The sequence below is a fragment of the Triticum urartu genome, chromosome 7 (assembly GCF_003073215.2).
Source record: "Triticum urartu cultivar G1812 chromosome 7, Tu2.1, whole genome shotgun sequence".
NCBI classification, from domain to species: domain Eukaryota; kingdom Viridiplantae; phylum Streptophyta; class Magnoliopsida; order Poales; family Poaceae; genus Triticum; species Triticum urartu.
In genome coordinates, this window is record NC_053028.1 from 234,696,375 (window position 1) to 234,840,553 (window position 144,179).

A 144,179-nucleotide genomic window follows, 5' to 3' on the forward strand; every position below is an offset into this window, starting at 1 on the left:
GGGTGCGCCTGCGGTGGAGTGTGACGGGGCTCGCGGACGTCCCATGATGGCACTCGTGCGACACGGCTGGGTTTGCTGTTGATGGCGGGGTACTCGACGAGGTAGGACTCGGTGCCGGCCGAGGCGGAGAGTACCTTGGCGCGGAGGTAGATCACCAGCTGCCTGTTGCCGGAGAAGACGACGTTCGAGAATAACCTGTTGCGCACCTCGACAGCATCGCCGCACGCGAATCGCAGTTGCCGGCGCGCCGCATCCACGGTGGACTTCTGAAGAACCTTCGCAGGCAAGCGGGGCGCGCTGTTCGACTTCTTGGCCGCTGCATCCACCCGAGGAACCTTCTTCGGCGAGCGGGGCGCCACTAGTTCTCTTGGCCGCTGTCATCACCGCAACTTTGCTTCTCTTGGGTGCCACTTTCGAGGCGACGGCGGGCGATGGCAGGACCACGGCGCGCGGCGGCAGCGGCATTGCCCTAGATGGTGTTGCAGTCTTCTCTCTCACGATTGGACTCGGACGATTCCAAGCTGGATGGGGGAAGCAAATTAACGCGATCACAAGATTGCGTGTCGAAGCTATATATTGGCGTCACTCCATATCCGAATTCAGCTCCAGTTTGCATTTTTTGACACTCCATGTCCGAATTCAGCTCCAAATTGGCTTTTTTTTTGAGACAAACTCCAAACCAGCCAACAAAGCGAGTTTCTTATTTTCTCCTTGCAGGCCGAGGCCTGCGGTCGGCAATACTGGGCCGGTGAAGCTATCTATTCGACTGTAAAAAAAACCAATTGAGAGAGAATATTCGGCTGTAAGTGGGTGCATGAGTTACGAATCATCTATATTTGGACAGAGCTACATGCAAAAAAAAGTTTAGAAAGAGCTTCTAAAAGAAAGTAAAACAAATAATTTGTTGAAGAAAAATATTTCATAATTTCATACAAGTTGGTTTTGGTAGCAACATATTATCATATAGAAATAATAGTCAATGGTCATAATTTGGAGACTATATATACATGTTAAAAAAATAAGCGTCGTGTTTCTCTAATGATGTTTTTCAACCGAGGTAAGTAAACAAGACGATGAAATACCACATGTAAGATTTTATCTCGGATGCATGCCAGTGTGAACATTTTTCCCGTGTTTATCTTAACAAGTTGCTTTCTTTTTATTCCATTCAGTAAGATCCAACTAGAGACATATTTTTCCCGTGGTCCACATCTTAACATTGCTCTAGTCCTTTCAATTACTAAGCTCCCTAGGGATAGAGGCCTATGAGAACTCCAATCGATCAGGGACCATGTGATCATTACCTGGGTTTTGTTTTGTGAAAAACACTAAACCCCTAGAAGGCTCCCGTCATTATGTCAAGAGAAAGTATAAAATGAGCAAATGATCCATAGGATTTTCAATAAGTTTTCGAGAACTTTAGCCATTTGAAATAATTGGTACAAGACTTGCCACCCAAAGAGGCTCTTAACCAGAGGTCGCGGTGTGACATTTTGTCATGTCAAGCTAATAAAGGTGGCAGCCCAGCTGAAATTTTGGCATGCCAGTTTGTAACTCTTTGATCATAGAATGGGGCTCACTCTTTCCTTGGAATGCATTTCTATTTTTCTAGTTCTATCACGCCTTGTTTGTTTTTCTTTTGAGATGCAGATCAATATGATGCATAGTTTAATGGCTTTTGTCATTTGTATGTTTGAACTTAAAAAGGTCTAAAATGCTATGGGCTTGCGCATTCATGCAATTCGTCGCATAGACGTAGGTGATGTTTGGTTCTCTAGTTCTAAGACTTTTTCTAGTCCCAACTGAAAAGTCCCTAGTCCCTAAAAAGTCTCTCCTTGTTTGTTTCCAGAGACTAAAAAGTCCCTAATCCCTTCCTAGAGGTTATTAAATGACCATGTTGCCCCTAGTATATAGAAAAATAACAATCAAACAACACCATGGGGTGGCGGGCCAATGGGTGCATGGAGAGGCATAGTTGGAAAAATCCCAAAAAGTCTCGAAAAGACTCTCCTTGAGAGTCTTCTTCATTTAGTCTCAAATGCCTAGTTTAGTCCCTAAAAAGTCCCTCCCGCTTGGTAAAAAAGTCTTTAAGAGGAACTTTTTCTAGTCCCTACACAAAAAGAGTCCCTGGAAACAAACACCCCCGTAAAATAGACAAATGTATATAATCTGATCTTTGGTCATAGAATGGGGATGGCAGAAACTTCTGTTACCTAAGCTCTGTCCCAATACCCATTGATCTCAATAAAAACGATTGTACCTTATACAGGAGATTATGATGTGCAACACGCATAAACTTAAAGTTATAGGCATTCACAGCACACGAACAGAGTGAGGTAAAAGCAATGTGGCAGTTTCAATAACTTTCTGCAACAACGTTCATCTGTTGATGTCGATGTCCCAATAACTTTCTCAGTTCCAGCCAAGCTGGAGCAAACTACGGCATAAAGGGAGCGACCTTAGCTAAGGTAGGACACATACAGTAAGATGATACAGCAAAATAACACATTTCAAGTCTGACGTTTGAACATCACTTATAGAGCATTTTCATTTTCCTTTCTTTCTGGAGAGCATCACTGGTTTAGTTTTCTCTTTTTGGAGAGCATCACTGATACTTGTAGAGCTAGTGTCACTGGTATGTGAGTTACAGGATTGGCTTCTCCATGAGGGACCGGCATGTAGTTGTGCACGGGATCCTCGTGAACCGGAGGTGGCACTGAAAATAAGAGCATGCCATCAGATAAATAACAAATCATGTGTATCAAATTATCAGATGGTTGCACAGACACAAAGAGTGAATAGAACGCCATTAATCACTTGAGCCAGAAGAGAAGACAAGCAAGCTAATCACATCAAGACGTCGTCTGTTGCGCAAGGGTCATTGTATGTAAGTATACTAATAGATGGAAACAGCAGACATCATGAACCACCAATGAACCCCACACAGTGATTCTAAATTTCCAACAGCTGCTCTAAGATCCCTAAATCGCTAGCTAGTTGCAAGAACTTAATCTAGGAGTGGTGCTATAATCAACACGGGTACTAGAAGTCACCAACCTGGCTGTCTGTGTTATGCAACTATATATAGGCAGCATGCATTAACAGAACTCTCATATAGTTCATATTCATGTAAAGGGGATATAACCCATCAGCCACTAGTGCGTGCAATGGTCTACGTTATGTTATCAGGTTTGTCATCCAATTTACAGAAATTTAAAAACAATAAAGTAGAATCCAATTTATGACATCTCAACCTGTTATGATCATTTAAAATATGAGTAGCATGTGTGAAACTTCGCTTACATGAATGCCCTACTATCCTGTACACCCCAGCTGACCACTTGTCCTACCACTTAAATAGTTCCATTAAGTACGACAATATTAAAGTACACAAACTTGTAACGCATTTTCAGTTGACAAGGCAATCTGAAAACCATTTTATCACTGATACAAATTTCAAGCAATAGTGGCTATTGTTCAAACAGAAGAGAAAGGCTTGTCCAACCAGCAATTCATTTAGCATGCCAGTTAAAGTAACCGTGATAAAAATTGTGCATAAATACCTTCAGTTGGTTCAATAAGCTCTGACTGACGAGGGCAATTTGGAGGTTTAGGTACCTTGAACGAAAACTGAGATAAATGTAAATCGGCAGCATAGTCTGGGTTGTCTTCAAGATACCTATCAAAGTATAACATATGAAGAATAAGATAAACATCTAGACAGAGTGAACCACATGAAGAAGATCACAACTTTACATAGTATACACATGTATTCTGTGTTGTTTCGAACGTTCAAATTGCAAGAACAGATGAGATTTCTGAAAATAAGCCCCAACAAAGCTAAGCCTGAATGCTGGTTGTGTGATCATTGAGCCATTGAGGTAGTGAAAGTACAATAATAACACTTTGTAACAATTATGACAATAATAGTGGATACCAGTCAGATGCGGTTATCAACATGCTAGATGAATGAAAAACTGCATATGAGCATTATAATATGCTTAAGAAAGTAACTATATTGAAGAGAAGTTGACCAAACAAAAGTTAGCTTACCTTTCGACCTCTTTCTTGGATCTTATTTTTATGCCTGCGGGAGAGATATAGTACCTGAAAGGATGTATAAGTGTCACGAAATAGTCATACAATGCATACACGGAAAGGCAAGCACATCCTTTTATATAGGTGTGTAAGGTGTGTAACCACAGGAATGAATGTTTAACCATTGATCAAATATGAACAGCATTAAGTTCCTAAACCATAAATGAGCATTCTGAGCTCTCAAGAGTTACGACCCAGGGATGTTAGAAAACAACTGCAACATCATTTTCTCAGAAATAAATACAAAAAGCTAGAAAACAAATTAACTACGATGTTGTGCAAAACAAGTAATACTCACACATCAGCGAATCTCATGCTCTGTTCATTCCTTAGAGTATATATTCCTTTCCCACCCAAGAGGGGTCTGAGGGATGCATGGGATATCAATTGCCCATGCCATGCCATTATCCTCAGATATATCAGTTGGATCATGGCATGTAACTTGTGGCTTCCACCCATGGACATATTTGCAAGAAAAAGGAACTTGTATAATATTCTCTCGGATTTGCTCATATTTCAGTTTGGATGGTAGAACTCTCCATTTCTGGCAAGTACTACATTGTACAGAATATGTACTGATAATGAATTTTCTTTTTTTAGACAGCACAGGTAAGTTGTTTTCTCCCTGGACATTCTTGTAAGGAACAATTTGATATGATGCACTTCCAGAGGAGTTTTCAGTGTCACTGTCATCCCATTGGTCCACAACCTTGTCAGCTAACATATCTTGGCTCTTGATATGAGATAATGAACTCTCATCAGGGTTGGGCACAGGATTAGCCGGCCTGGACCCCATTGTTTTTAGTTCCCTGTTGGAGGTAATTGCAAAAGTTTCAGACTGGGAAAGGCAAAATGCTTGATAGAGAAACAAAAGAAACGTGAACGTAAGATTAAAACAGAAGGGATACACCACCATGAACATGAAAAGAGGGTGAGGACAAAGGCTACTTATAGTAAATCTTTGATTTCTCAGGCTAGATATCAAGATATCGCTGGCATTAGAGCAGTATGGTTCTCCCATAAATCAGGTTCACTATGGTATGCCATAAATCTATTAACATTTTGAACAGCTTAATTAGGTAACTAGGGCTTACGTAATGTTTTAGATCCCTAGGCTAGATTCAAAGATTCTGTTACTAACTCATCACTAGTTGGGGCATCACCAATCCAGTTCACAAAAGTAAGGACATAACTCGCAAATATATACTCCCTCCGTCCGAAAATACTTGTCATTGAGATGGATGTATCTAGATGTATTTTAGTTTTAGATACATCCATTTTCATCCATTTTGATGACAAGTATTTCCGGACGGAGGGAGTATTTAACAGCTTGAGCAAACATAACGCTCCAGAACCCTAGGCTAGACACTGACCGAGATGCAATCAGCATTAGAAACATAACCTAATGTAGCAATAGTAAATCGAATGTACCGATTGCAATTGCAGATATCCCTAAAATAAATCTACTATTCCACATGTAAAATTGCTGAATCTACCACGTGTAAAATCTCTGAAAACGAACGCCTTAGCGATATGTTCTCCCAAAGCCCTAGCATGGTAATCTATCTAAACCTAAATTATTTTGAAGGAACTATGTAATCATGCATTCATGAGCAAAAGGAGAGTCGGGGTGGAAGGCGAGGTATACATACACGAAGCGCCTCCAATGGCGGCTTCTTGGTGGCCAGATTGGCTCGTCGGGATCCTCGGCCTTCTCCGCGGGCGGTTTAGACGCACGGAGGAGCGCCGCCTCGCGGAGTCGGCGGGCTTCGCAGGAGGCGGCCAGCCTCCGGAAGCACCCGGCGCTGAGAGGATCGCGGCGCGAGGAGATGCTCGGCGGCGGTCGGGGCGGGGAAGGGGAGCCGGGCGCCCCACTCTCCGCCTCATCGTCCGCCTGGGTGGCGGCGGCGGCGCCGTCCCACTGCGCGTCGGGGCTCGTGCCGACGGACTCAGTGGTAAGCGAATTGAAGGAGGGGTCGGCTCCAAGGCTCTCTTCCTCGTGTCCCTGCGTTTGCTTCTGGGGACTGGTTGTCACGGGTTCAGTGGGGTCAGAAACGAAGGGATCCATTCCTGACGATGGTGGGCCGCTACCTGTAGGGGAGAGAGGAGGGTTTCGTGGGAGGCGAGAGAGAAGAGTGGGTGAGAATGGGGTTTCTGTTTTGAATCTTAACTCTTTTTTATATTGTTTTGTAATTTGAACACGTCTAGATGTGAACGCGGATAATTTTGATATATTTGGAAATCAATAAAGGGTATCCATGATTTATAGTATTGTATAAAAAACTGCTTGACATCATAGCAAAAAATTAAAAACATACTTAAATAATGGAGACACATGGCACTTGAGAGGCATGGGCAATCAAATCCACATGGCAGATGATGTCTAATACTCCCCCTGTCTTTGTGTAAACCTGTTTTTAGAAGTAAAAATCCAGCGGAAAACCCGGAACCCTCGATAGGCGATAGGGTTTCTGCGTAGATTTGACGGCGCCCGCTGATCTCATCGGCGGGGCGAGACATCACCGTCGGGAGAAGATGGCTTCGTCATCGGCGAACGGTGGGCAAGGCACTGCCGGACCCTTGTCACCTAACTCGGCGAGGGCGCGGCTAGCAGAGGCCTTGGGCAAGTTGTGTATCACAAGAGGAAGAGGCAACATCATTGGTGATCGATGATCAGGAAAAGGGCGACCAGCAGAAGTATATGTTGGCGGGGAAGGTCCTGAATCGCAATACTCTCCATATCCAGACCATCTCCAACGCACTCCGTCCCGCTTGGGGAAACCCTAAAGGACTTGTGTTCCCATATGTTGGAACTAACATGTTTGTGGCTGAGTTTGCTACCCAGCGAGATCTTGATCGCGTGTGGAGAGGTTCTCCATGCATGTTAGCAAACACGTCGTGATTTTGTCTGAATTTGAGGAGTGCATGCGTCCATCTGAATTAATGTTTGATCGCTTACAAGTCTGGGGCAGAGTGGTGAATTTGCCTTTTAATCTTCGGAATGACTCGTGTGGATCAGCGATTGCAAAGCAGATAGATCAGCAGGCGACTCAAGTGCAGTTTAACGACGCGGGGGGCTTCTTGAGAACTCGTGTGATGCTCAATGTGAGTAAGCCTTTGCGCACCTTGATTTTGATTGAATCGGACAGGCATAAAAGCACAGATGTGTATGATATACATGTTGGGGAACGCAGTATTTCAAAAAAAATCCTACGATCACGCAAGATCTATCTAGGAGATGCACAGCAACGAGAGGGGAGAGTGTATCCACGTACCATCATAGACCGAAAGCGGAAGCGTTTAGTAACGCGGTTGATCTAGTCGAACGTCTTCACGATCCAATCGATCCAAGCACTGAATGTACGGCACCTCCGTATTCCGCACATGTTCAGCACGATGACGTCCCTCGAGCTCTTGATCCAGTTGAGGACGAGGGAGAGTTCCTTCAGCACGGCGGCGTGGTGACGGTGATGATGAAGTTACCGGCGCATCTGATGAAGGTTTGAAATCAGGTTTCAACTCCTCTAACACACTAGAATGTGACCTAGTGGTAGGGCCTCTCCTAACTGGCAGCTTCTGCCTCTTTTTTGCAGGTTCTTTCATGGGTGGTTCTTGTCCTACAACAGCATTCACATCCTCTTCCTCCATTCCAAACAAATCTTCAACCTCAATGTCACTCTCATAATGTAGTTGTTCCTCTTCTGAATCTTCATCTTCATCCTCTGCTAGCCTCTTTCCATCTATTATCTCTATGTCTTCAGCAGTCATATACTTCTCCATGCAGAAATGGTTGTTATCACTGTCATATGCACCCTCAGGTCATCAATACTCTTATATCCCTCCTTTGCCTCTTCTTCCACCACATCTTTGAGTTTCTTCTTACTAATATTTCTGCTCTCTTGTGTGCACATAGCACTATGCTGTATTGCACTATTGTTGTTGCACTGACTCTAAAAAGCAATACCTTGATCATCAACAACAAGCGCAACAGGCTCACCGAGATCATACATAACAGGTGGTTCATATAAAATTGTGGCTAATTGTTCTTCTCTGTGAGATACAGTACTAACAGAACTAAACTATCCTCATACTGCTTCTTAAGTTGCTGCAATTTGATGTTTGTGTCTATCAATTCTATGCCATGCTCTCTCTGCTCTCCTATGCATGTATTCTTCATGTGGCACAGTTCATCAGAGAAATTAAATCCTTGTGTTTGCATCAGTGCATACATATTCAGAAATGTGGCATCTGAGTTGCATATCTTTCTATCCATATTATGTTAAGCATCAAAATGAATCCTAACATCCCAAACAACATCATCCATTTCTACAAGTGACATCAAAATTGCACATTTTAAGTAAACCCTAACCCTAGCCCCCAATCATGGCAAAAAATGAAGACAAAAAAGAAGAGAGGAGATGACTTACATCACAAAACCCAATCCATGGGGTCCAGTGATGGCTTGTGGTAGGGTTTGGCCACCCAAATCTCAGCCAGCCGCAACCGCTGCTCCATGGAAAGCGGGGCCTCCATGCCCTTGTCGTCGTCGTTGTAGTAAGATGAAGAATTCGAGGTACCGCCATCGGTTCCTCCATGCCCATCGCTCCCGAGGCCAAGAAGGTTTCCGTAGACGTCCACACCTCAACCACTGCTACAGCCACTAGCACCACCGCCCGAAGTCGCCATCGCCAGAGAGCCGCGCGAGCAGAGGGAGAGGAGAGAACTATGGTTTGTCCTGTTCGAACCGGATCGAGCGAGCCAAGACTGACCAAGCACACGTCGGTTGGCCAGTGTGTCACCTGACAGGTGCGGTCGGGAGGTCAGATACGACGTCAATACTATATTATACGATGCTTAGGCCATTTTGCAACGAGCTGCCCCATACTTGGTACTGACATGCAAAAAAAAGAATAGTGGTACTAGATCGTTACACCTGCCCCAAGTGTGGTACTTCCGTGAAATTAACTCACCATTAATTGATTATGAAATATTTATAAATCTGGAAAAGACTTGTATATTGTGCAAGTAAAATTTTGAGATAAAGTCTGCAGACATCATTTCGACGTTTTAAATCCAAATATTGATAAAGATACTAGTATATTTTTTTCATGTGTCCTTGTTAAATAAGATATATACATAATGGGCGGGATGGTTAGAAGCAATTATACATATGAGTATATGTATGTTGTGATCAATTGATAATTTGGTTCAACTAGGGCAATGTTGGGATGTGTTGCATAAGTAAATTTAAGAAATATTTTTTCAGCTGCCAATGGAAACATTTAGTCTTTTAAATCATATATCTTTCAATAGAATAACAAATGTAAGAACTTTTTAAAGTAAACACGGGAAACAAATCCACACTAGCAGGTACCCGAGATAATATTTTATATCATACATGTGGTCTTTCATCCTCTCATTTACTTTACTTCAATAAAAATGAACATGATGTTTAAAACATGTAATTAGTCTCCAAAAATCGACCATGACCAATATTTTCACATGATTATGTGGCTACAAAAACAAATTGTGTGGAATGATGACATATTTTTGTTACAAGTTTTATTATTTAACTTTCTTTTGGCAGCTCTTTATAGTAATATGTTTATACATTCACATTCGGAACATAGGGTTCATTTAAGTCTATTGTCTGAGTGCACACGTTTCTATGGCATCGCCTATTTTGAAAGGAAATGCTATTGTGTTTTCAAAAAAAGGGGAAATTCTATTCTGAACATATTTTCTTTCTTTTACTCTTTCACTAGTATACCCACCCCTGACGGCCTAATAGGCCTAGCCGCGCTTCTCCCATGAAAGAACAAACAAAGGAACAAATCTCAACCCCTCAAAAAAATCTCAAGAAAAAAAAAACAAGCAAACAAAGGAACACGTTTTTGTAGCGAAAACACGGTGGCGCCAAATCCGGAGCCGCCTCGGACATGGAGTTGAGGCACGCAGATTTATAGCGCCACCCTGAGACTGGCACACCATCGCTCGCATAGTTTTTCTTCTCCCGATTCACAGCAAGAGAAATCTAGGGCAATGCCGCTGCTGCCGCGCCCTCTTCTGCCATTGCCCGCCGTCGCGTCGAAGGTCACACCCAAGAGCAGCAAAAACGTGGCGATGACAGCGGCAAAGAGAACTAATGGCGGGCCCCGCTCGCCGAAGAAGGTTTGTAAGTGCATCTAGTGCCACCCCTAGTTGGTTTTGGAGTATTGACGACAAACCTAGTTGAGGGACTAATGTGTTTGTGAGAATTGCAGGATAACACAGGTAGAAGTCCCTCATTGATTCGGTTTTCCTACCAGAGATGACCCCTAAAAATGTATGAAGACACTGAAGTCAAAGGTGGTATATGAAGATATTCACATTGAAGACTATGACATGAGAAGACACCACATGAAGCCTATGGAGCTCGAAGACTTAGATCTTTCGTAGTTCTTTTTCTTTTGTGTTGAGTCATAGGAACCACCGTACTGTTAAGTGGGGTCCAAGAGAACCAGTCAGAATGACTGAAGTGATGCCTAACCAAAACCTATGTCTTCGAGTGAAGACTATGAGAGCGAATCTTGTCCAGAGTCGGACAAGTCAGCTTTGCTTGCAGCCCAAGTAAAGTTGCCGTGTGAGTTTGAAATCTGACCGTTGGAACACGTGTCAGTTCCTTAGTGACCCAGGGTCATTTCGGACAAATTAGGTCGGGTTGCCAAGTGGCTATAAATAGCCCACCCCCTACAACCATAAACGGTTGGCTGCTCAGATTGAGAATACGGCTTTTGTCATTTGAGAGCAACCCACCTCGAAGCCTTTGAGAGAGAATTCCTTGCGAGGATAAAGCCCTAACCACCCAGAGCCAAAGAGAATTAGGCATCACTTAAGTCTTCTTGTCTGTGTGATCTGAAGACTTATTACACTTGAGGACTGTGCATCCTCCAGCCGGTTAGGCGTCGCGTTCTGAGCATCCAAGAGACATTGTGGATTGCCGGTGAACGAAGTCTGTGAAGGTTTGGGAGTCTACCTTGAAGACTTACCAGAGTGATTGGGCGAGGTCTGTGTGACCTTAGCTCAAGGGGAATACGGTGAGGACTGGGTGTCCTGAGCTGCGTGTTCAGGACTGGGTGTCCGGGACTGTGTGTCCTAAGGTTTAAATACCTAGCCGCCCCAACCAGACGTACAGTTGTCACAGCAACTGGAACTGGTCCAACAAATCATTGTCTTCAACGAGTCACTGGTTTCATCTTCCCTTCCCTTTACTTACTGTTACTCCTTATGAAGTCATTGTATGTTTGCACTATCTTTTGTCTTCACTGAGTGACTACGTGTTCTGTCTGGCTTCACAATATCTTCCTATCTGATCCTTACTACATTGCTGCTATTAGTCATTGTGCTTTCACTCTATTGAATACTTGACTGTGGCTTGCCTAGTGTAGTCTACCTTCCGCTGCAGGGTATTAGGTTTATTTCTATCGTTTGTCTTCATAACTCCCATGTTTTGAAGACTTTCATAAAAATCGCCTATTCACCCCCCCTCTAGTCGATATAACGCACTTTCAATTGGTATCAGAGCAAGGTGCTCCCTTGTTCTGTGTGATTTGGTTTAACAACCTGGAGTTTTAGCTATGTCGACTGCAGGGATAATTAAAGTCTCCGCTGCGTGCCCCGTCTTCGATGGAACTGAATATCCCTACTGGAAGAATAAGATGCGCATGCATCTTGAAGCCATTGACGTCGACCTATGGTATGTCATCGAGAACGGCGTTCCCAAGGCTGGAGAAGGTGTCACTGCTGCTGATGTCAAGAAATTCGTTCAACTGGACTCTACTGCCAAGAATATCATCTGTGGTCATCTGACCAAAGGACAGTATGGCCGTGTGAGTGCTTTGAAAACATCTAAGCTGGTCTGGGACTGGCTCTCCAAGGTCAATGAAGGCGTCTCAACCCAGAGAGATCAGAGAATCAGTGTCCTTCGCAACTTCTTCAACCGCTTCAAGCGAAATGACAATGAGAATGTCCAGCTCATATTTGACCGACTCACTGACATCACAAATGAGCTTCAAGCCCTCGGCGCTACTGAGATCACCAAACATGAAGTCGTCAAGACACTACTGAGATCACTTGATAGTTCGTTTGACACCCTAGCCCTGATGATTCAAGAACGTCCTGATTTCAAGACACTCGATCCGTCTGACATACTTGAGAGGCTCAACACACATGAGTTTCAGCTTTCTGAGAAAAGAGATATCTACGGTCCAAACTATGGGCGAACTCGTGCCTTGAAGGCAAAAGCTGTCTCCTCATCTGAAGAAGAATCTGACAGCAGTTCTGATGATCCTGAAGACATTGGAAGGGAACTTGCTATGCTTGTCAAGAAGTTCCAAAAATTCACCAAGAAGAAAGGCTTCAGAAAGTCTTCCCGATCAAGCTCAAGAAATGATGAAGCTTCTGCTCATGACTACAAGAAGAAAACATGTCACAAGTGCAAGAAACTTGGCCACTTCATCTCTGAGTGTCCACAGTGGGACAATGAGAACAAAAAGAAAAAGAAGAAGAGCAAGGAATATGACTCTGACGACAAGAAGAAGAAGAAGAAATACTCAAAGTCTTCTTCCAAGTCTTCCTCAAAGTCTTCATCACACAAGAAGAGCTCATCTGGCAAGGCATGTGCGTTTGTTGGCAAGGAAGTGGATTCAGAGGAGGAGTCTGCTTCTGAGGAGGCGGAGGTGGAGTCTGAGGAGGAGTCCGAGGAGGAGTCCGATTCAGGCGTCGCAAGTCTGGCTACAGCATACGTTGCCAAGTCCATCTTCAACACTGAAGACAATGACTTCATCACCGACACCGATGCAAATGACAAGGACTACTCCGCTTCTACCTACTGCTTCATGGCACGCGGTGCCAAGGTAAACACACGCACTACTCACTATCAAACATCTAGTGACGATGACTCTGATTGTGGTTCAAAACCCAGCTACAAAACACTTGCTAAAATTGCAACTAAACAACAGAAAGCTATGGAACATATTCAAAAACTGTTAGACAGAAGCGATGATCTGTTAGGTGCTGAAATGACTCGATCTGAATCCTTAATTGAAGACATAAAAAATCTTCGAACGTTAGGTATCTCTGGGCCCACTCGGTAATGCATCATCATAATGACCTTAGAGTGACTAAGGAGTTAGTCAAGGGATCATGCAGTACATAACAAGTAAAGAGACTTGTCAATAACGAGATTGAACAAGGTATTGGGATACAGGCGATCGAATCTCTGGCAAGTTACATGCCGATGGACAAAGGGAATTGTATACGGGATTGATTGAATCCTCGACATCGTGGTTCATCCGATGAGATCATCGTGGAACATGTGGGAGCCAACATGGGTATCCAGATCCCGCTGTTGGTTATTGGCCGGAGAGATTTCTCAGTCATGTCTACATGGTTCCCGAACCCGTAGGGTCTACACACTTAAGGTTCGATGACGCTAGAGTTGTTATGGGAAATAGTATGTGGTTAGTGAATGTTGTTCGGAGTCCCGGATGAGATCCCGAACGTCACGAGGAGTTCCGGAATGGTGCGGGGGGTGAAGATTTATATATAGGAAGTCATCATATGGTCACGGGAAGTATTCGGTGGTTTGCCGGTATTGTACCGGGAACACGAAAGGGGTTCTGGGGGTCCACCGGGAGGGTCCACCTGCCCTGAAGGGCCCTATGGGCTGTATGTGGAAGGGAACCAGCCCCTAAGTGGGTTGTGCGCCATCTCCCCTAGGGCCCATGCGCCTAGGGTTGAGGGGAAACCCTAAAGGGGGAGCCCCCCTTGGCTTGGGGGCAAGCCCCCTCCCCTTGGTCGCCGCCCCCCTCTAGATCTCATCTAGAGGGGGCGGCCCCCTTCCCCCTTCGCCCTATAAATAGAGGGGAGGAGGGAGGGCAGCAGAACCTCATCCAAGGTGCAGCCCTCCCCCTCTCCAGCACCCCTCCTCCTCCGTTGTGCTTGGCGAAGCCCTACCGGAGAACTGCAAGCTCCACCACCACGTCGTCGTGCTACCGGAGTTCTTCCCCAACTTCTCCATCCCTCTTGCTGCATCAAGAAGGAGGAGACGGCCCCGGGTTGCATGTGTGTTGAACACGGAGGCGCCGTTGTTCGGCGCTTAGATCGGAATCGACCGCGATCTAAATCGCTGCGTGTACGACTCCACCAACCACGTTCTTGTAACGCTTCCACATCGCGATCTTCAAGGGTATGAAGATGCACTCCTCTCTATCGTTGCTAGTATCTCCATAGATTGATCTTGGTGATGCGTAGAAATTTTTTAATTTCTGCAACGATCCCCAACAGGGGAGGGGCGGGGAGGTAGATATTTCCACGGAAGCTGAAAATTTGGAATCGCTTCAGCCAAAAAACTGGCGCGCAAAGTGTCATCAGACATGGTCCCTTATTCAAACACAGACCGAAGATATTTTGTGTTGCATCTCACATGGGATCTACTCGATTTTTCGTCTTGATTTGAATTACATAATGGGGTCACAACAGCCATTGACGGTGTTTGAATGGCTAGACCTTTTATCTGCAGTGATAATGCAACTATATGTGTGTCATGAAATAATTGGAATTATTCATGGTTCGTTTGGACATTTTATGCATTAAGTGAGTTTTCAATGCATTTATGTGCATAATTCAAATTTGAACTACATGCACATGCTCCAGTGCATATAAATTGGTTAAAAAATCAAATCTTTGTCCTTGGGTGCATGCTTAGGTCCCATGCAAGAAATGTGAATGAATTTCGAACACAACGGCACCATTGATTATCGGCAAAACATTGAGATGCCTGGTTTTTAAATTCTAGTAAATCCAAAACTCGTCTGAAATTCATAAAACTTGGCAAGTTATCATGGAGCGGCATCAACATGTCGTGGTAAATTTTTTATCCCATTTTGGGAAGGTTTGGGTATATGCTTCTCACAAACCAGAGCTACTGACAACAAGCATGATGGTTTCGGTAGGGAACGCCCCACCTTTGGGGATGAAACGATATCCATTGCCTCTTATTGCTTTCAAAAGTTTTCTCGTGTCAACATAGAACAACAGGAGTGTTGTGTTATTTTTTTGTGATTTTTCGGGGTTCGTTTGGACATTTTTATGGATTAACTGAGTTTTCAATGCATTTATGTGCATAATTCAAATTTGAACTACACACACATTGAGGAAGTCCTGGATTAGGGGGTGTTCGGGTAGCCGGACTATACCTTCAGCCGGACTCTAGGACTATGAAGATACAAGATTGAAGACTTCGTCCCGTGTCCGGATGGGACTTTCCTTGGCGTGGAAGGCAAGCTTGGCGATGCGGATATTCAAGATCTCCTACCATTGTAACCGACTTTGTGTAACCCTAACCCTCTCCGGTGTCTATATAAACCGGAGGGTTTTAGTCCGTAGGACAACTTCATCATACAACAATCATACCATAGGCTAGCTTTTAGGGTTTAGCCTCCTTGATCTCGTGGTAGATCTACTCTTGTACTACCCATATCATCAATATTAATCAAGCAGGACGTCGGGTTTTACCTCCATCAAGAGGGCCCGAACCTGGGTAAAACATCGTGTTCCTTGCCTCTTGTTACCATCCGGCCTAGACGCACAGTTCGGGACCCCCTACCCGAGATCCGCCGGTTTTGACACCGACATTGGTGCTTTCATTGAGAGTTCCTCTGTGTCGTCGCTTTTAGGCCCGATGGCTCCTTCGATCATCAACAACGATGCAGTCCAGGGTGAGACTTTTCTCCCCAGACAGATCTTCGTCTTCGGCGGCTTCGCACTGCGGGCCAATTCGCTTGGCCACCTTGAGCAGATCGAAAGCTACGCCCCTGGCCACCAGGTTAGGTTTGGAAGCCTAAACTACACGGCTGACATCCGCGGGGACTTGATCTTCGACGGATTCGAGCCACAGCCAAGCGCGCCGCACTGTCTCGATGGGCATGATATAGCTCTGCCGCCGAACAGCGCCTTGGAGGCCGCACACGCATCGGTTCCGACCATTGATTCGGAGCCTACTGCGCCGATCGAGGATCAGCAGTTGGACGCTGCCTCAGGGGCTGCGATCTCAGAGGCGATCGAGCCGAACTCCAGCCCCGCACTCCGCATGGCTCGTGACTCCGAGGAGCCGGATTCCTCTCCGAACTCCGAGCCCCCCGCGCCCCTGCCGATCGAATCCGATTGGGCGCCGATAATGGAGTTCACCGCCACGGACATCTTTCAGCACTCGCCCTTCGGCGACATCCTGAATTCTCTAAAGTCTCTCTCTTTATCAGGAGAGCCCTGGCCGGACTACGGTCAGCAAGGTTGGGATACGGACGATGAAGAAATTCAAAACCCACCCACCACCCACTTCGTAGCCACTGTCGACGACTTAACCGACATGCTTGACTTCGACTCCGAAGACATCGACGGCATGGACGACGATGCAGGAGACGAACAAGAACCAGCACCTGTAGGGCGCTGGAAGGCCACCTCGTCATATGACATATATATGGTGGACACTCCAAAGGATGGAGATGGCGATGGAACAGCGGGGGATGATACCTCTAAGAAACAGCCCAAGCGCCGGCGTCAGCGGCGCCGCTCTAAATCCCGCCAAAGCAAAAACGGTGATTCCGGCACGGGAGATAATACTACTCCGGATAGCGCCGAAGAACACCCCCTCCAGCAAGATTCAGCACAGGAGGACAGAGAAGCCAGCCCTCACGAGAGGGCGGCGGACCAAGAGGTTGAGGACGATAATTATACGCCTCCCTCCGAAGACGAGGCAAGCCTCGACGACGACGAGTTCGTCGTGCCAGAGGATCTCGCCGAACAAGAGCGTTTTAAACGCAGGCTTATGGCCACGGCAAGCAGCCTCAAGAAAAAGCAGCAACAGCTTAGAGCTGATCAGGATTTGCTAGCTGACAGATGGACTGAAGTCCTTGCGGCCGAAGAGTATGAACTCGAACGCCCCTCCAAGAGTTACCCAAAGCGCAGGCTGCTACCCCGACTAGAGGAGGAAGCACCTACATCACCAGCGCATGACATGGCCGACCGGCCACCTCGTGGCCGCGACAGAGAGGCCTCTTGGCCCTCCACTCAAGCCATGCCCCGGCGCCGAAGCATACTAAGGCACAGGAAAATGCGCCCGACCTGCGCGACATACTGGAGGACAAGGCAAGGCAAACAAGATCGATCTACGGATCGCGCAGGCGCCCCACGGCACGTGACGGTGATCGTCACTCCGGATGCAATAAATCCGGCCGGGCCGAACTCAACAGACAAAGCTCCTTCGAGCTGCGTCGTGATATAGCCCAATACAGAGGCGCCGCACACCCACTATGCTTCACAGATGAAGTAATGGATCATAAAATCCCTGAGGGCTTCAAACCCGTAAACATCGAATTACGATGGCACAACAGATCCTGCGGTATGGATCGAGGATTATCTCCTTCACATCCACATGGCCCGCGGCGATGATCTACACGCCATCAAATACCTCCCGCTCAAACTTAAAGGACCGGCCTGGCATTGGCTTAACAGCTTGCCAGCAGACTCAATCGGTTCTTGGGAGGACCTGGAAGCCGCATTCCTTGACAACTTCCAGGGCACTTATGTGCGACCACCGGACGCGATGACCTAAGCCACATAATTCAGCAGCCAGAGGAATCGGCCAGGCAATTCTGGACACGGTTCCTAACAAAGAAAAACCAGATAGTCGACTGTCCGGACGCAGAGGCCTTAGCGGCCTTCAAGCATAATATCCGTGACGAGTGGCTTGCCCGGCACCTGGGACAGGAAAAGCCGAAATCTATGGCAGCCCTCACGACACTCATGACCCGCTTTTGCGCGGGAGAAGACAGCTGGCTAGCTCGCAGCAACAATTTAACCAAGAACCCTGGTAATTCGAATACCAAGGACAAAAGCGACAGGTCGCGTCGGAACAAACAAAAGCGCCGCTTAACAGCGACAGCAACGAGGATACGGCAGTTAATGCCGGATTCCGAGGCTACAAATCCGGTCAACGGAAAAAGCCATTCAAAAGAAATACTCAGGGCCCGTCCAGTTTGGACCGAATACTCGACCGCTTGTGCCAGATACATGGCACCCCCGAAAAGCCAGCCAATCACACCAACAGGGACTGTTGGGTGTTCAAGCAGGCAGGCAAGTTAAGAGCCGAAAACAAAGACAAGGGGCTGCATAGCGACGACGAGGAGGAGCCCAGGCCGCCGAACAACAGTGGACAGAAGGGATTTCCCCCGCAAGTGCGGACGGTGAACATGATATACGCAACCCACATCCCCAAGAGGGAGCGGAAGCGTGCGTTACGGGACGTATATGCGATAGAGCCAGTCGCCCCAAAGTTCAACCCATGGTCCTCCTGCCCGATCACCTTTGATCGAAGGGACCACCCCACTAGCATCCGCCACGGCGGCTTCGCCGCATTGGTTCTAGACCCAATCATTGACGGATTTCATCTCACAAGAGTCCTCATGGACGGCGGCAGCAGCCTGAACCTGCTTTACCAGGATACAGTGCGAAAAATGGGCATAGATCCCTCGAGGATCAAGCCCACCAAAACGACCTTTAAAGGCGTCATACCAGGTGTAGAAGCCAACTGTACAGGCTCAGTCACACTGGAAGTGGTCTTCGGATCTCCGGATAACTTCCGAAGCGAGGAGTTAATCTTCGACATAGTCCCGTTCCGTAGTGGCTATCACGCACTGCTCGGGCGAACCGCATTCGCAAAATTCAACGCGGTACCGCACTATGCATACCTCAAGCTCAAGATGCCAGGCCCTAGAGGAGTAATCACGGTCAATGGGAACACTGAACGCTCCCTCCGAATGGAGGAGCACACGGCAGCGCTCGCAGCAGAAGTACAAAGCAGCCTCTCTAGGCAGTTCTCCAGTTCGGCCTTCAAAAAGCCGGACACTGTCAAGCGCGCCCGAAGTACCCTACAACAAGACCGCCTGGCACGTTCTGAGCTAGCGTAGCAATGCGGCCCCAACCCTAGCCCTCGCGATATAGCGAAACCAGTGCTTCGCGTACATAACTACGCTCTTGAAATACCATGGGCACAGGGGAAGGGGCACTATCACGGCACGCCCGAAATACGGCTTAAACCGCACCAGGGGCTGCCGGATTCCTTTTTTTCTTCTTACTCTCAGGACTCCATACTTCGGATGACCCGTTCGGCAATTCAACTGCCGCACAAACGATGCAAGATCCAGGAAAGCAGACAAGCCACGCCGCATTATGGAACTCCCAGGTGGTCTCTATTGCGAGCAGTATACCTTTTTAATACAATTCCGCGGCCTGCCCCTGGCCAGGACATGTTAAATAGTCCAATTTCTTTTGCTTATCGCACTATTTGTATCGTTCCGCTTTCATAGCAGCCTTTCTATAAACAATGCATAGCTTTTTGTCTATTTTTTGCATTATCCTCTTTTTATATATATGTTTATCAATAACATGTTGCATCCGTACACTGTGGTACGGCAAAAATACGCCAGGGGCTTCAGTACCCATCAATATGGCGTGAGAAGTCCGTACACTTTCACAAGTGCGGCACCCCGAACTTATAGCACTATATGCATCGGCTCCGAATCATGATTTGGGTCAATAGTTGGGTTTGCCCGGCTCCTATGTTTTGGTGCCTTACGTTCCGCTATATCGGCTAAGGTAGCACTAGGAGAACTACTGCGATTGTGCCCCAGTTGAGCTGGGCTGAGCACCTCAGTAGAGAAAGCTAAAACTGACTGTCATGATGAGGCAGAGACCGGTCGCTGTTCGAGAGGTTTTTCGAGTCCTTAAAGACTTATGCCGCTTCGAGCGAGGAACCGGCTTTGTCCGGCCAAGGCGTGGATAGCGCCCCGAACTCGGTCTTCCGAATACTAGGGGCTTCGCCGAAATTTAAAATTATAGAGTTCTATGGCTAAGTGAGAGTGTTCAAGCATTATAGTCCGATTGCCTTGTTCGTTGTGCTGAGCGCCTCCCTCGACGGACCCAATCATGGGAAAAAGAGCGCTCAGGTTTATCCCGAACACCCCAGCACTAGTGGCATGGGGGCAGAAGCCGACGACTGGCCATCTCTCAATTTTTTGATAAACGGCCGCACAGAAAGTAATATTTTAAATTCAAGCATTGCTTAGCGCATATGAACAAGTTTTCAGCGCACAGGATAACACGAGCGAGTTCATTCAAAAATTACATCCTTGGTGCATTCATCCGCCATAAGGCGGGCACCGCCAGAACATCCTTGTAATAGTTCTCGGGCTTGCGATGCTCCTTCCCCGGCGGCGGCCCGTCCCTCACAAGCTTCTCACCGTCCAGCTTACCCCAGTGCACCTTTGCACGGGCAAGGGCCCTACGGGCACCTTCGATGCAGACGGAGCGCTTGATGACCTCGAGCCTTGGACAAGCCTCCACCAGCCGCCGCACCAGTCCGAAGTAGCTCCCAGGCAGGGCCTCTCCAGGCCACAGCCGAACTATGAAGCCCTTCAGGGCCTGTTCGGCCGCCTTGTGGAGCTCGACCAGCTGCTTCAGCTGGTCGCTCAAGGGCACAGGGTGTCCGGCCTCAGCGTACTGAGACCAGAACACCTTCTCCGTCGAGCTGCCTTCCTCGGCTCGGTAGAATGCGGCGGCATCGGATACGCTGCGGGGAAGATCTGCGAATGCCCCTGGAGAGCTCCGGATTCGGGTAAGTAACAAGTAGTTTACTTTTATATGTCTGCTTTGCATAGAGAATGCCTTACCCGCCGCTATCTTTTTCACCGCATCCAATTCCTGGAGGGCCTTCTGGGCTTCGGCCTTGGCAGATTTGGCAGTTTTAAGGGCCGCAGCAAGCTCGGACGCTCGCGTCTTCGAGTCGAGCTCCAAACTCTCATGTTTTTTCATGAGAGCCTGAAGCTCTTGCTGCACCTCGCCGACCTGCGCCTCAAATTTCTCCCGCTCGGTGCGCTCCGTGGCCGCTCTCTTCTTGGCCTCGGACAGCGCCTGCTTGAGGGTCGCCACCTCAGTTGTGGCCCCTACAATAAGCAGTATACTCCTGTCATTTTTTGCAATTGCGTCTTCTTATAGGCATTTTTTCTATAAGGTATCTCTTACCTTCTTTCTCCTCGAGCTGCCGTTTGGCAAGGCCGAGCTCTTGCTCGGTCCGCTCGAGGCCCTGCTTCAGGGCACCCACCTCCGCAGTCAGTGCGGCGGTGGCCAGCAGCGAAGCCTGCATACGTATATTGACTCCTTTTTAGTTAGACTCCTGCGATATTTAATAGATCCTCTATTCGGCTTTTCTTTCCGAACGCCAAACAGAGCATCAGGGGCTACTGTCTATGCGGTAATATTTTTACATATTTCTACTTACCTCGAAGCCTGTTAGAAGGCTAGCACAAGCTTCAGTAAGTCCGCTTTGGGCGGACCGAACCTTCTGGACCACCGTACTCATGATGGCACGGTGCTCCTCGTCGATGGAGGCGCCCTTAAGCACCTCCAGCAGATTGTCCGGCGCCTCCGGTTGGACGGAGGACGCCGGCTCAATAGGCTTGCTCCTCTTGGCAGGAGTTCGCCTGCCGCGGTCCGGAACCGTTGATGATTCCGGCGCGGTGTCCGGCTTAAAGCCGGACTTGGAGCCCTGGGGGGTCTTGTCCCCTTTACTCCTGGAGTCCGGGAGGTCGCCTCGCGGCTCCTCCTGGACCACCTCCTCTTGCCCCGGAGCTTGTTCGCGACGCCACTTCGGCGTCATCCGCAGCACAGGGGGAGGCAGCGGGCGGAACTGAATTCACGTCCGATGAATCCAGGGAGCCGCTCGACGACTCGTCGAGCCCGTCCTTGGGCGGGCTGCATGATTATATTCGACATTAGGGAAAGCTGTGCAACAAAAGGAATATCATGAGTTACTCTGGTATCCGAACACTTACGATTTCGCCGGACGCTTGGCCCTGTCCGGCCACTCCTCTTCGTCCTCGTCGGCGTCGGGGGCGTAGTCCGGCGGAGGGGTTTTCCTCTTCTTTCCTCCCCCGCTGGAGGGGGAGAGGTTTCTTTCTTCCTCCTCCTTTCTTCACGGGAGGAGTGCGTCTCGGACTCGTCGGACGACGAGTCCGACACCACCATATGCCGGGAACTCTTTCGAGTCCCCGTGGCCTTCTTCTTCTTGGCCTTCTTCTCCGGCACCACATAAGGTGCCGGAACCAGCAGCTTCACTAGGAGAGCAGGGGCTGGGTCTTCGGGCAAGGGAGCCGGACAGTTAATCAGTCCGGACTTCGCCTGCCAATCCTGTCAAAGGTGAGGGAGTTTAGATCCCGCATAGAGTCAAACTATGAAAAAACTTAACATCCTGTAAAAGATGAAAATATCTTACCTCGCCAGCAGGACGCTGCGAGCTGAATCCGCGGTCTTCGGAGGCGGATGTGGGAGCCTCGGCGCCTTTGGTTAGCCCCTTCCAGACATCTTCGTACGTCGTGTCGAAGAGCCTGCTCAGAGTTCGGTGCTGCGCCGGGTTGAACTCCCACAAATTGAAGTCCCGTTCTTGACACGGAAGGATCCGGCGGACGAGCATGACCTGGACTACGTTGACAAGCTTGAGCTGCTTGTTCACCAGGGACTGGATGCATTTTTGCAGTCCGGTCACCTCTTCTTCGTCGCCCCACGACAAGCCCGTCTCCTTCCAGGACGTGAGCCGCGTAGGGGGTCCGGATCGGAATTCAGGGGCTGCGATCCACTTCGGATCGCGTGGCTCGGTGATGTAAAACCACCCTGACTGCCACCCCTTCAAGGTCTCCACAAAGGAGCCCTCGAGCCATAGGACGTTGGCTATTTTGCCCGCCATGGCACCTCCGCACTCCGCCTGGTTGCCGCGCACCACCTTTGGCTTGACATTGAAGGTCTTGAGCCAGAGGCCGAAATGGGGGCGATGCAGAGGAAAGCCTCGCACACGACGATAAACGCCGAGATATTGAGGATGAAGTTCGGGGCCAGATCGTGGAAATCTAGGCCATAGTAGAACATGAGCCCGCGGACAAATGGGTGGAGAGGAAAACCCAGTCCGCGGAGGAAGTGGGGAAGAAATACTACCCTCTCATGGGGCCTTGGGGTGGGGAGAAGCTGCCCCTCCTCAGGAAGCCGGTGCGCGATGTCTTTGGACAAGTATCCGGCCTTCCTTAGCCTTTTGACATGGCCCTCCGTGACGGAGGAGACCATCCACTTGCCTCCCGCTCCGGACATTGTTGGAGAAGGTTGAGGTAGGAAGTGCGGGCTTGGGCGCTGGAGCTCGGGTGCGCAGAAGATGGATAGGCAAAGGAGGAAGAAGGCGTAGGTAAAAAGGTGGATCCTTATCCCCTTATATGAGCGGATGCGACTATGCGTCCCCACCAGCCTAGTAAAACTCGCTTGCCTCCCAAGCGCCGTGATAAATGGCGCGGTTGGGTTACCCACGTCCGTATTGATGAGAATCCCGTAAATGGGGGACACGATCTCTGCTTTGACAAGACGTGCCAAGGAAACCGCCTCGCAAAACACGCTGAGGTGGAAAAGTGAAAACGATTCGAATAAAGGCTTGGCCGTAGTGTGATGTCACGCTGCGGAATACGTCAGCAAATTAGATTTGTGTTAATATTATTCTCTCTATGGCAATACGTGGAAACTTATTTTGCAGAGCCGGACACTACTCTTGGTGTTTACAAACTTTTATGAAGAATTTGGAGGAGGAACCCGCCTTGCAATGCCGAAGACAATCTACGCGCCGGACTCGTCGTCATTGAAGCCTGGTTCAGGGGCTACTGAGGGAGTCCTGGATTAGGGGGTGTTCGGGTAGCCGGACTATACCTTCAGCCGGACTCCAGGACTATGAAGATACAAGATTGAAGACTTCGTCCCGTGTCCGGATGGGACTTTCCTTGGCGTGGAAGGCAAGCTTGGCGATGCGGATATTCAAGATCTCCTACCATTGTAACCGACTTTGTGTAACCCTAACCCTCTCCGGTGTCTATATAAACCGGAGGGTTTTAGTCCGTAGGACAACTTCATCATACAACAATCATACCATAGGCTAGCTTTTAGGGTTTAGCCTCCTTGATCTCGTGGTAGATCTACTCTTGTACTACCCATATCATCAATATTAATCAAGCAGGACGTAGGGTTTTACCTCCATCAAGAGGGCCCGAACCTGGGTAAAACATCGTGTTCCTTGCCTCCTGTTACCATCCGGCCTAGACGCACAGTTCGGGACCCCCTACCCGAGATCCGCCGTTTTGACACCGACACACATGCTCCGATGCATATAAATTGGTTGAAAAATCAAATCTTTGTCCTTGGGTGCATGCTTAGGTCCCATGCAAGAAATGGGAATGAATTTGAAACACCAGGGCACCGTTGATTACCGGCAAAAAATTGAGATGCATGGTTCTTAAATTCTAGTAAATCCAAAACTCGTCTGAAATTCATGAAACTTGGCATGCTATCATGGAGCGGCATCAACATGCCATGGTAAATTTTTTGTCCCATTTGGGGCAGGTTTGGGTATACGCTTCTCACAAACCAGAGCTTCTCACAACAAGCATGATGGTCTCGGTAGGGAACGCCCCACCTTTGGGGACGAAACAATATCCATTGCCTCTTACTGCTTTCAGAAATTTTTCTCGTGTAAACATAGAACAACAGGAGTGTTGTGTTATTTTTTGTGATTTTTCAGGGTTCGTTTGGATATTTTTATGCATTAAGTGAGTTTTCAATGCATTTATGTGCATAATTCAAATTTGAACTACATGCACATGCTCCGGTGCATATAAATTGGTTGAAAATCAAATCTTTGTCATTGGGTGCATGCTTAGGTCCCATGCAAGAAATGGGAATGAATTTCAAACACCAGGCACCGTTGATTGCGGGCAAAACATTGATATGCCTGGTTTTTAAATTCTAGTAAATCCAAAACTCGTCTGAAATTCATGAAACTTGGCATGCTATCATGGAGCAGCATCAACATGCCATGGTAAATTTTTTGTCCCATTTGGGGCAGGTTTGGGTATATGATTCTCACAAACCAGAGCTTCACACAACAAGCATGATGGTTTTGGTAGGGAACACCCCACCTTTGGGGAAGAAATGATATCCATTGCCTCTTTTTGCTTTCAAATTTTTTCTCGTGTCAACATAGAACAATAGGAGTGTTGTGTTATTTTTTGTGATTTTTCGGGGTTCGTTTGGACATTTGTATGCATTAACTGAGTTTTCAATGCATTTATGTGCATAATTGAAATTTGAACTACATGCACATGCTCCAGTGCATATAAATTGGTTGAAAAATCAAATCTTTGTCCTTGGGTGCATGCTTAGGTCCCATGCAAGAAACAGGAATGAATTTCAAACACCAAGGCACCGTTGATCGCCAGCAAAACATTGAGATGCCTGGTTTTTAAATTCTAGCATATCCAAAACTCAGCTGAAATTCATGAAACTTGGCATGCTATCATGGAGCGGCATCAACATATCGTGGTAAATTTTTTGTCCCATTTGGGGCAGGTTTGGGTATACGCTTCTGATGAACCAGAGATTCTCACAACAAGCATGATGGTTTCGATAGGGAACGCCCCACCTTTGGGACGAAACGATATCCATTACCTCGTATTGCTTTCAAATTTTTTCTCATGTCAAGATAGAACAACAGGAGTGTTGTGTTATTTTTTGTGATTTTTTGGGGTTCGTTTGGACATTTTTATGCACTAACTGAGTTTTCAATGCATTTATGTGCATAATTCAAATTTGAACTACATGCACATGCTCCAGTGCATATAAATTGATTGAAAAATCAAATCTTTTGTCCTTGGGTGCATGCTTAGGTCACATGCAAGAAATGGGGATGAATTTCAAACACTAGGGCACTGTTATTGCCGGCAAAACATTGAGATGCCTGGTATTTAAATTCTAGTAAATCCAAAACTCGTCTGAAATTCATGAAACTTGGCATGCTATCATGGAGCGGCATCAACATGTCGTGGTAAATTTTTTGTCCCATTTTGGGGCAGGTTTGGGTATATGCTTCTCACAATCCAGAGCTTCTCACAACAAGCATGATGGTTTCAGATAGAACACTCGTATGCAAAGTGAGAGCAGGATTTGTGAATCTCTTGAACACTAACGGTTCTTTTGGATGACCCGTGTGAACCACTTACAAACAATTTGGTGTGATTCGCATCTGTCATATTGGGTATGTTGCCATTTGTCAAACTAGAAAGATTGATATTTGTTGATCTAGTAACATTGACATTTGCCAACCTTGTAACACTACGATTTGTCAAAATATGAGCGCTAAAAATCACTAGCAGTATCTAATTTTTGTAACTAAAATTCAGTAATTAAGCATAAATGGAGGCAAGGAGGCGTGTTCAGCCAGGCGTGCAGCGGGTGGCGCAGTACTATTCGATTTGACAGTGGGCGGCGCAGTTCCCGATACGGCTTTAATGCAGACGAGGGTGAGGGTAGCTGTTCCCGAAATGTTAAACGGTCAATGATGCATCCTCCTTCAATTAGCATCGTGTGAATGCATGAGGGAAGTAATGGGAGGACTGGGAAAAGAGAGGCAGCACGATGTGAATGCAACGCAATTTGCACTCATATAAAGGCGCCCCTCCATTCCAATGCATCTACCACATCATACGCACCTAAGCATTTGCCTAAGCACCTACACTAATAAGCGCAAAAGTGCCCAATCCAGACCCATGGAGGCGATGCGCGCGAGCAGCCAACGTTTGTGCCAGATGGTCCACGACGCTGGCCTGCAGCATGGCACTATGGATCGTCTCCATACGGTGTTGGTGACCGGCTGGTGGATGGCCGCCGTCGACGCCAGCTACGACTCTGAGTTGGACCAGATGATCGTTCGCACCACCAACATTTTTGCCATCGTCAAGAAGCTCGCAGACGACATCGCCATACTCCTCCAGCCCGCGCGCCCGGGCTCCTCATTGCCTGCCACCCTAATCGGCCTCCATGGTCGGAACTTCTTTCAAGCACTGGTGGCCCTGCAACTGCCCACCGATGCCACGAAGAATGTCCACCTGGAGTTCGCGCTCGCCACGAGGCGCCTCGCCCTGCAAGAAACCGTTGACCTACACATCCATGTGTATGAGCGAATCGTGTACATAGGTATCTACAAGGCCAGTGAGGATGCTACGACGTTGGCCTTCTTCAGCCGGCAGGAAGCCTTGGATGCCTTTGTTGAGAAGCACCTTCACCTCGCCACAAAAGCCGCCGCTCCTTAGCTGCCAGTCGGTAGCCCGGCCGGCGCACTGAGTTGAGGAGGAGGAGGAGGTCGTACATTGATGGATGCATCTTTCTTCTCGCCTCCTGTAACCACCACTGCGATCGCATCATCGTGGCCTTAATTCTTATTTTGCTATTGCATTCTCGTTCCAGTCAATACAGACATGTGCGATCCCTCTGCTCAATACAGACATGTCTGTTCCAGTCTTATTTTGATTGGCTTGAATGAAGGTCTATCCCGCCATTAGGCGCCGCAGCGCGTTGTGCTCGCCGTTAGGCGCCGCGGCGCGCTCTGCTCGCATCCGTTGGCGTGCTCTGCTCGCGTCCATCGGCGCGCTCGGCTTGTGGTCAGCTTTTCCTTGCGTGTTCAACTGCTATATGCGAAGCGCTCTGCCCGCATCCCTCTGCGCACGCTCTGCCAGCGGTTGGGCGTGCGCGTGATCACGCCGGGGGCCCCATATGCATGCGTTTGCGCCGTGCGCATTTCCACGCAATGCAGTTACATGCGGCATGTTGGAGTTACGCGCTGGCAAATTAGAACTGCCATCAGGGTCTGCCGATATTCCTGGTCGTCTGGCTTCCCCTTTAATTCCCGCGGCCATTATAACCTTAGTCTCTTCAACCTTTAATCGCGCCCCACAACAGAACAAGCACACCCACGACGACACATAGAGAGGGGATGTCTGGCGGCGCTCCAATGGAGTTCGGCGAGCATAGAGTGGAGACCCACGCGAGGGAGACGGATCTCTCGAAGGTGTACACCATTGACCCGGCCGTGGTGGATGACTACATCAACAGCGTTGAGTAGTTGCTTGCTGGAGACAAGTACAAGGTGGTCGGCATCGACCTCCAGTACACCATCAGTCGTCCCGGCATAGATCAGAAGGTTGCCGTCGCCAAGTTGTGCATGCGCCATCATGTCCTCATCTACCACTACTGTGTGGCCACAGAGCCTTGCGACCGTTTCAACAGGTTTGTCAACAACACTGACTACAAGTTCGCCACGGTGGATACCACCAACGATGTAAAAGCGCTCAATGTTACGGCCTTGGCCTGCAAGAACCTTGTCGAAATCCATGACCACTACAGGGTCTGGGGAAGCACGAAGGACTCCCTAGTTGAACTCGCCTCGACCATAATCGACCCCTACTATGAAAAGATGAAGCAGGATGCCCAGAGAACAAGTCACGTATCCTGGCACGGGGCCTGGATGCAGCAACTGGATGAACCTCACCTCAGGTTCGCGGCCAAGAGCGTGTACACCTGCTACGAGATGCACAGGCGGATCGTTGACATGAGGAAGTGCCTCGTTACCAAAATCGACGAGCCTGGATCGAGCCACAAGCAGAGCAAGCGTCACAAGAAGTAGATGATGATCAGCTGATCGTTTATGCTAGTTAATCATGCATGTAATATATAGTTTACGTTATTGTTGGTGTGTGGAAATGTCATTAATACCGGCACCGTCGACGTGTATATGGTGGATGCACCCAAAGAGGATGATGGCGAAGGCAGGAAGAATCCGGTTGAGGACAAACCTGCTGAGGCTCCACCGAAGCATCGACGCCAGCGATGCCGATCAAAATCGCATCGTGGCAAAGACAGTAATACCGGCACCAGAGATGATAACACTCCAGAGGGTGCTGAAGACCCTGAAGCCCCCGTCGAGCCCACATCCGAACAAGACGATGTGGAAGAGGGGCAAGTTAACCCCGACAATCTGGTCGGCAACGAGTACTCGGAGGATAGCAACTATCTACCGCTCTCCGAAGACGATCTCAGCCTCGAGAACGAAGATTTCATCGTGCCGGAGGAACCCCTCGAGCAAGAGCGCTTCAAGCGCCAACTAATCGCCACTACAAGAAGCCTAAAAACAGCAGCAACGGCTCCAAGTCGAACAGGATACACTCAACGACAGATGGACACAGGTCCTAGCTGCCGAGGAATATGGCCTACAATGCCCAACAAAGAGCTATCCGAAGCGTCGGCTACTGCCACAATTCGACGACGAGGCCTTCGAGCCAATACCATCGAAACATGACCGCATTGATGAACCAGACCGGCCACCGCGTGGGCGAGATAAAGCGGTCACCTACGCCGAACACCAACCCACACCACCTCGAAGTAAGGGCAGAGAGACAGCGGCTCCAGGATACACCTACGACCTACGACAAGACCTGAGCAATAGAGCAGGCCAAACAAGATCAATCTAGGGATCAAGGGGGCGCGCCCCAATGCGAGAAGACGACTGTCAAGCTTGGCCTGACAGGCATGACCTCACCAGGGCCGAAAACCACATACGGATGCCATCCGAACACCGTCGTGACGTTGCGTGATACAGAGGCGCCGCACACCCCTTATGCTTTACCAATGAGGTAATGCAGCACTAGTTCCCAGAAGGGTTTAAACTCATAAACATTGAATCATACGATGGCACGACAGATCCCGCGGTATAGATTGAATATTTCCTTCTCCATATCCACATTGCCCGCGGCGACGATCTCCATGCCATCAAATACCTTCCCTCGAAACTGAAAGGACCAGCACGGCACTGGCTAAACAGCCTCCCAGAGAACACTATTGGTAGCTAGGAAGACCTGGAGGATGCATTTAGAGACAACTTCCAAGGTACCTATGTCCGGCCTCCGGACGCCGATGACCTCAGTCACATAGTCCAGCAACCCGGAGAGTCGGCCTGGAAACTCTGGACCAAGTTCTTAATTAAAAAGAACCAAATTGTTGATTGTCTGGATGCCGAAGCCCTCGCGGCCTTTAAACACAGTGTCCGTGACGAGTGGCTTGCCCGACACCTCGGCCAAGAAAAACCGAAGTCCATGGCAGCTCTCACCACACTTATGACCCGCTTTTGCATGGGAGAAGATAGCTAGCTAGCTCGTATAAGCAACAGCACCAGCAACCCTGGCACCTCCAAAGCCAGAGATGGCAACGGTAGGCCACGACGCAACAAACACAAGTGTCGAAGAAATAATGAAGATACCAAAGACATGGCGGTCAACGCCGGATTCAGTGGCTCTAAACCTAGTCAGCAGAAGAAGCCATTCAAAGGAAACAAAGATGGTCCATCCAGTTTGGACAGTATACTAGATCGGCCTTGCCAGATCCACGGCACCCCAGACAAGCCTGCCAATCATACCAACAAAAATTGTTGGGTCTTCAAACAGGCCGGTATGAGAAACACCAAACATAAGGGGAAAGGGCCACCTAGCGAGGATGATGATGAGCCTCGCCCAACAAACATAGGGGGACAAAAGAAATTTCCCCCCGAGATAAAAACAGTGAACATGATCTATGTCACTCATATTCCCAAGCGGGAGCGGGAGCGCACACTAAGGGACATTGTAACACCCTCGATGCGACTATATCTCCCACGTGTCGAGGCACGACTTAGAGGCATAATCGCAATGAAGGCATATGTCGCAAGTTAGGCAATCTTCACAACATCCCATGTAATATAGATAATAAAAGGGGAGATAACATAGTTGGCTTACACTCGCCACGTCAATCAAGTACATAAATAACATTACATCATCCAAACACTCATGGCCCGACTACGGCGCCAAAATAAAAGATAACCCAACATGCGACACGTGCCTTCAATGCGATTATGCCTCTAAGTCGTGCCTCGACACGTGGGATATATAGTCGCATCAAGGGTGTTACAAGTTGGTATCAGAGCCAGGTTTCAATCCTGGGACCTATGGGTTATGGGCCCAAAATGGAGGGGTGTTGGGCCGCAACACACACGAGGCCTTTTCGGTCCCTCGGTTAACCGTTGGAGTATCAAACAAAGTCCAAATGATACGAAACTTGACAGGCGGTCTACCGGTAGTAAACCAAGGCCGCTTGGCAAGTCTCGGTCCAATCCGGAAATGTTTAATCCCCACACACGAAAGAAAGATAGAAATGACCACCGGAGGAGAACGAAGCGCCGGAATGCAAAACGGACAACGGGGAAAAAGCCTGAATGCATGAGACGAACACGTATGAAAATTCAATGCACATTATGACATGATATGAGATGCATGACAATGATAACAACACACGGAGACAAAGACCCGAACCCGAGAAAATAAAATAACTTAATGCCGAAACGCAAGAGTTGGAGTACAAATTGGGAAAGTTACATCCGGGGTGTTACAAGTACGCAAGAGTTGTTATCGTTGTCATGCATCTCATATCATGTCATCATGTGCATTGCATTTGCATACGTGTTCGTCTCATGCATTCGAGCTTTTTCCCCGTTGTCCGTTTTGCATTCCGGCGCTTCGTTCTCCTCCGGTGGTCATTTCTATCTTTCTTTCGTGTGTGGGGATTAAACATTTCCGGATTGGATCGAGACTTGCCAAGCGGCCTTGGTTTACTACCGGTAGACCGCCTGTCAAGTTCCGTATCATTTGGACTTCATTTGATACTCCAACGGTTAACCGAGGGACCGAAAAGGCCTCGTGTGTGTTGCGGCCCAACACCCCTCCATTTTGGCCCAAAACCCACCCAAATCTTCTCCATCATCTAGATCGTTCGATCACGATCGCGTGGCCGAAAACCGCACCTCGTTTGGACTCTCCTAGCTCCCTCTACCTATAAATATAGCCTCCTCCTCGAAAATTCCGGATCAAACCCTACCCTAACCTTCCCCTCGCGCCGCCGGACGTTTCCCCTCCATCGACGGACGTGTCCGCCGCCGTGTCCGCCGCCACGTGGCAGCCTCCCATACGCCGCCTCCCTCTCTCTCCGCCCGACACCGCCGAAGCCCGCCGCGGCCCGCGGGAGGCCCGCCCGAGGCGCCCTGGGCCCCGAGCGCCCCGCGCCCCGACGGCTGCCGCCACCGCCTCCCCGCCACGGCCGCCGTCCGCCGCTCTCCGCCCCGCCGCCCCGGTCATCCCGGCGCCGCCTCGACCCGGCCCGGCCGCCCCGCGCGCCATCGCCGGCGCCGCCGCATCCGGCCGCCGCGCCCGCCACCGCCGACCCCGTAGTCCGCCACCTCCTCCTCTCCCTCGGGTCCGGCCGGCGAGCGCCCCCTCCTCCGGCGAGTTTCTCCTCCGGCCGACGAACCTCGTGCTCCGTGCGATCCAGATTTGGATCGGGGTGAACAGTAAACCCTAGGTCGTTTTTTTGTCTAAGTCCCGAAATTGCAGATCCATGTTGCCATGTTCGTTAGGCTGTAACTTTGCATCCGTAGCTCCGATTCATGCATATAGCATATCAAAATGTTCATCTCAGAGAGTACATCATTTCATTCCATTGAATCATTTTCATTTGAGTTCATCTTGATGGCCGAAATACTATTAGAAGAGGGCTACTTGAGTTAATTGTCAGATCTGCTACTCCGTTTAGCACTTTTGTCATTTTTGCCATGATTATTGTGTGCATGATATGCCCATGAGTTCTACATGTGTTTTGTTAAGGGTTTTGTCATCTTTCTATAGGTGCAACCCATGTATTTTTAGGATGTGTGTGGTGACTTGTGCAAGCTGGCAAAGTGGTGCACTTAGTAACTCTGTTTTCAGGGACTTTGTAATTTCACTAAGTCCTGGATCTGTTTATCTCATGATGCCATATGTTCTTGTTGTTTCCTAGTGATCCGTGCTTCTTTTGAGGATGATCAGTAAGGGAGTTTTGTTAATATTGCAGTGCTATATCAATCCATGTCTTTGTTAGCAATTATGGAGCACCCTAGCTTGAGTCAATCGAGCTCTATTTTTGTTACTTTGTGAATCTGGGCAGATTGTCAACTTGTTTGCAATTTTGCCGGTGATGTTGTAGTTGATCCATGCATGCTATACTATTGTTCTTGCCATGTATAGCTTGCATTTTGTGCCTTCTTTACGGGTGTATGCTTGTCTTGCCATGACTTGCACCGTAGTGAGTGTATCGAGCTCGTAAACATGCCTAATTGAGTTATATTTCAGCATGTGTCAGTTTTTCACTAAGTCCGAAAACTGATTATGTTTTTGCTATGTTCGCGTGCTTGCAATTGTATTTTCTGATCCCTTTTGGCTCAAGGTCACTAAGGGACTTTTGTTAAGCTCTTTGAGTAGCTCCATGCCATTCTTTACTTTGCCATGTTCAGATCCTGTAGCATATAGTTTTGTTGCTCCGAGGAGGGCTACCTGATCTGAAATTCCAGACAAGTGTTGATTTCACTAACTGAGATATGTTTGCCATATGCATATTTGCCATGCTTGTTTGAACCTGTTAATGGATGATTTGGCCGTAGCTCAGTGCTAGACTTTTGTTAAGCATCTCGTGTGAATCCCTACCATGTATTTTGTTGTCATGTTTGGGTTATGTAGCATGTTCATCTCATTGCATTTAGATGCCTACTTGCTGTAAATTGCAGACCGGTGTCATTTTTGAATCGCTTGCCATTTCCAAACCGTAACTCCGATTCCGGCGTTCTTTATATCGTTTTCAAGCGATTTCATCTCATCTTTCCAGTGGAACACTTGGAATTCCAAGTTGAGGCCAAGTTCATACATTTCCTGTCATATCTTGCATTTTGCATCCCGCATCGCATCCCGCATAGCATATCACCTTTGCATTGTGTTGTTTGAGTTTGCACGTGGTTGATTGTATCCTTGTTGCTTGTTTGTCTTGTTTGGGTAGAGCCGGGAGATGATTTCGCTAATGAGGAGCCCGTTGAGTTTGCTTTTGAGGATCCAGTCAACTCTGACAACTGTGCAGGCAAGATGATCATACCCTCGAAATCACTACTATCTTTGCTATGCTAGTTTGCTCGCTCTTTGCTATGCCATTGCTACGATGCCTACCACTTGCTTGCAAGCCTCCCAAATTGCCATGTTAAACCTCTAACCCACCATGTCCTAGCAAACCGTTGATTGGCTATGTTACAGCTTTGCGCAGCCCCTCTTATAGCGTTGCTAGTTGCAGGTGAAGATTGAAGGCCGTTCCTTGTTGGAACATTACTTTATTTACTTGTTGGGATATCATTATATTATCTTTCTATCTTAATGCATCTATATACTTGGTAAAGGGTGGAAGGCTCGGCCTCTCGCCTAGTGTTTTGTTCCACTCTTGCCGCCCTAGTTTCCGTCATATCGGTGTTATGTTCCCGGATTTTGCATTCCTTACGCGGTTGGGTTATAATGGGAACCCCTTGATAGTTTGCCTTGATTAAAGCTTTTCCAGCAATGCCCAACCTTGGTTTTACCATTTGCCACCTAGCCTTTTCTTTCCCTTGGGTTCTGCAGACTCAAGGGTCATCATTATTTTAACCCCCCCGGGCCAGTGCTCCCCTGAGTGTTGGTCCACCTGTCAGCTACCGGTGGCCACCAGGGGCAACTCTGGGCTGGCCTACCCGTACCTAAGACAATCTGAGTGTGCCCTGAGAAAGAGATATGTGCAGCTCCTATTGGGATTTGTCAGCACATTCGGGCGGTGTTGCTGGTCTTGTTTTAACCTGTCGAAGTGTCTTGAATTACCGAGATACCGAGTCTGATCGGAACGTCTTGGGAGGAGGTCTATTCCTTCGTTGACCGTGAGAGCTTGTCATGGGCTAAGTTGGGACTCCCCTGCAGGGATTGAACTTTCGAAAGCCATGCCCGCGGTTATGGGTAGATGGGAATTTGTTAATGTCCGGTTGTAGATAACTTGAACCTTAACTTAAATAAAATGAATCAACTGAGTGTGTTACCGTGATGGCCTCTTCTCGGCGGAGTCCGGGAAGTGGACACGGTGTTGGAGTAATGTTTGCGCAGGTTGTTCTTTAGTTTCTCGCTCGCGCTTTGCCTCCTCTTCTCGCTCTCTTTTGCGAATAAGTTAGCCACCATATATGCTAGTCGTTTGCTGCAGCTCCTCATATATTTACCTTGCCTTACCTATAAGCTTAAATAGTCTTGATCGCGAGGGTGCGAGATTGCTAAATCCCTGTGGCTCACAGATTACTATTACACCAGATGCAGGGCCTGATGATTCCGCTCCAGGAGACGCGTATGAGCTCAAGTGGGAGTTCGACGAAGACTCTCAACGTTACTATGTTTCCTTTCCCGATGATCAGTAGTGGTACCCAGTTGGGGGTGATTGGGACCGTGTCGCTTGTTGGGTTATCTTTTATTTTGGCGCCGTAGTCGGGCCATGAGTGTTTGGATGATGTAATGTTATTTATGTACTTGATTGACGTGGCGAGTGTAAGCCAACTATGTTATCTCCCCTTTATTATTATATTACATGGGATGTTGTGAAGATTGCCTAACTTGCGACATATGCCTTCAATGCGATTATGTCTCTAAGTCGTGCCTCGACACGTGGGAGCTATAGTCGCATCGAGGGTGTTTCAGGTGCTCCTTGCCCTCCGGCGGCCCCTCCTTGATCAGCTTCACGGCGTCTAGCTTGACCCACTACGTTTTTACACGGGCGAAGGCCCGGCGTGCACCTTCAATGCAGACGGATCGCTTGACGACCTCCAGCCGTGGGCAGGCACCCACAAGCCGCCTCACCAGGCCAAAGAAGCTGTTCGAAAGGGCATCGCCAGGCCACAAGTGGACTATGAAGCCCTTCGTGGCCTGATCGACCGCCTTATGTAGCTCGGCCATCTGCTCCAGCTGGTCACTCATCGGCATCGGATGTTCGGCGTCAGCATACTGAGACCAGAACAGCTTCTCTGTCAAGCTACCGTCCTCGGCCTGGTAAAATTGTGCGGCATCAGACACACTGCGTGGCAAATCTGTGAATGCTCCTGAAGAGCTCCGGATTCGGGTAAGTAATCGATAATTTACTTTTACATGCTTGCTTTGCATATAGAAAGCCTTACCCGCCGCTATCTTCTTTATCGTGTCGATCTCCTGAAGGGCTTTCTAGGCCTCGGCCTTGGCACTCTTCGCGCTCTCACAGGCCACGGCAAGCTCAGACTCTCGCGTCTTCAAGTCAAGCTCCAACACCTCATGGTTCGTCACGAGAGCCTGGAGCTCTTGCTGCACCTCGCCACTCGAGCCTCGTGCCTCACTCGCTCGGTGCGCTCCTGGGTCGCCTTCTCTTCGGCCTGGGACAGCGCTTGCTTCAGGGTCGCCACCTCGGTCGTGGCCCCTGGCAAACATACAATGATCCCATCATTTAGCAATCGCGTCCTTTTTCTCATCTATAGACGGGGTATTACTTACCCTTGTTCTCCTCGAGCTGCCTCTTAGCAAGGCCGAGCTCTTTCTGGGACCCCTCGAGGGCCTTCTTCAGTACGGCGACCTCCGCAGTTAGTGCGGCGGACGCCGGCAGCGAAGCCTGCATATGCATATTGACGTACTTATATTAGACTCCTGCGATATTATTTGATCCTCTGTTCGGCTTTTCTTTGTGAACACCGAACAAAGCATCAGGGGCTACTGTCTATGCGGTAATATTTCTACTACATTTTAAAACACTTACCTCGAAGCCTGTTAGAAGGCTAGTACAAGCTTCAGTCAATCCGCTCTTGGCGGACTGAACCTTCTGGATCACCGCACTCATGATAGTGCGGTGCTCCTCCTCGATGGAAGCGCTGCGAAGCGCTTCCAACATAGTATCTGGCGCCTCTGGATGGACAGAGGTTACCGGCACAGGCGTCTCACCCCCTTAGAAGGGGACCGCCTGCCCGAGCTCGGAGCCGTTGGAGGGTCCAGCGCGGTGTTCGGCTGAGGGCCGAACTCGGAGCTCTCGGGGACCCCGTCCCCTCGGCTCCCGGAGTCCGGAAGGTCGCCTTGAGGCGCCTTCGGGACTGTCCCCTCTCGATCCGGTGCCTCTTGAGACAACACCTCGGCATCGTCGGCTGGATGAGGGGAGGTGGCGGTCGGGACTGGATCGCTATCCATGTCCGACGAGCCCAGGGAGACGTCCGAGGATACCTCAATGTTGGCTCGGGGCGTCCTGCACAATTGAGTTCGGCGTTAGGGAAAGCAATGCGACAAAGGAATCCTATGGTTACCTTGATATCCGAATACTTACGATCTCCCCTGGGGCTTGGCCCTGGGCAACCACCCATCTTCACTTTCGTCGGCGGCGGTAGAGCTGTCCGGAAGGAGCGTCCTTCCCTTCTTGGACCCTCCGGCCTCCCCAGTTGGGGCGGCCTTCCTTTTCTTGTCTCCCCCAGTCGGTGGGGGAGCCTCTTCTTCCTCTTCCTCATCTTCGGGGGAAGAGTGCGCTGCAGAGTCATCGGACGGTGAGTCCGACGACGCCTGGCGTCGGGAACTCTTTCGAGCTCCCTTGGCCTTCTTGGTCTTCTCCGGCACCTTATAAGGGGCCGGAGTCAGCATCTTTGTCAGAAGAGCGTCTGCGGGGCCTTCGGGCAAGGGAGCCGGACAGTCGATCTGTCCGGCCATCTTCTGCCAGTCCTGTCAAAATTACGGGAGTTTAGATCCCGCACAGAGCCAATCTATATAGAAAACAAGTATCCTGTAAAAGGTAAAACAGCTTACCGCACTGGCTTGGCGCTTAGTGTTGAATCCGCGATCCTCAGTAATGGGGGGAGGGACCGCGGGCACCCTTGAACAGCACCCTCCAGGCATCTTCACGAGTCGTACCGAAGAGCCTGTTCAGAGTTCGGTGCTGCGCCGGGTTGAACTCCCACAAAGTAAACTCCCGTTGTTGGCACAGGAGTATCCGGCGGACGAGCATAACCGAGACTATGTTGACAAGCTTGAGCTTCTTGTCCACCATGTTTTGAATACATGACCGGAGTCCGGTCAGCTCTTTTGAATTACCCCAGGACAGGTCCTTCTCTTTCTAGGAGGTGAGCCGCATGGGGATGCCAGATTGGAACTCGGGGGCCGCTACCCATGTGTGGTCGCGTGGCTCGGTGATATAGAACCACCCCGATTGCCACCCCTTTATAGTATCCATGAAGGTGCCCTCGAGCCATGTGATGTTGGGCATCTTGCCCACCATGGCGCCTCCACATTTCGCTTGGCGGCCGCTCACTACCTTCGGCTTGACATTGAAGGTCTTCAGCCATAGGCTGAAGTGGGGCTTGACGCGGAGAAAGGCCTCGCACACGACGATAAACGCCGAGATGTTGAGGATGAAGTTTGGGGCCAGATCGTGGAAATCCAGGCCGTAATAGAACATGAGCCCCCGGATAAAGGGATGGAGAGGGAATCCCAGTCCGCGGAGGAAATGAGTGAGGAATACCACCCTCTCATGGGGCTCGGGGGTGGGGATGAGTTGCCCCTCATCTGGGAGCCGGTGCGCGATGTCATCGGGCAGGTATCCGGCTCTCCTCAGTTTCTTGACGTCTCCCTCCGTGACGGAGGAGACCATCCACTTGCCTCCCGCTCCGGACATGGTTGGAGAAGGTTGAGATGGAAGTGAGGACTTGGGCGCTAGAGCTCGAGTGTGCGGGAGCGGATGAGCAGAGGAGGAAGAAGGCGTGGATAGAAAGGTGAATCCTTATCCCTTTATATGGGCGGACAAAATTAAGCGTCCCCACTTGCCTGGTAAAACTCGCTTATCCCCCAAGCGCCGCAATTGATGGCGCGGTTGGGTTACCCACGCCCGTATTGATGAGAATCCCGTAATAAGGGGACACAATCTCTGCCTTGACAAGACGTGTCAAAAAACTGCCTCGCGTTATGTGCGGGGCTGGTTAAAAGAAACGGTTTGAATAATCACCGGGCCATGACGTAGTGTCATGTTGCCAAAACAAGCTAGCGGATCAGATCCGTGAAAACATTATTCTCTCTACGGTGAAATGTGGAATTTATTTTGCAGGGTCGGACACTATCCTCATATTCAAATTCTTCTGTGATGTATTCGGAGAAGGAACCCGCCTTGCAATGCCGAAGACAATACTGCGCGCCGGACTCATCGTCATTGAAGCCTGGTTTAGGGGCTATTGTGGGAGTCCTGGATTAGGGGGTCTCCGGACAGCCGGACTATCTCCATTGGCCGGACTGTTAGACTATGAAGATACAAGATTGAAGACTTCGTCTCGTATATAGATATCTCCGGATGGGACTCTACTTGGCGTGGAAGGCAAGCTAGGCAACACGTATATAGATATCTCCTCTTTTGTAACCGACCTTGTGTAACCCTAACCCTCTCCGGTGTCTATATAAACCGAAGGGTTTTAGTCCGTAGGACAACGATCACAACATACAATCATACCATAGGCTAGCTTCTAGGGTTTAGCCTCTCTGATCTCGTGGTAGATCTACTCTTGTAACACCCACATCTTCAATATTAATCAAGCAGGACGTATGGTTTTACCTCCATCAAAAGGGCCCGAACCTGGGTAAAACTTCGTGTCCCTTGCCTCCTGTTACCATCTGGCCTAGACGCACAGTTCGGGACCCCCTACCCGAGATCCGCCGGTTTTGACACCAACAACGATCTGGTCCTGGCGGAACCAGGTGGCATACTTCGGGTTAGGCACACAAACCCCCTTGTCATCGGGGTCAAGAAGCTTGGCAGGAGCCGGAAGAGAGCCATCGACGTAGCCCGTGGCACCGGCTATGCGCATAGGTGGAAGGACTTGAGCCTTCTAAAGGAGGAAATTGGAGGTGGTAAGTTTGGCGGTGATCAGGCTGGCGGAGGGAGGGGGAACGTCAGAAGGCGGCGGGCAGGGAGAGCGTGGTTAGGGTAGAGGAGGAGGAAGCGGAAGCCGTAGGGGAGCCCATCGTGCGATCAAGCGGGTAGGCCTGATACCATGTGAAACAAAGAGGAAATAGATTGGATCGGCGCACCCAACATGGTGGTGTAGGGATGTATTTATATGGATGCAACTAGGGCACATATTACAGGTAGTTATAGGAGATAAGTACAGATATTAACAGACTCCTATATCTCTCCCTAATAATAAAGCACATATTGACTTTATCGGGTTCACCGTCACAATATGCTTCTTCCCGTGATTAGAAAAAGAAAAGGTCATGGAATCGAACCCCGACCAGAGCATGAGATGACACATGCCATACCAACACGCCAAGAGTCCACGTTAACAAAAATACTAGAATATTTTGATAGGAGGTAGAAAATTTGTTCCGAGACCCAGCTTTTAGGTTGTTCCGTTTCTAAATCTCCTCCTCTCGTGGGCCTCGGGCCGAGCTGAAGTGGCAGCCTGGCTATAGGAGAGTGGGCTTAGGCAAAAATTATTGCACAGTCCACGTTAACAAAAAGACTAGAATATTTCGATAGGAGGTAGAAAATTTGTTCCGAGACCCAGCTTTTAGGTTGTTCCGTTTCTAAATCTCCTCCTCTCGTGGGCCTCGGGCCGAGCTGAAGTGGCAGCCTGGCTATAGGAGAGTGGGCTTAGGCAAAAATTATTGCACAGTCCACGTTAACAAAAAGACTAGAATATTTCGATAGGAGGTAGAAAATTTGTTCCGAGACCCAGCTTTTAGGTTGTTCCGTTTCTAAATCTCCTCCTCTCGTGGGCCTCGGGCCGAGCTGAAGTGGCAGCCTGGCTATAGGAGAGTGGGCTTAGGCAAAAATTATTGCACCGGCAAGGTATCGAACTCACAACCTCTTCGTCCTTTCTAAGAAGGCAACCAACGAGCTCACTTTTCCTTGTGTTATAATGTTCTTTTCTGAATCAATAGTCCCACCTCGCTATAGTATATCAAAACGCACCAATTTATATACGTCAGTATGTAGACAATTAACAAGCCCTAAGATGAGGTCTGGGATTAGACGGCCGAAACGGATAATTATAATTAAAAGGAAAATGAGGTGCATGACGTTGCATACGTGCATTGTAAAAAAAGGAATTTCGAGCTATGAAAGGAAGGATGGATTTGAGGATTATTTATGGGATGCAAGGATATTGCCATACATGAAAGGATGGAAGGAATTGTGGATGATTAAAAGGAATGAGATGCATGACGTCGACATGCATTGTAAAAAGGAATTGTGGGCTATTAATGGGAGGATCTATATGAGGATTATTATGGGATGCAAGGATGGAAGGATGTGTGCATGTTGCAACACTTATATGAAAAGGATGCATTCCAGGATTTCGGGGCTGCAAACAGTAGAGCATTTAAACTTGGATTGCCAAAAAAACTATTTTTCCTAAGAGGTCCTCTAACACATAATCCTTCTTTTTTGGGTAAGGGTTGACAGTGGAATACCGAGACGAGAAAATATGGTCTAACCACAAGCCGAGCGGACAAATAAGGGATAGCATGAGAGTCCTAAAAATGTCTGAGGCATTTCGGTTCGAACGTGTGCGTTACGCTCCAAAACTATATAAGACAAAATATGTATTACCTCGCATTGGAGATGTCCTTACCATCGGCACCAAAACTCATTTTATGATCATTGTGCAGCTGAGACCAAGTGGTCCACCAGTCTAAATAATACCTTGCAAAGAGAGTATAACATGACCCCCATAATTTTTCTAAACCTCGATTCGTGCGCCTGCCTGCCGGCGGTGGCACCGTCCGGATGACGTACCGTGTGGGTGGGCGTTTTGAAGGATCGGGCAATTAGTGTTTTCTTCGTACCGAAGCACAAGGTGTTGTGCTTGCAGATGCACGCCAATTTATCCTTTCCGTTGCAACGCACATGCCCTTTTGCTAGTCCTAACAATATACAGTTTAACATAACATACACCATTGCACGCACTAGTGGCTGATGGATTATATTCCCTTTACATGAATATAAACTATATGAGAGTTCTGTTAATGCATGCTGCCTATATATAGCTGCATAACACAGACAGCCAGGTGGGTGACTTCTAGTACCCATGTTGATTATAGCACCACTCCTAGATTAAGTTCTTGCAACTAGCTAGCGATTTAGGGATCTTGTAGCAGCTGTCGGAAATTTAGACTCGCTGTGTGGGGTTCATTGGTGTTTGGTGATGTCTGCTGTTTCCATCTATTAGTATACTTACATACAATGACCCTTGCACAACAGATGACGTCTTGATGTGATTAGCTTGCTTGTCTTCTCTTCTGGCTCAAGTGATAAATGGCGTTCCTAGGTTCAGTGCCACCCTGTGCAACCATATGATAATTTGATACACATGATTTGTTATTTATCTGATGGCATGCTCTTATTTTCAGTGCCACCTCCGGTTCACGAGGATCCCGTGCACAACTACATGCCGGTCCCTCATGGAGAAGCCTATCCTGTAACTCACATACCAGTGACTCTAGCTCTACAAGTACCAGTGATGCTCTCCAAAAAGATAAAACTAAACCAGTGATGCTCTCCAGAAAGAAAGGAAAATGCTCTATAAGTGCTGTTCAAACGTAAGACTTGAAATGTGTTATTTTGCTGTATCATCTTACTGTATGTATTCTACCTTAGCTAAGGTCAGTCCCTTTATGCCGTAGTTTGCTCCAGCTTGGCTGGAACTGAGAAAGTTATTGGGACATCGACATCAACAGATGAACGTTGTTGCAGAAAGTTATTGAAACTGCCACATTGCTTTTACCTCACTCTGTTCGTGTGCTGTGAATGCCTATAACTTTAAGTTTATGCGTGTTGCACATCATAATCTCCTGTATAAGGTACAATCGTTTTTATTGACATCAATGGGTATTGGGACAGAGCTTAGATAACAGAAGTTTCTGCCACCCCCATTCTATGACCAAAGATCACATTATATACATCTGTCTATTTTACGTTTATGCGACGAATTGCATGAATGCGCAAGCCCATAGCATTTTAGACCTTTTTAAGTTCAAACATACAAATGACAAAAGCCATTAAACTATGCATCATATTGATCTGCATCTCAAAAGAAAAACAAACAAGGCGTGGTAGAACTAGCAAAATAGAAATGCATTCCAAGGAAAGAGTGAGCCCCATCCTATGATCAAAGAGTTACAAACTGGCATGACAAAATTTCAGCTGGGCTGCCACCTTTATTAGCTTGACATGACAAAATGTCACACATCGACCTCTGGTTAAGGGCCTCTTTGGGTGGCAAGTCTTGGAAGATGCAGGAACAAAAAAAAATCTTTATGAGGTCAAATAGCCCTTGTACCAATTATTTCTAATGGGTAGCGTTCTCGAAAACTTATTGAAAATCCTACGGATCATTTGCTTATTATATATACTTTCTCTTGACATAATGACGGGAGCCTTCTAGGGGTTTAGTGATTTTCACAAAACAAAACCTAGATAATGATCGCATGGTCCCTACGGTTCAAAACTCGCTTTCTCTTCGCCTTTTGATCTCAAGAATAAAACCCCAAAATAAGAAAACTTGCTTTGCTAGCTGCTTTCTCTTCACCTTCTGGTCTCAAGAAATACGAGAATCATGAATTTACTAATATATGGACTACACACATACATCAATTCCGCTCTCCAACGATCATTAATTCATGATAGATCTAGTCAATTGCAGAGTTCTTACTGTGAACAATTATGAACTCGTGAACTTTTTTTTAGAATTCCCGAGTATTTTTTCATAATTGTGAAGAATTTTTAATTTAGGAACATTTTAAATTCATGAATGCATTTTAAAATTTGTGAGCTTTTTTTTTGAAAATTCACAAAAATCTAAAATTCCAAAAAATTGAATTTGTATAAAAAGTGTTTTAGTACAATATCAGCTCCCATAGTGTAATGCAGGAGCCAAGATCCGACTAGACCCTTACAGATGGGGTCCACTTCAAGGAAAAACATTGGAGTTCTCATAGGCCTCTATCCCTAGGGAGCTTAGTAATTGGAAGGACTAGAGCAATGTTAAGATGTGGACCACGGAAAAATTGTCTCTAGTCGGACCTTACTTAATGGAATAAAAAGAAAGCAACTTGTTAAGGTAAATACGGGAAAAATGTCCACACTGGCATGCATCCGAGATAAAATCTTACATGTGGTATTTCATCGTCTTGTTTACTTACTTTGGTTGAAAAACATCATTAGAGAAACACGACGCTTAATTTTTTTAGCATGTATATATAGTCTCCAAATTATGACCATTGACCATTATTTCTATATGATAATATGTTGCTACCAAAACCAACTTGTATGAAATTGTGAGATATTTTTCTTCAACAAATTATTTGTTTTACTTTCTTTTAGCAGCTCTTTCTAAACTTTTTTTTGCGTGTAGCTCTGTCCAAATATAGATGATTCGTAACTCATGCACCCACTTACAGCCGAATATTCTCTCTCAATTGTTTTTTACAGCCGAATAGATAGCTTCACCGGCCCAGTATTGCCGACCGCAGGCCTCAAACGGCCTGCGAGGAGAAAATAAGGAACTCGCTTTGTTGGCTGGTTTGGAGAATCGCGAAAACACTGTATGCAACAGCCAATTTCGAGCTGAGTTCGGACATTCAGTGTCAAAAAAATGCAAATTGGAGCTGAATTCGGATATGGAGTGACGCCAATATATAGCTTCAACATGCAATCTTGTGGTCGCGTTAATTTTCTTCCCCCATAATCGTCCAAGTCCAAACCAGAGAGAGAAAACTGCAACACCAATCTAGGGCAATGCCGCTGCCGTCGCGCGCCTTCCTGCCATCGCCCATCGTCGCCTCGAAAGTGGCACCCAAGAGAAGCAAAGTTGCGGCGATGACAGCGGCCAAGAGAACTAGAGGCGCGCCCCGCTCGCCGAAGAAGGTTCCTCGGGTGGATGCAGCAGCCAAGAAGTCAAACAACGCGCCCCGCTTGCCTGCGAAGGTTCTTCAGAAGTCCACCGTGGATGCGGCACACCGGCAACTGCGATTCGCGTGCGGCGATGCCGTCGAGGTGCGCAACAGGTTATTCTCGAACGTCGTCTTCTCCGGCAATAGGCAGCTGGTGATCTACCTCCGCGCCAAGGTACTCTCCGCCTCGGTCGGCACCGAGTCCTACCTCGTCGAGTACCCCGCCATCAACAGCAAACCCAGCCGTGTCGCACGAGTGCCATCATGGGACGTCCACGAGCCCCGTCACGCTCCACCGCAGGCGCACCCGGCCGCTGACGCTGCACGGCCGGCCAGTTCCAAGAGACCACCACCGCCGAAGCGGACTGACTGCGGCGATGATTGTTGCAAGAAGGCGAAGAGGGTCGGCAAAGGGATCCCGATGGACGCGCTGTGCCGATTCTACGAGGAGCACGACCCTGAGTTTGCGTCGGAGCTGCGCCGCGGGATGATCGCGAAGGTCGATGAAGGATGCCCACCAGTTTACGATTAGTTATAGTTCTTCGGGAAGTAGTTTTCTCTTTTGCTCTCTCTAGTAGTTGTCGGTTATGAATTCATGATCGATCGCTCGATAGAGGAATTGATGAACATGATCATTAGCAGTAAGAACTCTGCAATTGACTAGATGTATCATGAATTCATGATCGCTGGAGAGAGGAATTGATGTATGTGTGTAGTCCATATATTATTAAATTCATGATTCTCGTTTTGCTTGAGATCAAAGGTGAAGAGAAAGCAGCTAGCAAAGTAAGTTTTTTTTTGTTCAGGTTCAGTCATATGTAGGATTGCTCTATCGTTCACTACAATCTAAAAGCACTCCTTCCTCTCCCCTGATTCTGTTAATAATTGGGAAAAACATCATTGTGATAGAGACGCTCAGGTAACACGCATGACGATAGCGGCCTTGCAGAGGATCTGCGGGACAGGAGGCCGGAGCACAAGATCCTCAAGTGACCATCATTTCTCTGGAAGTGCATCATATCAAGTTGTTCCCTACAAGAATGTCCAGGGAGAAAACAACTTACCTGTGTTGTCTAAAAAAAGAAAATTCATTATCAGTACATATTCTGTGCAATGTAGTATTTGCCAGAAATGGAGAGTTGTACCATCCAAACTGAAATATGAGCAAATCCGAGAGAATATTATACAAGTTCCTTTTTCTTGCAAATATGTCCATGGGTGGAAGCCACAAGTTACATGCCATGATCCAATTGATATATCTGAGGATAATGGCATGGCATGGGCAATTGATATCCCATGCATCCCTCAGATCCCTCTTGGGTGGGAAAGGAATATTACTCTAAGGAATGAACAGAGCACGAGATTCGCTGATGTGTGAGTATTACTTGTTTTGCACAACATCGTAGTTAATTTGTTTCAAAGCTTTTTGTATTTATTTCTGAGCAAATGATGTTGCAGTTGTTTTCTAACGTCCCTGGGTCATAACTTTGAGAGCTCAGAATGCTCATTTATGGTTGAGGAACTTAATGCTGTTCATATTTGATCGATGGTTAACCATTCATTCCTATGATTACACACCTTACACACCTATATAAAAGGATGTGCTTGCCTTTCCGTGTATGTATTGTATGACTATTTCGTGACACTTATACATCCTTTCAGGTACTATATCTCTCCCGCAGGCATAAAAATAAGATCCAAGAAAGAGGTCGGAAGGTAAGCTAACTTTTGTTTGGTCAAGTTCTCTTCAATATCGTTACTTTCTTAAGCATATTATAATGCTCATATGCAGTTTTTCATTCATCTAGCATGTTGATAACCGCATCTGACTGGTATCCACTATTATTGTCATAATTGTTACAAAGTGTTATTATTGTACTTTCACTACCTCAATGGCTCAATGATCACACAACCAGCATTCATGCTTAGCTTTGTTGGGGCTTATTTTCAGAAATCTCGCCTGTTCTTGCAATTTGAACATTGGAAACAACACAGAATACATGCGTATACTATGTGAAGTTGTGAACTTCTCCATGTGCTTCACTCTGTCTAGATGCTTATCTTATTCTTCATATGTTATACTTTGATAGGTATCTTGAAGACAACCCAAACTTTGCTGTCAATTTACATTTATCTCAGTTTTCGTTCAAGGTACCTAAACCTCCAAATTGCCCTCGTCAGTCAAAGCTTATTGAACCCATTGAAGGTATTTATGCACAATAACACGGTTACTTTAACTGGCATGCTAAATTAATTGCTGGTTGGACAAGCCTCTCTCTTCTGTTCGAACAATAGCCACTATTGTTTGAAATTTGTACCAGTGATAAAATGGTTTTCAGATTGCCTTGTCAACTGATAATGCATTACAAGTTTGTGTACTTTAATATTGTGGTACTTAATGGAACTATTTAAGTGGTAGGACAAGTGGTGAGCTGGGGTGTACAGGATAGTAGGGCATTCATGCAAGCGAAGTTTCACACATGCCACTCATATTTTAAATGATCATAACAGGTTGAGATGTCATAAATTGGATTTTACTTATTGTTTTTAAATTTCTGTAAATTTGATGGCAAACCTGATAACATAACGTGTGAAACAGAGAGGAAATAGATTGGATCGGCGCACCCAACATGGTGGCCTAGGGATGTATTTATATGGATGCAACTAGGGCACATATTACACGTAGTTACAGGAGATAAGTACAGATATTAATAGACTCCTATATCCTAACAATATACAGTTTAACATGATGGGGAACGTAGTAATTTCTAAAAATTTGCTACGCACACGCAAGATCATGGTGATGCATAGCAAAGAGAGGGGAGAGTGTTGTCCACGTACCCTCGTAGACCGAAAGCGGAAGCGTTAGCACAACGCGGTTGATGTAGTTGTACGTCTTCACGATCCGACCGATCAAGTATCGAACGTACGGCACCTCTGAGTTCAGCACACGTTCAGCCCGATGACGTCCCTCGAACTCCGATCCAGCCGAGTGTTGAGGGAGAGTTTTGTCAGCACGACGGCGTGGTGACGATGATGATGTTCTACTGATGCAGGGCTTCGCCTAAGCACCGCTACAGTATTATCGAGGTGGACTATGGTGGAGGGGGGCACCACACACGGCTAAAAGATCAAATGATCAATTGTTGTGTCTCTAGGGTACCCCCTGCCCCTGTATATAAAGGAGCAAGGGGGGGTGCGGCCGTACAGGAGAGAGGGCGCGCCAGGAGGACTCCTACTCCCACCCGGAGTAGGACTCCCCCCCTTTCCTAGTTGGATTAGGCCTTGGGAGGGGGAAAGAGGAGGGAGAGAGGAAGGAAGGGGGGGCGCCGCCCCCCTCTCCTTGTCCTATTCGGACTAGGGGGAGGGGCGCGCGGCCCAGCCCCGGCCGCCTCTCCTCTTCTCCGTAAAGTCCCACTAAGGCCCATTAACCTTCCAGGGGGTTCCGGTAACCTCATGGTACTCCGGTAAAATCCCAATTTCACCCAGAACACTTCCGACATCCAAACATAGGCTTCCAATATATCAATCTTCATGTCTCGGCCATTTCGAGACTCCTCGTCATGTCCGTGATCACATCTGGGACTCCGAACAACCTTTGGTACATCAAAACATATAAACTCATAATATAACTGTCATCAAAACGTTAAGCGTGCGGGCCCTACGGGTTCAAGAACTATGTAGACATGACCGAGACACGTCTTCGGTCAATAAACAATAGCGGAACCTGGATGCTCATATTGGTTCCCACATATTCTACGAAGATCTTTATCGGTCAGACCGCATAACAACATACATTGTTCCCTTTGTCATCGGTATGTTACTTGCCCGAGATTTGATCGGCGGTATCTCAATACCTAGTTTCAATCTCATTACCGACAAGTCTCTTTACTCGTTCCGTAATATATCATCTCGCGACTAACTCATTAGTTGCAATGCTTGCAAGGCTTAAGTGATGTGCATTACCGAGAGGGCCCAGAGATACTTCTCCGACAATTAGAGTGACAAATCCTAATCTCGAAATACGCCAACCCAACAAGTACCTTTGGAGACACCTGTAGAGCACCTTTATAATCACCCAGTTACGTTGTGACGTTTGGTAGCACACAAAGTGTTCCTCCGGTAAACAGGAGTTGCATAATCTCATAGTCATAGGAACATGTATAAGTCATGAAGAAAGAAATAGCAACATACTAAACGATCAAGTGCTAAGCTAATGGAATGGGTCAAGTCAATCACATCATTCTCCTAATGATGTGATCCCGTTAATCAAATGACAACACATGTCCATGGCTAGGAAACTCAACCATCTTCGATTAACGAGCTAGTCAAGTAGAGGCATACTAGTGACACTCTATTTGTCTATGTATTCACACATGTATTATGTTTCCGGTTAATACAATTCTAGCATGAATAATAAACATTTATCATGAAATAAGGAAATAAATAATAACTTTATTATTGCCTCTAGGGCATATTTCCTTCAGTCTCCCACTTGCACTAGAGTCAATAATCTAGATCACATCGCCATGTGATTTAACATCAATAGTTCACATCACCATGTGATTAACACCTATAGTTCACATCGTCATGTGACCAACACCCAAAGGGTTTACTAGAGTCAATAATCTAGTTCACATCGCTATGTGATTAACACCCAAAGAGTACTAAGGTGTGATCATGTTTTGCTTGTGAGAGAAGTTTAGTCAATGGGTCTGCCATATTCAGATCCATATGTATTTTGCAAATTTCTATGTCAACAATGCTCTGTACGGAGCTACTCTAGCTAATTGCTCCCACTTTCAATATGTATCCAGATTGAGACTTAGAGTCATCTGGATCAGTGTCAAAATTTGCATCGACGTAACCTTTTACGACGAACCTTTTTGTCACCTCAATAATCGAGAAACATATCCTTATTCCACTAAGGATAATTTTGACCGCTGTCCAGTGATCTACTCCTAGATCACTATTGTACTCCCTTGCCAAAATCAGTGTAGGGTATACAATATATCTGGTACACAGCATGGCATACTTTATAGAACCTATGGCCAAGGCATAGGGAATGACTTTCATTCTCTTTCTATCTTCTGCCGTGGTCTGGCTTTGAGTCTTACTCAATTTCACACCTTGTAACACAGGCAAGAACTCTTTCTTTGACTGTTCCATTTTGAACTACTTCAAAATCTTGTCAAGGTATGTACTCATTGAAAAACTTATCAAGCGTCTTGATCTATCTCTATAGATCTTGATGCTCAATATGTAAGCAGCTTCACCAAGGTCTTTCTTTGAAAAACTCCTTTCAAACACTCCTTTATGCTTCGCAGAATAATTCTACATTATTTCCGATCAACAATATGTCATTCACATATACTTATCAGAAATGCTATAGTGCTCCCACTCACTTTCTTGTAAATACAGGCTTCACCGCAAGTCTGTATAAAACTATATCCTTTGATCAACTTATCAAAGTGTACATTCCAACTCCGAGATGCTTGCACCAGTCCATAGATGGATAGCTGGAGCTTGCATATTTTGTTAGCACCTTTAGGATTGACAAAACCTTCTGGTTGCATCATATAAAACTCTTCTTTTATAAATCCATTAAGGAATGCGGTTTTGTTTATCCATTTGCCAGATTTCATAAAATGTGGCAATTTGCTAACATGATTCGGACAGATTTAAGCATAGATACGAGTGAGAAACTCTCATCGTACTCAACACCTTGAACTTGTCGAAAACCTTTTGCGACAATTCTAGCTTTGTAGATAGTAACACTAGTATCAGCGTATGTCTTCCTCTTGAAGATCCATTTATTTTCTATGCCTTGTCGATCATTGGGCAAGTCAACCAAAGTCGACACTTTGTTCTCATACATGGATCCCATCTCAGATTTCATGGTCTCAAGCCATTTTGCGGAATCTGGGCTCATCATCGCTTCCTCATAGTTCGTAGGTTCGTCATGGTCAAGTAACATGACCTTCAGAACAGGATTACCGTACCACTCTGGTGTGGATCTCACTCTGGTTTACCTACGAGGTTCGGTAGTAACTTGATCTGAAGTTACATGATCATCATCATTAGCTTCCTCACTAATTGGTGTAGGAGTCACAGGAACAAATTTCTGTGATGAACTACTTTCCAATAAGGGAGCAGGTACAGTTACCTCATCAAGTTCTACTTTCCTCCCACTCACTTCTTTCGAGAGAAACTCCTTCCCTAGAAAGGATCCATTCTTAGCAATGAATGTCCTGCCTTTGGATCTGTGATAGAAGGTGTACCCAACATTTTGGGTATCCTATGAAGACGCACTTCTCTGATTTGGGTTCAAGCTTATCATGTTGAAACTTTTTCACCTAAGCATCGTAACCCCAAACTTTAAGAAATGACAGCTTAGGTTTCTCGCCAAACCACAGTTCATACGGTGTCATCTCCATGGATTTAGATGGCGCCCTATTTAACGTGAATGCAGCTGTCTCTAATGCATAACCCCAAAATGATAGTGGTAAATCGGTAAGAGACATCATAGATTGCACCATATCTAATAAAGTACAGTTACAATGTTCGGACACACCATTACGCTGTGGTGTTCTAGGTGGCGTGAGTTGTGAAACTATTCCGCATTGTTTCAAATGAAGACCAAACTCGTAACTCAAATATTCTTCTCCACGATCAGGTTGTAGAAACTTTATTTTCTTGTTACGATGATTTTCCACTTCACTCTGAAATTATATGAACTTTTCAAATGTTTCAGACTTCTGTTTCATTAAGTAGATATACCCATATCTGCTCAAATCATCTGTGAAGGTCAGAAAATAATGGTACCCTCTGCGAGCCTCAATATTCATCAGACCACATACATCAGTATGTATGATTTCCAACAAATCTGTTGCTTGCTCCATTGTTCCAGAGAACGGCGTTTTAGTCATCTCGCCCAAGAGGCATGGTTCGCAAGCATCAAGTGATTCATAATCAAGTGATTCCAAAAGCCCATCAGGATGGAGTTTCTTCATGCGCTTTACACCAATATGACCTAAACGGCAGTGCCACAAATAAGTTGCACTATCATTATTAACTTTGCATCTTTTGGCTTCAATATTATGAATATGTGTATCACTACGATCGAGATCCAATGAACCATTTTCGTTGGGTGTATAACCATAGAAGGTTTTATCCATGTAAACAGAACAACAATTATTCTCTAACTTAAATGAATAACCGTATTGCAATAAACATGATCAAATCATATTCATGCTCAATGCAAACACCAAATAACATTTATTTAGGTTCAACACTAATCCCCAAAGTATAGGGAGTGTGCGATGATGATCATATCAATCTTGGAACCACTTCCAACACACATCGTCACTTCACCCTTGACTAGTCTCTGTTTATTTTGCAACTCCCATTTCGAGTTACTACTCTTAGCAACTGAACCAGTATCAAATACTGAGGGGTTGCTATAAACACTAGTAAAGTACACATCAATAACATGTATATCAAATATAGCTTTGTTCACTTTGCCGTCTTTCTTATCCACCAAATACTTGGGGTAGTTCCACTTCTAGTGACCAGTCCCTTTTCAGTAGAAGCACTTAGTCTCAGGCTTAGGTCCAGACTTGGGTTTCTTCACTTGAGCAGCAACTTGTTTGTCATTCTTCTGGAAGTTCCCCTTCTTCCCTTTGCCCTTTCTCTTGAAACTAGTGGTCTTGTCAACCATCAATACTTGATGTTTTTCTTGATCTCTACCTTCGCCGATTTTAGCATCGCGAAGAGCTTGGGAATTGTTTTCGCATCCCTTGCATAGTATAGTTCATCACTAAGTTCTACTAACTTGGTGATGGTGACTAGAGAATTCTGTCAATCACTATTTTATCTAGAAGATTAACTCCCACTTGATTCAAGCGATTGTAGTACCCAGACAATCTGAGCACATGCTCACTGCTTGAGCTATTCTCCTCCATCTTTTAGCTATAGAACTTGTTGGAGACTTCATATCTCTCAACTCGGGTATTTGCTTGAAATATTAACTTCAACTCCTGGAACATCTCATATGGTCCATGACGTTCAAAATGTCTTTGAAGTCCCAATTCTAAGTAGTTAAGCATGGTGCACTAAACTATCAAGTAGTCATCATATTGAGCTAGACAAACGTTCATAACATCTGCATCTGCTCCTACAATAGGTTTGTCACCTAGTGGTGCATCAAGGACATAATTCTTCTATGCAGCAATGAGGATAAACCTCAGATCACGGACTCAGTCCGCATCATTTCTACTATCATCTTTCAACTTAGTTTTCTCTAGGAACATATCAAAAATAAAACAGGGGAGCTAAACGCGAGCTATTGATCTACAACATAGATATGCTAATACTATTAGGACTAAGTTCATGATAAATTAAAGTTCAATTAATCATATTACTTAAGAACTCCCACTTAGATAGACATCCCTCTAATCCTCTAAGTGATCACGTGATCCCTATGAACTAAACCATGTCCGATCATCACGTGAGATGGAGTAGTTTCAACGGTGAACATCACTATGTTGATCATATCTACTATCTGATTCACGATCGACCTTTCGGTCTCCGTGTTCCTAGGCCATATCTGTTATATGCTAGGCTCGTCAAGTTTAATCTGAGTATTCCGCGTGTGCAACTTGTTTTGCACCCATTGTATTTGAACGTAGAGCCTATCACACCCGACCATCACGTGGTGTCTCAGCACGAAGAACTTTCGCAACGGTGCATACTCAGGGAGAACACTTTATACTTTGATAATTTAGTGAGGGATCATCTTATAATGCTACCGTCAATCAAAGCAAGATAAGATGCATAAAAGATAAACATCACATGCAATCAATATAAGTGATATGATATGGCCATCATCATCTTGTGCTTGTGATCTCCATCTCCGAAGCACCGTCATGATCACCATCGTCACCGGCGCGACATCTTGATCTCCATCATAGCATCGTTGTCGTCTCGCCAATCTTATGCTTCTACGACTATCGCTACCGCTTAGTGATAAAGTAAAGCATTACAGGGCGATTGCATTGCATACAATAAAGCGACAACCATATGGCTCCTGCCAGTTGCCGACAACTCGGTTACAAAACATGATCATCTCATACAATAAAATTTAGCATCATTTCTTGACCATATCACATCACAACATGCCCTGCAAAAACAAGTTAGACGTCCTCTACTTTGTTGTTGCAAATTTTACGTGGCTGCTACGGGCTTAGCAAGAACCGTTCTTACCTACGCATCAAAACCACAACGATAGTTTGTCAAGTTGGTGCTGTTTTAACCTTCACAAGGACCGGGCGTAGCCACACTTGGTTCAACTAAAGTTGGAGAAACTGACACCCGCCAGCCACCTGTGTGCAAAGCACGTCGGTAGAACCTGTCTCGCATAAGCGTACGCGTAATGTCGGTCCGGGCCGCTTCATCCAACAATACCGCCGAACCAAAGTATGACATGCTGGTAAGCAGTATGACTTATATCGCCCACAACTCACTTGTGTTCTACTCGCGCATATGACATCTACGCATAAAACCAGGCTCGGATGCCACTGATGGGGAACATAGTAATTTCAAAAAAATTCCTACGCACACGCAAGATCATGGTGATGCATAGCAACGAGAGGGGAGAGTGTTGTCCACGTACCCTCGTAGACCGAAAGCGGAAGCGTTAGCACAACGCGGTTGATGTAGTCGTACGTGATCACGATCCGACCGATCAAGTACCGAACGTACGGCACCTCCGAGTTCAGCACACGTTCAGCCCGATGACGTCCCTCGAACTCCGATCCAGCCGAGTGTTGAGGGAGAGTTTCGTCAGCATTATGGAGTGGTGACGATGATGATGTTCTACCGACGCAGGGCTTCGCCTAAGCACCGCTACAGTATTTTCTCGAGGTGGACTATGGTGGAGGGGGGAACCGCTCACGGCTAAAAGATCAAACGATCAATTGTTTTGTCTCTAGGGTGCCCCCTGCCCCTGTATATAAAGGAGCAAGGGGGGTGCGGCCGGCCAGGAGAGAGGGCGCGCCAGGAGGAGTCCTACTCCCACCGGGAGTAGGACTCCCCCCCTTTCCTAGTTGGATTAGGACTTGGGAGGGGGAAAGAGGAGGGAGAGAGGAAGGAAGGCGCGGGGGGGGGGGGGGGGGCGCCCCCCTCTCCTTGTCCTATTCGTACTAGGGGGAGGGGCGCGCGGCCCATCCCTTGCCGCCTCTCCTCTTCTCCGTAAAGGCCCACTAAGGCCCATTAACCTTCCAGGGGGTTTCGGTAACCTCCCGGTACTCCGGTAAGATCCCGATTTCACCCGGAACACTTCCGATATCCAAACATAGGCTTCCAATATATCAATCTTCATGTCTCGACCATTTTGAGACTCCTCGTCATGTCCGTGATCAAATTCGTGACTCTGAACAACCTTCAGTACATCAAAACATATAAACTCATAATATAACTGTTATCGAAACGTTAAGCGTGCGGACCCTACGGGTTCGAGAACTATGTAGACATGACCGAGACACGTCTCTGGTCAATAACCAATAGAGGAACCTGGATGCTCATATTGGTTCCCACATATCCTACGAAGATCTTTATCGGCCAGACCGCATAACAACATACGTTGTTCCCTTTGTCATCGGTATGTTACTTGCCCGAGATTTGATCGTCGGTATCTCAATACGTAGTTTCAATCTCGTTACCGGCAAGTCTCTTTACTCGTTCCGTAATATATCATCCCGCAACTAACTCATTAGTTGCAATGCTTGCAAGGCTTAAGGGATGTGCATTACCGAGAGGGCCCAGAGATACCTTTCCGACAATCGGAGTGACAAATCCTAATCTCGAAAGACGCCAACCCAACAAGTACCTTCGGAGACACCTGTAGAGCACCTTTATAATCACCCAGTTACGTTGTGACGTTTGGTAGCACACAAAGTGTTCCTCCGGTAAACGGGAGTTGCATAATCTCATAGTCATAGCAACATGTATAAGTCATGAAGAAAGCAATAGCAACATACTAAACGATCAAGTGCTAAGCTAACGGAATGGGTCAAGTCAATCACATCATTCTCCTAATGATGTGATCCCATTAATCAAATGACAACACATGTCCATGGCTAGGAAACTCAACCATCTTCGATTAACGAGCTAGTCAAGTAGAGGCATACTAGTGACACTCTGTTTGTCTATGTATTCACACATGTATTATGTTTCCGGTTAATACAATTCTAGCATGAATAATAAACATTTATCACGAAATAAGGAAATAAATAATAACTTTATTATTGCCTCTAGGGCATATTTCCTTCATAACATCGCCGCTCAATTTGAACTTCCTTCGCGAAGATTCAGATTGTATCTATTTGAGACAAACACTACAAAAAAAATACACTTCCGTGATGATACATGTTTGTCACAGTAGGTCGCTTTTTTGTCATGCATTTACATCCATGACAAATTTATGACAGAATCAAGATAGTCATACCTGTGCTGTCGTAGAAGTGTTCCATGACATTACCAAAATTATCATCACGGAAGTGTCCACTTCCATGACAATAAATCGCGCGTCACAGAAGTGCTTTCGTCAAGGGTGACCGACACGTGGCATCCACCGTAACGGAACGCCATTAAGCTATCGGGTCGGGTTTTGGATCCGATAACCCGTTAACAGCCCCGACCAATGGGGATTTTCCACGTGTAAAATCATCATTGGCTAGAGGAAACACGTGTCGGCTCATCGTTGGGACAGATGTCATCCACTCACTGGATAGAAGGTGCCTATGATACGTCGACACGTGGCACGGCCCAACAGTGGCCCATTCCTGTGAAAAGGCCGGCCCATTTGACTTGGTCAAAAGTTGGCGGGCCGGCCCATGGAAAGCCTGTTAACGGCCGGTTCGCATATAGCCCATTTACAGCCTGCTAACCCAAGGCCCGTTACGCCCTATCCGAATTTGGCCCAGTAGCATCATCTGGGCCGTCCAATATGATTCCAGCCCATTTTCACTTCTGGCCCATGTATCGCCCATGACGTCTTTTGGCCCATATGCAGCCCTTTGTAACTCTTGGCCCATTAGCGGCCTGTGCCGAAACTGGCCCGTAATGAACAGTGTATCACTTTACACCCATTAACGACCCGTGGTGAAACTGGCCCGTAATGAACAGTGTATCACTTTATACCCATTAATGGTCCGTTATTCCGTTGGGCTGTCTCCAGCCCATGTTATCTTTCGGCCTTCTCAGAGCCCATTTATTCTTGGGCTCATTTCCAACATTCGTTTACTTACGACCCATTACTGTCATTTTCTGCTTGTGGGCCAAATTTAGCCCGTGGTTACAGTCGGCCCGTTTGTGGTCCGTTAATACGTTGGGCCATTTTCATAGCGTCATCAAATACGGCCTATTAACGATGGCCCGTTATGGTTGACCCATGAACGGACGATTCCAACTCTAGCCCGTTTACAGCCAGAATGCGGTCTGTTTGGCCCATGTTTGGCCAATCGATCATACGGCCCGTATAAGGCTCATTGATGATATGGCCCGTAGAAGGCCCATTGATGATACGACACGTAGAAGGCCCATTGTTTCTATGGCCCGTAGAAGGCCCACTGTTTCTACGGCCCGTAGAAGGCCCACTGTTTCTATGGCCCGTAGGAGGCCAAGTGTCACTACAGTAAATATTAGCCCATGGTTATTGTGGCCTAGTTTTAAAAAATAGGTTATTGCAGCCACTAGCAAACCGCAGAAAAAGAACTGCACTGACTACAAGCAAACAAATAAACAAGACAACAAGGAAATAAATAAGCAAGCAACTTACACTAGGCTATCATGGCTATTAAACATATTACATCCACTAGGCATCAAAGTTCGCCACCAGTGCAAATATAGGGAACACAGCAGCATATAAACGCTGCAGCAAAACAAGTCCAGAACTGAAACCACTTCAGAAGAGCTCAAGAAACAATATCCTGGGTACCCATAATGCTGGTAAGATGCTTAGCAAGCTTATTAAGTTTCTCTTGTTTGGCGCTTAAGTCCTCAAGCGCTTGCTGTTGCACCAGAAAGTATGCATCTGAATTCTGCAGGGACTTCCTCAGTCCTTTGGCTTCCTATCGCATAACATCTGATCGATGTCTTTCAACTTGAAGTTGAGACTCAAGAAGCCGAACTAATTCAGGCAATGAGTTCGAAGAGCTGGTGCCAGCAGTGGTAGCCAGTAACTCGAACACTACATCAAGACAGGACTTTGGGGTTGTCTCAGTGTCTTCAATATAGTTTTTATTAGTTTTCTTAGAGACCAACAGGGATGTCTCACTATCTTGAACCTTATCTGCATTACTTCCTTTACCATTGCATAACAGGGTACTCTTCTCCAATATTTTATCCGCATTCTAAAAGAGAAACAAACAAACACATCTCAGGTTTATAATGTAGTATATGAAACTCATTTTGGTAAACTAGTTCAGTAGTAAGGTGGATAGGATAACATCATGAAACAAACATATATCTATGTAGTATGGTCACTGCATGGTCTATATCATTCTAGTTTATGTTGCCAAATCAAGATAGATACAGTTCGAATCATATCTATTTAAGACAAAGCAGCATAGACAGAATATAAGTGTGGGAAACTACACAACAATAACAACACTTGTAGTGTGCATGGCATGAGAACATAACTGTTTATTCAATTGAAACTGAAATCAACATAGAGCAAGTTACAACAGCAAACAGCCAAACACGTTGAAGAAACAGGTTTAAAACATACCTGTTGCGCCATTGGAGTTTCAATTGCATCCTTCAAATTTGAATTTAGTTGGTATCAGTAAATACAGTGATGCAAGAGCAAAGTAGTATGAACCATAGCTATGGAACCTGACCTGAGAACAATTCTTCTTCTTCTGCTTTAAGCGTTGACTTCGGGTTCGGAGTGGTGGTCCTCGTGATTTGGGCACTGCAGTTGCCTTACTAACTGCTCGTGTTTGGGTGCTCTGTGGTGGAGACGGTGCTATGTCAATGGGAACTGGGTGTCTATCCGCTGGGGTTGGGGTTAAAAGGGGTGTAGCTGGTTCTCTGTCCAACTTGGTAGGGGTACAATCTGCATGAGTGTGGGTTATGTGTGGTGGGGCTGGTTCTTGGGCAAGTACAACCGTGGTTCTATCTGCATCAACAGGTAGCACGATCTTTTCTGAAGACCGTGTTTTTACTCCCACAGATACTACCATCACTCCCTCCAATTGAAATGGTTGATAAACAAGAAAAGTAATTGAATGTACAGACATTGTAAGATAGACAGGTGCAATGGATAGTAGGGAAGAAAACAGGGCATGAAATAATTCACATTTATGTTGTCTAAGCAGACAGAATAGCAGGACATAATTTCACATATATGATGGCTAATTAAAAAGGATAGCATGACACAATTTCACATGTATGATGGCTAACTAAACAGGATAGAATGACATACTTCAAAATATGATGACTATGTAAACATGATGACATGATATAACTATATGATGTGTCTATTAAAGTGGTTGGCATGCCATAAATCACAAACATGCTGTTGATGGAAACATGATGGCATGATATAATTCACGGATAGAATGACATAATTTAAATATGATGACTATGTAAACAGGATGAGATGATATAACTATATTATGTCTTTAGAAAATGGGTTGGCATGCCATAATTCAGATACATGCTGTCTATGTAAACATCATGGCATGACATAATTCAAATATATGATTTATATACTAAGTAAGTGAGCAGAGGGCAATCGCATATATGATGTGTCAACTAAGGAGATGGCATTCAATATTGTGTATATGATGTAAAAACTAAGCATTGCAATATAACATATGCATTATATGAGTAATATAACCCTGCCAAGTTTGAGCATACACCTCAGGGGGATAATAGGACTGGTCATCTGCCTCTGAATCCTCCTCTGAAGAGCTATCTATAACCAACAAGATATCTGCTTCAGCAGGTAGCATTGTCTGCTCTGAAGACCTTGTTTCACTCCAGATTTCTCCATCACCAATTCAAATGGCTGATGCACAGGAAGAACAGTTGAATATACAAACATTGTCGACAAAAGCAATGAGAAATACAAAAAAAGGATGGCATGATATAATTCACATATACGACGCTTGCCTAAATAGCATGGCATTGCATAATTCACATACATAATGCCTTGCAACAAGATAACATTGCATAATTCACATATATAATGTCTTGCAATAAGATGGCATTGCATAATTCACATATATGGTAATTAGACACTAAACAGGTGGCATTCACACAAAGCATGTCTAAACTAAGCAAATGACATAGCAATGCAAGATACCACACACACGATATGAGCAATACAACCCTGCCAAGTTAGGGCATGCACCTCGGGGGGGGGGGGGAATATGACTGGTCATCTGTCTCTGAATCCTCCTCTAAGGAGCTATCGGTAACCAGCAAGACGTGCGCTTCGTCAGATAGCATTGTCTGCTCTGAAGACCTTGTTTCCACTCCAGATTTTTCCATGACCGTGCCAAATGGCTGATGCACAGGAAGAGTAATTGAATGTACTAAAATTGTTGACAAATTTAACACGTAATAAAAAATGATGGCATGATATAATTCACATATAAGATGACTGGCTAACCAAGGTGGCATTGCAAAATTCACATATATGATGCCTGGCTAGACAAGATGGCATTGCATGATTCACATATACGATAAAGAAACTAAACAGATGGCATTGACACAAAGCATGTCTAAACTAAGCAGATGACATCTTTAATGTATACAGTAAGCAATGCAAGGCACCATATGCATGATATTACCAACATCAGCATGCCAAGTTAGAGCGAAGACCTCATGGGGTAAATAGGAGTGGTCTTCTCCTTCTGAATCCCCCTCATAACAGTTATCTTCCTCTTGATTACGATCCGAAATGGGTGGAGGGGGGGCTGCCTTTGCGCCCACCATGGAACGACGTCTGCATGAAATTTTTTGCCACGCAAGGCTCGTCTCTTTTGCTCTACATGATCGGTTCCATTGTGTACAATAATTGGCATGCATAGGAATAAAACATAGTGAGATTATGTAAGGATTGCATGCACAAATCCAGAGTGATGCTAGCAAACTGTGGATAGACCCAAAACCAATGATAGCAGGCAGATAATAGCTTTAGTTAAAAATATAGATAATGGCTCCTTTAATGTTTGTTTGCACCCAACATGAAACTCACAGTAGACACCGGAGATTAACCAGATAGTAGACAGATAGTACTGATTGTTGCCCTAGTATGTACCCCACAACCATTTAAAAACTCAAGTTTCAGCATTAGTTTGGACCTGACTCGGAGTCTAATAGGTGAACACGACGATAATGTAGCATGTTATCATATTAAGAGACGCATAACTTAAGCAGACACGGAAGAGTGCGACCTCTCTTGCGGACCCATGTAGTCCTCAAGGTCATCTGCTCAGTTGATGATGGTAATGCAGTTGCCGTGGCTGCCGGCGGCGGGGAAGAAGATCTGAGGCGGTGAAAGACAGTCTCGAGAGCGGATCCCTGCTGTGGTGAACCCTTCCGTCGTTGGAGCAGCTGAGCTGGGGTGGAACACAATGCCGCAGGAGCAGGACAAACCACACAAGGTTTTCTTTGACACATCTATAACAGAAGTAATTGAGTAAGGGCTTGTTTGAATTTGAGGATTCTAACAATGCAGGGATAGGAAATAGACAGGAATAGGATAGGAATGCACGTGCAAAACAGAGAATTTAAAAACACAGGATTTCTGCCAATCTGGGTGTTTGATTCATAACAATTGGAAGATCACAAGATGCAAAAAAGCATGGTGAGATTAAGTCAAACCACAAGAAAATGTACGGTTATAATGCTATTATGCTACTATCTCTTAGTCTTGTGCTTGATGAATAAGAATATGAAAAGGAGGAGAAGTGGAAATTAGAATTCCTACGGGTTTTCTTTCAAGGAGACACTAAAGGAACAAATCCTACAGTTTTCCTTTGCTCCATTCCTTTGCACCAAATTCATGAAAAGTAGTACCATAGGAAACTTTCCAATTCCGATGTTTTTCATTCACTTTTCCTTTCAAGCACTGGCGATTCTAGTAGGCAGGCTTGAGCAAGGAAAATCCTACACTAAAAAAATGTTTTTGTGCTACTTCTATTACTTTGGACCCAGGCCACTGACATACTAGCTCAACTCCCAGGCCCATCGACAAATGCACAGCTCAAACGCGCAGAGATAAATAATGATGGCGTTCAAGAGAGTCCATCATGGATAGCTAAGTTGCCTGGTACCTCACTACTTGTCATATAGTAGGATAAAATAATCGTATTTCCCGTTACTACGAGTGCTCAGTGGACAATATATATAACATGTAGAGTAAAAAAGAGATGCAATAAGTGTACAACCTCTTTGGTGAAGCCATGTCGATCTCAGCGTGATTGGGTTGGCCGGTGAGGATGCTCCGGCTGACTTGGCTGTCGGAGGAGGGGAAGAAGATCTTAGGCGTCTGGAGATGGAGCCCGAGGTACTGCTCCGTTGTGATGGAGGGTTTCGTCATTGGAGCAGCTCCGGTGAGTTGTACGATGCCGGGGCTGAAGCAGGACAAGAGAGACAACAAACAACATTAACCTGAGTGGAATTCTAATAGAATCTCCAATACATGACGTAAAATACATAAACATAAAGTGCTAGATGTAAAATACACCAGCCGCTCATCTCTGAACTTAACTGTCGAAACTGAATTTAACTGTCGAAACTGAACTTAACTGTCGAAACTGAACTTAACTGTCGAAACTGAATTTTGCTGTCGAAACTGAATGCACTAGTAAGGTGAGGCTACACGTAGGTCACCTGACTTTTTCATCTCTGGTCAGTCGATTTTGCAGCCATTGGATACGAAATCAAGGGCCTGTGGTTCATCTTCAACCTCCACCCCCTGAGCCGGCCAAACAGCAGCCCCCCGCCGCCCGCGGCCGGCGGTGCGCCGCCCCGCCCCCCCTGAAAACACTTCCCACTGCCGGTCCGCCGCTGCCCCGGCCATCCCTCTAGGCCCCCCCGTGCCGAGCTTTTTCTCCGGCGATCCCCACGCCACCGCCCCGCCAACGCCCCGCCACCGCTGGCGACCACCGCCCCCATCCTGAACCCTAAGATAGATAGTGGGGTACCTCTCCGGCGAGCCCCCCTCCCCGCGGCGGCTGGTTCTTCCTTCACGCCGGCAGCATCGGAGTGAAGTGTAGCTAAATCGGAGCAGCATCGCAAGCAAGAGCAAGAGAGAGAGCAGCAGCGCGAGCAGACAAGGCAGGGGACCGAGAGCAAGAGCAGAGCAGCAGCGCGAGCGAGAGCTAAAGCAGCAGCAGGTCCTACTAATGTGGACGTCGCTGCCGAGGGAGCGACGCTGTGGAGGAAGTGGCCGGCGACGCCGCCGTGGATGGAGCCGCGCCGTGTCGGCTCGAGACCGAGCGCCGACAGCACCGTGAGATCGAATCAAGAAGAAAATGCGGCGATTAGTCTACAACCTCTTTGGTGGCGCCGATTAGGCTGCAGCTTCATCTGAGGAAACGGTGATGATGATGCTCTTCCGTTGGTGCAGGTGAAGATGGTGGTGTGGGAATGGAGGTGGCGCGAAAGACGAGGGGAACGTCAGGGCAGCTCCTTGGAGGTGGAGGACGGGGTGGCGGAACCGGAGGGACGATGCGATCGACGTCGGATCCTCATCCGGTACGGTGGATGAGGTACGTCGAGGTGTTGCTTTGGACGACGTCGTCGGGGAAGAGGCTCCGACTGGGTGGCGGACGGAGCAGGGTGTGGGGTTTCGTCGCGGGTTTTTGCGGCCTCGGTGTACGAATGGGTGGGCGGATGGGATGGCAGTGGGGAACCATGGCTTAGAGACGCGCTTGTCCGAAATGTGGGGTAAGTTACAAAAGTACCCCCACCGATTTGAGGCGGTTCTTTCGGTTTAGGGGTACCACGGGCATTTCGCGTGTCGGGATTTCACAGTAGGTGGGAGTTTTCGCGCGCGTTGTAATTTCGGAATAGCAAGGCGCGGGTTGAGATGGAGGGAGTTATCGGAGCACAACAAGACAAAGATATATCTTAAATATTTCGGGCTAACAAGGCGCGGGTTGAAGAGGCGGGAGTTTCCCAGCACGATAGACAGAGACGCTAGCTTGAATTTTCGGCATAACAAGGCGCGGCTTAAAATTTCGGAAGAACAAGCTTAACGTGTACCAAAAGAAAGACAATTTGCACCTCAACACGCACAACACACACACAAACACCATTTAGACTAGAGTAAGGTACACGTGCAATGCACGCATGAGATTTGGCAACCAAATTATGAATAAATACCACATTATAGCATGCAAGATTTGAGTCATATATGCATGATGTATATGTTCGTTTAATTCTTATAGTTCATTTCATTCAAAATCATCTAGTTTTTATGAGAAAGCTAATCTATTTTAAGATTCATGGAATTGTGCGTCATAAGACATAAAGTAAAAACAAATCATGGCAAATCATGTAGAAAAACATTTGGGCAATTCTGATACAGAAGATTCTAGAACAAATAAGAAGTGCTTGTGTTTTGATGTTTGTGCATTAAGCTTAAGTTCAACCATGGAGTCTTCTAGATTATACATGTGGCGAAATCTGGTGGAATCTATATGATATCCAATGGCCAGTAGTGCTCAAATTTGCCATCTTTGGACCATCGGATTCGCCTCATCCAACGACCATCTTTCAAAGTTAAAGTTACTCGCACACAATATAAAAAATATATAAAATATAATATATATAGGGGTATAGATATAGATATGTGATGCAAAAGCCGCCCATCATCTCCAATTAGAATAATGTGTCCATGCACGGATGCGACGTGGCCAAATGATGTCTGCCATCGGTATCTCAAATTCAAATCAGTCTGGCCTTGTTCAATGTGTATACATTACAACATGCTCGTTTCCAAACCACACCGCGCAGATCTCCGTTATATTCATGCATGCATGGGTTTCAAACATCAGGATCTCTTATTCAAATATTTGAATTCAACTTTACATTGATTGTGACCTCACCTATTCAGCTATTCTTTTACACCCACACAGTAGTCTTCTCTTTATAATTGTACCACTAACCTTCTCTCGTGCATGCATGCACACACACTACCAGTCGGCATTATCCATCGCACGCATGCAATCTTTTTCTTCAGGTCGGTCTCCCATGAAGGCACACACCAACACACATCCCCCTCTCCATCATATCGGGCATTCTTTATCTCTCACGCGTGCATGCGCAATGATCGATGTTCCTCATGTATGTGTGTATATAGCTAGGTCTTTCATAGTTTTCCACACAAACCCATCAATCGATATATCCAGTGAGGTCTCACCCTCTTTCCCACATCCACATCGATCAATCTATACCTCTCTATATAGGATTAACATATATAGCTAATACACCCACATTAATTATGTATCCAACGTCCCCCTCTCATCATCCATGCCTTCCGCTTCATCTCTCAGACGCGTGCACAATGGCGAAGACAGGGGGCAGTAAGGGCCCTGCCCCCTCCCCCCTAACATCACTATATATCAAGGCTAATATGAATGTGATCATTAGACAATTGCTGCTAAAAATGGTTTAAGTTCATGAATTGACCCTCCTCGTAAAGGATTAGCAATGCTTGGCCCCCTAGCTCATTTATTTTTCATGGCGCCCCCACTGCGCGCATCAGCGCACGTATTCGCCCTCTCTCTCTAAATATCGATCTTGCACTTGTGCATTCCTTCATAGTCTCCCTCCACTCGCCCCCTCGCACCATCTTCTAGCCCCCCACCGGATTTTTGCCACATGTACAATCTAGCAGACTTCATGGTTGAACTTAAGCATAATGCACAAACCTCAAAACAACAGTGGTTCTCTTTTGTTCTAGAATCTTCCGTATCATAACTGCCCAAACTTTTTTCTAGTTGAATTGCCATTATTTGTTTTTTACTTTATGCTTTACAACGCACAATTCCATGAATCATAAAATAGATTAAGGGCTTCTTTGATTCAAAGGATTCTCAAAGGAATTTTGGAGGATTCTAATCATTAGGAATTTTTCCTATCTTGGTTGTTTGATTCGTAGGATTGTAAACCATAGGAATTTTTCCATATGATTCATTTGCACTAGATTTCATAGGAAACATCCCATCCACTCAAACCTCTTCGAAAGAATTCTGCGTTTTTTCTATGCACAATCAAACACTCGTACAATCATGTAGGATTCAAAACGACATTCCACTATAATCCCATGTTTTTCCTATTCCCGCGTTCTTAGCTTTTTTATAAAAACTAGTTGATTTTGAATGAGATGAACTATAAGAATTAAACGAAGGGCTACATCAGGCATATATGACTCAGAGCTTACATGCTATAATGTGGTATTTATTCATAATTTGGTTGCAAAATCTGATGCGTGCAATGCACGTGTACCTTACTAGTACTTCGAGTATGTGCAAAACACGTAAATTAGAATACCAATGGCACGCTACACAGTGTCTCTCTTACAGTTCATGAAGCCATGTGGCACATGGGTAGGCGTTGTCGCGACCTCCTTGCGTGGATTGATCACAGTGACGTGCTGCTGGTTCCAGAAGAATGTACTCGTCCTCCCTGAGCCATACTGGCGGTACATGCATGAAGCGAAGATGTGCACGCACGCCATGCACGCACTCATTCCTCGCACGCACACGCGGGTACACGGGCGGACGTAATTTTGTACCAAGATCCACCCCATGTGATAATTTGACGCGTGTAAAGTCGTTCACTTCATTGATGGTCAATTAATACAGCGCATGCAAATTGAGTGGACGTAAGGGCGGAAGAAAGACATTATTACTCCACTGCGCGCATGCGAGTAGTTAAATCGTGGGTTGCTAGTAGTACTTCCATTGGTCTCCTTCGTATTTTGTGCCAATTTTTGACAGTAACATAATATTTACGCATTTGAGCAGTGTAGTAGTACTTGAAATTTATGTTCCGCTAAACTCATCGGGAGCCGTTTCGGGCCTCGAAACCAAAACCATCAATTAATCTTTACCTTGTTCCCATCACATTCGAAAGCCTGCTCACACCTACTAGTAGTACGTACCAAACCTGAACGTGTTCCCACTATGCAGGTATTAGTACTAGTGCTAGTACTTAGGTTATAAAAAGGGGAACTACCTAACCAAAAATCACTCTACCTTTCCTCCTCGTAAGTGCTTCTTCTTTGTCCGTCATTGCCATGGCCGGTGAGCAGAGCTCTAGGCCGAGAACTACTCGTAACAAGGGAGCGGCAACCAAGGCTGCGGAAAAAAAAGAGAGGGCTCGCCGCCACGCAGAGACCTCGAAAGATCCCTCACAGGCAGGCGATGGCTCCCAGGAGCGCCCTAGCCGCGGAGGCGAACATGCCGAGCCGGCGGAGCTGGAGTCATTATCCCTCGACGGCATGCCCGATCAGCTCAATAAGCAGAAGGAGTTCATCCAAGGCTTGATGGAATTGCTGAAGGAGAGCCTCGACGACATGCCCGCTGAGCTCAATCAACAGGGGGAGTTGACCGCCGGCTTGGTGATGCTGCTGAAGAAGAGCATTGCCTCGGAGAAGAAGGTGACCGGCGAAATCCTGCAACTTCGGGAGGACAATGCAAAGCTCTGCCATGAGATCGACCTGTTGAAGGAGAAGAACGCCGGCTGGAAGAAGCTGCATGAGAATAGTAGTTCCTCGATGAAGATGCTGCAGGCCCTCGCCATGGAACAGAAGGAAGAGTTGGCGAAGCTCCGCATCGAGCACCCGGCTGCTGTCAAGGTACGTAATATGGCCGTGGAACAGATGATGAAGGCTCGCGTCAATAAATGCCGCGTCATGGACACAATGATGAAGATGGCGGAGGAGACGCGCAAGGAGATGGAGGTCGTGGAGGCGATGAAGAAGCAGTTATGACTCCGCGGTGAATTAGATCATTTGGGGTGATAATCTTCCTTCTTATTTTGCTCCTGTGTTTCATCTTTTGCTTCGGGTGTTTCGCCGCATGTGTCACATTCTCTGCGAGGCATGAATAGAACAATGTTTTTTTGAGGGAATGAATAGAACAATGCTAACAATGAGATGACTAGCAAATTAGATCATTTTTTATCGCCATATGGCACTGGGCTGCCGTGTTTCGTGCTCCTCCGTCGCAGTACTACTCCAGTGGAAAACTTGAGTATACCACACGGTTCTTTGCTCCTCCTCGATCAGGTCGTCGGCGCATTTATATGAGCAGTCAAATCACAAGGCCCCGCCTTCCAGCAGTAATGAGCTGTCAAATCACAAAGGCCCTCGCCTCTCGTGAAACCGACCAAGCTAGACTGCTCCTCCCTCTAGCCTTTTAAAAAATGTATACTTTTGTACATCAGTAGTATCGATGGATTGCGCCATGGAGCAAAACTTGAAATGAAAAAAAGGTGGTACATATAGAGAGCGCTCGTCGCCAAATTATGCATATAGTACTATTAAAAAGGCTAGTCACAATAATGGTGTCCAGCACAACCCACCCCTCAAATAAAACTAAGAGGGTGCTTGGATACGTTTTAGTCCCATGACTAAAAGTAGTGGGACTAAAACTTGCTAGCCTCACCCATGCTTGGATCCAAATACTAAAAAAGCTAAAATCAAGTTAATGAGCATTTATTATCCTCCAAACCCTCCAATCCAGAACTCGCATGTGTTAAAGGAGAGGAGTTAAATGAGTAGAGAGAGGACTAATCCACATTTTAGTAGGGGTACCCCTGACTAAAAAATTTTAGTCTCAAGAGTAGTTTTAGCCCCTCTTTAGTTAGGGGTGCTTGGAACTTTAGCCTCTTAAAGAGACTATTTTTAGTCAAACTAAAATAAGTCCCTTGGATCCAAGCACCCTCTAAGCATCCTGGAATTCTTTGACAAAACTAAGCACCCTAAAATTCTTTGACAACTAAACTGCTGGCTATATGATGTTGGCCATATATATTGTACGTATATAATGTGAAGAAACGAGTGGTAGTACTATACCAACTAAAAGATGAAATGTAAGAAATACTAGTATGTACGTACTGAAGAGTTAAAGTAACGAGAAGAAACATAACATAGTTCTGCTGGGGGCTCAGCACAACACACCCCTCAAATTAAATTAAGCACACCTGAAATTAAACTTTGCAACTATTCTGGTAGACACTGCATTAGAACCACCATGAGCAACGACACTGCCACCTTACTCGGACTCCTCGTCCACATCCTCGACTTCGTCCTTGTCCCTGTTCCTCTTGGCCGATACTTCTTTGCTTGAACCGCACACTTGGCTGTTGCTCTTCATCCAACCCTTGTAGATATTGAAGCAAAGGTAGCCATCTATTGCAACATAGTGGATGTGGTCTATATCTAGTACATTCCGCTGCCATGCATGATGATGAAACGTGTAATGAGGTTTCTCCAGTTTACCGTACGAAGGATGAACCATGGCTCCTGCCAGGGTTAGCATTGAAGGCTGATGAGAGGACACCAGCCGATTCTTCTGGAGGTCGAAGGTGTTGCCTACAACGAGGCCTATCCGATGCAGGACTTCTTTGTCGTTACCAAAGTCTACAGTAACGAATTTGACTAGGTTGCTCTCGAGGAAGTCTTTAAAATCCTGGCACTCACCGTCGGCATGGCATATGTGGTAGACCAAGCATAAGTCATGCACGCAAACCTGGATCACGACGGGCTTCTTCCTCTCTTCGTCCTTTAGATCCTTCTCTCGTCCCGAGACTGTGGTGTACTCAAAATCTAGCCTAGCGACCCACTCATCAGCTGAGTCTTCGAACATGCGTCTGAAGCGAGAAAGGCATCCTTTCATCGTCGTGGAAGAACGGGTGTAGATGACGTCGAACTCATCGCCGGTGATGGTTCTAACCTTGTACTCACCGCCGATCGTGGAGATTTGGGACGCCATGGATTTGGGAGGAGGGTTAGGATTAGTGGAATTGCCGTAATGTGAATGGACGGGACCACTAGGAGCAAACCACCGTAGTATTGAAGGACGTGCGGGGACGAGTAGGAGCGAACTGCCAGCGTGCGAACGGCAGGGTAGTGGCTTTCCATTCTCCCATGATACGGGCTTCCGAGAGCCCTTGGATCTGAGATCGAACGGTTGCATGGTGTGATTCTAGACCTATGGGTGAATATCCTATCCTGGAGGGTTATTCTGCAAATTTTCAGCAACTTAGCATGCGACCGTTTGATCTCAGATCCAAGGGCTGCCAGTAGCCCATATCATGGTCGCGCCTACCATGACCGTCGCGTCGCTCGCGCGGTCGCGCCCTTGGAGATTTAACACGGTGTGTTAGGCTATCTGATGTTGGCATGTCATACATAGTCATCACTTAGTCACTCATACTACAACAAGGTTGGCTATAAGTGTATTTTTTACTCCTCTCTATCTCTTTCTTCGTACTCAAGGAAGAAACGGTGCTAAGCGCGTGTATTTATTACATTTGCCAAGGAGTGACCTCTTCCAATGAAATGGTGTTGCTAAGTTTGCTTCATTTAATTAGCTATAGACTCAAAATTGTCTTTTCACCTAGGTACACGCGCTTAGCACCGTTTCTTCCTTGGGTCACCAAACTAGTCTCTCTCTTCTTGATTAACTTGCCACATCAGACTTTATGCTTATGTGGCAAGCTTAAGCACCTGTAGGAGCAAGTAAAAGTAAGTACAATAGTGCGCTTTACATGGCATTTTTGCATATGTGGAGAAAAGAGAGGCAAGGAAAAAGTGGAGAAGTGGGCTCTCATGCAAGAGCCAGCCTCTACTACATGGTGGAGCATTGGGAGAGGCACCTGTATGGAGGTGGTCAGGAATCTGGGAGACTCACGCCGGTCGTAGCGCCGCAGTTAAAATGGTAATGGCAAGTCAAATCATGGGGCCCCACCTGTCCAACGGTAACTCGCTGTCAAATCACACAGCCCTACGTTTGCAGCAGCCTACTCCCTTGTCTTCTCGCGTCTCTGTCGAATCGACTAGGCGGAACTGCCCCGCCGCCTACCGCGCAGGAAAAGCCCCGCCCTCGACTTTTAAATAGTATACAGTATACTAATTTTGTATCCATGGATTGAGCCCACGCCATGGAGCAAAGCGTCTAGAAAACGGAGGAGAGACGGTGGTCTTCCAATAGAGAAGAGGGAGAGGCGAGACGATGGTTTTGGAATGGAGATGATGGAGAGGAGAGGAGGTGGTTTTGCAATGGAGAAGAGGGAGAGGAGCGTGCGACAGCGATTTAGGATTGGAAAAGAGGGCCGACGCTCTCTGACTGGATCAAAATTAAAATCAATTTGGTGACATGCATTCACATTTTGCTTGTCAAATATAGTACGTGGTCAAACTTTGACCCAAAATACGTGAAACAACAAAAAAATACTTCCAAGACCAGCGCCGCTCTTCCGCTCTTCTCCTCTTAAACCACCACCGCTCCTCTCCTATTCCAATCTAAATGCAGCACCGCTCCTCTCCTCTTTCATTTCAAAACCACCGCCCCTCCTCTCCTGTTCCAGTCCAAAACCAGCATCGCTCCTCTACCATTCTAATCCAAAACCAGCGCTGCTCCTCTCCTCTCCATTCAAAAACCACCACCGGCGAATGAAGGTGCTGTGGAGGAGTAGATCGATGGAGGAGTACAACCGATATGTGAGGATCCCAGACGGCGACCCTGTGAAGCTAGCTAGGATGTTGGAGATACAGTCTTGGTTTGACAACAAGGACCAACTAGCGGCGACGGCGACATCCATGGCCAAATATCTGCAACAGAGCGAAAAGGCGGCGATACTCCCGGAGGGAGTCGCGCCGGAGTACATAGAGCTGCTCCTCTGGGCCATGGAGCAAACAGATTCACCGAATCCGATCGTGAGGGAGCGGTGGTGGGAGTATCGATCCCATATGGAGCATCCACTAGAGATTGAAGGATCGAGCATCTACAAGGTGCTGTTTGTGAGGGTGTCCTGCCAGAGCGAGCCGGTGGAGTCTTCGTCGACCGAACCCAACTGCAAGAGGAGAAAAGTAGTTGGCCCGACGACGCTTCCCCGCCATCGTCTCCCTCGCCGTTCACATCGTCTCACGGGGCGGCTGTCTGCCGCCGAGGAATAGGAGGGGGGCTGCCCCCCAGCCCAATAGTCGGGCAGGTTGTGAATTGTCAGGAGGAGCTTAGGGTTGTCAGTATTTGCAGGTTGTGAATTGTGTTTTGTGTTGTGTATTTTGAGAGTACTTTCAGATATGAATGTCTTTTGAATTTCAGATTTGCAGTATTGAGCATATGAAGTATTTTATGAATTCTAGATATCTATTTTTAGCACTTAAAAAATGTAGTTTCATAGGAGTATAAAAGTGCAGACAATGTGATTCTCAGAGAAGAAACTGCAAGTTTCAGTTTCAGATAAGAAACTGCAAGTTCAGTTTCAGATAAGAAAATGCAACTTTCAGAGACAGAGCATTTATATTAACACGGCCTTTTCAAACAGGGTTAACATCATGTTGGAAGTTTTATTCATGGTCGAAAATGGAGCTACCAGCCAGTTACCATCATGCTGATCAACATTCATGCATAGCACATCTTCATATGATGCACAGTCAAAATGCCCACACAATGTCGACTGTGCGAAACACAGAGAAAACGAGGGACGAAGTTTTGGCAAGTGTTGGACGTGGTTTTGGGCTGCCCCGTCTAGGCTTTCATTTTTAACATGCGCAGCCCACGTCCTTGGATGGGAGGTCCATAGGTCTGTTTGTATTTTCTTAGGGCCGTCATGTATCGACCGGCCTATGGACCTCCCATCCGAGATTTTATTTTTGGCAGCCCAATTTATGTATTTTTTTGAAGAAAACGCAGAGGTCTGTTCTATTTTTATATAAGAATAGGAACGCAAGGTCCAACTTATGTTTCCCTTCTAACTATATTGTATATATTTAAATTATTTTATATGTTGACTGTTTAGTTCACATAATTGGCAAATAGATGACCGCTCTCGCGATCCCCTTCGCCCCCGCCACCACCTCCACCCTCGCCGCCGCCCCCGCCACTACCTCCACCCTCGCCGCCGCCATAGATCTCGCCGCCACCCCCCGCCTCCTGACTCCGGGCGCGCCTGCCCCCTCATCAAGTCCGCTCGCGCGCCCCATGGAGTCGCCGGCCATATCCACGGGGGAATGGCTGCAAGACAGACAGATGTACAAGATGCATGTCCCACATGTCTACAAAGCCTTCCCGCGGATACTCCAGCCGCTCGACTTCGTCGCGCCGGTGGTGCTGCGGGAGACTCGAGGGAGGAGATGGAGGGAGCGGGTGATGCGGATCCGCGACGACGCTCTCTCCTGGACCCAGTGCACGCGCGAATGGAGGGAAGCAGAGGAGGAAGCTGCGAGGGATGAAGCCAAGGAGGGACCAAATCCGTTCTCTCACTCGTGCAGGGTATGCTCGGATGTGCAAGGATCATGTGGATTGGGAGCTGCTGAATCTAGCCCCGCGAATCTACTTCGAAGGAGATTTCTCGAAGAAGCACAGGATGCCCCACCCCAGTGAGCCGCCGATTGCGTTCGTTCGATGGGCGAAAGGAGAAGTGAATTCAGGAGATCCACACCGTGCTGCGAGATGGGAATGCTTGACTGGACTCCTGCCCACCAGCACGCCACCGGAGCCAGAGCAGGTGGATCCCCTACCTTACCTCTCCCCCAAACCTGCAGAAGATTGAAATTAGGCTTGCAATCTGCTTCAATTGAGCTGTCTGGTGGTTATTTCTGCTTCCTGAGAGACAACATCTGGCTGGAGGATGAGAAGGAACCAGGAACTTCGATGAATTTCCCCTATCACAATGGGGGAGCGCCGGTTGGGCAGTGGTACGGCCCACCTCCGCCCCAAATGGGGGCACAATCTGGGCAGGCTCCTATAATTGCCCAAGATCAATCTGCTGGTGGTTTTGACTCTCAGATCAGTGGGAAATCTCAAGGCAAGAATCAGCAAAAGAAGAGATAGGACATCCAGAAAACTGCTCCTGCCCCTGCTTCGGGCCTTATGGCATACTTTGAGGTGATCTGCTACAACTGTGGGGAACCAGGGCATCATTTGGATAAATGTGTCAAGCCCAAGAGTTGTTTTATCTGCAAAATGGTTACCCATAAAGTTGAGAATTGCCCTGTCAGAAGGAAAACCCACAGTTCTGCTAGATATGTTGGAAGTGCTGCTCCAGGATTATGCCCACCATCGACAGAATTTTCTGTGACACAGAAGTAGATAGTTTTCCCCCTTTCTAGTTGTAGAGCTCTGCCCAGATGTGGTAGTGACCACACTCCTTTGCTCTGGGACTCTGGTCTTAACCAAACTCCAAAGAGCAATAGTTTTAAATTTGAAAAGTGGTGGTTGCTTAGAGAAGATTTTACTGAGCTAGTCAGGAAAATCTGGAATGAGCCTACTGGGAGCAGCTGCCCCCTAAAAAATTGGCAGATCAAAATCAGGAGATTTAGAAGAACTACCAAAGGGTGGAACTCCAATGAGGAAACTAATCTTAGAAGATACAAAAGGCTTCTCCTCCTTGAGTTTAATTCTCTAGATATTAAGGCAGAAACCACTGACCTCTTTGAGGCTGAGACTAATAGATTAAACTTTGTCCATGGAGAGCTCAAGAAAATTTGGCTTCAAGAAGAAATCAAAGCCAAACAAAGGTCTAGAGATAGGAACATTAAGGAGGGTGATAGAAATACTGCTTACTTCCATGCAGTAGCTAACCAGAGGAGGAGGAAAACCCTCATTCACTCCCTTGATGGCCCTAATGGCCCTGTTACTGAGGTAGATGAGATGCTGAAAGTGGCTAGTGACTTCTACAAAGACATGTTTAAGAAAGAAAACCCTTCTGGGTTCTCTCTACAAAACAATTTTTTCTCTGCTTCTGAAAAAGTCTCTCCTGCTGAAAATGAGCTGCTAGAAGCCCCTTTTTCAGAGACAAAGGTGAAGGAAGCCATTTTTAGCTCTTATCCTGATGGGATTCCTGGTCCTGATGGGATTCCCTTCTTGTTTTACCAGCATTTTGGGACTTGGTGAAAAATGATCTCTTAGATCTTTTCCAAGCCTTTCATAGAGGAGAGTTGGATCCAGCAACTTACTCATGGGGGGTTTGTTGGGGTCAAGTTAAATAACTGTGAAAGTGATTTTTTCCTTGCTGGTAAAGGCCTTAGGCAAGGTGACCCCATCTTCCCGCTTTTGTTTAATTTAGTAGTGGACGTTCTTACTAAAATGCTGAGCAAAGATGCTGATGATAGTCTGATTGCAGGGCTCCGTCCTGAGGTCTGCCCTGGTGGCATCATCTGCCTTCAATATGCAGATGATACCATCCTTTTCTTAGACAATGACTCCACACATGCTAGCAATCTGAAAACTGTTCTAACCTGGTTTGAACAAGTCTCAGGCATGAGAATCAACTACTCTAAAAGTGAACTCATCCCTATCAACATGGATGATCAGGAGTTAGCTGACTTCCTCTCTATTCTAGTCTGTAATAAAGGTAACTTCCCCATTAAGTACCTAGTTATCCCTCTCCACTATGATAAACTGAGGAGAGAGGATATCCAACCCCTTCTGGATAAAATCATTAAAAGGATTGCTGGGTGGAGGGGAAAACTTCTCTCTTACAGAGGTAGATTGATCCTCATACAAGCTTGTTTGGCTAGCATAGAGAGGAAGTCAGCTAACTCCTGACCCTCTTACAGAGGTAGATTGATCCTCATACAAGCTTGTCTGGAAATTGAGAGTTCCCCCTAAAATTCATGTATTTCTCTGGCTTCTCTCCAAAAACAAATTGATGACTAGGTATAACCTTAGGAAGAGACACATCATCAAACCCCTTGATTGTGTTTACTGCTTGGAACAAGAGTCTTGTTCTCACCTATTTTTTGAATGTATAGTTGCTAAACATCTGTGGGCCCACATTGAGGAATATTTCTCTAGTCAGATTAGCTCATCCTTCGAATCTGTCGCCAGATTCTGGATTGCTACCAAAAAGTGCTCAGTTTTGAACACTGTTAGCTCAGCTGTCCTTTGGTGCCTCTGGAAATATAGAAATGCTATGATTTTCAGTAACACCTCTTGGATTTCCATTCCGCAGGTCTTGAGGTTGATCAGGAACATGGTGAAGAACTGGGCGATTCTCTCCTCCGGATCGGACAAGGACAAGTTGATGAGCTTCGCGGAAACCCTAACAAGATCCCTCCGGAAACCGTTGGCGATCACTTGTGGTTGAACAAGGCTCGACCTGCTCTGGGGCTGGACCCGTGGGCTCGTCTCAAGATCTCTGATGAAGATGATGGGCACCTGGCGCCAAAAAAGAGGGACATCCACCATACTACGCCTTCCAGCCCGGTGTCTCCGCTTGCTTACTGGTTGCCGCAGGCTGACACGGCCCCTCGGCTGAAGACCATGAAGGCTTCGCTGGACCCTCCTTGTGTCATTTGAGTGCTCTATCCGCTCTGCCTTTGGCACCGCTCGGGTGATTTGTGTTATTCAGAGAACTTGTTCATCCACCCCCCTAGTTTGTAGCTTTTCTACCTTTGCTTTCGAACTGCTCTTTGAGCTGCTGTATCAGAATATGTTGTGGTTTCGTTCTCAGCAATGGAACCGGGGAGATGCTCCTTGTTTTTCAAAAAGAATTCATTTTATATGTTATTATATAAAGCTTGGTAAGACTGTAAATTTAAGGACGAATGTAATAATATCACTTATTATTTAAATATATTTATAACAAAATGCTCAGCACCTTTTTATTTTTTGATAACATTGCTGGCCCAACCCAACATTATAATTAGAATCAACCCAGCAAAGTCATGTATTTCGAGAAAGTGCAAATGGGCTATAATTTTTAGGAAATAAAATAAACGGGCCGCATGGACGCTACATTATTTGTTCACCCGGCCCAGCTAATGGCTGTAATTCAAAAAAAAGATCAAATTGACTGTAAATTCTACCGCGCAAAAAAAGACTGTAAATTCTGAAAAAATGGGTTGAATACGTGCCACATTTTTGGAGGCTGAAATGTGGGACAATAGGTCGAAGCCAATGCAAGTCGTTGTCAATTTAGTCAACAAATAATTCTGACATGTTAGCCGTTGGATTTAGATCCAACGACCGACATCCATCTTCAATCTCTCGTCTTCTTCCTCCAGCGCCGCTGGGACCACCTCCCGCCTCCTGCTGCTAGCAGCTCTGCTTTGCACGCTTCGCTATGAAGCGCTACTCCACCGTTGGCCAGGCCATCCCTCCACCCCTCCACCCCTCCACACCTCCTGTTCTTCTCTACCGACTGCCGAACCACACCGCACTAGAACCAGTTAACCCTCATACACCTCTCTGTCTGCGACTCTACTCCCGCATCTTCCCATCTCCAGCTCATTGCTGTCCGGGGCCTCGCCGTCGTCCACCACCTTGGATGCGCTCGGCGCGGCGTGGTCAACGAACGACACCATCGGAAGTAGACTGTGCATGGAGAGGCTGACAACTGGGTCCACGGCCGCACACAAGGAAATGCCTCCTTATTACGCGCAAAATAATGATTCCTCCACCTGACATCTGGGACCCACCGGAAGGGCCTCTGTATTTCATGAAATAAAGTGCCCCCCGCTGACATGTCGGACCCACCAGCTATCTTCGCACGCAAGGAAGTGCCTCCTTATTACGCACAAAAAATGAATATTCCCCCTGCCAGCTAGAACCCAGCATAGTGGGAGGCTGACTTGTGGGCCTACCAAGTTGACGGGGACGGACGGCTTTGTCAACTTAGTCAATATGAACGATTCTAGCTCCTGTTACCGTACGATATTCATCCAACGGTCGTAGTGCTTCTTCAACCTCTGGTCTTCTTGCTCCAGCCGCCCAAACCAGCGCCGGTCGTGCCGCATGCTCCTGCCTCCCGTGGCCGGCTGTGATGCCGCGGAGGCCTCACCGCCCCCTACTACTCCCACCGCTGGCCAGGCCATCCCTCTACTCACCCACACCCCCTGTTATTCTGCGGCGACAGCAGCCTCACACCGCAGCCGAACCAGTGAACCCTCGTACTCGTCTTCGCGTGGGCATCCACTGTTGCGTCTTCCCCGGCTCCGAGTCGTCCCCTTCCTAGTCCTCGCCGTCGTCCACCGCCTTGGTGCTCTCGACACGGCGTGGTCAACGTGGTCAACGACCGACTTCCATCGGAAGAGTACTATACGTGGAGAGGCTGACATCTGGGTCCACGGCAGCCGCAAGGGAGTGCCTCCTTATTATGCGGAAAATAATTATTCCTCCACCTGACAGCGGGGAACCACCGGACGGGCCACCAGTATTTTGCAAAAAAAATCATTTCCCCCTGACTGCTGGGACCCACCGGACGGGCCACCGTATTTCGTGAAAAAAAACATTCCCCCGCTGTCAGCTCGGACCCACCGGAAGTGCCTCCTTATTACGCACAAAAAAATGAATACTCCCCCGGCTAGTTGGGACCCACCTTGCTGGGAGGCTAACTTGTGGGCCTACTAAGTTGACGGGGACGAAGGGCTTTGTCAACTTAGTCAATATGAACGATTCTAGCTCCAATAACCGTACGATGTCCATCCAACGACCGTAGTGCTTCTTCAACCTCTGGTCTTCTTGCTCCAGCCGCCCAAAGCAGCGCCGCTCGTGCCGCATGCTCCTGCCTCCCGTGGCCGGCTGTGCTGCCGCAGAGGCCTCACTGCCCCCTACTATTCCCACCGCTGGCCAGGCCCTGCGGCGACGACAGCCTCACACCGCAACCGAACCAGTGAACCCTCGTAGTCCTCTCCGTGCGGGCTTCCACTCCCGCGTCGTCCCCTTCATAGGCCTCGCCGTCGTCCACCACCGTGGTGCTCTCCGCGCGGCGTGGTCAACGTGGTCAAGGAACGACTTCCATCGGAAGAGTACTGAACGTGGAGAGGCTGACAGCTGGGTCCATGGCCACAGCCTAGTTTTTTTTGATTTGCCAAGTAAGTCGCTTTGTCAGGCCTGTTGGGCTGCAAATCTTTCAAGACGAGGAGAGCTTTCATTCGGCTGGCCGAGAAAATGGCCCATCAGTAATGAGCAATGGGTTGTACATTTTTAAAACACATCAAACCGGCAATTAGTTTCAAATATCTTTTTTTTCATTTCAAGATTTTAAATTACATTAATTTTTATGCGTGGAGAATTTGTTGGATTTTATATTGATATCCATTTATTTTTAAAATCAGTTTGAATGTGAATCGAAATTTCGGGATTAAAAACAGTTCGGATCGCACCGAAATATGCAAAATTTCGTATTATTTTTTAACCGTTGTCACAATATGGGCTGTAATGCTAACAAAAAGAATATGGGCTCCAAAAAAACCTTAAGAACTAGCAAATGGGCTATAAATTATTAGAAATAATGGCAGATGGGTTGTATGTTGTTTTCCACAGATTTGAGGCTTTCCTAAAAAAAAGGTTGACGCACAAGCACTGATGTTGGATGCCATCCAACGGCCGTCGTGCCTTCTTCAATCTCTGCTCTTCCTGCTCCAGCCGCTCAAACAAGCGCCGGCGGAACTGCCTGCTCCCTCCTCCTCGCGGCCGGCTGTGCTGCCGCGTAGGCCTCACCGCCCGACCGTACTCCCATCGCTGGCCTAGCCATCCCTCTACTCACCCACACCTGCTGTTATTCTCCGGAGACGGCAGACGAACCAGTAAATCCTCGTACAGTCGTACTCCCCTCCGCGTGGGAAACAACTGCCGAGTCTTCCCTGCCTCTGTGTCGTCCCCTTCCTAGTTCTCGCCGTCGTCCACCGCCCTGGTGATCTCGGCGCGGCGTGGTCAACATGGTCAAGGAACGACTTCCATCGGACGTGGACTGTACGTGGAGAGGCTGATAGCTGGGTCCACGGCCACAGCAAGGAAGTGCCTCCTTATTACGCGGAAAATAATGATCCCTCCACCTGACAGCTGGGAACCACCAGACGGGCCACTGTATTTCGCAAAAAAACATTTCCCCCTGACTGCTGGGACCCACCAGCTAAATCTTCGCACGCAAGGAAGTGCGTCTGGGCAAAAAAACGATTCGCCCCCTGACTGCTGGGACCCACTAGCTACATCTTCGCAGGCAAGGAAGTGCCTGACAGTCGGGACCCACCTGGTCGAAGAGTACGTAGCGTTGTCATTTTGGTCGCGAACGTGTACGTACATACTGGTTGATATAGAGGCGTGCATGTGTCGTAGTAGAGGCGCGCACATAGCGTTTACACGTACGTACAGCGTCCAGGGTGCAAGAAATAAAATACAGCCACGTATGTGTACATACGGGCGGGGTCTTGATCGCCTACTCGCGCATACGTACGGCCAGGGATCGTGTAAATAGCTGGGTCGGAACGGAGAAACAGCGTCGTTGTCGTGTTCATGGGGAGGCAACGGAATGCGTCGTGTTCATGGGGAGGCAACGGAATGCGTCATGTTCATCGAGAGGGCTTGGACGGAATAGGCGATGGAAACGAGGCCTGGCGTACCGCAGAACGGAGGAAACGTCCTTGTGTTCGACCGGCCACGTTCGAAACGGGATCCTGTTGATCAGGAGGGGTCTGGCGTACCGCAAAATGGAGGAAACGGACCTCCTACGGTCGAAATGGGGGTCCTGTTCATTGGGAGGGGTGTGGCGTACCGCAAAACGGACGAAACGGACCTCCTACGGTCGAAACGGGGTCCTGCTCATCGGGAGGGGTGTGGCGTACGCAAAACAAGACTCCACGGGATACTGTTCATATCCACCGTCGACCCCCTCCAGCCTCCACGAGCTACTGTTCATCCACCGTCGACCTCCTCCAGCCTCCACCTGCGACTGTTCATCCACGGGCTCCTGTTCATCTAGCCTCCACCGCGCGCTACTCCACCGGCTACTGTTCAACCAGCCCTCTCCACGGGCTCCTGTTCAACTACCCTCCATGGGCTACTGTTCATCCTCCCCTCCACCGTCTACTATTCATCCTGCCCTCCATGGGGTGGTCCTGTTCATCCATCCCTCCACGGGGTCCTGTTCATCCAGCCCCAACCGGCTCGATCGATCGGGGTCCTGTTAATCCAGAGGCAACACCACGGGGTCCTGTTCATCCACCCCCACCGGGAACTGTTCATCCAACCCCCCCCCCCCCCCCCCCCACCCCCCCGGGAGCTTTTCCCCCACCCCCCCCCCCCCCGCACGCAACGCTCATTGTTCATCCAGAGGCAACATCGATCGGCTTCAGTTAGCAGCAGTAGCGAAGGAATCGCTCGATTGGGTTCAGTTAACAGCGATCGATTGATCGCTTGGGTTCAGTAACGCGTAGCCTGCAGTGCAATCGCTCGGGTTCAGTTAGAGCCCAACGCCTCGCTCGGGTTCAGTTAGAGCCAACGCCTTGCACACACGCGCATATGTGTACGAGAGAAACGCGCATCGCTCGGCCCCCGATCTCCCACCGTAACCGGGAACTCTTCGAAATTTTCCTCCCCCTCGCTTCTACCATGGTTTTTTCTGTCATGGACGGCCCAAAGAATGTCATGCAGCTGCTCTCCGGCCCGCCCAGGACGAAAAGCCCATTTTCTGTCATGATTTTTTGTCATAGAAGTAGGAGCCCACCACATCTATGATGATACCGGGTTTTGTCACAATTATCATCATAGAAGTGTCATATGTATGACAGAAAAAAATTTCGTTCGGCCCAAAATGTCATGGATGTGTCTTTTTTTGTAGTGAAACGATGCCTCAGCTAGTGGTTTGGTGAAGATGTCAGCAACCTGTTCCTTGGAAGAGATGAACCTAACATCCAATGCTTTGGCTGCGACTCTCTCACGAACAAAGTGAAAATCCACCTCGATATGCTTGGTCCTGGCATGAAACACTGGATTTGCAGACAAATAAGTGGCGCCAAGGTTATCACACCACAATATTGGAGGTCGTGGCATAAACACTCCAAGCTCTCCAAGAACCGACTGTATCCAGATGATCTCAGCTGTGCTGTTGGCAAGTGCCTTGTACTCAGACTCCGTGCTAGAACGTGAGACTGTGGCCTACTTCCATGAGCTCCAAGAGACAAGGTTGGGACCAAGAAAGACAGCAAACCCTCCTATAGACCTGCGATCATCACTGCATCCAGCCTAGTACGCGTCAGAGAAGCAACTCAACACCGTTGAAGGTGACTTGCGGATGGACAGACTCATACCACGAGTGTACTTGAGGTACCTCAAGATCCTTTTAGCTGTTGAAAAGTGTATAGTCGTTGGTGCATGAAGGAACTGACAAACACGATTCACAGCAAAGGAAATATATGGCCTGGTCAATGTCAAGTACTGAAGTGCTCCAACCAAACTACGGTATGTAGTACTGTCATCCCGAGAGAGAGAGGTGCCCCACTATCTTTGCTGATATTCTCACTTGAGGACATGGGAGTGGTGGAAACTTTGCAATTTTCCATATTAGCACGGTGGAGAATGTAACCAATGTACTTCTGTTGAGAGAGCACAATCCCCCGTGGTGACGACTTCACCTCAACTCCAAGGAAAAAATGCAAGGGACCAAGATCCTTGAGCGCAAACGTGGCATGTAGATCAGCAAGTAGCTTAGTTGTTGTAGTAGGTGATGAGCTGGCCACAATGATGTCATCCACATAGACGAGCATAAACATGGTGACACTGCCATGATGAAAAATGAACAAAGATGTGTCTGCTTTAGAGGCCACATAACCAAGTTGAAGTAGACGAGAGCTTAACCGGGAGTACCAGGCTCGGGGGGCCTGTCTAAGTCCATAGATAGCTTTACACAACTTGCACAGAGACCGAGGGGCAGCAGGATCCACAAACCCAGGAGGTTGGCGCATATACACCTGTTCCTGAAGAACTCCATAAAGAAAGGCATTTTGAACATCCAACTGGGGAAGACACCAACCTCGAGAGACAGCAATGGAAAGAACCAGACGAACAGTAACCGGTTTAACAACTGGACTGAACGTGTCATCATAATCGAGACCATAGCATTGGTTGAACCCTTTGGCGACAAGACGAGCCTTGTGACGATCAACAGTGCCATCTGATACGTCTCCAATGTATCTACTTTTCCAAACACTTTTGCCCTTGTTTTGGACTCTAACTTGTATGATTTGAATGGAACTAACCCGGACTGACGCTGTTTTCAGCAGAATTGCCATGATGTTGTTTTATGTGCACAAAACAAAAGTTCTCTGAATGACCTGAAACTCCAGGGGATATCTTACAATAAATAATAAAAAAATCCTCGCCAAAGATGAAGACCAAGGGGCCCACACCCATCTCACGAGGGTGGGGGCGCCCCCCCCTAGAGCGCGCCCCCCCACCTCGTGGGCCCTTGGAAACCCCCCAACTCCAACTCCAACTCTATATAACTGCTTTCGGGGAGAAAAAAATAAGAGAGAAGAAATCATCGCGTTTTACTATACGGAGCCGCCGCCAAGCCCTAAAACCTCTCGGGAGGGCTGATCTGGAGTCCGTTCGGGGCTCCGGAGAGGGGGATTCGTCACCGTTGTCATCATCAACCATCCTCCATCACCACTTTCATGATGCTCATCGCCGTGCGTGAGTAATTCCATCGTAGGCTTGCTGGACGGTGATGGGTTGGATGAGATTCACCATGTAATCGAGTTAGTTTTGTTATGGTTTGATCCCTAGTATCCACTATGTTCTGAGATTGATGTTGCTATGACTTTGCTATGCTTAATGCTTGTCACTAGGGCCCGAGTGCCATGATTTTAGATCTGAACCTATTATGTTTTCATCAATATATGAGAGTTCTAGATCCTATCTTGCAAGTCTATAGTCACCTATTATGTGTTATGATCCCTTAACCCCGAAGTGACAATAATCGGGATACTTACCGGTGATGATCGTAGTTTTAGGAGTTCATGTATTCACTATGTGCTAATGCTTTGTTCCGGTTCTCTATTAAAAGGAGGCCTTAATATCCCTTAGTTTCCATTAGGACCCCGCTGCCACAGGAGGGTAGGACAAAAGATGTCATGCAAGTTCTTTTCCATAAGCACGTACGACTATATTCGGAATACATGCCTACATTACATTGAAGAATTGGAGCTAGTTCTATGTCACCCTATGTTATGACTGTTACATGATGAACCGCATCTGGCATAATTATCCATCATTGATCCGATGCCTACGAGCTTTCCATATACTGGTTTATGCTTATTTACTTTCCCGTTGTTACAATCACTACAAAATACCAAAAACATTACTTTGCTTTCATTACTCTTTTGTTACCGTTACCATCACTATCATATTACTTTGCTTCTAAACACTTTGCTGCAGATACTAAGTTTCCAGGTGTGGTTGAATTGACAACTCGGCTGCTAATACTTGAGAATATTCTTTTGGCTCCCCTTGTGTCGAATCAATAAATTTGGGTTGAATACTCTACCCTTGAAAGCTGATGCGATCCCCTATACTTGTGGGTTATCAAGACTAATTTCTGGTGCCGTTGCCGGGGAGCATAGCTCTATTCTTTGAGTCACTTGGGATTTATATCTGTTTATCACTATGAAGAACTTGAGAGATCCAAAAACTAAGATCTATCCCTCAACTACGAGGGGAGGTAAGGAACTGCCATCTAGCTCTGCACTTGATTCACCTTCTGTTATGAGTAAGCTTGCGACACCTACACCTACTTCTGTTATTCGTTTTGATATGTCGCATGTTATTGATGATGCTACTTCTGCTATGCATGATACTTATGATGAAACTACCTCTATGCCTGATACTACTATGCCACTTAGTGATTTTCTAGAGGAACGACTTGCTAGGGCTAGAGAGATTGAAAATATTGAATCTGATTATGAAGATGAAAGTGATGATGAAGAATCACTTGTTATTCCTGAGGGTTATTTATTTGATCAAGATGCTTCTTTAGCTATCTTAGCCTGCAAAGATAGATATGAACTCAAAAGGTTATTAGCTAAATGGAATAAGCAATCTCCAAATGCTAGGATGAGACCGGGCCCTGCTTTTGCTACTTCACCTATATGTGTTGCTGATAAGGATTATGAATTCTCTGTTGATCCTGATATAATTACTTTGGTTGAATCTGATCCTTTTCATGGTTATGAATTTGAAACTGATGTAGCACATCTTACTAAATTAAATGATATAGCCACCCTGTTCACTAATGATGAGAGATCTCGCTACTTTTATATCCTTAAAATATTTCCGTTCTCATTAAAGGGTGATGCTAAGATATGGTTTAATTCTCTTGATCCTGGTTGTGTGCGTAGTCCCCAGGATATGATTTATTACTTCTCTGCTAAATATTTCCCTGCTCATAAGAAACAAGCTGCTTTAAAGGAAATATACAACTTTGTGCAAATTAAAGAAGAGAGTCTCACACAAGCTTGGGGGAGGCTTCTCAAGTTACTTAATGCTTTGCCTGATCATCCTCTTAAGAAAAATGAAATACTTGATATCTTTTATAATGGACTAAGCGATGCTTCCGGAGATTACCTGGATAGTTGTGTTGGTTCTCTTTTCAGGGAAAGAACACCGGATGAAGCTGAAATCTTATTGAATAATATGTTGACAAATGAAAATAATTGGGCACCTCTTGAGCCAGCTCCTGAGCCAGCTCCTGAGCCAGCTCCTACTCCAATTAATGATCCTATTCCTAAACCAACTCCGAAGAAGAGAGGTGTTCTATGTCTCCGTCCTGAAGATATGCAAGAAGCAAAGAAATCTATGAAAGAAAAAGGTATTAAAGCTGAAGATGTTAAGAATTTACCTCCTATTGAAGAAATACATGGTCTTAATTTACCGCCTGATGAAGAAATATATGATCTTAATCCTTTATTTATTGAAGAACCTCCAGAACTCGATAACCCGACACAGGTAGTAAAGGTAAATTCTCTCTATAGATATGATAAAGCTGAAATCCCTCCTACTAAAATTGCTAGTCAATGCTTGGATGAGTTTGATAATTTTATGTTTAAGCAAGAAGACTTCAATTCTTATTCTGGTAGACAATTAAAACAAGATGCTGATATGATTACATACTTGGGTGATTATGTGGCTAATATTAGAGGTGAACTTAAACTTGTTAGCAAACATGCTTCTATGGTTACCACTCAAGTAGAACATGTACTTAAAGCTCAAAAAGAATTGCTCAATGAGATGAATAGTAAGAAAAATGATTATGCTGTTAAAGTGGCTACTAGAACTGGTAGAATGACTCAGGAACCTTTATACCCTGAAGGCCACCCTAAGAGAATTGAGCAAGATTCTCAGAGAAATAAAATTGATGCACCTAGTTCTTCTAAAAAGAAGAAAAAGAAAAATGACAGAACTGTGCAAACTTCTAGTGAACCTATTGCTGAACCACCTGATAATCCAAATGATATATCTATGTTTGATGCTGAAACACAATCTGGTAATGAACATGAACCTAATGAAAATGTTAATGATGATGTTCATATTAATGCTCAACCTAGTAATGATAATGATGTAGAAATTGAACCTGTTGTTGATCTTGCTAACCCACAATCAAAGAATCAATGTTATGGTAAGAAAGACTTTGTTGCTAGGAAACATGGTAAAGAAAGAGAACCTTGGGTTCAGAAACCCATGCCTTTTCCTCCTAAACCATGCAAGAAAAAGGATGATGAGGATTTTGAGTGCTTTGCTGAAATTATTAGACCTATATTTTTGCGTATGCGATTGACTGATATAGTCAAAACAAATCCTTATGCTAAGTACATGAAAGATATTATTACAAATAAAAGAAAGATACCGGAAGCTGAAATTTCCACCATGCTTGATAATTATACTTTTAAGGGTGGAATACTAAAGAAACTTGGGGATCCAAGAGTACCTACTATACCATGCTCCATTAAAAGAAACTATGTTAAAACTGCTTTATGTGATCTTGGAGCCGGTGTAAGTGTTATGCCTCTCTCTTTATATTGTAGACTTGATTTGAATAAGTTGACACCTACTGAAATATCTTTGCAAATGGCTGATAAATCAACTGCTATACCTGTCGGTATTTGTGAGGATGTTCCTGTTGTGGTTGCAAACGTTACTATTTTAACGGACTTTGTTATTCTTGATATTCCCGAGGACGATAGTATGTCTATTATTCTTGGAAGACCTTTTATTAATACTGCAGGGGCTGTTATTGATTGCAACAAAGGAAATGTCACTTTTCATGTTAATGGCAATGAGCATACGGTACACTTTCCGAGGAAACAACCTCAAGTTCATAGTATCAATTCTATCAGAAAAATTCCATCGATTATATTTGGAGGTTTTGAATTTCCTCTTCCTACCGTCAATAAGAAATATGATATACTTATTATTGGGGATGTGCATATCCCTGTTGAGGTAACCTAGTGTTATTTGAAATTTCTCCGGTTTCATGTTAATCGGAATGGGTTTGTTAACAAGACTTGATCAACCTTGTTAGTGGATTCCTTTTGACGAGCATGAGATGGATGAAACTAGAAGCACAACCTTATGTACCCTCTCTATACTTTCTGTTATTTAGTTGAAATAAAACAAAATAAATAATTTTCTGTCTGTTATCTGATTATCCGTGCAATATAAAAATACCTCAAAAATAAAAGTTCTCCAAATGCCCTGAAAATTAAATATGATTTTTTTATAGAATATTTGAGGATTTATGGAACAAAGAACACACCAGGGGGCCAACCACCTTGCCACGAGGGTGGAGGGCGCGCCCACCCCCCTAGGGTGCGCCCCCCTGCCTCATGGGCCCATGGTGGCCCTCCTCCACTTATTCTTCCAGCCACACACTTCATCTTCCTCCCCCAAACACGAAAAAACCAACTCAAACCTGAGTCCAAGCTCGTTTTGCTGCCATTTTCGATCTCCTTGCTCAAAGCACCTCTCACAAAACTGCTTGGGGAGATTGTTCCTTGGTATGTGACTCCTCCATTGGTCCAATTAGTTTTTGTTCTAGTGTTTTATTCATTGCAAATTTGTGTTGCTTAGGTGACCCTGTTCTTGAGCTTGCATGTCAAATTTATATGGTCAAAAGTAGTTTTGATGCATGATATAGGCCCTAGGCACTTGTAGGAGTAGTTGCTATCAATACTATTGAGTTTGGTTTACTTTTATTTTGAAGTTACTAAAAAAATTCAGAATTTTTCAGAGGAAGAAATATGCTTAGGAAAATGTTCCAAGGTGGTTCTTTAAAGAAGCAAGGACCCAGGCTTGCAATGCGTGATGCTGACAAAGAGCCACCAAGAGACGCTCCAGTGCGTCCTTGTGAGTGGCCTTCTGAAAATTTTATGGATCAAGCGGGAATTAAAGAAGAATTTAATGCATATTTGCGTAATGCCGATCTTGAGGACTTTGAGGGAGACAAATGCCCCCAGTATCATGAGCTCACAAGCTCTTTTGTGAGGAGGTTTGAGTATTCATCTTCACGTAATTCTCCTTCAGTCATGTTTGATCTTTATGATAAATCTTATACCATGGACCTAGAGGATTTCACTCTTGCTTGCAAACTTCCACAATGGGGTAGTGTTAGGGATCCCCCTAAATCTGAATTTAGAAACTTTCTTGCTAGTATAGCTGTAGGGGAATCCAGAGATATAACGCAAGCTACCATAGGGAGCATTCACTTTCCTGCTATACATTATTTTGCTCTCTTCATAGGTAGGAGCATAAATGCTAAGGATGAAGCATGTCACATGTGTGTCCCCGACCTTAGCATTCTCAGGAGTGCTGTGTCTGGAGACCAATCTTATCATATGGGAGCCATTGTAGCTCGTAGGTTGCATCATAATAAACATAATGGAGATTTCTTTGGAGGAATTTATGCAACCCGCTTAGCTAAATTTCTTGAGATAGACATTCGTGAAGGAGACATGGAGTTGCCTCCTGCTTATTTAGATTTTGATTCTATGGTTTCCCACCATTTTGTCGAGAGGAACGAATCACCTCTCCAGTACCGACTAATCTTTGACAGACGTCGTGCTGTCCATATTACTCTCCCTGCTCCTGCTTTCTTTGATTATCAGGCAAGAGGAGGATATACTATTACCAGAGAGGAGGCAGATGAGTACGAGAGGAGAGTGGAGGCCGCTCGTCGCCACGCTGCTGCTCAGGAGGCGATAGCCGCTGCATCTCAGTATGACCCCAACTATTATTATGGATATCAGCCAGGCCAGCCGTGGCCATAGAACAACTTAGACCAAAAGCCTAAGCTTGGGGGAGTACGTATTTCCCACCGACATTACATTTATGTTCACACACACTCATTGCTAGATGTCGGTGCTCATACTTTTTCATTGTATCATCCATGCTAGTTTATTTCCTTTTATGCTTTCTTCTTGTGTGTTTAATAAACCTTAAGAAAAAACCAAAAAAATTAGTTGTAGCTTTTAATTAATTTACTTTCCATGCTGTAGTAGTAATTAAAAAGAAAACCCAAAAATATTTTCTATTCTTCTTTTGCTTGTTGGGAGCTTTCCCGTGTAAATAGTTTTACTACTTTTCTTTTCTTTGGGGGTGAGTAGGAGAAGACCTTGATTAAATTGTTGAAGTGGCTCTTATATGCATTATTGTTTATCTGACAAAAGATCCCATATTGCCTTGTCTTCTCCTGTTTATTGAATGCTCGCAGATTCCACCTTAGTCCAATGCACGTGCACTCGTATTATTATTCACATCGTTCGATCGTGCAAGTGGAAGGCAATTATGATGATATATGATGGACTGACTGAGATGAGAAAAGCTGGTACGAACTCTACCTCTTTTGTTTTTGTAAATATGATGAGTTCATCGTTCTTGATTCAGCTTGTTATGAATAAACATGTTTGCAATGACAATTAGAGATCATAGTTGCTTGTGCCATGCTTGATTAGCTATGAGTTATAATGATTTACCTTGCGTGCCAACATGCTATTAAAATGGTTATGATGTGGTATGATAGGGTGGTATCCTCCTCTGAATGATTTAAGTGACTTGACTTGGCACATGTTCATGCATGTAGTTGAAACAAATCAACATAGCCTTCACGATATTTATGTTCATGGTGGATTATATCCTACTCATGCTTGCATCCAATGTTTATTAATTTTAATGCATGTACATGGCTGTTGTCGCTCTCTAGTTGGTCGCTTCGCAGTCTTTTGCTAGCCTTCACCTGTACTAAGCGGGAATACTGCTTGTGCATCCAAACTCCTTAAACCCCATAGTTATTCCACATGAGTCCACTATACCTTCCTATATGCGGTATCTACCTGCCGTTCTAAGTAAATTTGTATGTGCCAAACTCTAAACCTTCAAATAATCATCCTATTTTGTATGCTCGAATAGCTCATGGATCAACTCGGGCTGTCTGTATCTTCCATGTTAGGCGGGTTATTCTCAAGAGGAGTGGACTCCGCTCCTCACTCACGAGATAAAGGGCTGGTCACCAGGATGCCCAGTCCTATGCTTTATGCAAACTAAATCAAAATAATTGCAAACAAAACTCCCCCTGGGACCTGATGTATGTTGGAGGCACTTGTTGTTTCGAGCAAGCCATGGATTGATGTTTGTTGGTGGAGGGGGAGTATAAACTTTACCATTCTGTTTGGGAACCGCCTATAATGTGGGTAGCATGGAAGATATCGCCATCTCTCGGTTGTTATGTTGACAATGAAAGTATACCGCTCAAAATGTTATTCACCTCTATTTCAAAACCGAGCTCTGGCACCTCTACAAATCCCTGCTTCCCTCTGCGAAGGGCCTATCTATTTACTTTTATGTTGAGTCATCACCCTCTTATTAAAAAGCACTAGCTGGAGAGCGCAGCTGTCATTTGCATTCATTACTGTTAATTTATATTGGGTGTGACTATGATTGGATCTCTTTTACCATGAATTATAATGTCTAGTCAGTCCTTGATCCTTAAAGGTGCTCTGCATTTATGTTTTGCGGTCTCAGAAAGGGCTAGCGAGATACCATCTTGTTATATCAAATTATGATTGTTTTGAGAAAGTGTTGTCATCCGAGATTTATTATTATGGCTTGCTAGTTGATTACGTGATTGATATGAGTAATCATGAGACCTAAGAATTATTGCAAATGTGGTTAGTTATAATCTTTGCTGAAAACTTGAATGCTAGCTTGACATATTTGCAACAACAAGAGCAAACAGAGTTTGTAAAAGTTTTTCTTTATTTCTTTCAGTTTGTCAACTGAATTGCTTGAGGACAAGCAAGGGTTTAAGCTTGGGGGAGTTGATACGTCTCCAACGTATCTACTTTTCCAAACACTTTTGCCCTTGTTTTGGACTCTAACTTGTATGATTTGAATGGAACTAACCCGGATTGACGCTGTTTTCAGCAGAATTGCCATGATGTTGTTTTATGTGCAGAAAACAAAAGCTCTCGGAATGACCTGAAACTCCACGGGATATCTTACAATAAATAATAAAAAAATCCTCGCCAAAGATGAAGACCAGGGGGCTCACACCTTTCTCACGAGGGTGGGGGCGCCCCCCCCCCTAGGGCGCGCCCCCTACCTCGTGCCCCCCTGGAAACCCCCCGACTCCAACTCCAACTCTATATAACTGCTTTCGGGGAGAAAAAATAAGATAGAAAAAATCATCGCGTTTTACGATATGGAGCCGCCGCCAAGCCCTAAAACCTCTCGGGAGGGCTGATCTGGAGTTCGTTCGGGACTCCGGAGAGGGGGATCCGTCGCCGTCGTCATCATCAACCATCCTCCATCACCAATTTCATGATGCTCACCACCGTGCGTGAGTAATTCCATCATAGGCTTGCAGGACGGTGATGGGTTGGATGAGATTCACCATGTAATCGAGTTAGTTTTGTTAGGGTTTGATCCCTAGTATCCACTATGTTCTGAGATTGATGTTGCTATGACTTTGCTATGCTTAATGCTTGTCACTAGGGCCCGAGTGCCATGATTTCAGATCTGAACCTATTATGTTTTCATCAATATATGAGAGTTCTAGATCCTATCTTGCAAGTCTATAGTCACCTATTATGTGTTATGATCCGTTAACCCCGAAGTGACAATAATTGGGATACTTAACGGTGATGATCGTAGTTTTAGGAGTTCATGTATTCACTATGTGCTAATGCTTTGTTCCGGTTCTCTATTAAAAGGAGGCCTTAATATCCCTTAGTTTCCATTAGGACCCCGCTGCCACGGGAGGGTAGGACAAAAGATGTCATGCAAGTTCTTTTCCATAAGCACGTATGACTATATTCAGAATACATGCCTACATTACATTGACGAATTGGAGCTAGTTTTGTGTCACCCTATGTTATGAATGTTACATGATGAACTGCATCCGGCATAATTATCCATCATTGATCCGATGCCTACGAGTTTTCCATATACTTGTTTACGCTTATTTACTTTCCCGTTGCTATTGTTACAATCACTACAAAATACCAAAAACATTACTTTGCTTTCATTACTCTTTTGTTACCATTACCATCAATATCATATTACTTTGCTACTAAACACTTTGCTGCAGATACTAAGTTTCTAGGTGTGGTTGAATTGACAACTCAGCTGCTAATACTTGGGAATATTCTTTGGCTCCCCTTGTGTCGAATCAATAAATTTGGGTTGAATACTCTACCCTCGAAAGCTGTTGCGATACCTTATTCTTGTGGTTTATCACCATCAGCCTTGTACTTTACTTTGAAAACCCATTTGCAGTCGATTACGTTGGCATGAGGTGGGGGGGGGAACTAGGGTTCACGTACCATTGTGACGAAGAGCATCAATCTCAAACTGCATAGCATCACGCCAAGCAGGAGATGCATAGGCCTCACGGTGATCACGGGGTTCCCTGGAGACCAGGAACGCACGGCGGGATGGATCATAGTTGACAGCACCATCCGTACGATGAGCAAGTTAGCGAGTATGATCACGTGTGCGCATGACCATTGCATGGGCAGGAGGTGCCGGAGCAGAGGATCTGGGAGCAGCAGCCGAGGAGGGAATCGGATCCTCCTAGGATCCCGTGTTGCCAGCGGATGCAGCAGGAGAATCTGGCGGCGATCCTGAGGAGGGAACAGGCGACGCAGGCGTGTTTGTCGCGGGACCGGCCCGGCCCACCGACTGCCTGCCAGGCACGTGGGCAGCAGCCTGTGGCGTGTCGGGCACGGAGGGAGCCGGGCCAGTGGCGGGCCCCGCCACTGAGGGGGACAGGCCGTGCGGGGTGGCGACCGGGCCATCAAAGGCCGCCACGTGGGCCAACGGATGGGGCGCCTCCCCACGGTCGCCTGGCGCGTCGATGTCGCTGTCTGGCGCGGCTGCGCGATTCGAGGCCGGATCAGCTCCGGATCCTGTGCCCGGATCTGCCTGAGACGCGGGAGCGCCTGGCACACCGGGGATCTTCTGCGCCGAAGGAGAGCCTGCATCCAGGTTGGAAGACAGAGTAGATATACCATAGTTCATGTGGTCGTGCGGGAATAAAAGGATGGGTTGGCAAAAGGAAAAACTTTTTCGTCAAACGTGACATCTCTAGAGATATAAACACGAGCCGTGGGTAGATGAAGACATTTATACCCTTTTTGGCAAATGTTGTAGCCAACGAACACACATTGTTGGGATCGAAAGGCGAGTTTGTGTGTGTTGTAGGGACGCATATTGGGCCAGCAAGCGCAACCAAACGTACGAAGCGACATGTAGTCTAGTTTGGTGGTGAACAGTTTTTCCATTGGACTAAGGTTGCCAATGACACGACTAGGTAGACGATTAATAAGATAGCATGCCGAGAGATAGGCCTCATCCCGAAACCGTAGCGGCATAGACGCATGTGATAGTAAATAGAGCCCCATGTCAACAATGTGACGGTGCTTCCTTTCAGCAGAACCATTTTGTGTTATCTCTGAGCTCGAAGCTCTGTCAATGGCGAAGACACAGACACACACACAAGACTGAACTTTTTGTCGCAGCGCAATCGCCTGCTGCTTTTCTGCTTCTCTCTTCTTATTCACTTGATGAACGGGAAAAACGGATCAAGAACAGCCCCCGCTACTGGTTCGTGCCATCCCACGATCATGGGCGTGCTCATGCCGCGAGCTAAGGGCCTCGGGATCGCACATGCCGCGTCCTCATGCACTGTCTAACTAAAACGAGAAAAACGCTAACTGACGAAAGTGAAAAACTAACACTACAGCCGCAGTTCTAACTAAACTTCAGAACGACTCAGCCCTAGTGATTATTTGCTAACAATCTCCCCCTAAGCTAGTCATGACAGAGAGCTTAAACCTCAACCATGCTGATGCGCGCGCGCAGCTCCAAAAGCCGCGTGCGCCCAAGTGACTTCGTGAAAATGTCAGCGAGCTGATCGCCGGTGGCGATGTGCTCGACCCTGGTCTTCTCCTCCTCCACGCACCTTCGAATGAAGTGGTATCGAACATCAATGTGCTTGCTTCGGTCGTGGAAGACGGGATTCTTTCACAACTGGATCGCCGACTTGTTGTCGGCGAAGACTGTGACGGCGCCGGCCTTCTCCTTCAACAAGTCACCCAAGAGCCTGCTCAGCCAGATGCCCTGGCACGCCGCGGTCGTCGCGGCCACGTACTCGGCTTCGCACGAAGACAGCGCAACGATCTTCTATTTCTGAGACTGCCAAGTGATCGGCGCTCCTCCGAAGAAGAAAATGTTGTCGGACGTGCTCTTGCAATCGTCAATGTCGCCGGCCATGTCCGAGTCGTTGTATCCAATAAGCCCCACATTGCTGCCCTTGATATACTTGCACCCATACCTACGTGTGCCAGCGATGTAGCGAAGAAGATGCTTGACGACGGCCAGATGCGCCGTGGTCGGCGCCTCCATGAACCGGCTCAGGTAACCCACCGCGAAGGTGATGTCTGGCCGCGTGTGGGTGAGGTAGCGGAGCCCTCCGATGATGCTGCGGTAGTTCGTGGCGTTCACACGCGGTTCTGGTCCCTCCTTGCTCAACTTGAGACGCGGCTCCATGGGCACGTGCGTTGGGTTGCAGTCCGCCATGCCCGCCCTCTCCAAGAGCTCGCCGGCATACGCCGTCTGCATCAGAGTGATCTCCCCGGCCCCCTGCTTCACCTCTATGCCCAGGTAGAAGCTGAGTAAATCGAGGTCACTCATACAGAAACTGCCCATCATCTCCGCCTTGAAAGCGTGGATCGCCTCGGCGTCGGCTCCAGTGACGACGAGGTCGTCGACGTACACGCCAACCAGGAGCCGTGCTTGTCCTTCGCCTCGCGTGTACATGGCATGCTCTGACGGGCAACTCGCGAACCCAAGCTGTCGCATCGTGCGATCGAGCTTGGCGTTCCAAGCCCGCGGTGCCTGCCGCAGCCCGTAGAGCGCCTTGTGGAGGCGATAAACCTTGTGCTCTTCACCTTTCCGCGCGAAGCCAGGGGGTTGCTTGACGTAGACCTCCTCCTTGAGCTCGCCGTTGAGGAAGGCCGACTTGACGTCCAGATGATGCAGCTCCCAGCCACGCTGAGCCGCCATGCCGACCATGACGCGCACTGAGTCCAGCCTTGCCACGGGCCCGAACGCGTCGTCATAGTCCACGCCCTCCTTATGCACAAAGCCCCTTGCCACGAGCCTCACCTTGTGTTTGACGATGACACCTGCGGCATCCTTCTTAAGCTTAAACACCCATTTGAGGCCAATGGCCGTGTGACCTGCAGGCAGATCAGTGAGCGTCCAGGTGCCGTTCTCCTCAATAGATGCCAGCTCCTCCAGCATCGCGCTACGCCAGCTCTCATGGGGCGCAGCTTCTGCAAATGTGACTGGCTCCTCTTCAGCCAGCAGTAGGCGTTCCTCGGGTGCAGACGACTTGGCCGCGCCACTGTACACGTCTGCGAGGTGGCGGAAGCGATGCCCCGCGAACGGATCATCGTTGGCGTCGTACGAGTCATGCCGTGTCGTGGGTGGTGTGACGAACTCGATCGCCCCTGGAGCCTCGTCCGGAGGCGTCCCGCCGCCAGAGCCGTCCGAACAAGCTGTAGACTCGCGGGTCCACGGTGTTGATGGAGAACGAGACATGGCCGCGCTCTGGGGCGTGGCGGGGGCAGCATCCACAGTCCCGCTGTTGGGCGTGGCTGGTGAGTCCACCACGGTGTCGTGGCCTCCTCTCGGTCCCCGCTCGGATCGCCTTCCGCGGTGTGCACGCTCCGCCCTCCAGTGGTTAATGGGAGCTCGTGGTGGATGACGAGCGGCTCCGCCGTGTGCTCGCCCACGGTGCCCCAGTCCCAGCTTGCGCCCTCATCGAACACCATGCCGCGCGACGTGTACACACGCTTGGTCAGTGGATCGTACACTCTGTACGCCTTCGAGCCCGTCTCATAGCCGATGAAGACCATCTTGGTGCTGCGATCGTCGAGCTTCTTCAGCCCTGGTCGCGTGTTCTTGATGTAGGCGATGCAGCCGAAGACGCACAGGAATTGCACGGTAGGTTTCTTGCCGTACCATGCCTCGTACGGGGTTTTGCCATTGACGCTGCGGGTGTAAGATCTGTTAAGAATGAACACCGCAGTCGCCACGGCCTCCCCCCAAAAACAGCTCGGCATGTTCTTCGCCTTGAGCATGCTCCTCGCCATGCCGACGACGGTCTGGTTACGCCGTTCCACCACACCGTTCTGCTACGGTGAGTAGGGCGCCGTCAGATGCCTCTGCATGCCCTGATCTGCAAAGTACTCGCCGAGCGCGCTGGAGGTGAACTCGCCGCCCCGGTCCGTCCAAAACGCGCGTAGTCGTGCACCTTGCTCTGCCTCCGCTGCGGCGACGAAGTGCTTGATGCTGGCCCCAGCAACATCCTTCGCTGGCAGCAGCATAGCCCACATATAGCGGCTGTGATCATCGACGATGAGCATGAAGTAGCGCTTCCCGTCGGGAGTGGCCGGTGCGATGGGTCCACATAGATCGGCGTGAACCAGCTCGAGCGGCCCTGCCGCCTGGTAGCATGCCTGAGAGGGAAACGGAGCACGCCGTTGCTTCCCCACTAAGCATGCGTCGCAGATCTGCTCGACGTGGTCCACCAACGGCATCCCGTGCACCATGTCAGCGCGCCCCATGCGCCGGAGTGCGTCGAAGTGCAGGTGGCCGAACCTGGCATGCCACTTCCATGCCTTGTCACCGCCGTGTGCTGCCAGGCAAACAGGGTGTGCAAGATCCAGGCGCACAACATATAGGCGCCTGCCATTCCGGCGTACCTGGGCCAGTTTGTTCTGGCGGCGATCATATGACGTCAGGACGCCGTCGTGGATCTTGGTGGTGCAGCCATGCTCGTCTAGTTGTCCGAGACTGATGATGCTCGTCTTGAGGCGCGGGATGAAGTAGACGTCGGTGAGGGCGCGGTGGTCGCCGCTGCACACGGTGAACGTGACCGTGCCGCGGCCACGGATAGCCACGCTGGAACCGTCCCCAAACCTGACGCTCCCAGTGACGCCCTCATCCAGCTCCGCGAACGCCGACCGATCGCCGGTCATGTGATTGGACGCGCCGGTGTCCAAGAACCAGAGACCGTCGCACGGTGGCTCCTCAGCGCCCAGGTTCGCCTCTGCACGCTCCTCGTTGAGCATGACGTGCTCCCCCGTGCCTGTGTCGGGGTCGCGGCGATCACTGCCATCAGGAGCGTCGGGTCGTCGTCATGCCCGTCCGCGGCGTGCCCACCTTGTTCGGCAAGGTTTGCCTCCCTGCGCTCCTCGCGGAGGCGCGTCCTGCACTCACGCGCCCAGTGCCCGTACTTCTTGTAGTGACGGCACTGGTCCGTGGGTTTTGCGCGACTGCCGGAGCCGCGCCCACCGCCGCCTCCACGGCGTCCACCGCCGCGACCTGAGCCGGATCCGCTGCCTCCGGACCCGTCGATCTCACTGCACTGCATGCGCGCGAGCCACTCCTCGGCCGTGAACATGAGGCGCCCCACGCCTGGGTCCCCCTGGTCGAGATCGTACCTCTCCTCGGCGTCTCTCAGCCGTTCGGTGAGCTCCTCCACGGGGAGAGTATCCAGATCAGCAAGCGTCTCGATTGACAAAGCGATTTGTGAATACCTCTTCGGGACGACGGAGAGGAACTTGCGGACGATGCGTTTCTCCAGAACGGTCTCCCCGAGCTGCGCCATCTGGGCCACCATGTTCGTGATCCTCATGGCGAAGTCGTCGATCGTCTCGCCGTCGGCGAAACGGATGTCGTTGTACTGCTTGGTGAGGGTTGCGAGCTTGGCCTCGCGGACGCGAGCCACACCGAGACGCATGGTCTTGACGGACTCCCACGCCTCCTTCGCCGTGGCCTTGCCGGCGAGAGTAGGCCCCATCTCCGGTGGCACTCCACGCAGGATGGCCTCGAGCGCGAGCCGATCGTCGCTGCGCTCCGCCGTGCCCGTCACCACGACGTCCCAGAGGTGACGCCCCTCCATCATCAGCTGCATGAGGACAGCCCAGTCGGTGTAGTTGGTCCTCGTCAGCTGCGGCCACACCGCGCCGCCGGTGTCGCGCACCACCCGCGCCATGGATCTCTCTGCCACAACTAGCTCTGAGCCGTCGGAGACCTTTGCGCGCGGCATCGGTGGCGACTTGCTGCCGGAATCGTCCCCGACCATGCCCTAGACCGAAGAACGGCTCTGATACCAATTGTTATCTCTGAGCTCAAAGCTCTATCAATGGCGAAGACACACACACACACAAGACTGAACTTTTTGTCGCAGCGCAATCGCCTGCTGCTTTTCTGCTTCTCTCTTCTTATTCACTTGATGAACGGGAAAAACATATCAAGAATAGCCCCCAATACTAGATCGTGCCATCCCACGATCATGGGCATGCTCATGCCGCGAGCTAAGGGCCTCGGGATCGCACATGCCACATCCTCAGGCACTGTCTAACTGAAACGAGAAAAACGCTAACTGACGAAACTGAAAAACTAACACTACAGCCGTAGTTCTAACTCAACTTTAGAACGACTCGGCCCTAGTGATCTGTCACGCTAGATTATTTTCTAACATTTTGCTGGTGTGTGTGTGGACAAGATACATGATGCATAATGCCAAGTTGATGAAAAAATGTGTTGCTAAGCTTCTCGTACTCCCCACCCCAGTCGGATTGAACACATAAAATCTTGCGAGATAAAAGGCATTCAACATGAGCAAGGAAGTCACGAAAAACATCAAACACATCACATTTTCTCTTGAGAAGATAAATCCACACAAATTTACTATAATCATTGATAAATGAGACATAGTACTGGAACCCACCAGATGATGTTTTGGCAGGTCCCCACAGATCCGAAAAAATAAGTTCTAATGGGAAGGAAGAAACACTCGAGGATCTAGGAAAAGGAAGCTGGTGTGCTTTGCCTTGTTGACATGCATTACACACATGGGTCATAGACCGACTAGAAGAAGCTATTTTATTGGATGATAAAACGTGCTGAACGACTTGAGTGGAAGGGTGGCCAAGCCTTGTATGCCAATCTTCTGCTGACAACCTAACCGAAGATAGAGCATGATGATATGATGGCCAAATGGGGTAAAGCCCATTTCACATCTGCCTTGAAGTAGAACCTTCTTGGTGATCAAATCCTTCATAAGAAAATGAGTAGGATAATACTTTAGATAAGCATGATTATCAACAGCAAGGCGATTGGCAGAGAGAAGGTTTTTGTCAGCGTTAGGAACATGCAAGATATTGCGAAGTTGAAGATTAGCAGAAGGGGTAGGAAGAATTGCATGACCACGGTGAGCTATGTGCAAACCTGATCCGTCAGCTGTGTGGATGCGGTCTCTGCCTGGATAGTTCTCCCGGATCGTGAGGCGATCCAGATCGCCGGTGATGTGGTTCGTGGCCCCGGTGTCACTGAACCAAGCCGGATCACCTAGGATGGAGGGAGGAGACACAGCATCAAGGCCAACCATCTTGGACTGTTGCGGTTGGAACGCATGGTTGTAGCGCTGACCGCACTCCTAGGCGTAGTGACCAGGGTCGTGGCAGAGCTGACACTGAACACGGTTACCGTAGTCACCGCGATCACCGCTGCGATTGCCGCCATAGTCGCCTTGTTGGCGCGAGCCGCTGCCACCACGGTTCCCGCGCTCACTGCCGCGAGAATTGTTGTTGTAGCCACCACGATCTCCGGAGTTGCCGCGGCTCTTGCCGCGGTAGTTGCCCTTGCCCCGATTGGTGTTGTTGTTGGTGTTGCCGTTGGGGTCCCGGGCGACGTAGTTGACGGAGGAGCCGCCATGCTGGAGATGAAGATATGCCGCGTTGTACTCGCGACGTTGTTCGAAGGAGATCGCATGGGAGTAGAACTCACCAAGCGTCATGCCCTCGGGACGAGTAGTATACGCCGTGATGAGAGGCTCGTAGTCGCTGTCGAGGCCGGTGATGACAGCGGTGATGATGTCTTCTTCGCGCATGGGCGGCCAACAGCGGCGAGCTGGTCGGCATTGGAGCGGATCTTGGCGAAGTAATCCGCCATGGAGAGGGTGCCCTTCCTGAAGACGGCCATGTCCAGTTTGATTTGAACGATGCTAGCGCAGCAGTGGGTGGTGCACATCTCCTCGACATGAGCCCAGATGGCACGAGAAGTTTCCAGCCGATGCAGCTGCTGCAATACCTCGTCAGAGAGAGAGAGAGAGAGGCAAGGAGATAGCCGAGGACGATTTGGTCCTAGCGGAACCGGGTGGCATACTTCGGGTTAGGCGCACAAACCCCCTTGTCATCGGGGTCGAGAAGCTTGGCAGGAGCCGGAAGATAGCCATCGACATAGCCCGTGGCACCGGCTATGCGCAGAGGGGGAAGGACTTGAGCCTTCTAAAGGAGGAAATTGGAGGTGGTAAGTTTGGCGGTGATCAGGCTGGCGGAGGGAGGGGGAACAGCAGAAGCCGGCGGCCCATTGAAGGCGTCGGGCAGGGAGAGCGTGGTTACGGTAGAGGAGGAGGAAGCGGAAGCCGTAGGGGAGCCCATCGTGCGATCAAGCGGGTAGGCCTGATACCATGTGAAATAGAGAGGAAATAGATTGGATCGGCGCACCCAACATGGTGGCCTAGGGATGTATTTATATGGATGCAACTAGGGCACATATTACAGGTAGTTACAGGAGATAAGTACATATATTAACAGACTCCTATATCCTAACAATATACAGTTTAACATAACATAGACCATTGCACGCACTAGTGGCTGATGGATTATATCCCTTTACATGAATATAAACTATATGAGAGTTATGTTAATCCATGCTGCCTATATATAGCTGCATAACACAGACAGCCAGGTGGGTGACTTCTAGTACCCGTGTTGATTATAGCACCACTCCTAGATTAAGTTCTTGCAACTAGCAAGCGATTTAGGGATCTTGTAGCAGTTGTTGGAAATTTAGAATCACTATGTGGGGTTCATTGGTGGTTGGTGATGTCTGTTGTTTCCATCTATTAGTATACTTGCATACAATGACCCTTGCACAACAGACGACGTCTTGATGTGATTAGCTTGCTTGTCTTCTCTTCTGGCTCAAGTGATAAATGGCGTTCCTAGGTTCAATGCCACCCTGTGCAACCATCTGATAATTTGATACACATGATTTGTTATTTATCTGATGGCATGCTCTTATTTTCAGTGCCACCTCCGGTTCACGAGGATCCCGTGCACAACTACATGCCGGTCCCTCATGGAGAAGCCAATCCAGTAACTCACATACCAGTGACTCTAGCTCTACAAGTACCAGTGATGCTCTCCAAAAAGAGAAAACTAAACCAGTGATGCTCTCCAGAAAGAAAGGAAAATGCTCTATAAGTGATGTTCAAACGTCAGACTTGAAATGTGTTATTTTGTTGTATCATCTTACTGTATGTATTCTACCTTAGCTAAGGTCACTCCCTTTATGCCATAGTTTGCTCCAGCTTGGCTGGAACTGAGAAAGTTATTGGGACATCGACATCAACAGATGACATTGTTGCAGAAAGTTATTGAAACTGCCACATTGCTTTTACCTCACTATGTTCGTGTGCTGTGAGAGTATCTCCAGCCGTTGGCCCCCCCAGGGGGCGCCTAAAATCGCCCCCTGGGGGTGAGCCGGCGCAAAGCATCGGCCTGGGGCCGAGTTGGTCTCCAGCCGCCGGCCCCAGGGCCGTCCCCAGGCGCGTTCAAAAAAATAAAAAAAAAATAGCAAAGTTCAAAGTTCGGCGAAGTTCGGCATATATTACATTTAAAAAGTGGGTTTTTATTACATAATATATGTAATTAAAAAAAGAACTGGCTAAAAGCGGAGTAGTCGTCGTCGTCGTCTGGCTTCTCCTCCTTGATGCGGCCGTCCCTGGTGGACCCCTGACCGGCGTCGCCTATGCGGGCTGGTGGCGGCGGCGCGGCGTCGTCGTCGTTGTCGTCGATGATGACGATTCCTCCTTCGTCGCGGCCTCGGCGGTGCTGCGCGAACCACCGCAGGGCGGCGCACTGGCGCTCCCTCGCCATCTTCAGGGAGTCTCCGCGCACCCATTCTAGGGCCGCGTCGTCGTCGAGCTCGACGTCGCCACCGTGCTCCATCTTCACCACAGGGAGGCCCGGCTCCGTCTTCACCGACGCCAGGCCCGGCTCCATCTTGGGCTTGACGAAGCACGAAGGAGCCGACGAGGGGGCGCGCCGGCCGCTCTCATTGATGACGATGCCGGCGCTGCGAGTGCGTCGGCCGAGCGGCGTCTCCGCCGGGGGCTCGGCCTTGACGCCGAGCAGCGCCGGAGCGCCGGACGAGTGTGAGGAAGAGCGGGAGGAGGAGGAAGAAGAGGAGGCACCGAACCTCCTGGGAAACCATTGCCCATCGCGTCGGCGGTGAGCCGTGGCCGTGGTGGCCGCCCTCGCCGGGGGGTATGCCAACGGCGGGTCATTGCCACCCTCGAGGTACGTCAGAACGCCCTCGAGGGTGCGGCCGGGGACACCCCACCACAGGTGGCGTCCCTCGCTGTTCTTCGGTCCGCCCACCACCGGCGCGCCGTTGGTGGACGCCATCCTCTGCTGATGCCGGCGTTGGAAGTACGCCGTCCACGTCGCTATGTTGTGGGCGACGTACTCGGGGAGGGCGAGCTGGGCGTCGATGAGGGAGGCACGCACGACGTCGACCTCGTCGGCGAAGTAGCCCGATTTCGCCACGGCATTGGGCAACGGGGGAATGGGCACTCCCCCATTGCTGAGTCTCCACCCCGTTGGCCCGGCGCGCATGTCCGGCGGCGCCGGGATGTTCGCCTGGAACAGGAGCCAAGACTCCTGTTCGCGGAGCGAGCAGCGGCCGAAGCCGTTCGCCGCGGCCTCATCTCCGGGGAATCGCTCGGCCATCGGGAGAGGGAGGGAGGGGGAGGAAGGGCTCGGTGGCGGTGCTCAGGAGAGGGAGGGCTCGGCGGCGGCGCTCGGGAGAGGTAGACGGCGGGCTAGGGCTGGTGTGGCTGGTGTGGCCAGAGGCGAGGGAGGCCACCGTCTTATATAGCGGCGCCGCCCCGTGTGTACGTGTGCGAGAGAGGGAAGACGTCGGCGCGCCGCCCGTGAGGAATCAATGGTAAGGCTGACCGGCGGCAGCCTTTGCCATTGATTCCCCGCGGGAAACCGAGGCGTTCGGGGACGAAGACGCGTGGTGTCGCTGATGCGGCGGGCCCGTGGCTCTTTCGCACCAAAACCGCTCGCCCCGGCGCCCCCGAGCGCGCCCCCCCAGTGCCCCGGGTTCGGCCTGGGTCCGCCAGCGCTAAATTCGGCCTAGGCCGGCGTAAATCGGGCTGCTGGGAGCGCGACTGGGCCGATTTTTCTGCGCCGGCGCGAAAAAAACGCCTGGGGAGGGCTTTCTGGGGGCGCGGCTGGAGATGCTCTGAATGCCTATAACTTTAAGTTTATGCGTGTTGCACATCATAATCTCCTATATAAGGTACAGTCGTTTTTATTGACATCAATGGGTATTGGGACAGAGCTTAGATAACAGAAGTTTCTGCCACCCCCATTCTATGACCAAAGATCACATTATATACATCTGTCTATTTTACGTTTATGCGACGAATTGCATGAATGCGCAAGCCCATAGCATTTTAGACCTTTTTAAGTTCAAACATACAAATGACAAAAGCCATTAAACTATGCATCATATTGATCTGCATCTCAAAAGAAAAACAAACAAGGCGTAATAGAACTAGAAAAATAGAAATGCATTCCAAGGAAAGAGTGAGCCCCATTCTATGATCAAAGAGTTACAAACTGGCATGACAAAATTTCAGCTGGGCTGCCATCTTTATTAGCCTGACATGACAAAATGTCACACAGCGACCTCTGGTTAAGGGCCTCTTTGGGTGGCAAGTCTTAGAAGATGCAGGAACAAAAAAATCTTTATGAGGTCAACTAGCCCTTGTACCAATTATTTCTAATGGCTGAAGTTCTCGAAAACTTATTGAAAATCCTACGGATCATTTGCTCATTATATATACTTTCTCTTGACATAATGACGGGAGCCTTCTAGGGGTTTAGTGATTTTCACAAAACAAAACCCAGATAATGATCGCATTGTCCCTATGGTTCAAAACTCGCTTTCTCTTTGCATTTTGATCTCAAGAATAAAACCCCAAAATAAGAAAACTTGCTTTGCTAGCTGCTTTCTCTTCACCTTCTGATCTCAAGAAATATGAGAATCATGAATTTAGTAATATATGGACTACACACATACATCAATTCCTCTCTCCAACGATCATTAATTCATGATAGATCTAGTCAATTGCAGAGTTCTTACTGTGAACAATTATGAACTCGTGAACTTTTTTTTAGCATTCCCGAGTATTTTTTTCATAATTGTGAAGAATTTTTAATTTAGGAACATTTTAAATTCATGAATGCATTTTAAATTTGTGAGCTTTTTTTGAAAAAATTCACAAAAATCTAAAATTCCAAAAAATTGAATTTGTATAAAAAGTGTTTTAGTACAATATCAGCTCCCATAGTGTAATGCAGGAGCCAAGATCCGACTAGACCCTCACAGATGGGGTCCACTTTAAGGAAAAACATTGGAGTTCTCGTAGGCCTCTATCCCTAGGGAGCTTAGTAATTGAAAGGACTAGAGCAATGTTAAGATGTGGACCACGGGAAGAATGTCTCTAGTCGGATCTTACTGAATGGAATAAAAAGAAAGCAACTTGTTAAGGTAAACATGGAAAAAATGTCCACAGTGGCATGCATCCGAGATAAAATCTTACATGTGGTATTTCATCGTCTCGTTTACTTACTTCGGTTGAAAAACATCATTAGAGAAACACGACGCTTATTTTTTTTAACATGTATATATAGTCTCCAAATTATGACCATTGACCATTATTTCTATATGATAATATGTTGCTACCAAAACCAACTTGTATGAAATTATGAGATATTTTTCTTCAACAAATTATTTGTTTTACTTTCTTTTAGCAGCTCTTTCTAAACCTTTTTTTGCGTGTAGCTCTGTCCAAATATAGATGATTCGTAACTCATGCACCCACTTACAGCCGAATAATTCTCTCTCAATTGTTTTTTTACAGCCGAATAGATAGCTTCACCGGCCCAGTATTGCCGACCGCAGGCCTCAAACGGCCTGCGAGGAGAAAATAAGGAACTCGCTTTGTTGGCTGGTTTGGAGAATCGCGAAAACACTGTATGCAACAACCAATTTCGAGCTGAGTTCGGACATTCAGTGTCAAAAAAAAATGCAAATTGGAGCTGAATTCGGATATGGAGTGACGCCAATATATAGCTTCAACATGCAATCTTGTGGTCGCGTTAATTTTCTTCCCCCATAATCGTCCAAGTCCAAACCAGAGAGAGAAAACTGCAACACCAATCTAGGGCAATGCCGCTGCCGCTGCCGTCGCGCGCCGTCCTGCCATCGCTCGCCGTCGCCTCGAAAGTGGCACCCAAGAGAAGCAAAGTTGCGGCGATGACAGCGGCCAAGAGAACTAGTGGCGCGCCCCGCTCGCCGAAGAAGGTTCCTCGGGTGGATGCAGCGGCCAAGAAGTCGAACAGCGTGCCCCGCTTGCCTGCGAAGGCTCTTCAGAAGTCCACCGTGGATGCGGTGCGCCGGCAACTGCGATTCGCGTGCGGCGATGCTGTCGAGGTGCGCAACAGGTTATTCTCGAACGTCGTCTTCTCCGGCAACAGGCAGCTGGTGATCTACCTCCGCGCCAAGGTACTCTCCGCCTCGGTCGGCACCGAGTCCTACCTCGTCGAGTACCCCGCCATCAACAGGAAACCCAGCCGTGTCGCACGAGTGCCATCATGGGACGTCCGCGAGCCCCGTCACGCTCCACCGCAGGCGCACCCGGCCGCTGACGCTGCACAGCCAGCCAGTTCCAAGAGACCACCACCGCCGGAGCGGACTGGCCGCGGCGATGATTGTTGCAAGAAGGCGAAGAGGGTCGGCAAAGGGATCCCGATGGACGCGCTGTGCCGATTCTACGAGGAGCACAACCCAAAGTTTGCGTCGGAGCTGCGCCGCCGGATGATCGCGAAGGTCGATGAAGGACGCCCACCAGTTTACGATTAGTTATAGTTCTTCGGGAAGTAGTTTTCTCTTTTGCTCTCTCTAGTAGTTGTCGGTTATGAATTCACGATCGATCGACCGCTCGATAGAGGAGTTGATGGACATGATCATTAGCAGTAAGAACTCTGCAATTGACTAGATGTATCATGAATTCATGATCGCTGGAGAGAGGAATTGATGTATGTGTGTAGTCCATATATTATTAAATTCATGATTCCCGTTTTGCTTGAGATCAAAAGGTGAAGAGAAAGCAGCTAGCAAAGTAAGTTTTTTTTGTTCAGGTTCAATCATATGCAGGATTGCTCTATCGTCCATCGACCGAGTTCAGCTGTTACGCTGTAACTCTTAAAATTTGCCGTTCACTACAATCTAAAGGCACTCCTTCCTCTCCCCTGATTCTGTTAATAATCGGGAAAAACATCATACCGGTGATAGAGACGCTCAGGTAAGATGCACGACGGCAGCGGCCCTGCAGAGGATCTGCAGGACAGGAGGCCGGAGCACAAGAAGTGACCATCATTTCTTTGAGGAATTATACGTTTCTGAAACCTTACCATTGTTGGATTGAGCCTTACAATTTTACGTTTCTTTGAGGAGACAAATACGTAATAGTTGGTTAGTTGGTTAGGTAGCCTTACAATTGTTGGATGTGCCGTATGAACTCTCTTCATTTTTTGCCATCGGGATTACTACTCCCTCCGTCTCATAATATAAGAACGTTTTTTACATTACACTAGTGTCAAAAATGTTTTTATATTATAGGACGGAGGGAGTAACTACTACGTACACAGATCAAACAACTGATGATACAGGTTTAATGAGGCCTTGTTTTGTAGCCGCGGGACACCTTGTTTTGCAGCTGCTATCCGAGGCAAGCACTCAACCTCCGATATGGCCCTGTCGCTGTGCTTTGAACTTCATGTACCGGCAGCCAAGCTTGCCGAAATGAGCTAGAGAACTGTGCCGCGGCGTCGCCTGCGACACTGCATTGGTTTTTCCGATTAATAACAAGATAATTTAGGGAGATGAAGGAGAGCCTTTGGATTCGAATAGACGGTTGATTTTAGGAGTTACATACAGTAACAACATAACCATAGAGGAGCCGAACCCATCGACCATATCCTTTTGTGATGCATATACATTTGGCCGCTTGAATTTTATGATCTCCTGCTTTAGTTTCGTTTTCTCTGTTGTGAAAATCACTAATCCCCTAGAAGGCAAGTGATTCATAGGATTTGCAATAAAAGTTAGAAGACGCTATAGCTCGACTAACTTATTTCTGTTGCATCGACCGTCCCCTCGCGTGCATGACACTTGTCCATGCGTGAGATCTCAGCCTGGATTGCAACATTGTCCATGTTTCGGTCATAAACATCACCCAAGCCGAAACTCTTTCTTCCACCCGTTCTTGCTTCGGATCCTTCCTCCCTCTCTCTCTCACACAACAAAAAAACCTAGCCCCACGCCATCGTCCGAAACATGATCGTTGCAGAGCTCGCGCGCATAGGACTCCGATCGCCTCACCGGCTGACTCCTCCATCCCGGCCTTCGAGGACGACAATGCATTGACGGCCCCCGCCAACCCCGTTGCGCAACGCCTCGTGTACTACACGGGTGTGGGATTTACAACATCATGTTGCAATTCGACGCTTGTGTCCCTGTGAGAACTCAGCCGGAGATTGCAACATGGTCCATATTTCAATCACAACACGGGTCATGTTGCAATGCCCATGCGTGACACATAGTCTATGTTTTTAAAGCGCGGGGAGGGGGGGTGCAATGTGCTCGATGTTTCTGAAATATGGGCAGTGTTGTTATCCTTCGGATGTGGGATTAAACATTATTATCTTTTTACGAATTTTTGAAACTATAGTTCCGATTTAGTAAGTTTCAACTCTATAACCCGTCGTCCTCCCTTGGGCGCAAGAGCGACTCTTCATCCTTACTTGGGTTAAAGATCACTCTTGGTTTTTAGGAAGTGAAGGAAATATGCCCTAGATGCAATAATAAAGTTGTTATTTATATTTCCTTATATCATGATAAATGTTTATTATTCATGCTAGAATTGTATTAGCCGGAAACTTAGTACATGTGTGAATACATAGACAAACAGAGTGCCACTAGTTTGCCTCTACTTGACTAGCTCGTTGAATCAATGATGGTTATGTTTCCTGACCATAGACATGAGTTGTCATTTGATCAACGAGATCACCTCATTAGAGAATGATGTGATTGACTTGACCCATCCGTTAGCTTAGCACGATGATCGTTTAGTTTGTTGCTATTGCTTTCTCCATAACTATACATGTTCCTATGACTTGAGATCATGCAACTCTCGAATACAGGAGGAACACTTTGTGTGCTACCAAACGTCACAACGTAACCGGGTGATTATAAAGGTGCTCTACAGGTGTCTTCGATGGTGTTCATTGAGTTGGCATGGATCAAGATTAGGATTTGTCACTCCGATTGTCGGAGAGGTATCTCTGGGCCCTCTCGGTAATGTACATCATTATAAGCCTTGCAAGCAATGTAGCTAATGAGTTAGTTACGGGATGTAGCATTATGGAACGAGTAAAGAGACTTGCCGGTAACGAGATTGAACTAGGTATTAAGATACCGACGATCGAATCTCGGGCAAGTAATATACCGATGACAAAGGGAACAACGTATGTTGTTATGCGGTTTGACCGATAAAGATCTTCGTAGAATATGTAGGAACCAATATGAGCATCTAGGTTCCGCTATTGGTTATTGACCGGAGACATGTCTCGGTCATGTCTACATAGTTCTCGAACCCGTAGGGTCCGCACGCTTAACGTTCGGTGATGATCGGTATTACGAATTTATGTGTTTTGATGTACCGAAGTTAGTTCGGAGTCCCGGATTTGATCTTGGACATAACGAGGAGTCTCGAAATAGTCGAGACGTAAAGATCAATATATTGAAAGCCTGTGTTTAGACATTGAAATGGTTCCGGGTGAAAACAGGAGTATACCAGAGCACCGGGAGGTTACTGGAACCCCCGGGAGGTATATGGGCCTTATTGGGCCTTAGTGGGAGAGAGGGGAAAGGAGCAAAGGAGGGGGCGCCCCCCCCCCCCAAGCCCAATCCGAATTGGGAAGGGGGTCGCCCCCCTCCCTTTCCTTCCTCCTCCCTCATCCTTCCTTCTCTCCTAAATCCAACAAGGCAAGGGAGGAATCCTACTCCCGGTGGGAATAGGACTCCCCTTGGGGAGCGCCTAGGAGGTCGGCCCCTTCCCCCTCCTGCACTCCTTTATATACGGGGGAGGGGGGCACCCCATAGACACACAAGTTGATCATTGATCTTTAGCCATGTGCGGTGCCCCCTCCACTATAATCTACCTCGGTAATATCGTAGCGGTGCTTAGGCGAAGCCCTGTTCCGATAGCAACATCATCACCGTCATCACGTCGTCGTGCTGACGAAGCTCTCCCTCGAAGCTCTACTAGATCGTGAGTTCGCGGAACGTCACCGAGCCGAACGTGTGCAGATCGCGGAGGTATCGTACCTTCGGTGCTAGATTGGTCGATCGTGAAGACGTACGACTACATCAACCGCGTTGTCATAACGCTTCCGCTTACGGTCTACGAGGATACATAGACGATACTTTCCCCTCTCGTTGTTATGCATCACCATGGTCTTGCGTGTGCGTAAGAATTTTTTTGAAATTACTGCGTTCTTCAAGAGGAAGGTCAAAAAGTTTAACCTCGTTTAACAAAGGAAGAGTGGACATCCAGCCCGCCAGGACGTGGGTGACAATATGAACTTCTGGATCTAAGCCTGGTATGTTCTCTGTATCCATGAGCTCCACCTTAACCTGTTAAGCGTCCCATAGAGCGTTGCCATCTTGAGTTGTAGCTGGCTTCGGTAGTGAGCATGCACATCTCCTATACACCACAACTTCTCCTGATTAAATCATTGCGCCACCAGGACCGCATCGACGAGGATAATCCATTCAGATGAAGAACCACTTGAACCATGTATTGTGGAGGACAAACTTTGCTTTTCAATCTACATTGACCACCGCAATCATACATTGTGCTTGGTAGACAAATTTCCAATTAATCGCACGCATCTACTCATATAGATGCCGCCAACATCCCATACATCGCCCCTCGATTGTTATTATTGACCGAGTTGGCTACATCCGATTGACTGTGCGCATGGCACGGGTCATAGTGTGCGCCGCAACAACAAGAATAGCGTGAGGGACAACGTTTACGAAGTTGGTAATATCTACTCCGTCTGTTCCTAAATATTTGTCTTTCTAGATATTTCAAATGAGTACTATATACGGATGTATGTAGATATATTTTAAAGTGTAGATTCATTCATTTTGCTCCGTATATAGTCACTTGTTGAAATGCCTAGAAAGACAAGTATTTAGGAACGGAGGGAGTAGATGAGTAGATGTGTGAGAGTAATTGGAATATTTATTATCGAGCAAGATGTAAGCTTGCCACGTTTGATGTAGATTGATTGCCATAATTCATTCTCCATGATGCACATTTTAAGATATTCCTCATCTGAGTGGATTTGTGTCCTCGATACAGTCTAGTTGACGCGACGGTTCGACAAGGGGAGCTTTGGATCGAAGGAGGCGCGATTTTCCATGGGGCGATGTAGTTAGTAGCCTTCATTTACATGAAGGAAGACTCACTCTTCGGCCAACAAGAGAAGGATGAAAGTTCTTCGACCCTTCTTGGACGTGCACCAAGAGCCACTCTTCGGCCCAGGAGAGATCGATGAGGTTATCAAATTGAAATTTCCAAAATCTCTATTGTGTTTTCGAGATTAGGTAAAAAAATCTTGGATACGAGAAGGATATTACGCCGTTTGATTCTGGCTGATCTGACGATTGGGGGGGAGGGGGCAACAAATGACTGAAATTTATCATTTGACCGACGGGTAGCAAGACCCTTACGTCTTTCCTTTCAACTTAACCAATTGTTGTCGCGGTGCAGGTCAAAATTGGAAACGTTCGGCAATGAAAAAAGATTGTTTCTTTATGGGTAAAAAGAAGGCCAATTCCTATTCAATGATTAAAGTGCTCATTATAGGTTTATTTTAAAAAAATTAAACATTAATACAGACACAATCACTCACATACACACAGGATTTCCTGCGATGCCGTCATAGGTTTATCAGTTGTACAAACGAGCGCCCACACACACCACCCCATCCTTGCGTAGTGGGTCGTCCCATGTGGCGTTTCTTCCACCTTTTTTGGGAATATTTTTTCTAGGGTAGTTTTTGTATTGTTTATTTCAGTATATAGTTTTTGTTTGGTTTTCCTTTTTTATCTTTTTTCTTTTGATTTTTCTTCTATTACATCATGAATTTTTTTTCAAATTTATCAAGCTTTTTTAAAAATCTGCGTTTTTAATCAAATTCATGAAAATTTTAAAATCTGTAAATAAATTCAAATATGTGAAATTTATTCAAATCCACGAACATTTTTAAAATTCATGAATCTTTTTTTCTAACACATGAACTTTTTTCAAATCAATGAATTTCCAAATGCGTGAACCTTTTTAAAATTCTTAAAAATAAATTGAACGAAAGAACCTTTTTTTAAGTCCGTGATCATCAGTTAGTACTTGACGGTCAACTGATTAGCATCGACCGGGTCAACTAGCTCGCGAGCGTCAACCACACGAGCTTTCGCGCAGGGTGTATGATCTGAATGGGCCGGCCCATTCAACGGCGTCAAAGCGAGCTGCTCTTAATCCCAAAAACTGATGTTCATTGAGTAATTGAACTCGACACCCCACGGTGGTCAGCAAGTGTCCAATACCACTTGAGCTGCTCTGTTCGCTGTATATAAGAACTAAATGCATTGGAAGAAAAAAAATCGAAAACTTTTGACCATTAAACATTTTTGTGATATACGCTGAACAATTCTTAAATACACATTGAAGATTTTTTTGATATACAATGAACATTTTGTAAGTACACAATGAGCATTGTTATAAATACATTGAACATTTTCTTAGTATATGGTGTAAATTTTGTTAAATGTGTGGTTAATATTTTTGTAATGCATGATGAACATTTTTATCAATGCATGGTGAACTTTTTTGTAATATACGGTGAACATTATCTTAATATACAATAAACATTTTTGTAATACACTGTGAACTTTTTATATAACACCAAAAAATGAGAAGAAACAAGAAAATAAACGAAAAGGAAAAAACGAAAGGTAAAAGGAACAAAAAAACATAATAAACCCACTGAAAACAGAACAAAACATTGAAAACCGGAAGCAAAAACAGCACAGAAGAAAAACGAAAAAAAAAAGCACGAAACAACGAAGGAAAACCAGCAAATTCAGCACGTGGGCCAGCCCAACCAGACGCTCGCCTCAGCGAACGAAGAAGCGGGCCGAGCAAGCGAGCTGTTGCCTTTTGTTCGGCTAGGTCAAGACGTTCGGTAGCCATTCGGCCATTCGCTGTCTCGCGCGTAACGTAAAATTCGCACAAAAGAGATGTAGCTACCGATGGGAATCGAACACGCGACCTGCCAAATATACGCGCGACGGGCTAGCCACCACGTCAACCGTGTTACTCGGAAGGATTGGCAGCACCACGCTTAAAGAAACTGCCAACGGCGGCGAAAAATAAAAACCAGTCGGCAAAATTCCAAAAAATAAAACTTGCGGGAAAGGGATCCTACTCAAGTCCTCCTGCCAGAGAAGCGAGTACGTAACCACTGTGGTAATTGAGGTATAGTATGTACAATGGCAGCCTGGAGTATATGAACTATAATCCGCGGCACATTAAAACTTGTTTTCAAATTTGAAGCGTAATTTTTTTAAAGAAACTCTTTTTGAAACATAAACATTATTAGGGAACTCAATTTTTTTTAAACAAACCGGAACAAAAAATTGAATACGTGAATATATATAAATTATGAACTACTTTTCATAAACGCAAAACACATTTTGAAAACAATAACAAAATTGGAAAAACGAACAATTTTCAAAATTAAACTAATTTTACAAAAAATGAGCCTTTTTGAATTTGCGACATGATTTTTTGTAAAAACAATTGTGAACAAATTTCCAAAACTGCGGTATTTTTTGGAAAATGTGAACAAATTTCGGAAACATAAACAATTTTTGAATTAGTGAAAAAAATAAACATGCAGACAATTTTTTGAATTTGTAAACAAATTTTGAAAGATGAACATTTTTTGAATATGTGAACAAATTTTACAAAAACAAACATATTTTGAATTTCGCGAACATTTTTCAAAAACATGCACATTTTTAGAATTTGTGAACAATTTTTTAAAGTGCGAACGATTTTTTAATCTTGAGAACAAATTTGGAAGTGTGGACTATTTTTTGTAGCACGAACATTTTTTGAATCTTGAGAACAAATTTTGAAAAATCCTGGACAAATTTGGAAGCATGAACAATTTTTTAAAGCACGAATTTTTTTGAATCTTTAGAACATATTTGGAAACGGCTAACAATTTTGAAATATCCCGAACAAATTTGGAAGTGCGAACATTTTTTGAATATGTGAAAAATTTGAAATCCGGTACATTTTCTGAATTTCAAAACTTTTGAACTTTTTTGTGTAACGAGAAAATTTCTTGAATTTTAAGAACATTTTTTGGAAACAAGAACAAAATTTAAAAGTTTCGTTTTTTAAGAGAAGAGATGAAAAAGAAATAAAAATAAAATCCTAAACATTTTGTAAAACTGCGAACATGTTCTGTAAAAGAAAAATGAGCTTGAAAAAGAAAAGGAAACAAAAAACGAAAAACGAAAAAATGAAAAAGAAACAGAAACGAAAAATAAGAAAAGAAAAAGAAACGGAAAAGTGGAAAACCAATAAGAGAAAAAAAACCGGTTCATGGAACCTTCTAGAGGGTTCACAAAACCGGAGTGGGGCAGTTGGTAAGCTATCTACCTAAGTGGGCTGGCCCAAAGCATCACTCGGTCGCTCGCCTCTGTGCGAAGCGCCGGCAGTTTGCCGCAATGAGCGGCCAATAGGATTTTCCGTGCTATCCCCCTGGGCGGCGCCTATGGTGTCGACTAGGAGGTAGCCGAAAGAAGTTATGAAGCATATTTGTCTTGGCGGGCGGCCTGAACAGGGCTGGTGTTTGGGCCTTTGTTGGGCTGCAGCCTCAAACCTGTATCCCCGCCAATTCGTTGGGCAAGATACGATCTCATCATCCTGGTCACAGCACCAAAGGCATCATCGATCTTTTTTTTTAAAAAAAATATCAGATTTATTATAAAGATTCACCAGTAGTATAAAGCATCTCAAACATAATAAAAATTACTTCGAGGTTCATGGACCATCGAACAACCATTATCGGCGTCAGAATGAGCCGCCGATGCGCCGCTGTCGCTGCTCCAATACAAGAGCCAGCTTTACCTTGTCGATGACAGCCGGAAAATCTTCGTGCACGTACCCTTAAAGACCAGCGCCCTGGAGCCGCAGTCGCCGCCTTTGATTCCTTCAATCAATCTGAAGAAACTGACACCAAATATCACCGTTGCGTGCGCACGATGAGAAACCCTAACCTCGCTGCCCCAAGGAGTTGACAGAAATCTACGCCATAGCTCCATCTAATCCGTCGAGAAGGAACGAAGTTCGAAAGACTGGCTCGAGAAGGAGCGCCGTCATCCGTCCAAGCGTCGCTCTATAAGAACTAAAATCCTACCTATCTACTAGTAGGAGCCGAGACATCAGGAATCTCCAACCCACCACTGGCGCCGGAGCGGCAGTCCGAGAAAACTCGAATCCATAGCCTCGCCGACAGAGGTTAAGGGGAGGAAGGCTTTCGCAAGCCGCCTCCGTCTTGGGAGAGAGGAAAGAAAAGCCTATTAGAGGCATCATCGATCTTCATCGTGCTCGATCCTATCGCTAGTGATGTCCCGTCGCGACGCAAAAGACAGTCACATGGCATCTCACATCGGGTGCGTCTGCAGAAAGAAGGTGGGAGATCCAGCAAGGAGATGGAGATCAGGCACTTGTGCGCATGCAGGGTCAGCGAGCCCCTGAGTAACTGGCCGCGCGCTTTTTGACAATCGCCGGGGCGCCCTGCGTGCGTGGAGCGCATGGACGTCATATCATATGCGTCTCCAACGCCAACGGCACTGCGGCTGCGGTTCGTTCACCAGGGCTTTTCGCGTAGGCGTATCTAGGCATGGGTCCTTCCGCTCGTCGACTGCGAGTCCTGCGTCGGGTTGCGGCCAGCGGATGGGGCTGGGAGATTGGTAGGTGCCGACGCGACGTCCATGGGCCAGGCCGCGTTAAGGTGTGCAACCAACCACCGTGTGCGCGCGCGCACAAGCGTGCAGTGCAGGTCCCCGCGCCGTGCTCGGCCTCCCTGCCAGCAAAGGGAGAAAGCCACACCCCGGCCTACCGTTCCTTTGCTTGGGCTGGGCGCGAAATGCGACGAGCGGACGCGCGAGCGAATTAAGCACGTGTGGTACTACTACGTATTTGTAGTAGTATCTGTGTATCCCTGGTGCGTTAGGCGGAGAGACGCTTTTGATCAAGTCTGGTCGAGCTTGCTTGCTTCGGGCTGAAGTTTTGCCGTCTACGTGTGGATGGAACGTACTGATCGATCGATAGCATGTTTGGCTCCCGTACTGGTACTGATCGCCGCACCATTGATTAAGCTGGGACTGGGAGCCATACCATGCCTATATACGTAGGACCATTCTATATATTCCGAGTAGTAGAAGAGATCATGCTGACGCAAAACCCCGGTGGTTCCAACTAGGGTGGCCGTAAGTAACAAAGACTGCAACGAATAGTATGTTAGAACTAGCTGGCCACAGATAATTAAGGTAATCGCCAGCGTTGTCGTTATTTTTCTCGACCACTTCATCTACTCTAACAACTGCGGTCGACATCGGCACCTTTTACCCCACATCGACCGGCGTCGCAACCGTCGTCGAGTCCTTCTCTGCTAGCCTTCGCCGACCTGCCGTACAGCTCGTGTTGGTCCCCATCTATGCATGTCCGGTGTTGGCAACACCGACGTGTGCCTTTGTCCACGACGTGTCTCTGGTCCTGGCAAGCCTGGTGCGGTGCTTCGTCAACATCGGCTTCCTCCATCTATGCATGTCCGGTGCTGGCAACACCGACACGTGCCTTTATCCATGACGTGTCCTCGGGCCTGGCAAGTATGGTGCGGCGCCTCATCAACATCGACTTTGTTCGTTCACGCATGCCCGGTGCTGACAACACTGATGCGTGCCTTCGTTCATGACGTGTCCCTGGGCTTGGTAAACCCAGCATGATGGCTCGTCAACACCTTCTTCTTCCCGGCGCACCATTTCCAAGTGCCCATGCGCCTCCTTGCGCCGCAGCTCCACGGTGACTACCTCGAAACCGGGCACCCCTGACTTGATATCGACCACAGAGTCCCTCGCACGGCTACCTTGACCACGGCTACACCATCCTACGCTCTCGGCTACCTCGACAACGGCACAAAATGTTAGGTACCGGATCACACTATCTGTATTTCTCACGCAAAGATACACTCTGTTCTCTCTGTTTCAGTTACAGCTGGATACAGAAGAAAGGAAAGGGAAAGTAGGTGATGTTGATGCCGTTGCCGTGATCCAAGCCCGGATGTCGTTTTTCTCGCCCCTCCTTGCTTAAGTAGCGTTGATCCACTCCGGGCCCACGAACCTCCGATTGGTGCGCTTGATTCGAGATGGCCTTGCGATGACGCGGTCTTCGCCCTGGTTGGTCCACCTGGCTTCTTGGTGTGTAGCTGGAGTCGTTGACATGGAAGTCTGTCTGCTGGCTGCAGGTAGGCTGCTGACATCCCCTTTTCCTTGACTTGCGTATTGCCCCCAAGCCGGTAACTGAGGAAAGCGGTGACGGAGAGACAGAGCATCCTCCCAGGTTGCATCCAAGACGTCCGGGTCGGACCAACGAACAAGGAGATGCTCCTTGCGCCCTGACGATGTATGTCTCCATCTGTTGTTAAGGATCTCCACGGGAACTAAAGCACCATCAGCTGGAATAGGCAGTTCTGAAGAAATGACCGTACCAGGAGCCACTGCTTGCTTCATCTGAGAGACATGGAAAACCGGGTGGATCTTTGAATTGGGAGGAAGGTCGACCTCATATGCAACGGGATTGATAGCTCGCTTGATTGTGTATAGTCCAAAGTATCTGAAGGCCAGTTTGTGATTTGCTCTTCTTGCCACTGATGTCTGAACATATGGCTGTAGTTTGATGTAAACCGGGTTGCCTGGTTGAAAGGAACGGTCTGTCCGCTTCTTATCCGCTTGCACTTTCATGATATGTCGGGCACGGTGTAGGTGTTGCTTCAGGATGAGTTGCATCACTTGCCGTTCCTCGAGCCACTCTTTCAAGGCTGGTACTTTGCAAGCCGAGGCTGCTTTAAACCCCGAGTGTCGTGGTTCGTGACCATACAGAGCTTGAAACGGAGACATGTCCAGGGCGGAGTGGTAGCTGGAATTGTACCAAAATTCTACCAATGAAAGGAATTGAGTCCAATGGTTGGGGCGGGCATGGATGAAGCAGCGCAGAAATATCTCCAAATACTGGTTGACATGCTCTGATTGCCCATCTATTTGCGGGTGATAAGGGGTGCTCATGTTGAGCTCAGAGCCTATCACACGGAACAATTCATGCCAGAACTTGCTAGTGAACACTGGATCTCGATCGGATATGATGGCTTTGGGCAGACCATGCAATTTGTAAATGTTGTCCAGATAAACCCGATCAACTTTAGCTGTTGTGAATGGATGGTTCAACGGAAGGAAGTGCACATACTGTGTAAATTTATCCACAACTACTAAGATGTAGTTGGCCTTGCCGGATTGAGGGAGACCATCGATGAAGTCCATTGTGAAAACTTGCCAAGCTCCTTCAGGCAATGGAATTGGTTCAAGCAACCCAGGGTACTTGATGCGCTCAGGCTTGGCTTGCTGGCAAATGGCGCATGCCTGCACATAGTTTTTGATACAATCTTTCATCTTTGGCCAGGCAAACAAATGCCGGAGGTGACGGTAGGTCACTGGAAATCCGGAGTGTCCTTCTATTGTACTGTCATGGAATGCTTTGAGCACGTGCTGTTGTAGCGCGCTCGAGCCCCCTAGCCACAATCTGTTGTGGAAATATAGCAGATCCACGGACCAAGTGAAACGCCCCTTAGGACCGGGACGTTGGCACAGCTGCTCTCGTATCTTCTAAACTTGCTCATTGCTGTCGTAACTGGCACGAATATCCTCAATCCAGGTTGGTTAACAGACAGAAACTGCTGATACTTGTTCTGTCATATGCACGCAGCGAGAAAGAGTGTCAGCCGCACTGTTAGTTGTCCCTTACCTGTAGCAAATCTTGTAACGCAGCCTCAATAGCTTGGTACAGGCCTTCTGTTGCCAACAGTCGATAACCGTTGATCATCAAGGTGAACTAGACTGCGTTGGTCAGTTCTGATAAGGAACTCGTCAGAGTGCAAATATGGGCGCCACTGTTCAACGGCCATCAGGATAGCGGGGCATTCTTTTTCGTAGGTGGACAGACCACGGTGCTTGGGACCCAGTGGTTTACTCATGTATGCAATCGGATGTCCCCCTTGTTGCAGAATTGCGCCCACTCCGTAATCGCATGCGTCCGTGTCAATCACAAAGGTCTTGGAGAAATCAGGAAGTTGCAACACTGGAGCTGAGACTAGGCCGTGCTTGAGTAAGTCAAATGCTTTTTTTGTATCGTCAGTCCAGACAAACGGGTGTCCCTTCTTGAGTAGATTGAATAGTGGTCGGGCGATGATTCCGAAATGCTTGACGAACTTGCGGTAATACCCTGCTAGTCCCAAGAAGCTGCGTACTTCCTTCACATTCATATCTTTCGGCCAGTTCTTGATTGTCTCAATCTTGCTAGGGTCGGTGGAGACGCCAGATGCGTTAATCACATGGCCCAGATATGCTATTTGTTGTTAGCCAAATGCACACTTGGATTGCTTGACACGCCATTGATCCACTCGCAGCAACTGCAGAACCTGACGAACATGTTCAACGTGCTCCTTCAGAGTTTTGCTGAAAACCAGAATATCATCGAATAACACGAGCACACAAATTCTGATTAGTGGTTGCAAGGTAGTGGTCATGGCCCCATTAAAGGTAGTTGGGCCACTGGCCACGCCAAATGCCATCACTAGCCATTCCCAGTGCCCCGAGTGAGTAGTGAACGCGGTTTTGTACTCCTCACCCTCTGCCATTCGGATTTGATGATATCTCGCACACAAATCAAGCTTGGAAAACCATCTTGCCCCCACCAACTCATCCAACAGTTCATCGATGATCGGGACTGGGTATTTGTTCACTATGGTCATAGCATTGAGGTGACGGTAATCCACACACAATCGCCACGTGCCATCCTTCTTCTTCAGTAACAAAGCAGGTGAGGATAAAGGGCTATTGCTTTTTTGAATAATGCCAGCATCCAATAGCACTTTAACCTGCCTCTAAATTTCTGTTTTCATCTCAGGTTTGTGGCGATATGGCCGCAAGTTCACTGGTTGAGCACCTTCCATTAACGGTATTCTGTGATCGCACTCTCGGCGAGGAGGCAGGCCCCGGGGCTCTTCAAACACGTCTGTGTATTGCTCGAGTACCCGCAGAATTTCAGTTGGTATTGAAGTGTCGGCAATGGCTTGCTCTGCTATAGTGTTCAGATGGACCACATAATCTACAGACCCTTGTTTGCAAGCATTCATAAGCTCTTGAGATGAAATTGCAGAGCACTGGTGGGAACCATTTGCTATAGCTTGAAGTTCCACAGCTCATGTACTGGTGGTTACTGACATATGGCGTGCCTCCCAATCAATGTACATCGGGCTGTGTTTCTTGAGCCAGTCCATGCCCAAGATGGCGTCATACGCTCCCAATGAAATGATCTTGAAATCAGTGATGAATTCCTGTCCTTGACATGTCCACTGACACTGAGGAATGACAGTGTTGCAGAGTAGTAGAGCACCGTCAGCTACCTTAACCTTGCAAGGCTTGGACAGCGGCAACGCCCCCTTCAGTCGAGCAGCTAGATGTTGATCCACAAATGAGGGCGTGCTCCCGGAATCCACCAACAGAAGAACCTCTCGTCCCTGTAGCCAAGCATGTAATTGCATAATGCCGGGGCCTTCTGAGCCAGCTACTGCATGGATAGACAACACACACAAATTGTCGTCATCTGTCTCTGTAGGTTCAACATGTTTGTCACCAAGACTCTCTTCGTTAGGGCCAATTAACTCGAGCAGTTCCTCAGCGATGTGCATATGAACTGTGGTGGGCATGTGTGGTCTTTGCCCCATCTTTCTCCGCATTTTAAGCACATTCCACGTGCTCTTCTGAAGTTACGGAGGGCTGCAATCTTACTGATGTCTGAAGGCGGCCTTGCTGCATCTGTTCCTCTTCGGTCTTCAGCTGTCACAACAGGAGCCATGGGTCGTGGGAATGCGAAGGTTGTTGTGGCTGTACTGGTAGACACACTGCACGAAATTGGCATTCGATTGAACGTGGCTTGCATGGCGGCTTCTCCATCTGCAACTTCTTCTTGCAACAGTGCCAAGGAGCATGCTGTGTCCAAGTCTGGCGGCCTCTGAATGAGCACCACAACACGAATACCCGCACGCAACCCCTTGATGAAACGTGTAAGGAAGAAATACGGATGAGTCAGTTAAGAATACGAGATCATATGATTCATCAATGTTTCAAATCGCTCAATAAATTCTGCTACGGAATTTGTCTGACGAATAGCATAAAACAGTCGGATCAAAAGCTGGTGCTTATCCCGACCAAACCGAGTGCACAATAAAGATGTAATCGACTCCCAATTGAGCCCGGCGATTTTGCGTTGCACTAATTGCTGCCAAATTGCGGCAGGACCGGAAAAGTTCAAGGTCACCATAGGGACCCAGTAGGATTCATGGACTGTGAACATCTGGAAATACTGCTCAACGAGCATTTTCCATAACTGTGGATTTTCACCAGCGGAAGTGGGAAACGCCATCGGTCGAGGTGCTTGGCCCATGGCCGTGAGTACTTGTGACGACAAGGGGGAGGAATTGGAGGATGGAATCATGGCCATACCCCGTGATCGGGGAAGCCGCCGGTGACTCGAGGGTCACAGTCGGGGGTCCCCCGGGTTGTAGTGGTGCGCCATGGCCTGGTTGCCCTTGGATCTCATGCGCGACCAGGGAAGGGTTCGCAGGAGGCGGGGATCCGGTGGATGGAGCGGTCGAGGACGACACTGCTTGGAGCGCCGCGACAGAGAGCTCCAGTTGCGCGAATCACGCCTCCATCTCCGGCTTCCAGGTGACGAGGGCGTCGATCTAGGCGGTCTGCGTCGCCACAGCCTTGGGGATGGCCTTGTTGTCGTCGTCCTGCTTGTTGGCGCGGGCGACAACGTTGTCGTTCATCTTGTCGAGGTACGCCTTCAGCGCCGGATCCATGGTGGCGATGAGGGTGTCACGCACTTGCTTCTGGCGGCGAGTTTACAACGCGGCGACTAGCGGCGGCAGCGATGGCGGTGGCGGAAGGGTGGTGGATGGCTATCTGATACCACCATGTTAGGTATCGGATCACACTATCTGTATTTCTCATGCAAAGATACACTTTGTTCTCTCTGTTTCAGTTACAGCTCGATACAAAAGATAGGAAAGGGAAAGTAGGTGCCGTGCCGATGCCGTGATCCAAGCTCGTATGTCGTTTCTCTCGCCCCTCCTTGCTTAAGTAGCGTTGGTCCACTCCGAGCCCACAAACCTCCGGTTGGTGTGCTTGATTCGAGTTGGCCTTGCGATGGCGTGGTCTTCGCCCTGGTTGGTCCACATGGCTTCTGGGTGCGTAGCTGGAGTCATTGACATGGCAGTCTGTCTGCTGGCTGCCGGTAGCACTACAAAAAAAAGACACATCCGTGACATTTTGGGCCGAACAAAAAAAATTCTGTCATACATATGACACTTCTATGACGATAATTGTGACAAAACCCGGTATCATCATAGATGTGGTGGGCTCCTACTTCTATGACAAAAAATCATGACAGAAAATGGGCTTTTCGTCCTAGGCAGGCCGGAGACGCAGCTGCATGACATTCTTTGGGCCGTCCATGACAGAAAAAACCATGGTAGAAGCGAGGGGGAGGAAAATTTCGGGGAGTTCCCGGTTACGGTGGGAGGTCGGGGGCCGAGCGATGCGCGTTTCTCTCGTACACGTACATGCGTGTGTGCGAGGCGTTGGCTCTAACTGAACCCGAGCGAGGCGTTGGGCTCTAACTGAACCCGAGCGATTGCACTGCAGGCTACGCGTTACTGAACCCGAGCGATCGATCGATGGCTGTTAACTGAACTCGATCGAGCGATTCCTTGGCTACTGCTGCTAACTGAAGCCGATCGATGGGATGAACAGTGAGCGTTGCGGGGGGGGGGGGGGGGGGGGGGGGGGTTGGATGAACAGTGAGCGGTGGTGTTGCCTCTGGATGAACAGGACCCCGTGGTGTGGTGGAGGGCTGGATGAACAGTAGACGGTAGAGGGGTGCCCGTGGAGGGGTGGATGAACAGGACCCCGTGGTGTGGAGGGCAGGATGAACAATAGACGGTGGAGGGGTGCCCGTGGAGGGGTGGTTGAACAGGACCCCGTGGTGTGGAGGACTGGATGAACAGTAGATGGTGGAGGGGTGGTTGAACAGTAGCCGGTGGCGTAGCGTGCGGTGGAGGCTGGATGAACAGGAGCCCGTGGAGGCTGGAGGAGGTCGACGGTGGATGAACAGTAGCTCGTGGAGGCTGGAGGGGGTCGACGGTGGAGATGAACAGTATCCCGTGGAGTCCCGTTTTGCGTTATGCCACACCCCTCCCGATGAACAGGACCCTCGTTTCGACCGTAGCGCTCCAACACAAGTCCGTTTCCTCCATTTTGCAGTACGCCACACCCCTCTCGATCAACAGGACCCCCGTTTCGATCGTAGGAGGTCTGTTTCCTCCGTTTTGCGGTACGCCACACCCCTCCCGATCAACAGGACCCCCGTTTCGACCGTAGGAGGCCCGTTTCCTCCATTGTGCGGTACGCCAGGCCTCGTTTCCATCGCCTCTTCTGTCCAAGCCCTCCCGATGAACACGACCACGCATTCCGTTCCGACCCATGAACACGACGACGACGCTATTTCTTCGTTCCGACCCAGCCATGTACACGAGCCCTCGCCGTACGTATGCGCGAGTAGGCGTTCGAGACCCTGCCCGTATGTACACATACGTGGCCGTATTTTCTTTCTTGCACCCTGGCTGCTGTACGTACGTGTACATGCTATGTGCGCGCCTCTACTACGACACGTGCGTGCCTCTACATCGACCAGTATGTACGTACACATTCACGACCAGAATGACAACGCCACGTATGCTTCGACCAGGTGGGTCCCGACTGTCAGGCACTTCCCTGCCTGCGAAGATGTAGCTGGTGGGTCCCAGCAGTCGGGGGGCCGGTGGGTCCCAGAAGTCAGGGGGGCGAATCATTTTGGTTTTCTTTTTTTTTTGCCCGGACGCACTTCCTTGCGTGCGAAGATGTAGCTGGTGGGTCCCAGCAGTCAGGGGGGCGAATCATTTTTTTTGCCCGGACGCACTTCCTTGCGTGCGAAGGTGTAGATGGTGGGTCCCAGCAGTCAGGGGGGAAACATTTTTTTGCAAAATACGATGGCCCGTCCGGTGGGTCCCTGCTGTCAGGTGGAGGAATCATTATTTTCCGTGTAATAAGGAGGCACTTCCTTGCTGCCGCCGTGGACCCAGCTGTCAGCCTCTCCACGTACAGTCTACGTCCGATGGAAGTCGTTCCTTGACCATGTTGACCACACCACGCCGAGAGCACCAGGGCGGTGGACGACGGCGAGGCCTAGGAAGGGGACGACGGGGAGCCGGGGAAGACGCGACAGTGGAAGCCCCCACACGCGCGGAGAGGAGTACGAGGGTTCACTGGTTCGGCTGTGGTGTGAGGCTGCCGTCGCCGCAGGGCCTGGCCAGCGATGGGAATAGTAGGGGGCGGTGAGGCCTCCGCGACAGCACAGCCGGCCATGGGAGGCAGGAGCATGCGGCACGACCGGCGCTGCTTTGGACGGCTGGAGCAAGAAGACCAGAGGTTGAAGAAGCACTACGGCCGTTGGATGGAAATCGCACAGTCAGTGGAGCTAGAATCGTTCATATTGACTAAAGTTGACAAAGGCCCCCATCCCAGTCAACTTAGTAGGCCCACAAGTCAGCCTCCCACCATGGTGGGTCCCGGCTAGCAGGGGAAGTATTCATTTTTTGTGCGTAATAAGGAGGCACTTCCGGTGGGTCCGAGCTGACAGCGGGGGGAACGTTTTTTTCGCAAAATACGCTGGTCTGTCCGGTGGGTCCGAGCAGTCAAGGGGGAAATGTTTTTTTCGCGAAATAAAGTGGCCCGTCCGGTGGGTCCCTGTTGTAAGGTGGAGGAGTAATTATTTTGCGCGCAATAAGGAAGCACTTCCTTGCGGCCGCCTGGACCCAGCTGTCAGCCTATCCACGTACAGTACTCTTCCGATGAAAGTCGGTCGTTGACCGCGTTGACCACGCCGCGCCGAGAGCACCAGGGCGGTGGTCTGGACGACGGCGAGGCCTAGGAAGGGGACGACGCGGAGCCAGGGAAGACGCAGCAGTGGAAGCCCGCACGGAGAGGAGTAGGAGGGTTCACTGGTTCGGCTGCGGTGTGAGGCTGCCGTCGCCGTAGAATAACAGGGGGTGTGGGTGAGTAGAGGGATGGCCTGGCCAGCGGTGGGAGTAGTAGGGGGCGGTGAGGCCTCCGCCGCATCACAGGAGGCAGGAGCACGAGGCACGACCGGCGCTGGTTTGGGCGGCTGGAGCAAGAAGACCAGAGGTTGAAGAAGCACTACGGCCGTTGGATGGACATCGTACGGTCACTGGAGCTAGAATCGTGCATATTGACTAAGTTGACAAAGCCCTCCGTCCCCGTCAACTTAGTAGGCCCACAAGTCAGCCTGCCACTATATTGGGTCCCAGCTAACAGGGGGAGTATTCATTATTTTGTGCGTAATAAGGAGGCACTTCCTTGCGTGCGAAGATATAGCTGGTGGGTCCGAGCTGTCAGCGGCGGTAACATTTTTTTCGTGAAATACAGAGGCCTTTTCGGTGGGTCCCAGATGTCAGGTGGAGGAATCATTATTTTGCACGTAATAAGGAGGCATTTCCTTGCGTGCGGCCGTGGACCCAGCTGTCGACCTCTCCACCTAAAGTCCACTTCAGATGCATGTCGGTCGTTGACCACGTTGACCAGGCCATGCCGAGAGCACCAGGGCGGTGGATGACGGCGAGGCCTAGGAAGGGAATGACACGGAGGCAGGGAAGACTCGGCTGTTGTTTCCCACGCGGAGGGGAGTACGACTGTACGAGGGTTTGCTGGTTCGTCTGCCGTCACCGGAGAATAACAGCAGGTGTGGGTGAGTAGAGGGATGGCTAGGCCAGCGATGGGAGTACAGTGGGGCGGTGAGGCCTGCGTGGCAGCAGAGCCGGCCGCGGGGAGGAGGGAGCAGGCAGTCCCGCCGACGCCTGTTTGAGCGGTTGGAGCAGGAAGAGCAGAGATTGAAGAAGCACAACGGCCGTTGGATGGCCATCCAACAGTCACTGCTTGTGCGTCAACCTTTTTTTTAGGAAAGCCTCAAATCTGTGGGAAACAGCATACAACCCATCTGCCATTATTTCTAATAATTTACAGCCCATTTGCTAATTATTAAGGTTTTTTTGGAGCCCATATTCTTTCTGTTAGCATTACAGCCCATATTGTGGCCACGGTTAAAAAATTATACGAAATTTTGCATATTTCGGTGCGGTCCGAACTGTTTTTAATCCCGAAATTTTGACTCACATTCAAACTGATTTTAAAAATAAATGTATATCAATATAAAATCCAACAAATTCTCCACGCATAAAAATTAATGTAATTTAAAATCTAGAAATAAAAAAAAGATATTTGAAACTAATTGCCGGTTTGATGTGTTTTAAAAATGCACAACCCATTTCTCATTACTGATGGGCCATTTTCTCGGTCAGCCGAATGAAAGCTCTCCTCGTCTTGAAAGATTTGCAGCCCAACAGGCCTGACAAAGTGACTTGCTTGGCAAGTCACAAAAAAAACTGGGGTGTGGCCATGGACCCAGCTGTCAGCCTCTCCACGTACAGTACTCTTCCGATGGAAGTCATTCCTTGACCACGTTGACCACGCCGCGCGGAGGGCACCACGGTGGTGGACGACGGCGAGGCCTAGGAAGGGGACGACGCGACAGTGGAAGCCCGCACGGAGAGGAGTACGAGGGTTCACTGGTTCGGCTGCGGTGTGAGGCTGCCGCCGCAGGGCCTGGCCAGCGGTGGGAATAGTAGGGGGCGGTGAGGCCTCCGCGGCAGCACAACGGGCCACGGGAGGCAGGAGCATGCGGCACGACCAGCGCTGCTTTGGGCGGCTGGGGCAAGAAGACCAGAGGTTGAAGAAGCACTACGGCTGTTGGATAGACATCGTTGACCACGCCGCGCCGAGAGCACCAGGGCGGTGGACGATGGTGAGGCCTACGAAGGGAACGACACGGAGCCGGGGAAGACACGACAATGGCTGCCCACGTGGTAGAGAGTACGATGGTTGATTGGTTCGGCTGCCATCGTCGGAAAATAACAGGAGGTGTGGGTGAGTAGAGGGATAGACAAGCCAGGGATGCGAGTATGATGGGGCCATGAGGCCTTCCCGGAAGCAATGCCGGCCACGGGAGGCGGGAGCAGGCGGTTCGGACGACGCTGGTTTGGGCGGCTGGGGCAGGAGGATCAGAGACTGAAGAAGTACGATTGCCGTTAGATTGACATCTAACGGTCTGACACTGGTAGAGTCGATTGTTGACTAAGTTTCTTTTTTGAGAAACCTTGTGTACGCATGACCTTAGTAGGCCCACAAGTCAGCCTCCAAATCTATGGCAAACAACATAAAGCCCATTTGCTATTTTTTTATAATTTGCAGCCCATTTGCTAATTCTTAAGTAATTTATTACAGCCCATTTTCTGCCTAGGACCACGGTCAAAAAGTCCAACCTTATTTTGCATATTTCGGTGGAGTCCGAACTGTTGTAATCCCGAAATGATAAACATTTTTAAGAACTTATTGATTTGCTAAAAAAATCGTTTTGTTTTTGTAAGCAAATAAGACGTGGGACAAATTTAGTTGGTTTAAGGGAAAACCAGTGGTAAAAAATCAGCGCTGGGTGGGAAAAAACAACAAAAATAAGGGTGTAAATATGAAAAGGGAATTTTATGTGTTTTCAATATAATGATACGTGTATACGAACTAGTAAAACTATAGGTAGAGCTTAGAAAACGGATGTAGGACATGCGTTTCAAGAGGAAAATAGAACTGGGCTGTGTGTTTGATTCAGTAAAAAAACTGCCTGTGGATGTTGTAAGACAAAATATAACTAACGTTGGCGGGCCAGAGGCCAGTAGATACCTGCTGGATCTTTGTGCCCTGTTGTCGTCATGGGCTGGGCCTATTAAAAACAAAACAACCCTGGCAATCTACAGCCCAGTTGAAACTTGCTCAACCTGAAAAACAATATACGTGCTCAATAAACGAGAGAATTCTGCAAGTACAGACTGATAACTGGGATGCAACACGGATATTGTTTTTTTATCGTGATAATAAGTGCATGCACTTGTTTCGAAAAAATTGGAGAACTGGGAATTCGAACGACGGTGCTTATGCTACCCATAAAATAAAAATCAGGTGCCTGAAAATTCGTTTCGAAAAAATGATTCAGCTTTATATCCACATCGACCCTCGACATGATGGTTGGAAGCAAATGCAAGTTCATACCAAAAGATCGTTAACAACAATACCAACTTGCGGACGACAAGGTAGTACAACTACCAATACCAAACTAACTTATAATCTTTTTACTCCTGGCCCTAGTGTTCGTCTGGTAGAAAATCTTGCAGAGGACCATCTCCCGCTCCTTCTCTTGCTCCAGGTCCCCGAGGTGGTACTGGTGCATCACCCAGTTGGTTCTCTGATGATCGAAGTTCTTGTTGGTGTGCAGCACCAGAACCTTTTTTGCTACCCGTCTGCCGGCCGTTGACCATCATCGGCAAGGTATTGGCGGTCTTGTGCCACATCGCGTGCATGCCACACTCCGACTGTATCTTGCGACACGTCCATGCGCCCCTTTTGAACGCCCTGGAATTGCGCTGGAAGAAATGCTTCCTTAGGCCACTCAGTGTGATACCTGCAGTATTGTGGAATACAGGTTTTAGTGTACCTAGTTGGCATTTTCATAACATCTTTGGCATGTTGCAGTCACTTGTTTCACTTTTTATTAACTGTCAAATTGTAATTGCTTCACCAGGTCTGCGTGTAAAAAGAAAAATAGAGCTATAAACAAAGGAATATGTTTGTGCAAGTAGACGGCCGATCGGTGTCTTACCTGGAAGTTTCTCAGGTTGGGTGTAACATATGCCGTGCTCGCTGTCGATGGTTGGTATGAACAAATCGATGAGAGACTGAAATCTCACGCTGTCAGCACTCACTTTAGCCTCAAGTTTCTCAGGTAGGGCCAATCCTTCTTCGACTTGCATCGGTAATTCCGGAATACCCGAACACGCTGCCGGGATTCTTGTGTCACCTCACGCGCAGCGTGTTGTCACGTCAATTCAATGTGTGGACATGATGAATAATTTGACCGACGTATACTAGTACTACTACTGTACTACTTACTAGTCGTATTTAGTGTCACAATTTATACATAGGTTTAACTAACAAGTACGCACTTGAAGCCTAACTGATATATATGGCTTCTGCACAGCATCTCCATCATCATTATCAGTACATCCTACGCAGGTGAGTTAGGATGCACTTGATCCCAGGAAGGTATCTATCCTTCAAACCAGAGCAGTGCTTCAAACTAACAACAGTACATAATATCCAACAAAAGAGGGTCGTGCTACAGTAGCAGAATACATGGCTCGGTCTAGATATCAGCACGAATCAAGTTGTGCATATTTGCTATTAGCATGAACCACATCGCCGCATGTCGGATTTGCAAAAGCCATCCATCGCATGGAAGCTTGATGCCTTTCACACACTGAAGATTATCTGGCAATAAGTTGTGTCGACGAATCTCTGGATATGGTGATTCATGAAACCCATGGTATGATGTGTAAACACAGCCCCCCCTCGCGAATGGAAGTTGCATAGCACAGTAATCATCGCCGGTGATATGATCGATGATTGGTTGGATGATCGGATAATTGAGCCTGAGGAACAAGGAGTGGTTGCCGAGGCTGTAAACCCGCCTCCAGTTGAATACGCCTGGCCCAATGGAGCTGGGATCTTTCTCGAACACGAAGCAGCCATAGCCATCAATGTCACGAACGCCCCACGCATTGTACTGCATGTGGTTTGATGTAATGGTTTAGTCAATTTGGTACGTGCGAATGAGCATCAAATGACCGCCGTCAGCTGAACGGGCGATAAACCACCACCCATCGGCTGGTATGATTCCAGGTCCTGGAATCATGAAGGCCAGCGCATTTGTGTCTGCTGCAAAAATTCAAATTGGAGACCAAAAGGACAAAAATAAACAATCATGTTCAGAGTATGTGTGGAATTAAGATTATTATAACAGTGACACATATCATAGACAGAGAATTGCAATGACGTGGTCATAATCATACCCCAAGTTAAAAAAATAAGCCAATGGCTTTCTTATTCTAGCAATATGTCATGGTTCAAACATCATGTAACAATGAGAGGAAAACAGCTATGACAACGCCTACTCATATTCTACCATAGCACTTACTACTACTGTTCTCATATCAACTCTAAGCAATAACATGCGTTGTTATAAAAATCTTGTAAACGAGAGTAACATATAGCAATCATGATGTTATGCTCATAATATGTATTCTAACAATCATTAGATGCCAATTGTTCTCATATCAACTCTAACAATAACATGTGTGGTCATAAAAATCTAGTAAATGAGAGGAACATATAACAATGATGTGGTTATAGACATGCTATGCATTCTAAATTTGTAACAAATGAACAGGCAGTCGTATTCATAAGGTAAAGATGAGATGAGATAGAACAATTACACGATGATAGATTCCACCAGTATAGGTAGCCAATCTGTGCGTCGACCGCGTAAACGATGCCATCATGCACTATAGCATCAGACAGAAATGTTTCCTCAACAGGATTAATGATGAGCCATAACCATGTATGGCGACCGGATTCCAGATAGACTAATCCCTTGTTGAACAAGGCAATAAGCTTGTAATCCGGCCGGTTGTAGACGAGCAGACGGTACAAAGACACCGAGCATGCGGCCAGACGGACGGTACTGAGTAGGTCCATACGATTACAGATCTGCTCCAAGAGAACATCGGGGAGGGAATTCCAATCGCGGCTCTGCGTGTCAGTCGGTTCTGCCATTGGGGTTTTCGGTGCCTGCGATCTAGCGGGGAATTGGATTCGGGCGGGCGAGCGAAGAAGCTTCTCCTCATGTGGCCGAGCAGTGAGCGGGGGGGGGGGGGGGGGGGGGGGGGTATGGTATGCGCGAGCTACCAAGGAAGATGGCGCGGGCGGGCGAGCAGTGAGCTGGGGTAAATGGTGTGCGGCCGACGATGTGGAAGAGAGGAGGAAGAAGAAGAGAGGAGGAAGAAGAGTGGAAGATGGGGAAGAAAGTGCATTCAATCTCAATTCTACTACTACTAGGATATACCGTCCTTCGGAGTGTAAATAGTTACACCGATGACATGTGGGTCTACCACAACAGGGCCTGTATGTCAGTTAATGGAGGACAGAGGTGCGTAGGCGTATTTGCGCAAGCGTGCTCTACTGGCAAACATGATGGCAGTACTAGGTAAGGCTGATTTAGTAACACCAACATGTTGGTTCAGCTTATTAATTACGTGTCCCATCTGCTGCAGCGTGTATTGTCAATTCTCTACGAGGACTAGTTGAATAGTTCTCTCTAACCGAGATGGGGAATAAATGGATCGCGAGGACTTCCTTTCTACAGTATCCCTATGCCTCTATGCTCACTTCAGTCATTTTGCTCCGTACCTAGTCACTTGTTGAAATCTGTAGAAAGACAAATACTCCATATTTCAGAATAGAGGGAGGCTTTTACTCCGTACTACTCCCTCCATTCCAAAATAGATGACTCAACTTTGTACTATATTTGGGAACAGAGGGAGTATCACCATATGGAGGGAACAGAGGAAGCTTGAAATATGAACATGTCAATGGGAGGGAGTAAGCCCCATGCATGCATGCATGCATGCAACATGCAACACTCACACGTACACATGGACGCACGCAACACTCACACACCCATGCGGCACACAACACACGACGCAACACACATGCTCATGCTCAAGTGCTCAACCTACTCCCTATGTCCGTGAAAGAATGTACATTTAGAGATTTACACATTGACCAGGGCATAATTAACGCCCAAAAGTAGCAGACTTATGTGTGCATGCGACCATTGAGATAAGAAGATCAAATGAAGGCCGTTGCATGCTGTAATTAAGGATAGACATGTAGCCTATACCTACAGCACAAGTTGGTGCATTAGTCAATCAATATCGATTTAGTAGATTAAAGGCTAAATGCATTGGAAGTGTAGATGTCCATCATGTAGTACACTCTTTGTTGGAAGACCGAGGGAGGACACATGCATGCACTCACATACACAGCCAGGGCGGTTCGTGCACAAGGGTTGGACACGTGTCGCACCTGCGTAAAGTTTTGTTTAACTGATATCTTTGCTCTGCCAACTGACAGGTGGGATGTAACGCCCCGAGACCGATGTGCCAGGTGTCCTCCAGTTATTCGCTGTTGTTGCCTTGTCATTGCTTGCATGTTATGCATTGCATATCATGTCATCATGTGCATTTCATTTGCATACATGTTCGTCTCATGCATCCGAGCATTTTTCCCGTTGTCCGTTTTGCATTCCGGCGCTCCTATGTCACCCGGCGTCCCTTTCTACCTCTTTTCGTGTGCGGGTGTTAAACGTTTTCGGATTGGACCGAGACTTGTCATGCGGCCTTTGTTTACTACCGTAGACCGCCTGTCAAGTTTCGTGCCATTTGGACTTCGTTTGGTACTCCAACGGTTAACCGAGGGACCGAAAAGGCCTCGTGTGTGTTGCAGCCCAACACCCTTCCAATTTGGCCCAAAACCCACCTAAACCTCCTCCATCATCTCGGTCGTTCGATCACGATCGCGTGGCCGAAAACCGCACCTCATTTGTACTCTCCTAACTCCCTCTACCTATAAATATGTGGCCTCCCCCGAAAATTCCGCGGTACAAACCCTAGATCCAACTCCCTCCGCGCCGCCGGACATTTCTTCCCACGCCGGACATGTCCGCTCGCCGCCGCCACCTCACTCCGACCAATCAGCGACCGCCACGTCAGCTCCCCCGCCCCTCTCCTCCACTCGCGCACCGCCACCTGGCCTCCTGCCTCCTCCCCGCCGCCGCGGCCCGCCGGGCCCAGGGCAGGCCCGCCTGGGCCCGAACCTGCCCCGCCGCCTCCGCCCGAGCCGCCCAGGATCTCCGCCGGCGAAGCCGCGCCGTCTCTCCGCCGGCGATAGCCGCCGACCATCACCGGGTCTCGCGCCCCGCCGCCTCCGCCGTGCACCGCCGCCTCTTCGCCGCTCCACCGCCGCACACCGCGCGCCGCGCGCCCGCTCCACTCGCCGCCGGCGCCCCGCGCCGCCTCCTGGCCGGCGCCGCCCGCAGCGCGCCTCCTCGCCGGAACCGCCCTCCGCCGCCGTCTCCCACGCCTCCGGCCACCTCGTCGTCGTCGGACCCGGTCCGCTCCAGATTTGGTCGGGTGGACCAGATCCACCACTTCATCCATCCAAATGCCTCCGCTCGTCCCTGCACATCTCCTTCCCGGAACCCCGAGATCCAGTTTCCGGAGGGTAAAATTCCACCAAGTCCCCAGATCTCTATATTTTTTGTGCAATTTCATCGCATCATAACTCTGCATCCGTGGCTCCGTTTTGAGCGTGTAGCATATCAAAATGTTCGTCTCAACGAGTAAATCATTTCATCTCATTGCATCATTTTTATTTGAGCTCATCTTGATGCCTGAAATGCTGTTGGAAGAGGGCTATGTGATGAATTTGGCAGATCTGCTTTAGCAAATGGCATTTTGTCATTTTTGCCATGTTTAATGTGTGCATGCTATGATCTTGAGCTCTACATGTGTTTTGTTATATGCCATACCATCTTTACAGGGGTGTATGCCAAGTATTTTTTTCTGATCTTTGTGGTGACTAGCACAAGCTTGCAAAGTAGCGTAATCGGTAATGCTGATTTCAGGGAGTTAGAATTTCACTTAAGTCCTTGCTCTGTTTTTGTCGGTATGCCATATGTTCATGTTGTTTTCTAGTGATCCGTGCCTCTTTTGAGGATGAACAGTAAGGATGTTTTGTTAATATTGTGGTGCTCTATCCATCCATGTCTTTGTTTGAATTTGTGGAGCACCCTAGCTTGAGTCAATCGAGCTCTACTTTTGCTATATCGTGAATCCTGGAAGATTGTTGACTTGTTAGCGATTTTGCCGAGGATGTTGCTATTGATCCGTGCATGCTATGTTGTTGTTCTTGTCATGTATAGCTTCTATGCCATGTATTCTTGATGGGTATATGATTAGTTTGTCATGCCATGCTCTGTAGTGAGTGCATCGAGCTTGTAAACATGCCTACTCGTTAACTGATTTGCATGCTCCAGTTTTTCACTAAGTCTGAATCTGTTTATGTTTTTGCCATGTTCACATGCTTGCAATTGTATTTTATGATCCCTTTTGGCTCAAGGTCACTAAGGGACTTTTGTTAAGTGCTTTGAGTAGCTTCATTCCATGCCTTGCCTTGCCATGTTAAGTTCCTGTAGCATATAGTTTTCATGCTCCAAAGTATGCTTCCTGATGATAAATTCCTGACTTGTGTTAATTTCACTAAGTCTGAAACCTGTTATCATTTGCATTTTTGCCATGCTTGTTAGAGCCTGTTAATGGATGAATTAGCCGTCGCTCAGTGTTCATCTTTTGTCAAGAATCTTGAGTGGATCCCTGCCATGTATTTTGTTGCCATGTTTGAGTGCTGTAGCATAATTATCTTGTTGCATTTAGATGGCTACTTGCTGTTTATCGCAGACCGGTGCCATATTTCTTTTGCTTGCCATTCCCAAACCGTGCATCCGATTCCGGTGATCTTTATATCGATTTCAACCGAAATCACCTCCTCTTTATAGTGGCACTCTTGGATTTCCAAGTTGAGGCCAGGTTCAATCATTAATGTCCAAATCATGCATATGCACCGCATACCGCATCCCGCATATCATACCATGTTCATGTGTGGTTTGTTTACTATGTTGTGTGCTTCTTTCCGGTGTTTGCTTCTTCGGGTTGGTTCCGATAACTCGCGTTTTTGAGGACCCGTTCGACTACGTCCGTTTGTCATCTTCATGGACTCGTTCTTCTTCCTTGCGGGATTTCAGGCAAGATGACCATACCCTCGAAATCACTTCTATCTTTGCTTGCTAGTTGCTCGCTCTTTTGCTATGCCTATGCTGCGATACCTACCACTTGCTTATCATGCTTCCCTTATTGTTAAACCAAGCCGCTAACCCACATTGTCCTAGCAAACCGTTGTTTGGCTATGTTACCGCTTTGCTCAGCCCCTCTTATAGCGTTGTTAGTTGCAGGTGAAGATTGAAGTTTGTTCCTTGTTGGAACATGGAGATGTTGTTCCTTGTTGGAACATGTTTACTTGTTGGGATACCACAATATCTCTTATTTAATTAATGCATCTATATACTTGGTAAAGGGTGGAAGGCTCGGCCTTATGCCTGGTGTTTTGTTCCACTCTTGCTGCCCTAGTTTCCGTCATATCGGTGTTATGTTCCCGGATTTTGCGTTCCTTACGCGGTTGGGTTATAATGGGAACCCCTTGACAGTTCGCCTTGAATAAAACTCCTCCAGCAAGGCCCAACCTTGGTTTTACCATTTGCACTAACAACCTATAACCTTCCCTTGGGTTTTCGCGAGCCCGAGGGTCATCTTTATTTTAAACCCCCCCGGACCAGTGCTCCTCTGAGTGTTGGTCCGAAACGGGCAGCCTACGGGGCCACCTCGGGGCAACTCGAGGGTTGGTTTTACATGTAGCTTGACATATCCGGTGTGCCCTGAGAACGAGATATGTGCAGCTCCTATCGGGATTTGTCGGTGCATCGGGCGGCTTTGCTGGTCATGTTTTACCATTGTCGAAATGTCTTGTAACCGGGATTCCGAGTCTGATCAGGTCTTCCCGCTAGAAGGAATATCCTTCGTTAACCGTGAGAGCTTTTGATGTGCTAAGTTGGGACACCCCTACAGGGTTATGAACTTTCGAAATTCATGCCCGCGGTTATGGGCAGATGGGAATTTGTTAATGTCCGTTTGTAGAAAACCTGAAGTTGATCTTAATTAAAATACATCAACCGCGTGTGTTACCGTGATGGTCTCTTCTCGGTGGAGTCCGGGATGTGAACACGGTGTTGGAGATATGCTTGACATAGGTTGTTCTAGGATCACTTCTTGATCATAGTTTCTCGTCCATGCTTTGCCTTCTCTTCTCGCTCTCATTTGCGTATGTTAGCCACCAAATATGCTAGTCGCTTGCTGCAGCTCCACCTCATACATTTACCCTTCCTATAAGCTTAAATAGTCTTGATCGCAAGGGTGTGAGATTGGTGAGTCCCCGTGACTCACAGATACTTCCAAAACCAGTTTGCAGGTGCCGATGTTACCAAGCAGGTGACGCAACCAAGCTCAAGGAGGAGCTCTATGAAGATCGTGTTCGTTATGTTGTTCCGTTTCCAGTTGATCAGTAGAGGAGCCCAGTTGGGGTCGATCGGGGATCTGTGTAGCATTTGGGGTAGTCTTCTTTTATTTTGGTTCCGTAGTTGGACCTTGATTGTATCTGGATGATGTAATGCTTTATTCATGTAATTGTGTGAAGTGGCGAGTGTAAGCCAACTATGTATCTCTTTCCCTTATGTATTACATGGGTTGTGTGAAGATTACCTCACTTGCGACATTGCTTTCAATGCGGTTATGCCTCTAAGTCGTGCTTCGACACGTGGGAGATATAGCCGCATCGAGGGCATTACAAGTTGGTAATCAGAGCCTTCCCCGACCTTAGGAGCCCCCTACTTGATCGAATAGCTGGCGTTGTTGAGTCTAGAAAAAATGTTTTGAGTCATTTAGGAATTATATATATCGGAGATTTAGGACTTCTTTTTACTCCTCAGTCCCTTCACCGCTCTGGTGAGGCATCCTGACGTAGAGTTTGACTCTTCTCTTCTCAAATTTCATTAAAAAAATTTAGGATCACGCGGGTATCTTGGAATCGTTCCAATGTTTTGTGACGAGAACATTGTTCTTGGTGCCTCCTGACATTTAGCGGTTGTGGCAGTGTCCCGGGGAGTTGAGCTCCGAGGTGTTGTCGTCACAATTTTATCGTTGCAGTTCTGGAATACCTGAGTTTAGTTTCGCCAACATCGAAAATCTCTTTTATGCAGTTGTTGGTGAGATAACCTCGACGCCACCCAGTACTGGGGCGGGAGTTCGGGAGTATTGCCATAACTCGTATAACAGATGCTTTTCGAAGGTCGAGGTAGACGATTTCCGAAGGTTTCTTGGTTATGTGTGAAGGATGGATACAGCTGGATGTAGGATTTGTTAGTTTTGGGTGAGATATTATGCTTCCCCTATATCCCCAACACCTGATTGCATAACGGAAAGTTTCGTGAGTTTATAAGTGGGAATTGAAGTATCTCTTAGGATATCTTTCCGACAGATGTATGATTTGAAATTGGGGTTCGACGTCTAGTGGTCTGCCTATTCACGGTTGGTTTTATAGTGGTCTCGTTGTGTCTTAAAGAGTCCTTGGCTATGCTGACTCGGGGATGCTTCGTATGTCATGTGCACTGCCTTGTACATGATGGTGTTGTACGATCGAACCCGTGTAGGCCCCACCATGAAAAGTTTGGACGAAATCTCTATCATATGTTTGTTCCGGCTTATTTTTCAAGCCAATCCTTTGTTTTTGTTTTGAGTTGTGGTATTCGAGTTGCGTCAATGTCAAGTGTTGATTCCATGCCTTTTCCAAGTGGTGTTCTCATATTCCTATGTGAATACTAATCCTTCTCGATCATCGAGTTTGTCATTTCAATTTCTTTTCACCGGCGTGTTTCTCTTCAAGTGGATCTGATCATTTTAACATCGCAAGATCACCTCTCGGTTTTCTCAACGGTGTTTGTTTCATTAGTCTCCAAGTTGCCTTTGTTTTTCCCGCCCACACACCCTTTTTCTTCAAGGACTAAGATATCTTAAAAAAACTATCCATCTTATTCATGTGAAGCCTCTTCTTTCTTTTCAATCATTGTTCTTACCCGGTGATGCTCATGAAGATTTTAACGGAGTTTCTAGTTCACCATTATTCATTCTTTTTTCTTCTCCGGTGGAACCAAGTCAAGCTTTGTGGATCATATCCTTTTTTCCTTGTTTCAAATACCTTTTCTTACCGGTGCACCTCTTTATCATTCACCTCTCGCTATTCATTTGTTCCGGAGTGCTCAAGATATCTCGAAGATTCGTGTTTTCAATTTGCATTCGTCCAAGATCCTTCGAGGTTGTTATCTCATTCAAGTCATTTAATTCAACCGGTGCAACCTCTCTTTAAAATCATGCAACGGTGTTTTCTTTTGAGTGGGCCCTAACCCACAGGTCTTTTCCCAGGATCTTACCTGACTCTTCTTATTTCCCGGAGCTATCCTCAAATTTCTTTCGAAGTTTGACGTAAGAATGATTTATCATCAGTCAAATGTCTTTCTCCAAGATCTTCCAAATTCTTTTCATCATTGGTTCAACTTTTCTATTCTTCTTTATTACGGAGTGTCTCAACAATTCACGGTGGTGTTTCTCGTCATCTTTCTCATCATTTGAAGACCAGAGAAGAGCCTTACCTCCATATCTTATCCGTTCTCTCAGGGATTCGTGGTTCTAGTTCGAGGACATCCTCTCTTTATTGTTTTCGATAATCAGAATTCTTTTCACCCATTTGGAGCAATTCAGGAGTCTTTTCAGTTTGTGCCTCTGAAGGCCATCATTTCGGATCATTCATTTCAGTTTTCATCTCACTTTCTCCAAATCTTACTGGTGCATCATTCAAGTTTTTTCTCTATTAAGTTCGCGATCTATTCGGTCTCATGTATCAAATCCTCTCAAGTATCTTCGTTCTTTTTATAATTCTTCCCGGTGTTTCTTTATTTCCTCTTCGTTCATTTTAAGTTCTTACGGTGGTTCGTTCAAGACTTCTCGGCATTCGTTATCATATCAATTTATTCGTTGTTTTCAATCCTTCCGGTGGTTCGTTGAAGACCTTCCTAAAGTTTGAGCTATATTTATATTTAATCCTTTCGACGAGAATAAGTGGTATGCCGAATCTGCTGCTTGTCATCAATTTAAAAAGATGAAGGATAAGCATAACCTAATTCTTATTTTTGTTTCATCGAGTGAACTCAATTTCCTATTCCGGAGGCTCATCAAATTCTCGTCTTCATTTGTTTCATCTTTCTTTTTCGGAGCTCAAAGTTATTTCAATTATCATTCCAAAGATCCATCAAATCATTGCAAGGATTCACCTTGTGTTTTTCTACTCCTCTTTCCTTCTGTTCGATCATATTTTTGTTTAACGGAGTTCTTCATGAAGGTTCTACATGATGGTTCATCAAGGATTTAAATTCCTTCTCGAAGTGCTCATCAAGATTCTTTTCAGAGGAGCTCAAGCATTCTTCTTCTTGCTATCCGGAGTGCAATTCTTTCTACCATATTATTGGAGGTGGTATTATGTCATTCTTGATAATTTGAGTTCATGTTTTCATGATTCACATGTTGTCAAGAATGAGATATTTTAAATCCATCAATCTCGTCATTGGAGTTATCTTGGGTTATATTTCACCTAAAGCCTTCCCTAAGGATTGTTGCTACTTATGGTGCTCATATATGATCCAAGTTCTTCATCTACCCTCCCGGTGAAATAAGCTTCTCGTCTCCTTGTTCATACCAATCCAATTCTTCTTCCCGTGAGTGGTAGGTTGTCACCTCATAATTTTGAGATGTATTCCATAAGACCATATCAAGCTTATTCTTTTCGTTGTTGGTTTTCCAACAACTCCGTTCGACCCTTCTCCTAAAGATGCCTCTTCAAGCTCTTTTGTGGCAGAAGTTGGCATTTTCTTCTCCATTCTCCTATCTCAATTATCCTTTTTCTATTCTTTTGTTCCGGAGGCATTGTGATGGTGCTCTCTTCTACCCATCTTCTTGTTTTGTCATGATAGTGTTCTTTTCTTTGCTGATCCATTCAATCGGAGTGTCGTGTTTTCTTTCGAGCTCTCTCATCTTATCAAATTTTGCATCCCTTCTCAACCGGAGTGCTGTCCAAATTATATCATTCTTATTCCTTCTCTATCTCGTTTTAACCGGAGTGTTGTGACCTTTTTGCTCAAGTTCTTTTCGCCTTATCAAGTCTTTCATCTCTTTTCAACCGAAATTCTACCCAAATCGGTTCTTTCTTATTCCTCTTTCTTTACGGAGAACTTTCAACTTTTTTCATCTCCGTTGCTTTCTTTCTTTCATTTGTTCAACCTCTCAAGGTTCTTTGGTTTCAATCGTTTTTCAAAGAAGCAACTTAGTTTTACCTCTCCTCTTCCTCTTCCGTTTTTCCTCCGGTGCCATTCTCGATCTCGGGACGAGATCCTCTCATAGTGGTGGAGTGTTGTAACGCCCTGAGACCGATGTGCCAGGTGTCCTCCAGTTATTCGTTGTTGTTGCCTTGTCATTGCTTGCGTGTTATGCATTGCATATCATGTCATCATGTGCATTTCATTTGCATACATGTTCGTCTCATGCATCCGAGCATTTTTCCCGTTGTCCGTTTTGCATTCCGGCGCTCCTATGTCACCCGGCGTCCCTTTCTACCTCTTTTCGTGTGTGTGTGTTAAACGTTTTCGGATTGGACCGAGACTTGTCATACGGCCTTGGTTTACTACCAGTAGACCTCCTGTCAAGTTTCGTGCCATTTGGACTTCGTTTGGTACTCCAACGGTTAATCGAGGGACCGAAAAGGCCTTGTGTGTGTTGCAGCCCAACACCCTTCCAATTTGGCCCAAAAACCCACCTAAACCTCCTCCATCATCTCGGTCGTTCGATCACAATCGCGTGGCCAAAAACCGCACCTCATTTGGACTCTCCTAGCTCCCTCTACCTATAAATATGTGGCCTCCCCCGAAAATTCCGCGGTACAAACCCTAGATCCAACTCCCTCCGCGCCGCCGGACATGTCCGCTCGCCGCCGCCACCTCACTCCGACCAATCAGCGACCGCCACGTCAGCTCCCCCGCCCCTCTCCTCCACTCGCGCACCGCCACCTGGCCTCCTGCCTCCTCCCCGCCGCCGTGGCCCGCCGGGCCCAGGGCAGGCCCGCCCGGGCCCGAACCTGCCCCGCCGCCTCCGCCCGAGCCGCCCAGGATCTCCGCCGGTGAAGCCGCGCCGTCTCTCCGCCGGCGATAGCCGCCGACCATCACCGGGTCTCGCGCCCCGCCGCCTCCGCCGTGCGCCGCCGCCTCTTCGCCGCTCCACCGCCGCACACCGCGCGCCGCGCGCCCGCTCCGCTCGCCGCCGGCGCCCCGCGCCTCCTCGCCGGAACCGCCCTCCGCCGCCGTCTCCCACGCCTCCGGCCACCTCGTCGTCGTCGGACCCGGTCCGCTCCAGATTTGGTCGGGTGGACCAGATCCACCACTTCATCCATCCAAATGCCTCCGCTCGTCCCTGCACATCTCCTTCCCGGAACCCCGAGATCCAGTTTCCGGAGGGTAAAATTCCACCAAGTCCCCAGATCTCTATATTTTTTGTGCAATTTCATCGCATCATAACTCTGCATCCGTGGCTCCGTTTTGAGCGTGTAGCATATCAAAATGTTCGTCTCAACGAGTAAATCATTTCATCTCATTGCATCATTTTTATTTGAGCTCATCTTGATGCCTGAAATGCTGTTGGAAGAGGGCTATGTGATGAATTTGGCAGATCTGCTTTAGCAAATGGCATTTTGTCATTTTTGCCATGTTTAATGTGTGCATGCTATGATCTTGAGCTCTACATGTGTTTTGTTATATGCCATACCATCTTTACAGGGGTGTATGCCAAGTATTTTTTTCTGATCTTTGTGGTGACTAGCACAAGCTTGCAAAGTAGCGTAATCGGTAATGCTGATTTTCAGGGAGTTAGAATTTCACTTAAGTCCTTGCTCTGTTTTTGTCGGTATGCCATATGTTCATGTTGTTTTCTAGTGATCCGTGCCTCTTTTGAGGATGAACAGTAAGGATGTTTTGTTAATATTGTGGTGCTCTATCCATCCATGTCTTTGTTTGAATTTGTGGAGCACCCTAGCTTGAGTCAATCGAGCTCTACTTTTGCTATATCGTGAATCCTGGAAGATTGTTGACTTGTTAGCGATTTTGCCGAGGATGTTGCTATTGATCCGTGCATGATATGTTGTTGTTCTTGTCATGTATAGCTTCTATGATATGTATTCTTGATGGGTGTATGATTAGTTTGTCATGCCATGCTCTGTAGTGAGTGCATCGAGCTTGTAAACATGCCTACTCGGTAACTGATTTGCATGCTCCAGTTTTTCACTAAGTCTGAAATCTATTTATGTTTTTGCGCCATGTTCACATGCTTGCAATTGTATTTTATGATCCCTTTTGGCTCAAGGTCACTAAGGGACTTTTGTTAAGTGCTTTGAGTAGCTTCATGTAATGCCTTTCTTTGCCATGTTAAGTTCCTGTAGCATATAGTTTTCATGCTCCAAAGTATGCTTCCTGATGATAAATTCCTGACTTGTGTTAATTTCACTAAGTCTGAAACCTGTTATCATTTGCATTTTTGCCATGCTTGTTAGAGCCTGTTAATGGATGAATTAGCCGTCGCTCAGTGTTCATCTTTTGTCAAGAATCTTGAGTGGATCCCTGCCATGTATTTTGTTGCCATGTTTGAGTGCTGTAGCATAATTATCTTGTTGCATTTAGATGGCTACTTGCTGTTTATCGCAGACCGGTGCCATATTTCTTTTGCTTGCCATTCCCAAACCGTGCATCCGATTCCGGTGATCTTTATATCGATTTCAACCGAAATCACCTCCTCTTTATAGTGGCACTCTTGGATTTCCAAGTTGAGGCCAGGTTCAATCATTAATGTCCAAATCATGCATATGCACCGCATACCGCATCCCGCATATCATACCATGTTCATGTGTGGTTTGTTTACTATGTTGTGTGCTTCTTTCCGGTGTTTGCTTCTTCGGGTTGGTTCCGATAACTCGCGTTTTTGAGGACCCGTTCGACTACGTCCGTTTGTCATCTTCATGGACTCGTTCTTCTTCCTTGCGGGATTTCAGGCAAGATGACCATACCCTCGAAATCACTTCTATCTTTGCTTGCTAGTTGCTCGCTCTTTTGCTATGCCTATGCTGCGATACCTACCACTTGCTTATCATGCTTCCCTTATTGTTAAACCAAGCCGCTAACCCACATTGTCCTAGCAAACCGTTGTTTGGCTATGTTACCGCTTTGCTCAGCCCCTCTTATAGCGTTGTTAGTTGCAGGTGAAGATTGAAGTTTGTTCCTTGTTGGAACATGGAGATGTTGTTCCTTGTTGGAACATGTTTACTTGTTGGGATACCACAATATCTCTTATTTAATTAATGCATCTATATACTTGGTAAAGGGTGGAAGGCTCGGCCTTATGCCTGGTGTTTTGTTCCACTCTTGCTGCCCTAGTTTCCGTCATATCGGTGTTATGTTCCCGGATTTTGCGTTCCTTACGCGGTTGGGTTATAATGGGAACCCCTTGACAGTTCGCCTTGAATAAAACTCCTCCAGCAAGGCCCAACCTTGGTTTTACCATTTGCACTAACAACCTATAACCTTCCCTTGGGTTTTCGCGAGCCCGAGGGTCATCTTTATTTTAAACCCCCCCGGACCAGTGCTCCTCTGAGTGTTGGTCCGAAACGGGCAGCCTACGGGGCCACCTCGGGGCAACTCGAGGGTTGGTTTTACATGTAGCTTGACATATCCGGTGTGCCCTGAGAACGAGATATGTGCAGCTCCTATCGGGATTTGTCGGTGCATCGGGCGGCTTTGCTGGTCTTGTTTTACCTGTCGAAATGTCTTGTAACCGGGATTCCGAGTCTGATCAGGTCTTCCGCTAGAAGGAATATCCTTCGTTAACCGTGAGAGCTTTTGATGTGCTAAGTTGGGACACCCCTACAGGGTTATGAACTTTCGAAATTCATGCCCGCGGTTATGGGCAGATGGGAATTTGTTAATGTCCGTTTGTAGAAAACCTGAAGTTGATCTTAATTAAAATACATCAACCGCGTGTGTTACCGTGATGGTCTCTTCTCGGTGGAGTCCGGGATGTGAACACGGTGTTGGAGATATGCTTGACAT

At 47.4% G+C, this 144,179-nt stretch overlaps 1 protein-coding gene and 1 pseudogene across 1 annotated transcript; one reads left to right on the forward strand and one right to left on the reverse strand.

Annotated features, from left to right (window-relative positions):
• Positions 1 to 2,332: 2,332 nt before the first annotated feature.
• LOC125524827 lies at positions 2,333 to 6,152 on the reverse strand (annotated as a pseudogene).
• A 39,688-nt stretch (positions 6,153 to 45,840) lies between these two features.
• On the forward strand, positions 45,841 to 101,754 carry LOC125518713 (methyl-CpG-binding domain-containing protein 2-like). Its single transcript, XM_048683541.1, has 4 exons — positions 45,841 to 46,286; positions 46,575 to 46,628; positions 47,003 to 47,118; positions 101,612 to 101,754. Exons 1-4 carry the CDS (start codon positions 45,841 to 45,843, stop codon positions 101,752 to 101,754), a joined length of 759 nt encoding a protein of 252 aa, XP_048539498.1.
• The last annotated feature ends 42,425 nt before the right edge of the window (positions 101,755 to 144,179 follow it).

What these genes read in the sequence shown, in the direction of transcription:
- LOC125518713 (XM_048683541.1), top strand. Translation starts at nt 45,841, where the DNA reads ATGACGATAGCGGCCTTGCAGAGGATCTGCGGGACAGGAGGCCGGAGC. An exon ending in AGCACGAGATTCGCTGATGT is followed by an intron (nt 46,287 to 46,574) that starts GTGAGTATTACT and finishes ACATCCTTTCAG; the next exon opens with GTACTATATCTCTCCCGCAG. An exon ending in GCTTATTGAACCCATTGAAG is followed by an intron (nt 47,119 to 101,611) that starts GTATTTATGCAC and finishes TCTTATTTTCAG; the next exon opens with TGCCACCTCCGGTTCACGAG.